Source organism: Natrix helvetica (assembly GCF_964273705.1).
Source record: "Natrix helvetica genome assembly, chromosome: 1".
NCBI classification, from domain to species: Eukaryota; Metazoa; Chordata; class Lepidosauria; order Squamata; family Natricidae; genus Natrix; species Natrix helvetica.
The window spans coordinates 246540203-246662098 of record NC_138548.1 but is presented as its reverse complement, the minus strand read 5'-3'; the positions used below and the strand labels follow the sequence as shown (position 1 = coordinate 246662098).

At 42.7% G+C, this 121896-nt stretch overlaps 4 protein-coding genes across 5 annotated transcripts; 2 read left to right on the top strand and 2 right to left on the bottom strand.

Moving 5' to 3' along the window:
- The first annotated feature begins 964 nt into the window (after window positions 1-964).
- Window positions 965-57034, top strand: HID1 (HID1 domain containing). Its single transcript, XM_081935766.1, has 19 exons — window positions 965-1307; window positions 12454-12603; window positions 14475-14645; window positions 23524-23637; window positions 25807-25913; window positions 28239-28355; window positions 29064-29286; window positions 31699-31755; window positions 31848-31988; window positions 32798-32888; window positions 34161-34312; window positions 34433-34511; window positions 35111-35275; window positions 36300-36527; window positions 37564-37697; window positions 40057-40137; window positions 42303-42394; window positions 52287-52445; window positions 54861-57034. The coding sequence occupies exons 1-19, from the start codon at window positions 1242-1244 to the stop codon at window positions 54922-54924; spliced, it is 2391 nt and encodes a 796-aa protein (XP_081791892.1). The 5' UTR covers window positions 965-1241; the 3' UTR covers window positions 54925-57034.
- A 1907-nt stretch (window positions 57035-58941) lies between these two features.
- On the bottom strand, window positions 58942-65626 carry OTOP3 (otopetrin 3; the record flags this gene model as incomplete). Its single annotated transcript, XM_081962824.1, has 6 exons — window positions 58942-59112; window positions 59763-60694; window positions 61750-61868; window positions 63810-63868; window positions 64797-64930; window positions 65233-65626. 6 exons carry the CDS (start codon window positions 65624-65626, stop codon window positions 58942-58944), a joined length of 1809 nt encoding a protein of 602 aa, XP_081818950.1.
- Window positions 65627-82929: 17303 nt separating this feature from the next.
- Window positions 82930-93605, bottom strand: OTOP2 (otopetrin 2). Of its 2 annotated transcripts, XM_081936397.1 has the most exons (8): window positions 93286-93605; window positions 92283-92468; window positions 90477-90915; window positions 89544-89677; window positions 88505-88563; window positions 87177-87295; window positions 85973-86859; window positions 82930-84052 (listed from the first exon to the last, which is right to left on the bottom strand). In XM_081936397.1, the coding sequence occupies exons 3-8, from the start codon at window positions 90889-90891 to the stop codon at window positions 83882-83884; spliced, it is 1785 nt and encodes a 594-aa protein (XP_081792523.1). In that variant the 5' UTR covers window positions 90892-90915; window positions 92283-92468; window positions 93286-93605; the 3' UTR covers window positions 82930-83881. The 2 variants fall into 2 exon arrangements, with proteins under 2 accessions (XP_081792523.1, XP_081792522.1); XM_081936396.1 differs by lacking the exon at window positions 92283-92468 and having other exon boundaries at window positions 93286-93604.
- Window positions 93606-98454: 4849 nt separating this feature from the next.
- On the top strand, window positions 98455-113310 carry USH1G (USH1 protein network component sans; the record flags this gene model as incomplete). The annotated part of the gene is made up of 2 exons (XM_081936479.1): window positions 98455-98618; window positions 112065-113310. 2 exons carry the CDS (start codon window positions 98455-98457, stop codon window positions 113308-113310), a joined length of 1410 nt encoding a protein of 469 aa, XP_081792605.1.
- Between the last annotated feature and the right edge of the window lie 8586 nt (window positions 113311-121896).

Below are 121896 nucleotides of genomic sequence, written 5' to 3'. Positions count from 1 at the left end.
AATGTCAAGGAGAGGCTAATGAAAGGAAGTGAGGGATCATTTTACAGACATCGCTTCCTTTGAGGTACAGTGGGGAAGCTGTCTCGCTTGGCAAATTTTGCACACAAGGCAGGCAAACTGAATTATTTTATTGCCAGTGTGTTGTTATTGTCAAAATACAAAAAAAATGCTTGTTTGTACGAGAGACTTGTAAATTGCTGAGTTCCTATTATAGACCCACTCTGGATAAACTTTATGGAGTTAGTGTGAAGAAAGGTATCTTTTTTTAAAAAAAAAATCAAGATAAAAGGGTTTGGACTGGCCCGGAGGAGACCTAGCTTCAAAGCCACTCCCAGCATTGCAAGATCACTTTGGGGGTAGTCATCTTCTCTCAGCCCAGTTCTACCCACCTCACGGGCTGGTGTGTGTTGGGAAGAATGGGAGGAGAGAAGGGCAAGAGATGGGGTATGAAACCTCAATGAGTGAGCATGATTGAAGTGTGTAAAGTTAATAATTAAATAATTAACAAAACAAGTGCGCCAAAAAGGAGGAAATGCCTAAGGGTCTATTTTAAGGGCAAGCAGCCAAGAAAAATGCGGGGAAGAAGGGACCTTGTAGAACGGCATTTCCCCTCCCGCCGACCTGAGTTGACTCGCTTTTAAACACGGATTTCCGACTAACTGGAGCCACCGAGAGGCAGGCAGCGAGGGGAAAAGCCACAGGGCCGAATCAGAGACTCAGGGTGGGGGGTCGGATTCGGACGAGGCGGCAGCGGCGTTGAAGGGGACGAAGACGACGAAGAGACGCCTTCGCCGGTGGGGAAGGAGAAACAGCACTCGACCCAGCGGGACTGGCCAGCCAGCAGGGAGGAACCAGCCGGCGGCTCTCCGGAGCCCTAGCGAGGGAAGGAGGCGGCTGTCGTGTAACTGAGCGAAAGCGAGGCGGAGCCGCGCCTCTGACGACCAGGGAAGGCGGGATCAAGTGCCGGGAATAGCCTCAGCTGCCTTTGACAAGCGGGAGGAGACCAGCCAGCCTGCAGGGAGCAGGTGGACGGAGCAGCGCTGATGGAGCCCACCGCGTCCGGCAGAGGGGGCGAGGACGAGGGAGATTAGCGGGACGGGCGGCGGCAGCAGAGGAGGAAAAGGAGGGCACGGCTACCGCCGCAGTGAGAGAAGACCGCCGGCCAGCGAGCGAGCGAAGGAGAGAGCGAGAGCAAGGCGGGAGCAGGGAAGGGAAGCGGACCCGGATCCTGGTGCGGGAGGATGGGTAACGCCGACTCCAAGCTCAACTTCAGGAAGGCTGTGATCCAGCTCACCACTAAGACCCAGGTGAGCGGCTTGCAAAAACAGCCCGGCCCAGGTCGCTGCTTTACAGCCGAGGCTCTCGGAGCAGGGTGGGAGGAGGCCTTTTGCGGGGGGCTTTGGCGGAGGGATGGTCGGCCAGGATATTTTATCAGAAACGAGCCCGCGGGGTGACTTTCGGCTGGGGTCGCAACAGGATCTCTTTTCCCCGCCGCTCTGGGGTATTGGCTTCGGGGACGCCTTGGAGAAGAGCTGGCGATGGTTCAGAAGAAATCCTGTTTCTTTGGTTCGTGAGACATGGCTAAGCCTTGACGGGCACGGGCATCCACAACCCAGGGCTGGGTTGCCAACCTTGTGCCTGTAGCATCTCGACTCCATAGGCTTCCAGTTTGCTACCTACTACCTCACGTGGCACCCCCACAAATCCGTGGAGCCCTTCATCCGTTATGGCTCTCCTGAAGTTCAGACCTTAAGCTACCTGGGCTTTCATTCAGAGCGTTCAGGGTTTAGGCCTAAGAACTGTATCCACCTCCACCTGACTATAGCGGGAGAACCGGTTAGAATGAGATGCAAGGAAAACAGTGTGAAAATCGGTAAGATAGCCTTTTAGTAATGCTGTGCAATTGATAGAAAGCCACAGTATTCGCCAAAATAACAATCGCAACAGGGTAGAATTGGAACTCAAGTCTTTGCCTCTCTCTAAATCATGGAACTGTGTTGATGGCATCTATTTTATCTATATTTTGCTGAGCTATGTTGGATCTTTCAGAGAGTGAAAAAGTGGTTAAAATGTTCTAGAACTGGGAAAATTCAGGCTCAAGTCCTCAGCCAGAGAAACTTACTGGTTGATTTTAGGCCAGTTGCTACTGTATGTCTCAGCCTAATCTACTCCTTAGTGTTGTTCTCATGGGAACACATTAATGATATTCCCATGTAAGCTGCCTTGAGCTCCATTATTTATTTTTAACAATCTAATAATTTCTATTTTTTTTCTGGAAGCTTGGAGAATAAAAATTGCTTAGGGCCTCAGGTTGATGTCAGGTACACAGAGATATTATCAAAGAGAAAAAATGATCAAGTAATAACTAGTACCCTACAGGCAAAACCTAACAGAGTTACTGAGAACAGTCCTGGCAAGTACAACAGCTGTTACAACTTCAGAAACATCCCACGCACTATAGAAGCAGGTTGGAAAGTCTAAAGTGCTGGTTGCTAAAGAAAGGCCTTTACTTTGTATTTGAGGAATGAGAACTGGTCACTTTAAAAAAATCTAGTTCTGTGTCTAAAAAGTTTGAAATGTGAATCTGGAAAATATAGAACTACTTACCTTGTGGAACTCTTGGTTCAAATACAAGTAATTACAAATGCTTAAATTTAGTTACCATTCTGAGGGGCAGTTATAGTGAAATAATGCAGAGAGACATTAATTTCAAAATGTCAATTTTAATTTCTCTGCCCTGGAGTAATTCTGTCTTAAATTTATGGGCAGTTAGGGTTGGCAACAAAAGAATAACCTTTCCTTAAGGAAGCTGAGTGATCATTTAAAAAACCCTCTCTTTTTTTGCTTTCTCCTGTGGATCTGATGCCAGGTCACTTCTTCCCTAGTTTTTTTGAAGATCAGGTTTCACTGTTTAAGAACAATTGCAAAAGCGGTAAGTAATGCTTGCAATCTCATAGAACAGGTTGTGTTTTCCAGAAGCATTTAATATCTACTTTGACTTTTACATAGGTCCATGTATTTTCAAACTTGGGCTTACCTTGGGCAATAGATGAGGGAAAGTTTCCATCCAGTGCTGATAAATATTTTTTTTTCAATAAGACTATACCTGGGAAATATTTACTTGCAGCTGAATACATTGAATTCTTTTCTGTTGAAAGGACTTTGTGGTAGCTTTATAAGTAGTCTTCGATTTATAACCACAATTGGGATCAGAATTTCTGTTGCTAATCCAGGGCTTAAGTGAGTCATGACTAATTTTACAACCTTTTTTTTCTACTGTTGTTAAGTGAATCAATCACATCACAGTTGAGTGAATCAACCTGTCATCAAGCAAATTGGCTTTCCTCATTGACTTTGCTTGTTGGAAGCCATTGAAAAGATCACAGATGGTGATCCCATGACCCAAGGAGGCTGCAACCATCATAAACATATGCAGGTTGCCAAGCACCCAAATTTTGATCTTAGGAACATAGGGATGCTGCGATGGTCATAAATGGAAGAAGTGGCTGTAAATCATATTTTTAGTGCTGTTGTAAGTCCAAACAATTGCTGAACAAATGGTTGTAAGTCAATGGTGGGATTCAATTTTTTTTACTACCGGTTCTGTGGGTGTGGCATGGCTTGGTTGGCGTGGCAGGGGAAGGATACTGTAAAATCCCCATTCCCTCCCCACTCCGGGGGAAGGTTACTGCAAAATCTCCATTCCCTCCCAATCAGCTGGGACTTGGGAGAAAGAGAATAGATGGGAGGGGGGCCAGTCAGAGGTGGTATTTACCAGTTCTCCGAATTACTCAAAATTTCTGGCCAAAAGAGCAACCTATTGAGTTCAGTTAAATTTTACTAAGGTAGTGATGGTGAAACTTCGGCACAGAGTGCCAAAACCGGAATGCACATGTATGTGCATGAAGGTGTGCGCACCAGAACACTGGAAACCTGGTGTGCACATGCCTGTTTCTTGGCTGGTTTTTTGGCCATTTTTCAGCCATTTTGGGGCTGTTTCCAGGCCATTTTTGGGCTGAAAAACGGTCTGAAAATGGCCTGAAAAACAGTCTGTTTTCTGGATGTTTTGGGGGCTGTTTTCAGGCCATTTTCTTCTGCTCCAGTACCTGTGAAAACCAGTTGGCTGGTGCTCACATATGCCCAAAACCAGAAGAGCAGCTGTCAACGATGCGTGTGCCTACAGAGAGTGCTCTGCATGCCACCTATGGCATGAGTGCCATAGGTTCGCCATCATGGTACTATGGGTTAATAAATTAAGAATTGCAACCATGATATAAACTTTACTTTTAAACTTTTAACTTGACCCATGATTGTGTTTGCTGACTTTCAAAAATAATTTGAAATAGTTTGCTGACTTTGAAGCGAACAAGTGTGGGAAATGGTGGGAAGAATGCCATGAGGAAAAGTGGGTAGAAACACCCATATGTACATACTTGAAGGGCACTCCTAGAATATTTTTGTTTGAGCCAGTCACCAAAAGATCTCTGTTAAGATACAGCAGTAAACTTATGAACCACACTCTTTAATTATCATTTCAATTGATTTCATTTAATGGTTTGTTTTGATTATAGGCCAGTATAAAACTGTTTACATAACAGTCCTCCTAAAGTAAAAATTAAGAAAAATAAAGTAAAATTATTACACTAATTTAAAATTAACAAAGTACAGGGATTAAAATCTGGCTCAGACCTATAAAACTACAAGCAATTTGACAATCACTAGTCTAAATGCCACATATAACTAAAATAGATAACTGCAGTAAAAGTACTAGGGTTTATGGAACTAATACTTGCTGGAACTCTATTAGGATTTGTTGAAATTATGACAGTTACGATCCAACCAACTACAACCAAAAACAAACAAACATAGAATGGTGTTTTTATTTAAAAGCGAAAAAAGAAGGGGGGAGGATGGAAACTTAAAATATATTGAATTAGATAAGGCTCAGCATCACTTCACTCAATTGTTTACATTTCTCTGACACAGAACCAAGCTACGTTGTCTGAATTTAATTATAAATAAAGGGGCATTTCCTTCATAGAGTATTAGTGCAAGTGAGCTGATATATTAAAATTTAGCTTTATGATTTACCCTAAAACTTTCCCAGGCCAACAGAAACCAAATACAAACCAAATTAAAGGTTCAGGTCCAGCTAGGAATAGGTAGCTTATTAAGCTAATCAACTCTATTGAAGAAGGTCAGTAGATCTCCTTTTTTGCTTGTGAACAGGAGTTTACTTAGAAATAGACTTGCTGATAAGTTTTGTTTCGTTTCTGTCCATTAGATCGGTTATTATTACTCTCTGTAATATTCCATGGAATTTAATTCCATGTAATTCAGCAGTGACTTCGATGGCACTTCAATCTGGGAGGAATATTTCTTGGGAGTCTTCTCTTAAGGGATTTTTGCCTTAGTTTCCAGATGTAATCTGCTCTATAATGGGAAGCTTTAGATCTTTCGGCTATTTAGTAATGATATTTAATTATTTCTAGTTTAATCATAATTCTGTATTTAGTCTGTATATTATTAGTTTTCTAATTAGGGATATTTTGTGAAAGCTGGTTGTACAACTGATTACAAATAATAAATTTGACATTGTTCTTCTTGACTATTTGGCCAAAATAAAAATCAAATTATGCTTTCCTTCTCTCACACTGGCTGACAGATGCGAGCCACTGGATGTAACAGTCTGTGTACATTTGTACACACCCTATTTGCCTTTTGTGTAACCTCACCTATTAAGATAAACAATTACAATATTTTCAAATATCCGACTGCAAACCTAAACTTGCTTTCTAGTCCTGCAAACATTATTGAATTTGTGAGTACATAACACTTACTGTTTTGTTTGATACAATGTATAATTTGTATGAATACTTAACCATTATTTTTCTGCTGAGCTATTGTTTTTGTCATAATAATACTAGTTAATTTGAAAAGCATTATTTTAAAAGACACCTAAACTATTCTGGTGCCTGTAATTGCAAAGGCCACAAATACAAAGCTATTATTTATGGTTAGGTTTAGTTTGACAGTGATTTGACTGGTTTTGCAGATTGTGCTAAATCAAACCAAACAACATTATAGCTTCTGACAATTTGTGAAAAATAGTATGTATTGAGCTGAATTGTCATGGCAAAGATTTGAACTCAGAACTTCAATATCCAAACTAAAGCATCTTCATTGTCCTATTTTTATTTTCCCATTATCTGAACATCCAGCAGTGAGGCAGCTTCTTTCCTGTTTAAAAAGGAAGGTCCTTTTTCTCTTCTTTTCACAGATGTATCCTGTTCCCATATGGATTTCACTTAGTAGTTTGTTTTTCTGGAAATTATTAAAGCAACTGAAATCCACATTGGCATTTTAAAAATGTGTTTTATGTTTATAAGCAAAGCAGTTAGCACACCTGCAAGTGCTCATTCAGATAATATATTCACAATGGATGGCATTCCTGAATCACTTGCTAATGTGCCTTGTTTGTAAGAATTGCATTTAGAAACAGCAGTATTCTTTTTACTTCTTAATATCAATAATTTCTGAGTTAAGTCTATTTCTTACAACCAATTTCTTAATTATTTAAAAATATGTATCTTGCCATTCTTTAGATAACAGTGAAAGAAGAATATTACTGTAAATGTACAGCAAAATAGCCTCCTGATCGTTGGGTTGGTTTTTTTAAAGCAACCATGAGAAACTAATATTAGATAATAAAATATTTCTGAGAAAACAAGGTCATAAAGATAAACCGCTACACAGAGATGAATGTCAGGCAATGTCCTACTGAGTACCCTTGCTTATCAGTTTTTAAATAACAAAATTGAAGACACATCTTAAAACATTCCATGAATCAAATGCCACACAGCAAAGGTTCTAGTTTGAGGTGTTACTAGCTGGGATAAGGTTTGAATATTGGCTTCCAGTGAAATGAAAGGAATGTAGGGAAGAGGATAGTTCATAAGAGCCCAGGTCATTGCCATATATATATATAGATTACTGCAACACACTGCCTTTAAAAACTACCTAGAAGTTCTTCAATTGACACACAATGTAGTAGCTTCGATGCTCCCATATGCCTGCTGGTGGGCCCATATCACTCCTATTTTGCAGCCTTGCATTGGCTTCCTATCACCTTTCAGGTGAATTTTTAAAAAATCATTCAATAAAGCCTTGGTGGCTTGGATCCAGGCTACCTTCAGGATGGATAGGTCCAACCCCGTTGATTATGCTGGGAGAAGCAGCTAGTTATCCTCATTTTCAGATGTTCAAAGACACCGATGCCTGAAGGTACTTTTCCCCAGTTCTCTTGAACAGCCTTCTATGAGTACTTCATTTGTTTTCCAATCTAGCTTTGGGATGCTATCTGTGATGTATATTTTTGTCTTTTAATTTTTGTTCCCCCTCCCCCCCATATTGTGAGCCATCAAGAGGCGGAATATGATTGCAGCAAGATATAAAAGCAATAGTAGACAAATAAATTACTCCTAGCCCAAACCTTTAAGATCATAAGAGGTTAAACCAGAATGTTAAATTGAGTTCACAAGCCAACTGGCAGGCTGTGCAGGTCAAGCAAGATTGCTACCACATATTCTGGAGGTCTGACGTTAATTAGTACTGGTACTTTGGTTGCAGCGTTATGCATTGATTGTAGTAGTTGCAAGGTGAGTGCTTGCACAGACTATTATAGCAGTACAATCCAGAAGTGATTAGATCATTAATAACTAGAGCAAGAATCCAACTTCATCAGGAAAAGCTAGCTGAATCTCAGGAATAAATGTTTTTGCTACTGATATTACCTGCGTTTGACAGAATATTTCTCACTCTAGACCTGCTCTTTTAGGGAATTATTATAATCTATTAAAACCAGACAATGCAGCAAATCCAAACTCCTATTAGATGTTCCTCTTAGTGGAAGCACTTTTGTTTTGCCTGAATTGTTAGGAGTCCAGCATGAATTTTGTCAGATGGAAATGAAAAAAATATTTATCATCTCCATGTTGATAGCTCTTGATGCTGAAGCTGATACTATATTTGTTGAAGGGGCCAGAGAATGAAAGGGTTGTGGTTCTCAGTCGATGTCCCATTTGTCATCCAGAAGATGTCTGATGCCGTGAGACCTCTTAAAGCCTAGAGCTGCACTATCATACCTGCTCATATATCACATTTAACAAGACTGCCATTATTCAACTCAGAGGATCCAAATGATTTTCATGATCTCAATTGTCTGCTTCAGTTTCATGGAGCAGTTATCTTACCTCCTGTGGAGACTCAACTACAGTGCTTTTTATCCTTGAGGTCAGAGAAGGATCATGTACACAGAGGGTTGATTATTGGTTTTCCAGGGTTTCTGTTCACATCCTCCGAGTAAACAAGGTGAAGGTTACCTAAAAATATCTGAGAAACAGAATCCTTGGTATCTTCCAAAACCATCTTTGATTACTGTAATTAATTTCATGCAACACTGTTTACTTAAACCTTTTCTTCACAAAAAGTCACTGCTATCTACTCAGCTAGAAATAACTTCATTAGGCTCTGAGTAGACATGTATAGGATTATGCTGTACGTCATTAGTGTTTGAAAATGTTTCTGAAGAACAAATGTACCTCACTTAGAATACACCGCTCTGCTATTCATGAAAGCAGATGGACTCCCCTCCCCCACAATCACATGTAGGTCTAAAAAACATGTCTGCTTTAATGAGACACTAGAGTTAATATGAATCTAAACTGAAATCTAAAGCATTTCTTCATTTTCAGTGTTCACAGATATATAAAGTATTTTTCCTATATCTTCCATAGTTTCATTGAATGGTGGCTTTAGATCCAACAGCTGTAGATGTTATATTTTGGTACATGTAATTTAGGGAAATGTCCTGGCTCAGCTGGCTTTGGTGAGAGATTATCTGCCATTAGAATGGCATTGAATCCTAGCAACCACATACATACACTTCTGGATGATTTGTCCTCTCTAACCTAACCCTTCAGGCCTTCCAATAGTGCATTCACTGGCACTGGTATTTAGTATATTCGGCTTGTTGCTGGTCATCTTTTTTCCATCTATCTTTCCCAACATTATGGATGTGGTCTTCACATAATTATCCCAGTCATGATAATTCGAACCTGGTTTTTGTGCCTCGGAGAACTCTGGATTGGTTTGTTCTAAGATTCATTTTTTGTTTGTTTCCTTGACTATCAATGGTATTCTTAAAGTTCTTTTCCAAGCCAGAGTTCAAAAGCCTATTTTCCATCCGCCTCATCAAAGTCCAGCTTTCATTTCCATAGAACATCCAATAAATTTTCTGGAGGTTTTTGATATTTGCAGTTATGGGAATATCTGACTATCTTTCCACTAGGTTTAATGGATGTTGATTTCTGTAGTGTCTTTGAATGAATTAATGTCTGATCCTTGGGATGTTTTAGCTTACTGTGTCAATTTCTGGTTGGAATCTCTTGAATTTGGAGAACTGTTGGAAGATATGCTTATTTTTCCTGTCTGTTTCAATTTTTGTTGTCTTCACAGATGTTATTGTACTGCTTCGTATCTCTAATAATAGCTTTTAAAAAGTTCTTATCTGAAGTTGTTTTTTCTACTCCTCCTTCTCTTCAATTTCCTCTATCTGTTCTAACATCCAGTTTGTTTTCTTCTGTTTCTTAATCTTTGATAGTCTCATATCACATCCATCCTTTAACAACTACTTTGATTCTATGCCATAGACCCCCTAGTTCGTTATCAATGAAGTCCAGGACTTCAAAACTATTTCTGATGTTCTTGGTGGAAATTTGTTGTCTTTGTTCTTCCACTTTAGCTTAACTTGGAACTTGCATAAAATCAGTTTATGATCCATTGTATAGTCAGGCCCCAGACATATTTTTGCTTTTATAACTGAGCTGTTCCATCACCTGTGCCAATAATATAGTTGATGTAAGTAGATGTCAGTTTGGTTGTCTGAAGATTGTGTTAGCAATGAAGAAATCATTGTATTGGCAGAAACTAATGAGTTGTTCTGCTTCATTTCTGTTTTCTAGGCTATAAAATCCAACTACATTTTCCTTCTTACTCTTTCAGATTTTGGTCTTCTAATAGCACATCTTGTTGATTTCAAATTAAATTTGATCAAGAAAACTAATTGGCCATTTTTTCTGCATTGGGATTTGGAAAATAAAGTTGGATAAACCTAACATTTTATTGTTTACAGTTCATTGCAATAGAAAGCAAACACTTATGCCCAAGGAAACATTGTGCAGTGAAGAAATTACTATTTTCACCAAACCAAACTTTTCTGCTCAGTAAAATAATGTCTAAATTGTTTGAGATAACCTCACTAAGTTAACATTTTGCAATTTGCTTCAAGGTTTTACTTAAAACAGTCGTTTGAAAACATGTTAGCTAATATATATATCAAGAAATGGATATATTTAAGGAATATAGTTCTCCCCAATTATTGTAATAATACTTATTGTACAGTGGTTATTTTGACAAAATTGAGAGCCACTTCCACTAACTTGAATTCCATTCCATTCCATTTTGTTCTCCCGTAATTTTCACAGATGACTTATAAAAATACCTGATCCATTTATAGGTATGTTTTTGTGCTCAGCTTATCTCAAATGTCTCACCCTTCCTCTCCTTTCTCATGAGAAGTACTGAATGCAGATTTGTTGTGTTATCCATTGGCTAAATGTGCAAATACTTCTTGTATTAAACCAATCACTTGTGACTAAGTGTCTACTGGTAAGGAATTTAAAGGGACCTATTTTATAGTTTGAGGATGGTGGCAGAAGCAGTCAGTCATTGGCAGAAGGACTGGAAACATGCAGGAAAACAAAGTCACCTGAGGACCTGCTTTTCTATTTTTAAACTTTTGAAGAGGAGGCATTCAATTTGAAATACAAGCAACTAAAACACCAACCAAAAAAATATAGTAGGGCTTATATAATTTAAAAAACCCTCATATATAACAGTAATTAAAATAGGTTAAAAGTAATTGAAAAGTGAAACAACTGGTTAGAATGCAGTATTGCAGGCTAATTCTGCCCATTGCCAAGAGTTCGATCCTAACCCGCTCAAGGTTGACTCAGTCTCCCATCCTTAAGAGGTTTGTAAAAGGACCCAGATTGCTGGGGACAATATGCTGACTCTGTAAACTGCTTAGAATATGCTATAAAGCACTATGAAGAGGTATATAAATCTAATTGCTATTGCTATTTAGTATCAATATGGGATTGAGTCCTTTGATTTGTCATTAAATCTTGATTGTATATTGCTTCAACTTCCCATTTTTAGTATTAAATACTTATCCAAAATTGATATCAGGCTTGTATCTTGAATCCACTCCTTAAAATCAGGAGGATAGATTTCTTTTCAATATGTAAAATTATCCTCTTGGCCAGGTCCAGACTTGGTAGAGCCACAAAACTTGCTCAACTAGTTTATGCTTTGCTTACCTCCTTTTACTTTTGCCATTTCTATTTTAATGACATATTGCCTATTTGATAAGGTAGTTTCCTTCATCATAGCCAATTCTTAAAACAGGTTTTGCCTTACTTTTAAACAGCCCTCCATCTTTATTAGCAGTGTAACTTCAGAAAAATGTAAGTCAGGAAATTAAACAAACATACATTTCCTTCTCACCCATCATCCCTAAATACAATTCAAAGCCACGATTATTTCACATAACTGCAGTTAGTCAAGACCTGTTGCATGTTTATTATATCATGCTGGGAAAAGAGATCAAGCAAAGAATATATGTTTCATATTTTGGCTTATTGGATGCATTCCATTAAACCATAATGACTAGAGTGCTAGAGCTGTTCAATGTAATAATTGTCTTCTACATAGTTTTATTGTAAAGAATGACAACCTTTTGTCTAATTGAAAAGTAATTGTAAGTATTTTGTGGTCCCTGAGTCATAGTTGAGTGTGAATTTGCAAAAAATTGTGCATTGCTCTATCTATGCATGTAAAGTTGTATCTCATTAATTTTCCCAAGGGGCCGTTTTGATAGGAAATCTATTCTTTTAAATAAAAAGCTATATCTGTCTTGTTTTTAGTTTTTATTAACACCCTTGCATTATTCCCCCCCTTCCCCCCCCCCCCCGGTCAATTGTAACTTATTGTATTAATGATGCATTCATGTTTATTCTGTCTGGAATACTTCATGTTACAGTATAACATATACATATACATATACATATACATATACATATACATATACATATACATATACATATACATATACATATACATATACATATACACATACACATATACATATACACACACACACACACACTATTTTTCAACCTTATATTGTAGTAGATATTTGCAGAAGTTATCTTGAGGTAACTTGACATACTTATCAGATATTAAGCAGTATGAATATTGATCATAAATGAATATCAAAATGAATATTTTATAGCTTTTGTTTTCCCAAATTGATTTTTATTTGTTTTTCAGCCCGTAGAGGCCACAGACGATGCCTTCTGGGACCAGTTCTGGGCAGATACAGCTACTTCAGTCCAAGATGTCTTTGCTCTAGTTCCAGCTGCAGAAATCAGAGCTGTGAGGGAAGAATCTCCTTCAAATTTGGCTACTTTGTGTTACAAGGTAAGTTTCAGCATATATTGTTTTCCTGTTGAAATTCAGCCATTGCAGGTGTGGGCCGCCTATGGCCCGTGGGCCACATTCCGCCCTTTGGCTGTCCCTGTCCAGCCTTCGGTGGTGGTGACAGCAAGGACCATGCAGGTGGCCTTATTGGTTTGGCCCTCCACAACAGTCCCAGTTTCCCATTTGGTCCCTTGGAAAAATTAATTTCCCATCCCTGAACTATAGAATTGCCTGCTTAATTCAGTATGCTTTATTTAGCAAAAAGGAATTTAACCAAGAGTAAATTCCTGTTATGCTTTTAACCAAATGAAATTAAATTTCAATTTTATGTCAAATTCTACGCTTAGGGTTTTTCTTTTCCTATATAGAAATGCACAGGAGCCATGTAGCACTCCTGATTTCAATTGGGACCACAATGTAGGACAGTAGTTGTATCCCGTCGCCATTTTCCAGTAGAAACTCATTCCCAAACTTTTTGATCCTGAAGCTTGTTATTTTTAGTTGGGAGAAGGAGGAGGATATATTTTCAGTGGAAAAATAGTACAATGAAAAATGCTAATCTCTATTTTCTTGCACCCTGTTTCAAATCCAGATTGGGTGGCATAAGCATTTAGTTAATTTCATCGGGATTGCCTAATATGTATGTTCTAAGCAAAAATGGGAATTGAAAATCAATCATCGTTAATGTAAATTAGATTTAGCCATATTTTTTTCTTCACATTTGCCTTCAGTTTCTTCCTATTTTTATTTCATATTTTTCACATTCCTCAAAGGTAACTAGCTTCAATAATATTTCTATATTCAGCTACGAAACATGGTAGTAAGGTTTCCAAACAATGTGTACAAAACCCATGTTACAGGAAGAAAAATGGCAGAAAAATGCTGCCACATCCTTGCCTGGGTGATGGACTGAGACGCACGAATGGAAGGTTGATGAATGAACAGTCTGTTTTTATTGCATGGTTTTGATGGTACTATTAAAATTTGCCTTTCAGGTTTACCAGAGGTGGGTTGTCAATTTTTCGGGTGCACTCCTGCGCGTGCTCGCGCTCGCATGTGACACTTCTGCACATGCGCAGAAGCATCCGGTTGAGTGAGTGGAGCCTCCCGCTGTCACTACTACTGGTTCGTCCAATCCGGGCCAAACTGGGAGCAACCCACCTCTGATGTTTACCATAAATTGAACTGGGGAATCAATTGATTGGACTAACTTGATATGCCTGTGTGAAAATTTAGAGTTTTTCTACCTACCTCCAGAAGTATATTCCTACAAACATTACTGCATTCTACAGAAGCAATATTTATTAGAAAATTACTTTAGAACAATTGTGTGGGAAAGATATTGCACTCAGCATCCTGTTTTCTGAAAAGCACTGATATTAAAAGCATCTCAGTCATATATCCCTAAACAGATATCTATGCTGACAAGATTGTCTCCGATTTCTAAAAGCTCCACTTTGCTTCTTTCTCCCAGATTTAAATTAGATGTGTTTCATCTACAAAGTCACAAGAGCCCCTCTGTTACAGAGATTCAACTCTTTAAAGAATCTTCAGAGTAATTTTCCTAGAAATTGCTAGAAAATAAGGTTTTGATGTCATAGCTTAAATCTTAGAATTCTATCTCTCTCACACATTCAAGCATTATATGAAGCATATATGCAATCTCACATGAATCAAGCTGTCACATTCTGAGGGATTGTCTTTTTATGATAGATTTCCAGAGTATGTCCAAAAGGCATTAGCAACAATATAAAACGATTGCCTATTCATCATGGTATTAAGTTTTTAGTGAGTCATTCAGAAACTGGGCAAAAAATTGTTACCCGCATACCAATAGCTCATGTCCTTTGCTTTATTCTAATTCACTCCAGGCTGTGGAAAAACTAGTGCAGGGTGCAGAGAGTGGCTGTCACTCTGAGAAAGAAAAGCAGATTGTCCTGAATTGCAGCCGTCTCTTGACCCGCATCCTGCCGTATATATTTGAGGATCCTGATTGGAGAGGTTTCTTCTGGTCAACAGTTCCAGGGGCGGGGCGTGGAGGGGTATGTATTTATTAAATTGCATTGTTCCTTTTCTGGAGAGTGGAGAAAGATGCATAAGCCAGAGCAGTTCGTTAATCAAAGGGCATTAATGGGAATCTAAATTCCTTACCTGCTGGATTGTTTATTCACACTGAGTAACTCTTATCAGGCTTGGGCATATTTGCCCTGTGTAATTTGTCTTGCTCTGATCCTTTTAGATTTCTGTCTTTTAGAAAAATGCTGCCACATCCTTGCCTGGGTGATGGACTGAGACTCATGAATGGAAGGTTGATGAACGAACAGTCTGCTTTTATTGCAGGGTTTTGATGGTACTATTAAAATTAAATTTCCACCTATGGCAGCGATGGCGAACCTTTTTTGGCTCGTGTGCCACAAGTGGGGGGAGCGCAGGGGAGTCGTGTGCAGGCGTGCTGCACCCATAATCCAATGCACGACCCCCCAGTGCGCATGCGCGCACAATGCGCGACCCCCCCATTTTACATGGTTTTTTCGCCCGACCCAGGCTCCAGAGGCTTTATAGGAGCCTGGGGAGGGCGAAAAGAGCCTCCCCCGCCCCCCCGGAGGCCCTCCAGAGGCTTCAAGGACCGTCCGGAGGCTTCCCTGAAGCCTTCGGAATGCTTAAAACCACCCTCCGAGCAAACCCGAAGTGACTTCTGGGTTGCTCGGAGGGTGGTTTTAAGCGCTCCGAAGGCATCAGGGAAGCCTCCGGACGGTTCCTGAAGCCTTCGGAGCGCTTAAAACCACCCTCCAAACAAACTGGAAGTTGCTCGGAGGGTTGTTTTAAGCGCTCCAAAGGCGACCGAAGGCGTCAGGGAAGCCTCCAGACGGTCTCTGAAGCCTTCGGAATGCTTAAAACGACCCTCCGAGCAACCCGGAAGTCACTTCCGGTTTGCTCGGAGGGTGGTTTTAAGCGCTCCAAAGGCGTCAGGGAAGCCTCCGGACGGTCCCTGAAGCCTTCGGAACGCTTAAAACGACCCTCCGAGCAACCCGGAAGTCACTTCCGGTTTGCTCGGAGGGTGGTTTTAAGCGCTCCGAAGGCGCCAGGGAAGCCTCTGGATGGTCCCTGAAGCCTCCGAGGGGGGGGGAGGCTCTTTTCACCCTCCCCAGGCTCCTATAAAGCCTCTGGAGCCTGGGGAAGGCGAAAAATAGCTTTTAAAAAGGTGAACTCAGCTGGCCAGCGCACGCATGCGTGCTGGCCAGCTAACAGGGCAGCGCCTCGCATACCCTGACAAATGGCTCCGTGTGCCACTTGTGGCACGCGTGCCATAGGTTCTCCATCACTGACCTTTGGGAATTTCAAGAGAAAGTTTTGAACAGCAGCAAAAAGCAACCAAAGTCTGAATGAAACCTGGACTATTTTAAGGGAAGAAAATGAAATGAACAAACAAACAAACAAACAAACAAACAAACACAGGTTTTATACTAGAAAAACTCTGTAAACCTATAAGTGATTAAACATTTAATTATTCAGGAGTTATTTTGATTTTCAGTAACAGTAGCAAATGATAAATACTTTTAATATTTTCTAAGTCATACATAGAGAGGACCAAAGAATCAAGGGGTCGGTAGTTGTAATGGTTCAGTCCATTTACACACACTGTGAGGTAAATTTATATTTTCACAGTATGTAAAATATTTTTCTATCATATGTTTATTTACTGAACTGTAAGATCTTCGTTCTATCATGATTCTGCCTATCTCTGGAACTGGGATATTTTGTGGAAGCAAGGTCCAACACTGTATGCATGTACTAATCTTTTATCTATGTCTCACTACATGCTTTTATATTTGTTCTCGAATATCCAGAATATATTCATTCTTAACCATTGCATTTCATTGTTGTTCCTGGTACAGCAATTGAAAGAGCTGTTTTACCGTACATGAATTTTAATAACTCTTGTTATAGTTGCGGCATAGGCTTTGCATGTATCCCATTATTGGCTTGTCTAATGTGGAGGCATTATTTTAGTATGATGGCTATGTATCCCTACTGTATCTTCTCTGCTTGCCTTTTTATCCTGAGTCCTATCCACGTATCTTGTGTGAATTGTATGAGAACTGATATTGATGCCGGTGTAGAATTTTGTGGACAAAGTACATGCATAAGGTATGTACATTCACATAGAAAGTATGGTTATTGAAGCATCAGGAACCATTATAACCATTATAACCATTATAACTCCAAAAGAATATACTTGAGGACTCTTTCAAAAACTGCTTTAGTTGAGAGCCGAGGTGGCACAGTGGTTAGAGTGCAGTACTGGAGGCTACTTCAGCTGACTGCTAGCTGCAGTTCAGCAGTTCAAATCCCACTGGCTCAAGGTTGATCAGCCTTCCATTCTTCCGAGGTGGGTAAAATGAGGACCCAGATTGCTGGGGGCAATATGCTGACTCTGTAAACTGCTTAGAGAGGGCTATAAAAGCGCTACGAAGTGGTATATAAGTCTAAGTGCTATTGCTAGTCAGATACAGAAAGACTGAATCCAGATTCATGTTTCAATCCCTTCCCACTAGTAATGATTTAATTATTTTTCAAAGATGTTTTAATCTATTTTTTACCCATCTTTGGATCATTTGGTTACTAAATAAATAAAAATATTCATAGTTACGCTTTTGCATGCTCCTGGCAGTAATTAAGAAGTGTGCAATTAGGATTGAACATCTTTAGTAATGCTAAAAATGTTTTGCTACCACCTGGAAACACCTGTATGAATATTTTTTCTCTCCTAGTTTCATGTTTCTCCCTTTTCCTTCAAAGAATGTGACCAGAATTCAAATCATGGTTCAACAGTAATCATTCAGACACTTTCAATATGTGTCGATATGCATATACCACACAGTCATTTATACTTGTAATATGATTTCTCTGTTAGATTTTTTCTTAATTTTGAAATAGTTTGATCAAATCAGCCATTCTTGTCAAATTCCCCTTACAAGGATGTAACACAAGTTTCTATCTTAATCCTCATAATTCTGTACTGAAACAGGAAATGTGAGGGAACAGGTTTTTTTTCAAAGCAAACAATAATTAATTAATATGAAAATAGAACAGAACATTGTTTCTTGCTCATTTGCAATTTGTCCTGACGGCAGCTATGATTTATGAACCTGCATTGGCTTCCAGCTCACTGGATTTGAACCTATGCAGCCAATTTAACTGTGTTGCTTTGTAAAACACTTTAAATAATTAATCTAGCAGGTGGCAACCTCCAGTTGTCCTTGCTGATCTCAGAAGCTAAGCAGGATCAACCTTGGTTAGTACATAGAGAGGGAGTAGCTTGGGAACCCCAAAAGTGTAGAACAGTTTGGGAAATATGACCTCCCTCCCCCCTGCTCGAAAATGACAGTGGTAAAATGTTTCCATAATGCTATTTGTTAGATTGGGTAATGGATAGGCACACACAGGTTTAACGGTAACAACAGCTCTTTATTAAGTACAACAAGTGAGAACAATCCAGCGAAGGTTGAGTCTGGCAGCAGCCCTTTTATAGGGAGCTGTCAGATCCTTCGACCAATAGGATTAAACCTTGGTGAAAACCACTGTAGTTAGTACAAGTATCTAACAACCCTCCCCTCTTAGATGGAACAATCCTACTGGTAATGTCATCACGCAGGTAGGCGGGTTTTGGGGTAGCTCTGCCTGACCTGCGCAGTTCAGTAGGAGGGGTTTCCTTGGACAGGTCGGACGGACATGTTTGCTCCGCAGCTCTGCTTGGTGGAAGCTCTTGGAACTTTTCACAGGCTGCGGCTGGAGCTTCTGGAGCTGGTTTGCTCGGAGCTCGCTGTGGACCTGCAACAAAACCAGATACGTTTCCCGGTACCCTCGGGCTTGAGCTGGCTGTGGAAGGAGTAGGCGTTTGCTCTGTTTGGGTAGGGCTTTGGATAACTCATGCAGGAGTGACCTCTGGTTGTCTAAGAGTGGAGTTGGAGAGGCGGCCATGGAGTTGGTCAATATGCCTTCTCCAATTCCTACCGTCCTCGAGTTCTAAGAGGTAAGAGCGAGGACCGGTGATGCCTATCACTGTGGCAGGAATCCACAGAGTTCCCCCAGCGTAGTTGTGGGCGTATACTGAATCCCCTACGCTAAAAGTCCGAATCTTGCTTGTGGAGTCTGGGGGCGATGAGGCAGAATAATTGGGGTGTAGTCGGTCTAAGTGGGACCTTAGCCAGCGACCCATGAGAAGCTCGGAGGGGCTTCTTCCAGTGGTGGCACTGGGTGTGATGTGCTGAATTAGCAAGTAATACAATACAATAGTAGAGTTGGAAGGGACCTTGGAGGTCTTCTAGTCCAACCCCCTGCCTAGGCTATCCAACATCAGACAGATGGCTATCCAACATCTTCAGACAGATGGCTTCAGACAGATGGCTATCCAACATCTTCTTAAAGACTTCCAGTGTTGGGGCATTCGCAACTTCTGGAGGCAAGCTGTTCCACTGATTAATTGTTCTGTCAGGAAATTTCTCCTCAGTTCTAAGTTGCTTCTCTCCTTGATTAGTTTCCACCCATTGCTTCTTGTTCTATCCTCAGGTGCTTTGGAGAACAGTTTGACTCCCTCTTCTTTATGGCAACCCCTGAGATATTGGAACACTGCTATCATGTCTCCCCTAGTCCTTCTTTCTCTTAAACTAAACATACCCAGTTCCTGCAACCGTTCTTCATATGTTTTAGTCTCCAGTCCCCTAATCATCAACCCGTGTTTGCCAATCTCCCGGGCCCATCCTAGAGAGGACCTCTTTTGCAGATCTCACCATTCTCTCCACCTGATCATTGGAGACCGGATGGAATGGCGCGACCAGGGCATGCCTGATTCCCTGAGCTGCTAGGAAGGTCTCAAATTGCATGGCCGTGAATTGGGGCCCGTTGTCAGAGACCAAGGCGTCGGGCAGGCCGTGCGTGGAGAAAAGTCTCCGTAGCACCTTGATGACCGCTTCTGCCGTTGTGGAGGTCATCAGGACTACCTCTAACCATTTCGAGTAAGCATCCACAACTACTAAGAATGTCTGGCCATGAACTGGGCCAGCAAAGTCAATGTGCACCCTAGACCATGGTGCTTGAGGTCGCTCCCACTCCTTAGCGGGCACCTCTGGGGGAGCTAGTCTGGACTCCTGGCATGGTGTGCGGGAGCCACCCATTCTTCGATCTCCCTGTCCATATTAGGCCACCACACGTAACTCCTAGCCAAAGACTTCATCCTAACAATTCCAGGATGCCCTACATGTAAAGCCTCTAATACTGCAATGCGCAGTTTGGGTGGAACAACAACCCGGTCCCCCCACAATAGACAGCCATTTACCACCGATAACTCATCGCGTTTAGTAAAATACATTTTAAAACCAGCCCCAACAGGCCCCTTGGGCCACCCCCTCCACACCCAGTTCAAAATTTGGTTGATTGATTTCACTGTCAGAAAATTTCTCCTTATTTCTAGGTTGAATCTCTCCTTGTTCAGTTTCCATCCATAAGCACCTCGTCAGGTGCTTATTTTACTCTGGAAAATAGGTTGACCCCCCCCCTCTCTGTGACAACCCCTTATTTGTAAAATAACAGATTAATCTTCACTCAGTAAATTCTATAAATACAGTACTTCTGAGCTAATTCTATTAAACTGAGCAAAAGTTAAAAGTGCATAATAATTGTAGTGTTTTTTGTTCATTTTACTGAACTGGAGAATCTCATGTAGAATTGTAACCAGTAATTCATCAGTGCTGTATAGCGTTTATTCATGGGGTTGATGGATCATCATAAAATGATCTCCTTAGTTAACTGATTCATGCTTTTAACCTTTAAGATTCTAAGGCTCCTTTTTCCTTCTCTAATTTCAAAGCTAAATTAAAGTATCTGCAGTTGATTTTTTTTTAATGTCTTGCGACTGTTTTCTGCATTTGAAACACTTTTATTAGATGTTCTGATGTGGCACTAGATAATGTCAGATCAATACAGGTTATTATTATAATCCAGTCTGCTTGCTGTGAGTGAAAGCCTTTGTGTCCATGTCATGCACAAGTTGATACAGGCTGGCTGTCACAGATAAGAGCCTGTCATTTTTTTCCCCCAGCACGGGGTGGGGGCAGGAATATGAGATCCGGGATGAGTAAGGAGGGGGGGGGAAGAGCTAGAGACCTGCTGACGAGGATCTATGGTTCCCTTGGAAACTGTTGTAAATGTGGAGTGAAGCGTCAGCATTGAGACAAAAAGACGGAGCTTGATTTGAAAGCCTTGAAGCACTCAGGGTGCTTTGCAGGCAGATATTTTGGTCTCTCAGCAAGCCGAGAGCATCTATTCTATAAGTGATCTCTGCTCCTATTGTATATTGGTCACAGGCTGCACAACAGCAAATGAAGTTATGTGCTTTGCTAAAATTCTGTTCATACAAAAGATAATGAATTGAAGCCCATCTAAATTGTAGTTGCAAGTATCAGACTACAGTAGTTCATAGTCGGGGTAGTTCAGTCTGCTTGAATTTTGCCTGGGGTAGTGCATAGGGGGATAAACCTTACCGTATCTATAGTGTAATGAAACTTCTGGCTTGTGTAGATGCGATTTTTCCATGTGTGATAATGCAGGTAGTCCTTTGCTTGTAACAGTTCGTTTAGCGACTGTTGAAAGTTACAATGGCACTGAAAAATGTGGCTTATGACCGTTTTTCACGGTTATGACCTTTGCAGCATCCCCATGATCAGGTGATCAAAAGTTTAGTTACTTGGCAACTGGTTCATATTTATGACTGTTGCTATGTCCCAAGATCATGTGATCACCTGAGACCTGACGAACATAGTGAATGGGAAAGCCAGATTCACTTAACAACTGGGTTACTAGCTTATCAACTGCAGTGATTCACTTAACAACTGCGGCAAGAAAGATCGTAAAATGAGGCAAAACTCATTTAATAAATGTCTCACTTAACAACAAATTTTGGGCTCAGTTGTGCTCATAAGTTGAAGACTACCTATATGTCATAAAGTATCAGTAACAATATTGACCTAATAATCATCTGGATTTCCCTACCCCCCCCCCCCATTGTGGACTGCAATGATATAAGGTCAGATCAGTGACGTGCGGTGACGTTTATGACTGGTGAGGCTGGTGACGTCATCAAACCACGTGGTTGCTCCGATCGCAGGGGCGCAGCCCAAACGGAGAAATTTCTTCAGCTCCAGCCTCAATCAGCGCAGCCGCGGTCCCCTTCATCTTGCCTCAGGAAGGAGGGGAATGGGACCACGTGTGCAGGGGAAGGGGATTGCGGCTCTGCTAATCTGAGGCTGTGCGCTGAGGAGCCGCCTGCACACGTGGTCCCATTCCCCTTGCAAGGATCCCGGGCTCGCCCAATGCAAAAAATGCCTGGGTACCGTGTTTCCCCGAAAATACAACCTGTCCTGCGCTCACTGACCTAGCGTTATCCCGAAAGCGCCAAGTTACAGGAGCCGGGGGTGGGGGGAGCGCTCACGTTGCTTGCCGCCTTCGGTATACCGCTAGGTTGGGGAGTGGCGTTCTGTCCGGCCAGAGGGGAGAGTTGCCGGGAAACTCTCCAGCCGGGAAAAGCGCCATTCACTGACCTCAGCAGCCGCCCCGCAAATCCCCTCTCCAGCCGGGAAAAGCGCCATTCACTGACCTCAGCAGCCGCCCCGCAAATCCCCTCTCCAGCCAGGAAAAGCACCATTCACTGACCTCAGCAGCCGCCCCGCAAATCCCCTCTCCAGCCGGGAAAAGCGCCATTCACCAAGCCCTTGCGCAGCTGTCCCAGGCGACCGCTGCTGGCTGCTGCTGCCCGCTGCCGCCCCGCTCCGCTCCGTGCATAACTTCCAAACTCCAAAACTTCCAGCATCGGCCGCTCTAGGAGTGCTCTCTATGGTGGGCCGGCTGCTGGACAGAGAGTTTTCCGGACAGTCTTCCAGCAGCCGGCCCACCATAGAGAGCACTCCTAGAGCGGGCGATGCTGGAAGTTTTGGAGTTTGGAAGTTATGCACGGAGCGGAGCGGCGGGGCAGCGGGCGGCGGCGGGCAGCAGCAGCCAGCGGCGGTCGCCTGGGAGAGCTGCGCAAGGGCTTGGTGAATGGCGCTTTTCCCGGCTGGAGAGGGGATTTGCCGGGCGGCTGCTCAGGTCAGTGAATGGCGCTTTTCCCGGCTAGAGAGGGGATTTTCCGGGCGGCTGCTCGTGAGCATAGTTACCTCATGGCTACTTCGCCCCTGAGGCTGTGCCCGGCTCTTCGGGAGCCAGTTCACAAGAGAGCAGCCGCCCGGCAACTCTCCCCTCTGGCCGGACAGAACGCCACTCCCCAACCTAGCAGTATATTGAAGGCGGCAAGCAACGTGAGCGCTCCCCCCACCCCCGGCTCCTGTAACTTGGTGCTTTCGGGATAACGCTAGGTCAGTGAGCGCAGGACAGGTTGTATTTTCGGGGAAACACGGTACCTAGGCATTTTTTGCATTGGGCGAGCCTGTGATCCTTGCAAGGGAAATGGGACCACGTGTGCAGGAGGCTCCTCAGCACACAGCCTCAGATTAGCAGAGCCACGATCCCCTTCCCCTGCACACGTGGTCCCATTCCCCTCCTTCCTGAGGCAAGATGAAGGGGACCGCGGCTGCGCTGATTGAGGCTGGAGCTGAGGAGCCTCCTGCACACGTGGTCCCATTCCCCTTGCAAGGATCCTGGGCTCGCCCGATGTAAAAAATGGCGAGATCGGCACACTTGGGGCTGCTGCTGAGATGTCCAGGGAGGCTAAACCAAGCCGCGCGCCTCTCCCAGCCACTTTCATGGCTTCCTGGAGTAATTCTTTTTTATTTTCATGACGAGAGTGGTGCGGCTCCGCCTCCCCTGCCTCCCCTGACTGCACGTCACTGGGTCAGATATGAAATATTGTAACTTATTGCTGATTTATAGGGAGATGAAGATGATGAAAATGCTAGGCCACTGGCTGAGTCACTGCTTCTAGCCATTGCAGATCTGCTCTTCTGTCCAGAATTCACTGTCCAGAGCCATCGAAAAAACAATGTGGTAAGTCAAACATTGGTTGTTTAGGATCTAGTATGACAGCCTCAGTTTTTAAGATGTCAATAGGAAACATTTATTGCTATAATAATTTTTTGTATACAGTCCAGTGCATTTGCTGAGCTGTCTGGATTAAGGTGGAATTTCCCGTAAGTGAAATAGTGATTGCACTGAGCTAGAGGTGCGTTGCTCCCGGTTCGGCCTAGATCGGGTGAACCAGTAGTGGCGGTGGCGGGAGGCTCCGCCCACCTGCCCGGACGCTTCTACACATGAACCGTTAGTAAAAGAAATGGAAATCTTCCACTGCCCTGAGCTATCAATCTTTGTCAAAGTTGGAGACCAGCTACTATAGAAAATGGAGGAATGGAAAATTCTGACACATGTGATTCATTTAATGCCATTTGATTGATTTATTCATCAAATTTATGGTGGTGCAGTGGTTAAAGTGCAGTATGTGGTTAGAATGCAGTATTGCAGGCTACTTCTACTGACTGCCAGCAGCTTGGAAGTTCGAGTCTCACCGGCTCAAGGTTGACTCAGCCTTCCAACTTTCCGAAGTTGGTAAAATGAGGACCCAGACTGATGTGGCCAATAGGCTGACTCTATAAACCCCTTAGAGAGGACTGTAAAACATTGTGGAGTGGTATAAAAGTCTAAGTGCTATTATCAAAGTGTTTTCTGCGTGGTTGCCTGACCAAGTGGAAAAAGCTGATATAATTGGCCTGAGGCTGTTCCTCAGGTAACTTGGTCTCATGCCATGAAGGGTTTTAAAGATGACCACCAACATGTTGAATTGGACCTCGAAGCAAACCAACACCCAATGCAGCTTACGCAGCAGAAATCTTACATATGTGCCACTAGAAGTGCCCCAAACTATCTATATAACCCCATGTAGAGCACTTTGCAGTAGTCCACACCAGGGGTGGGTTGCTGCCAGCATTATTGCCAGTTTAGCGCGTGCAAAAGTTTTAGAAAGAAGAGATATTACTGCAATGCAATAGTTTTCTGAAATCTTCCCTGCATTGCATTGCATTGCCTACACACAAATGCAATCCTAAGGAAGCTTTTCTAAAGCATAGCTAGTATTGTCTATGGATACTATGGATAAGAGGATTGTGATTTCAGTGCTTGTAATCTTAGTCTTTGTGAGGAATTTTACTAGTAAGATTTCTGATCACAAGCATAGAAAACTCTTGTATAGCAGACCTCTAGCAAACCTGTAAAACTGGACTGCAAAATAATGACTCATACCTCTAGGCCACAGTATGACTAATTCTGAAACAGCAACATCCAAATGCATTTGGGCTGCATTTGATGATAGGACCTTCCTAATATGTCAGCTTTCATTGAGATTAGCCGGAAATATTGAAAAGACCTGTGGAAACTTATTGTAGCTTAGTTTTTGCAGGCCAAAGTTCTCGTCATCAGAAGCATGAACAATAATCTGGGTGAATGTTTGTTGAACTATTTTCATTTAACATGTTTTTAATATGTTTATTGTTCTATTGTTTATTGTTCTATTTATTTTTTGTAGGCTGCCCTGAGTCACTTTTTGTGAGATTGACAGCCATATAAATTTGATAAATCAATAAATAACAAGCAATTTCTGAAAGTGATTGGAAAGAAAGTACATGAACTCAGGCTTTGATTGCAGTTTGAGCAAAAAAGCTGGGTATTCTCTCATCTCTAAGTGCCCTAAACCTGCTGAAGACCCTTGCCTTGTGATCTCCGTACAAGGAGCAACTGTTAGGAGCACTTTGGGGCGATCTCAAATTTTCTCCTTCTTTGGAGAGGAGTTACAAAGAGCTGGTCTATTTGCTGGCTATGCATTTCGTCACTCTGGTATTAGTGCAGCCATCCTCACTCTGTCATTTTGAGACTTTTAATGTGAAACCAGTACGCCTCATTCACACAACCCTGTAAACTTCGCATGTCTTTCTGTATTTTTTCCACCTTTCTTCTTATTGTAGAAAACCCATTAAGGTGGGGAAGGCCATCTCAAATGATTTGAATTAGTAATGCTAGAAGGTACCCTCTAATTCTGGGCCTCTAGTCATTGTTTCTTCCATCTGCAAGAGAATTGAAAGATTTTGTCTAAATCTTCATAGTCCTATTCATACTTTTATCTGGAAGGTTTGGCACTATTCGATGTGCTAACTTCTTTTCCTTTTCCAGGACACGGCTGAGGACATCCATGCAATTGATAGTTGTGAATACATCTGGGAGGCTGGTGTTGGATTTGCTCATTCACCGACACCCAACTTCAGCCATGATTTAAATAGGTGAGGACATCAGCAAATGACAGATCAGGCTATGAGAGAGTGATTGGCCTAAGGCGAGACTAGAACTCATGGTCTCCTGCTATTTAGCCTGGTGCCTTAATCACTAACTTCAAGTCCATCTTCCGGATGAACATCATAGATTAGAATATGAAAACCGAGACATTCTTAATTTATTAAAGTGCAGAAATTGCCACTACTATTACAAATGCCTTATAAATGACTGCATAATTTGTTATCTTTTACTTCATTGTTAGTTTTCTGTAGCCACTGTACATAAACTCTGATTGGGATGGAGCTAAGCAGAATATCCAGTTGAATAAACTGTGAGGTCCGAACAACTAGATCCATAGGTGAAGACTTTAATTAGTTGTTTTATTGCTCAAGCCTATACACAGGAATCTTCTCAGATTGATGGTTTGCACCTAGATAAGGTTCAATGACATTCAAGGTTAATAATAATAATAATAAATATTTATTTCTTAGCCGCACCCTCTCCCGAAGGACTCGGGGCGGCGTACAGCAAAACATAGGAAATAAATATATAGACAAACATACATATAACAAAACATATACCAGGACATATACATATACAAGGAGGAGGTGAATTGATAGATAAAAACAAGTAAAAACACAATGTTTAAAAACCCCTAAATAAATTAAATGCAATTAAAATACCCCAAATAAAAAACCCGTCAGGAGCGATATAGTTGGATCAAAGTTGAGCCAGGCCAGCAACTTGAAATAGGTGGGTCTTGAGCTTTACACGAAAGGAGCGGAGGTCAGAGGTATTCCTAATATCCGGGGGGAGGTCATTCCACAGGGCTGGGCCCGCCACAGAGAAGGCTCTACTCCTAGGCGCCGCCCCCCGGCACTGCCTGGTGGACGGCACCTGGAGGAGACCCTCTCTGTGCGAGCGGATTGGTCGCAGGGATGTATGGGGCAGAATACGATCCCGCAGGTAACTAGGTCCTGAGCCATGGAGCGCTTTGAAGATCGTTATCAAAACCTTGAAACGCACCCGATAGACCACAGGAAGCCAGTGCAGCTCGCGCAGGAACGGTGTCACATGGGAGTACCTAGTACTCCCCATAATTACCCGCGCGGCTGCGTTCTGGACCAACTGTAGCCTCCGGGTGCATTTCAAGGGAAGCCCCATGTAGAGAGCGTTACAGTAGTCCAAGCGAGATGTCACCAGAACATGAGTGACCGTGCATAAGGTGTCCCGGTCCAGTAGGGGGCGCAATTGGTGCACCAGGCGAACCTGGTGGAACGCCCCCCTTGCCACGGCTGTCACATGGTCATCCATGGACAGCCGGGCATCCAGGAGGACGCCCAAATTGCGCGCCCGCTCCACAGGGGCGAGTTGAATGCCCCCGATGGCCAATGATGGGATTAATTGGCTGAACCGGGGAGCTGGTACTCACAGCCACTCCGTCTTGGAGGGGTTGAGTTTGAGTCGGTTGTCATCCATCCAGACCCGTACGGCTTCCACACACCGGGACATCACTTCGACGGCCTTGTTGGGGTGGTTCGGGGTGGAAAAGTACAGCTGAGTATCATCAGCGTACAGATGATATCCCACCCCGAAGCCACGGATGATCTCACCCAGCGGCTTCATATATGTGTTGAACAGGAGTGGCGAGAGGACCGACCCCTATGGTACCCCACAAGTAAGGGGGCGTAGGGTCGACCTCTCCTCCCCTGCCAACACACGCTGCGTCCGGCCAGAAAGGTAGGAGCCGAACCACTGCAAAACGGTGCCCCGGACCCCCAACCCCTCCAGCCGGCGCAGCAGGATACCATGGTCGATGGTATCAAAAGCCGCCGAGAGGTCTAATAGGACCAGGATAGAGGAGCAACCTCTATCTCTGGCCCTCCAGAGATCATCCACCAACGCGACCAAGGCCGTCTCCGTGCTGTGGCTGGGGCGGAAGCCGGACTGGCGCGGGTCTAGATAATCATTTTCCTCCAGATGTCGTGGAAACTGGTTGTCAGACTTCACCCTCTTATGCTCACATAGGAATTCCAGACTAATTCCTTGTTTGACCCCCTCCTTCTGCCTCCCACTCCCCTGCCTGGCCAGTCTCTAATACTAAATGTTTTAATACATGTCTTTGTGGCTCCTGGTGGCTTAAAGGTCTTGAATTGTACAGTATTTCTTTAAGAAATCATACTGTAGGAAAGCCTCAGTCTAGTTTTAGCACAATTCTTTTAAAACAGTTTAACAAACTTGCTCCTACAAAAAGAATAAAACCGTGGCAAAGTCCCTGTGAAGAATAATGAATACTCCCTCTCACCGAAACTTGCTATTCATACATTTTTCAGGACAGAGCTACTGAAACTTCTGCTGACCTGTTTCTCCGAGGTCATGTACTTGCCTCCTTCCTCTGATAGCAGCAACACTAATCCGTGGGTCCAGTTCTTCTGTTCTACAGAGAACAGGTGAGAAATAGCAAATTGCATGCGATGGATGCTTTGAAACACTTTTGTTTAATCTAAACCTTCTTTTATTAAAAGGATTGTGTACATACAATAGATGTTATTCCATTACTCCTTATGCCTTCAGTTATTTCTTTTTCCTTATTACTTCAGTAGATACAGTATGTCTTTAGGGCTATGTTTGCCTAATTGGAACCAATCGATGTTTGATCCAAATAGTGGATAGTTTTGGAATACTAGACTATGTCCAGACAACTGCTAACCCTCCCGTCATAGAGTCAGCAGGAGAGCTGCCTCCCCAGCTCACCCTAGTAGCGTGCTGAACATTTGTCCTTAAGACAGGAGACGCTGTAAAATAAGCAGTTTGCAATAATTAGCAAATTATACAAAATGAATGGGTTCTTTTTATTATAGATGGAATTTTTTTTAGGAACAGTTGGGTTATTTTTTAAATATGTGACATTCTTTTGCAGTCACTTAACCATACCTGAGAGCAAAATAGGATGTTTTAATCTATGTTGTCATTCATATAGCATATTATTTCATTCATTAAAATAAGTAAGAATAATGACCTCAGATGCATTTTTTCTTTTCACTAACGAATGTGTCTGAGGAATAAAAACACTATTTAATCACTGCTAATAAAATGAAAGTTTATTCTTCGTTAGAAAGCTTTTAACACTGTTTTGAGCATGTTGGATCCTCTTCTAGGCATGCCCTTCCGCTCTTTACTTCCCTCTTGAATATCGTCTCTGCTTATGATCCAGTGGGTTATGGGATTCCCTATAACCACTTGCTCTTCTCGGACTATCGTGAACCACTGGTGGAGCAGGCCGCACAAGTCCTTATTGTCACCTTGGACTATGACACTTCTACCAGCTCCAGTCCCACAGTAGATGGCACGACCACTGGAACAGTCATGGATGATACCGATGTGAGTTGCTCCCAGATTTAGCTGTGTTTATAATGTGGAGGAGCGACAGATATGCTCAACTGGCTTTCTTAAAGCAAAGCAGCTTTGAATGGAAGCTTTAAGAGTACATAGTGCTGATAACCCAGCATTGCCTGGGTATTTTTTTATAGGGGGGAAATGTCCAGACCAAATGTAATTTCTAATGTTGGATTTCCCCCTTACAGGAGGGAGCCTCCTTGTGGAGTACTGTGAAACCATTATCATGGCAACTCCACTGCGCTGTACAGTAGAAGCCAATTTACGGCAGTACAGTAGAAGCCATTTTAAGGCACAACAGGCTATATCTTAACATACACACGCACCGAGGGGTGTCTTACCCCCACAGTATTTTTTTCCAGAGAGTAAATCATCTGTGTACCAAGTTTGGTTGAAATTGCTTGAGGCATTCCAGAGGTATGCTGGAACACACACACACACACACACTTTTATATAGATAGAAGATAAGTGACCCTAGAAAGATTGTACTAAATTCTTCTCTCAAATGGTAGCTTTCCATGGCCCCCAAGAATTCAGATAATTGGCTTGAAACGTGAAGATATTTGGGCTCAAGCATGAAAATTGATTTTAACTATCTTTCTGATTTCATTTTAAACAAGCATTTATAAAATACAGGTAATCCTCGATTTATGACCACAACTGAGCCCAAAATTTGTGGCCAAGTGAGACATTTAAGTGAATTTTGCTGCATTTTACAACCTTTCTAGCTGCAGTTGTTATGTGAATTATTGCTGTTGTTAAGATAGTGGCAGAGTTGTTAAATGAATCTGGCTTCTCCATTGACTTTGCTTGTCAGAAGGTTACAAAAGCTGGTCACATAATCCTTCTTGCATAACCCCAGGACACTGCAACCATGATCAATATAAACTAGTTGCCAAGTGTCCAAAGTTTGATCTCTTGACCTCAGGAACACTACAACAGTCGTAAGTGTGAAAAATGGTCGTAAGTCACTTTTTTCAACGCTGTCGTAACTTTGAACAGTCGCTAAATGAACTGTTGTACGTCGAAGAATACCTGCATCTTAAAGCAATGTGATGGATCTGAAATATTGCCTCTTAAGTGCTTAAAAATGTACATTTGCCTTCTCTATACCAAACTAACTAATTTGAATTCTTTTTCCATGAGCAGATTTATTAATTCAGACCTTTTCATTCACTGCATTACTAGCATAAATATTTACATTTTCCTGTCTTTCCTCACTGTACTTCATACTGGAGAGGTATTCATAATACCCATGAATGAACAGAGACATGAGCATTTTAGGCATTTGTTTTCTGATGAAAAGGAACTAATTAATCTAGTCTATGTTGTATATTTTTTAAACTAGGAACTATTAGACCTATGTTTTATTTATTTCATAAAATGATAAGCAACCATTATATCCTAGTTCTTAGAATAGTGAAGGCTCTCCAGATGTTGCTGAATTATAGCTCCCAGTACCCTATCCTGATTGAGGCTCCTGGGAATTATAATTCATTGATATCTGGGATCAAAGGTATCAATTGTAGTTTAATACTTAACATAGCATCAGGATTGTTTGACTGATTTAGTGAAAATGTCATTTGCCAATGAATTCAGAGACAAACATACTTATCCCTGCACACTGCTGGCTCATATTTAAATGGTTGTCCACTAGGACTCCAAGATCCCACTGTGAAAGGGATCTTGGAGTCCTAGTGGACAACCATTTAAATATGAGCCAGCAGTGTGCAGCAGCTGCCAAAAAAGCCAACACAGTCCTAGGCTGCATCAACAGAGGGATAGAATCAAGATCACGTGAAGTGTTAATACCACTTTATAATGCCTTGGTAAGGCCACACTTGGAATACTGCATTCAGTTCTGGTCGCCACGATGTAAAAAAGATGTGGAGACTCTAGAAAGAGTGCAGAGAAGAGCAACAAAGATGATTAGGGGACTGGAGACTAAAACATATGAAGAACGGTTGCAGGAACTAGGTATGTCTAGCTTAAGAGAAAGAAGGACTAGGGGAGACATGATAGCATTGTTCCAATATCTCAAGGGTTGTCACAAAGAAGAGGGAGTCAAACTATTCTCCAAGGCACCTGAGGGTAGAACAAGAAGCAATGGGTGGAAACTAATCAAGGAGAGAAGCAATTTAGAACTGAGGAGAAATTTCCTGACAGTTAGAACAATTAATCAGTGGAACAGCTTGCCTCCAGAAGTTGTGAATGCCCCAACACTGGAAGTCTTTGGATAGCTATTTGTCTGAAACGGTATAGGGTTTCCTGCCTAGGCAGGGGGTTGGACTAGAAGACCTCCAAGGTCCCTTCCAACTCTACTATTGTATTGTATTGTATTGTATCCCAAGGGTGTTTTAAATGTAAGAAACATTTGCTTGGTTTCTTTCAATGCAGCCTCCAGGACCAGACAACCTGTTTGTCAATTACCTGTCTAGAATACACAGAGAAGAGGTAATGAATTGGATTTTTTAAAAAATTGTATTGGCTTGATCTTAGGTTTCCATAATGTAACATATTTATGTTTTTTTTTAAAATGTTATCAGGATTTCCAGTTTGTTTTGAAAGGAGTGGCTCGTCTGCTTTCCAACCCTCTGCTCCAAACCTACCTACCAAATTCGACTAAAAAGATTCAGTTCCATCAAGAGCTGCTGGTTCTCTTCTGGAAACTCTGTGATTTCAACAAGGTTCTGTCTTCTATCGCTGGCATTATTAAAGAATTGGGGTAGGAGAGCAGGATCAGAGCCTGATAAATGAACACACGGGAGAATCTTAGTGATGATGAGCTGGTCAACGGTAACAGTTTTGGATTAGAAGAGAAACAAATGGTTGCAAAAGATTGGGTTGTGATGCAGTTGTTTGGAGTCACTGACCCAGAGGTGGGTTGCTCCCGATTCGGCCCAGATCAGGTAAACTGGTAGTGGCAGCGGTGGGAGGCTCCACCCACCGGCCCGGACACTTCTGTGTAAAAAAAATGGAAACCCACCACTGCGCTGACCCATTGCTGATGCTGCGTACCTAATAAGTCTCAATCTCTGCCGGTGTGTTCAGATATCAGGCCTGTTGAACCTGTGTTCCTGAGAAACCTCCATCTGAAAGCAATCTGCATAGGAAAATTATGATGCTTGCCTGTTCTTTGATGCCTTCAGATCAAAAATAAGGAAAAGAGGAGGATTTTTATTCAAGACATTTTTAATGCCAACAGTGCAATTTTCTCCAAGTCTGCTGACAAATAATCACTTTGAGTAAGGAATTCACAGACTGAGGATTCACGAAATCCTCAGTCTTGCCCTCCGTAAACCGGTTTAAAAATGTGAAGCCATTGGAAAATGAACAAATAAGGAAAATGTTTCAAAATGCAATATTTTTACAGGCCTGCTAGAAAACATTAATAAAGATGCTGAAACATTCCTCTCCCCTATTGATGCAGTTTTATTTTGTCCAGCTTTCGTGACACTTATAAACTTGGTGCCTAATTGGTCTTTTTCTTTTTTAGAAATTTCTCTTCTTTGTTCTGAAAAGCAGTGATGTTTTAGATATCCTGGTGCCAATCCTCTATTTTCTTAACGATGCTAGAGCAGATCAATGTAAGTTTGGCTTTACCTATTCTCAGAATTTATGCTGGACAAAGTTGATTCAGTGTCTTTTCAACTGATTCCCCAGTCCTAAGACTGATTCCAGAATTATAAATTGTATTTGGATCCAAGTCCCTGGGTGACTGCTGCTTATTTACAGAATGACAAATCTGGCATTTATATAGCAAAAGGTGACATTGCAAACAGCCTCTCTAGTTCCTGCCTTGATATAGGTAAAATTGCATGTGACTGCAAAGGCCCAATTCCAATGTTCCCAACTGGTGTCTGTGGCCTTTGTCATCCCAAAGGCGCGGTGGGATAGCATTGGGCATCCTGTGGCTCCATTTTTTGTGACCTTGAGAACTTGACTTCATCAACAGATTTAATCTTTTCCACAATTTAGAGATAGGAAAAAACAATCTGAAATGTAGGCCTGAGATTAACTGTGAAACACTAGGAAATTGAAGAAACTGTCTGGTTTATGATACACATAATGTGACTCACTAATTTTGCACCGTGCTGTCTCCTCGTAGCTTTCTTCACAGCATAGTATCCAAAAGTGAAGCTCTTTGTCATTAAAATGTTTGTCTGTCTTTCTTTGTTCCTTCCTTCCTTCCTTCCTTCCTTCCTTCCTTCCTTCCTTCCTTCCTTCCTTCCTTCCTTCCTTCCTTCCTTCCTTCCTTTCTACACCTCCCCCTCTCTCTCACACACACATACTTCTACACCTCTGTGTATCTCTTAATAATAATAATGGACTTGATATGTGGATAAAAATGCCAAACCTAGTCTAACATTTGGCTGGCTGTGTAACCAGCCATATTGGATAATAATATTAGAACATGCCAGAGAAATGTGTTTGTTTATAGGCTTTAAAGGTTAAGGGAATGAATTCAGATAAGACCACAAGCTATTTCCATGTCACTTTGTGGGACAGATTAAGATCAGTGATTTCTGAGATCCTAGTTGGAGAAGGGCCAGAGCTGAGTTGGGACCAAAAGCAACCACATGTATTCATCCACATATTGAGTCATATGGGTTACATGTGGAGTTCTGCATAAAATTGCATAGCAACAGATGCAGGCTGCTTCTTGATGTTAAAGTGTCTGCTGGACATCAGCATGGGTGTCATTGAAACATACTTTTTTTTTTTTAGAATACCACACCAAATGAGAGTGAGGTATTTATGTTAGTAAGCATTATATTTTGCTTTTGATTTGCTATTGTCAATGGCTGGCTTGCCTTCCAGCCACTGACAGATTTAATTTTGGCGCCATATTTTTACAGCTCGAGTTGGTCTTATGCATATTGGTGTCTTCATCTTATTGCTGCTGAGCGGGGAAAGAAATTTCGGTGTTCGTCTGAACAAACCATATTCTGTACGAGTACCAATGGATATTCCTGTCTTTACAGGGACACATGCAGATCTTCTCATCATTGTGAGTCTGGAATTTGCTAGCAGCATCTTTGCTCGTAGCAGAGAATCTAGCTGCTATAAAAATAGTACAGTAGCTCTGCAATCTTTTCTTTATATTCTGACTTTTTATTCTACCCTGCAGGTTTTTCATAAAATCATCACTAGTGGACATCAGCGGTTGCAGCCCCTGTTTGACTGCCTCCTTACCATCATAGTGAATGGTAAGTTGCCTACTCTACAATGACAGCCAAAACTGAAAGCCTTAATATATATTTTAAAAATATTTTAATTTTCAAAATCTTGGGGGCAAATAGTGCGGTGTGGTTTTCCTTCAGAATTGAAACCAGTATAATCATGCATGCAGGCCTTATTATATCTGAAAATTTAATTTTAGTACCCAAGACTCTTTTTGGAGGCAACTGTTGAAAAATTAGGAGATATAGGTGTAGCTTTGAACCTCTCTTGGTTTTATTTGAGGGATGCCATCGTTCAGAGCGGACATACTTTTAAAAATGGTTGAAGAGTTCCTGTAATACTGGCTTCTTCTCAGTAGATGGCGTTCGTTTTCTTTACCATTATGATGTAGCTGTTCAAGAGTTCAGTGACATTTACACTCTTGCTATTTCCCTTTATAAAATTAATTTGTAGAGCCTTCCCATAGCAAGTGTTAAGATATCGATGTTACTCTTGGATCTTAACTGATATGGATCTTAACACTTGGATCTTAACTGATTGTACACTAATATGGTACATAATTATAGCGGATGTTTGATCTCCCCAAATGACTTTTCCTTTCTTTTTAATGTTTTCTGTCTCCTAGTATCTCCATACTTGAAATCTCTTTCCATGGTAGCAGCTAACAAATTGCTTCATCTATTGGAAGCATTTTCAACTACTTGGTTCCTTTTCTCCATGGTGCAAAACCATCACCTTGTCTTCTTTTTGCTGGAAGTCTTCAACAATATTATCCAGTACCAGTTTGATGGTGAGTGGCTCAACAGTTTTAAAAAAATTCTATTCCTCTCTGATAGTTTAATCTATCCAAGATTAAATATTCATCTAGGTATAAAGTACAAAGCTTCTTCATCAAACGTGGTGCAAATAACCCTTCTTTCTTTCTTAGATTTGCGATTTCTGCTTAGTAAAATAAAATATAAAATGTAAGTTTGTCCCTTTATTAGTTTAATTGAAAAAGTTCCTGTTAATGAAAACCACTATTGCCCTCAACACGTCTCGCTCATTACTTTATGGCATTTTTAAACTACAAAGTGCAACTTAGCTCACTTTTGATTTTTCACTTGTTGGTGAAATCTTTTCAAATATATGCTTCTGTAATATAAACGTCACTTATAAATTGGGAATTAAGTCTGAGTGAATAAAACAGACTCTCAGTTATTTGATAGCCAGTTAGAAAGCCAAATATCCCTGAAATCCTAAATCTTACGTGCTGGTCAATGTAACATAATCAATCACTTTATTTCATTGTGTTTTTAAATAATTTCTGGGAAACATCAGCTGGGATAATGTTGTAGAAACATTTCCTGATATAATGCTGAAACAAACAGAGTTATCTGTAACAGATAAGTTATCAGTTTTGTAATAGATAACATATCAGTTTATTCTTTTGTGGGACAGTAGTCTAGTGATGAGCTAAATGGTAGAAGTCACCATCTGAAGGAACAACTGTTCAAAAACTCCAGGCTATAATGTGACTAACATGAAGAAAGGAGGTAAGGGTAGGGGGAACAGAACAATGCTAACCCTCTACGTCTTGAGTATGAAACTGAACATATAGATCTAGCTATAGTTAATTTCTCATCATCTCACAATTAAGGCTGTCAGATCCAAGCAGCAAAAATTCAGACAGCCATTAAATCGCAGGAAGCCATTGATTACTTGGTTTTTTTGTTCCCCTAGTAGTCCTACCCACGATCTTTTTCAATTTGTGTTTCCCAATTACAGAAGGTTAAAGATGTTATTTTTCTCCTGCTGCTGTTGTGATTTCCTAGGTAATTCCAATTTGGTGTATGCCATTATTCGCAAGCGAAATGTATTTCATCAGCTGGCCAACCTACCTACTGATTTGCAGTCTATCCAGAAAGCTTTGCAACGCAAAAAGAAAGCTCCTGAGCCCATCTCTCGTACCAATTCTCAGGAGGGGATGTCCATGGAAGGGTCGCGACCTGCTGCACCTGCAGAACCTGGGACACTAAAGGCCAGCCTAGTAGCAACCCCAGGTGAGTCCAGAGTATCTGTGACACTGAAGCTCACAGAAGATTTCAGTTTAGTCCAGAAGGAAGACTGGGGTAAGCCTTTGATGGTTTAAGACCTGGATCTACTGTAGGTTTCTGATAGTAAAGAATTTTCATTCTGTGATCTGTATGACTTCATTGTTTATTTCTGTCTTTCCCTTTTATATAATTTAACTGTTGTTAATTTAGGATTCTCCTTTCTTAAAAGCTAGTGGATGTCTAGAACAGGGCTGTCAAACTCCTGGCCCACGGGCTGGATGTGTCACGTGCTGGCTACATCCACGCCTGGTTTAGCAAAGGGAAAAAAGTCCTGAAACGTCACGTGATGCTGCCATGATGACATGAGTTTGACACCCCTGGTCTAGAACAAGCAAAAATAAACAGTAGTCATTTCGTAAAAAATGTATTATTTTAAACTATTGTACAATATTTTTAACAATTGTACAATGTTAAAAATCATCTGACATTGTAAATTTTGCCAGCTACTTGGCTTAATTTTTTTTGCTTCCCTAGCAAAGTGCTAAGGAAACTTGCTGTAGGCAGAATTGTGTTCTGGTCTTGACTAGAAAGATGGAAAGAAAGATGTTGCTAAACCCTCTAGGTCTGTGATGGTGAACCTATGGCACATGTGTCACAGGTGGCACGCAGAGCCCTCTCTGCAGGCACGCCAGCTTTCGCTCCAGCCCAGCTCCACCGCACATGTGCTTCCTGCCGGCCAGCTGTTCTTTGGGGCGGGGTGCATGCGCGGAGGGTGCTTGCATTGCATAACTGCCCCCCGTTTTGGCTTCCAGGTTGGTGCAGGAAGCCTTCTAGGCCCAAAATGGGGCAGCGCGGGGTGCATGCGTGGGGGGGGCACATGGGGTGTGTGTCACGTGCGCAGTGCATTATGGATGCGGGTGGGCGCGCAAGCTGTCGCACACACACACACACACTTTTGGCACGTAACTACAAAAAGGTTAGCCATTACTACTTTAGGTCTTGCCCAATTTTTTTTCTTCTTAATGTTGCCTCTCAAAATCAGGCATTGACAAACTCACAGAGAAATCTCAGGTGTCAGAGGATGGGACCATGCGCTCCCTAGAGCCAGAGTCCTCTCAGTCTGCAGCAGAAGAAAGCCCACCAGGCATGGCCAGTGATACTGAAACTTGGAACATGGTAAGTTTGCAAACTGCTCTTGGGTAGCTAGTGGTTGAAGAACACAGCAATGATTCAGCAATTCAGAGTAGCATCTTAATATAATGTTTGCTGTTTCTTAGGTGGGTAGTCAAGAGTTTCATTATCCTTGACAGTAGATCCCCCAAAACTGGAGAAAACATTTTCTGTACAGGAAATAACTTAATAGGATGTTGGGGCGCATGTTATTTATTTCAATTTAAAGTCTGCATTTTCTTACAGGAAATTTCAGATATAGTGGTCAAATTCAGTCCATTCCCTCCTATCAATAGGAACAATCTAGGGAGTATTTGATTCATTGCTCATTCGAATTATCCTGCAATAAACTCCTAATCTATTGGATAGGTTCTCATGATTAGGATAGTACAAGTTGTGCCCAAAGCAAGTATTTTTATGAATGTATTTTAAAGAAAATTTATTGGAAGTGATACCAATCTCTGAGCCTATGACAACTAAGTTACAGTAATTGTAAATAATGCAGGTTTGATTGATTGTTTTATGCAACAGTAAATCCCAGAGACAGCAAAGCTAACAGCTCATAGCATCCTGCGTCTTGCTTGTTTTAGAGATCAGCTCTGAAGATAAATTATATCGCTAAAGGATTCTAATTCTGCTTAGCTTGAAGCACTTGGCTACGGATAATATGCTATAGCTTTCTCCTGCTCAAGTGCTGTTGTTGGGGATATATATGTATATATATAGGCACAGGACCTAGTTACTTGCGGGATCGCATCCTGCCCCATACATCCCTACGACCAATCCGCTCGCACAGAGAGGGACTTCTCCGGGTGCCATCCACTAAACAGTGTCGGGGGGCGACACCCAGGAGCAGGGCCTTCTCTGTGATGGGCCCAGCCCTTTGGAATGACCTCCCCCCTGACATCAGGATTACCTCCGATCTCCGCTCCTTCCATGTAAAGCTCAAGACCCCCCTTTTTCAATTATCTGGCCTGGCTCAACCGTAGTTTTATCCTATTCCTCCTGACAGCCTTTTTAAATTCGTAATTCTTAATTTGGGGTATTTTAATTGCTAATTTTATTATTATTATTGTATGTATTTAATGACTGTTACCTCCTCCGTGTATGTGTATGTGTGTATGTGTATGTTTATATGTATATATGTATGTGCTTTTATTGTACGCCACCCCGAGTCCCTTGTGGAGAGGGAGCGGCTAACAAATTAAATGTATTATTATTATTATTATTATTATTATTATTATATTTCCTCCTGATAATTAATGAGCATAGGGATGAGTAAGAATAATAAGAATATGTGGATGGATGTGTGTTTGTATGTATTTAGGTGATCCTTGGCTTATGACTGCTTGTTCAGTGATTGTCCAAACTTGTGATGGTGCTGAACAAGGAGGATTTACGACCAGTCCTGTAGCACTGGATTTTGCAGTGTCTCTGCAGTCATGTGATTGCAATCCAGGTGCTTTTGCACCTGGCTAGTGAGGGACGTGGCGGCTCAGTGGCAAAGACACTGAGCTTGTCAATCAGAAAGTTGGCAGTTCGGCGGTTCGAATCCCTAGCGTTGTGTAACGGAGTGAACTCCTGTTACTTGTCCCGGCTTCTGCCAACCTAGCAATTCAAAAGCACATAAAAATGCAAGTAGAAAAATAGGAACCACCTTTGGTGGGAAGGTGACAGCGTTCCGTGAGCCTTTGGTGTTTAGCCATGCCAACCACATGACCATGGAGACGTATTCGTAAGCGTTGGCTCTTCGGCTTTGAAACGGAGATGAGCACCGCCTTCTAGAGTCGGGAACCACTAGCGCATATATGAGAAGGGAACCTTTACCTTTTTTAGTGATTACAATATCATAGTCAGGCACAGTCTCTTGATCGTGATTTCCAACATCCCTGCCAGCTTCCCACAAAGTCAAATAGGGAAGATGGCAATTTGGAAGTCATGATACATGAGACCCTCACTTAAGGACTTGCATGATCCTTGCTTAATGATGGAACTGCTAAAACTGCCATCACTAAGCAATGCTGTCATGAAAAGTTTCGCTTTACGATTGCATTGCTTATCAGTGGCAATTCTGGTCCTAGTTGCCATCCTGAGGTGTATATGTGTGAAACACACTCTCTCTCACACACGCACAACATCCATACATGGTGTAGTGATTGAAGTGCTGGACTAGAAGTGGGCAGTCCTTCTTTTGACACAGAAAGGCAGCTGGCCGACTTTGAGCAAGTCCCCCTCTCTCAGTCTTACACTGGGACGCTGAAAAGCAGATCCTTGCTAAACAATATTTGATTTCATGTGTAGCAGTATACAACAGAGGGACGTTGCAGCCCTTGGATAAGTGAAACAATTTGCATTCTGTCTTTAGGAGTCTTCACAATCCAGACGGGATCGACGACGTCTGTCCAGCACATCCTCTGTTGGGCAGTGGAATCCAACTCCTGAATGGGTAAGAGACGCTGGCAGCTCTTGTTAACAAGCCGTACAGAGATATAACTTGCTTTTTAATCCAGGGGTGAAATCAACTCACCTTCGCTACCAGTTCGCAAATGTGAGCACGCGCACATGTGCAGGACCTTCCGTGCATGCGCAGAGCATCAAAAACAGGATGTGATGACGTCCGGGCAGATGGGCAGAGCCTCCCACCGCCACTGCTACCGGTTTGACCGAACTGGATAGAACTGGCTGAATTGCACCACTGTTTTAATCACATGAGCTACATTCCTTATTATCTTCATTTGATAAGGAAGCAAGTAATGATTAATTAATTAATTTATTAAATTTCTAGACCGCCCCCTCTCCCCGGAGGGACTCGGGGCGGTGTACAGGAATAAATTTAAAACATACAAACAATCATACACATAAATAAAAATCAGATTAAACAACCTCTGTACAATTTATAAAAATTAAAAAACAAACCTTAAAACCAATCTTAAAAAATTTAGAATTTAGAAATAGGACTGAGGTGGGATAGGTGGAATTAGGCCAAGCCGGCTAGCTGGAATAGGTGGGTTTTAAGTTTCTGACGGAAGGAGCGGAGATCCGTAGTCATTCTAATGTCGGGGGGGAGGTCATTCCAGAGGGTCGGGCCCATCACAGAGAAGGCCCTTCCCCTAGGCGTCGTCCGCTGGCACAGCCTAGTGGACGGCACCCGGAGGAGTCCCCCTCTGTGTGAGCGAATCGGCCGGAGGGATGTATGGGGCAGGATACGATGTGAGAAGAGATAGTCGAATCATCCACGGAAGGTGATGAAGTATCTGTTTACTAGTCTCTAGAGTACTTCTCTCTTTAGCCAACATGATAATGGTCTGCTGCTTTCATTTAGGACAGGGGTGGGGAATTATGGCCCTTTTATGACTTTGTGGACTTCAACTTCATGGCTGGCTCAGGAATTCTGGGAGTTGATGTTCACAAGTCATAAAAGAGCCATGGTTTCCCACCTCTGATTTAGGAGGAAGGACATGCCTTACCTCATTTGGCCATTTATGCTTAAAAGGTGCTAGAGAATATATCTTCCCGGAAGCATTTTCACTTTATTTATGGGTTGAATTTTACCTGACCAGAAACCAGGTCATCTCAGCTGCTATTGACCTGATGAGAGTTAGAGGAGGAGGAATGTCGAAACTCTGATTCATAAAAGCCCAGATGATTGTCTTCCTGAATAGTAGGATCACTATTAATAATTTAAATTATGGAATAGTTATCCCTGTTATCATCTACAGCAGTGTTTCTCACCTTGGTCACCTGAAGACGCGTGGACTTCAACTCCCAGAATTCCCCAGCCAGTTGGCTGGGGAATTCTGGGAGTTGAAGTCCATGCGTCTTCAGGTGACCAAGGTTGAGAAACACTCAACTACAACTTTTCTTCCCTGCATGATAAATAGGTTGCTCTGCTTCTCAAACATTCTCGTTTTCTATAGCTGTTTTCTTTCAGAAAGCTTTAGGGTTGAAATGTGTCAAGCATGCTCTGAGGTAGAGGTTTCCCGTAAAAAATGAAGCGCTCATAAAAAGCCTAGGTATATTAATGAGCTAGCCTCTCCCTCTCCCCCCATGGCAGAGAACCCATTACTGGAACATATCCTGGAATAAGAGATTACTTTCGCTAAAGCCTTTGCTCCCCCAATGTTAGGAATAATCAGAAGGTTATGCTACTACAACTATAAAGGTGTTTTTTTTTTCATCTTAAAGAAAACCACTGAATTTTTGCTCTCTAGATCAGGGCTGCCAACTCCCAGCTTGCGGGTTGGCCACGCCCATGCCCAGTTTAGCGAAGGGAAAACAAGTCCCGATCATCATGTGCCACTGCCGTGACGATGTGAGCTTGACACTCCTGTTTTAACATATTATGGTCGCTAGATGGTCATTCTCTATCGCTTTTCTTCATCTTCCAAAGCTCAGGTAACGTGAACCGGTAGTGAAGATAATAGGATACCATTACTGGCTGTAAGGCACTATGAAGTCTAAGTGGTGTATAATTCTAAGTGCTGCTTTATGTGAACAGAGACTGATTTGGATGCATTTTTTTTCATCTGAATGAAAGCCTTCCTGTCAGGTATTGATTTGCTGAGTTGGCTCAAACTCTTAGCTCTTCACTGCTATCCTTTTCCTTTGCAGGTGGTGTCTTGGAAATCAAAATTGCCCCTGCAGACAATCATGAGGCTGTTGCAGGTCCTGGTTCCCCAGGTAGAGAAGATTTGTATTGACAAGTAAGTGCCACAAGTCTTGTAGATAGAGTTATTTCGGGGGGAGGGGGGGAATTGTAAGGTGGTATGAATTTTCTTATTGAGTACTAAACATGATTCCTGTAATAAAATTAGTCTCATCTTCTTTTCACATTTCTACTGATAAAATAAACAAAGACTATTATTGTGGAATTGGCTTGATTGGATCATGCATAAGGACAAAGCAATCACAGCATTCTATTTTGGGAGAAGAAGGTGTAGAGTAGAGTAGAGTAACGTAGCGTAGCGTAGCATAGTGTAGAATAGAATAGAATAGAATAGAATAGAATAGAATAGAATAGAATAGAATAGAATAGAACAGAACTTTATTGGCCAAATGCGATTGGACAAGGAATTTGTCTCCTTTAATAATAATAAGGTACTTTATGCAGAGCATATAAAAGGAGTAAGAACTCACCAGTAAAGGACATTAAATGCCTAAGAAAAATAAAAGGAAATAGTTTATACTAATACCGTTCACTATACATCTCCATACCTATCTCCATACCTATCCAGCCTTGTAAATTGCTTCCATTTTATGTACATACTGTTACATACATTGCCTTTTGTTCTCTAAATTTTTCATATTGCTCTTTTTGCAGATCTCAGATATGTCTGTACATGACTATCTTGTATCGATCTCCCTTTCTTTCTCACCATCCATTTATTTTTTCTTCATGTTAGTTTGCACCTTGATCCTCATTCACTCTGCATATGACCAGCCTTAATGAATATTGTTTCTACAGTCACTAATTTTTGTAATGCATTTATCATCCTGATAAAGTCAAACTTGATCCTATCATATCCTGTTTTATTCCACAGATTTTAAGTACTCCATTCCCTGTATTCTATTTATATTTATGTATATCCATTTCCCTAAAGTGGACAGAACCATGCTGTTATAAGGAGCCATTTTTACCTTTTTTGATAAATACTCATTTCTCACAATAGTCAGTGTGCTTCCCTTCCCTTTCTGTGACCCTAATCCCAAAACTAGATGGTTCTACATTCAAAACTTCTCCTTACCTTTACATTCTTCACTAATTCCCTCAGTCTTTCATAGGAGACATCACACTTTTTGGTTTCTATTTTCCTTTGCCGTGTACAAATATTAGAAGACTTATGCTTAAACCATGTACATAAAACATGAATATCTTTTTTTGTTTTTTAATGCTTTTTTTGGAATGGCCCTTTCATCTTTTTATCTCACCATTTTCTCTCACCTAGCAGAATATTTTTTCCTTTAGGTCTAATTTACTGAGAAGGTTGCAAAATTGTTCCCCAAACTAAATCTCAAGTTGTTCCATTGTCACCATTCACTGGAGTGTAACATGCAATTGTCACCAACTATTGACTTATACTTTGATATTTTCCTATAGTTATTCATACTTTCAGGTAAGTATGTAATACTTAGTTCTTTCATTCATTATTAAAGCTGTACCTTCACTTGCTTGCATATATTCATCAATTCCACACCACAGTATCAGGTCACCTTTTTTCAAATCTATTATATCGTTCCATTTTTTCCTCCACCTTGTGTTCTTTACGATTCACTCCTCTGTTCTTCCAAGTTGTGGCTTTCATAGGCCATAGACACCACTGGATATGCCATACATGCTGCCCATCATGGCTTTGGTCAATTGAGGCTTTCACATAATGCTTTTTGGTAAGATAGAAAAAATACAGATTGTGTTACTAGCCTTTGTTGCACTCGTCCTCCATGCTTTATTACATTCTATTTCTTAACTATAGTGCTGGTTAGTTTGGGTACATTTTGACGTGAAACTACAAGCAAAGCCAAAACCCAATTTGACCTTCAAAGACACTTATGCTATTCAAAGGAAGCTGTGATATCTAGTCTGTATCTACCTTGCAAGTTAACATACTGTTGCCTACATCCTACCAATTAAGACATTCAGGGCTTTGGATCATAGGTCATGCATATGATCCTAACATTAGTTGATGTTCTTTATTATCTTTATCCTTATGGCTGTCTGCATATGCACAAACACAATTTGGGTATTCAAGCAGTAGTCCCCAAAACATCACTGTTTTATTTTTAAATAGCATGTTTAACAATATTGTTTCCGTTTTAGTATGAGGGGGCATTCAGATAACAGACCAATCACTCTGCTGATTCAGGAAAGTGGAGCTCAGATAACCAAGACCTTTTAACTCAGCCCACTTCCATTACCTTTCTTCATCTCAAACAGACCATCTCTCTCTTCTTATCAGCCCAAAGCCTAGAAATGACACAATGAAGTCCAACTGAGTCCATTCCAGGGGTGGGTTGCAGGCGGTACGCCCTGGTACGGGCATACCGGAGCCAGCCCGGAGCACCGGATACCGTTCTAGTACAGTGCTCTGGAGGGCCCACCCACCCACCCGAGCTCCTTACCTGTGTTTTAAAGCTTCTGCACTGCCATGCATGTGCACGCACATGGTGTATACAGTGCCTGTGCGATGCTCCGCGGAGCAGCTGGAGCGTCACGGAGGCGCTAAGATGCATGCACGTACTGCGCACATCCATGAGGACGCTGCCAGCCCCGTTCCAAATCCCGGTTGGAGCGGGATTCGCAACCCACCACTGGTCCATTCCTTTGTTTGCTTACACCTAATACCCAACAGACTACACCTAATACACAACATAATCCCTTATGCCATCAGGCTTGAAATTTTGGGCTTGGAGAACCTAGAACTACACTGTCTATGCTCTGACCTAAGCGTAGTACACAAAATTATCTGCTACACCGTCCTACCTGTGAATGACTACTTTAGCTTCAACCACTATAATACACGAGCAAACGATAGATACAAACTCCAACTCCAAACTCGATTACAGAAAATATGACTTCAGCAACAGAGTGGTCAATGCCTGGAATGCACTGCCTGACTCTGTTGTTATATCCCCAAACCTCCATAACTTTAACCTAAGACTGTCTACTGTTGACCTCACCCCATTCCTAAAGGTCTGTAAGGGGCGTGCATAAGCGCACCAGCGTGCCTACCGTCCCTGTCCTACTGTCTCCGTTTATTCGTACCCATTTCCTGTGTTCATATTTACGTTTACACTTATACCTGCTATCTTTTACATGTTTGACAAGCTAAATAAAATAAAATAATAGACAGAATCTTGCCAAACTAAAGCTATAACTTTCTACGCTACTAGATATATCCTGAAAGATTCTAGGGTGTGGCTATCCTGAATTGTTTCCCCCTTCAGCTTGGAACCTCTCCGTCTTTTGATCTTGGTCTCTTCCTGGGAACACTCCCAGTGGACAAAATTCTCCCCTGCTGTTGCTGTGGCCAAGTGCACATTACATCACACTTTTTAACCATATGCAGCCTAATATTTTTCTACTTCATTATTTCTTTATTCCACCAAACTTTGTTTCCCTCAGTTTTTTTTTGTGGGAAAAGGAACAACTTTCATACATATGAAGACTAGGTCCAGTACGCTATCTGGATTAATGAGAGCAAGAATGAGGAAATGAATTCTTGGTTTGAAGCTGAAGCTTGCCCTAAAGCAGTGTTTCTCAAACTTGGCGACTTTAAGTCCTGTGGACTTCAACTCCCAGAATTCCCCAGCCAGCTATGCTGGCTGGGGGATTCTGGGAGTTGAAGTCCACAGGATTTAAAGTCGCCAAGTTTGAGAAACACTGCCCTAAAGGTTTCATTAGCTAATCATGATCTTCCATAGAAACTGAGATTGCACTAGGAATCTCATCTTCTACTTGCCTCGTATGACCTGTATATCCCAACCATAGTTGTCCTGCAAGTCTCTCCTTTTTTTTTAATCTTCCATTTTTTAAAGTTATAAAGTATTATAAAATGCAAAAGCAAATAGAAGGGGGGGGGGAAGGGGGGGAAGTGAGGAAAGATAGGGGAAAAAGAAAGAAAAAGAAGCATTGACTTCTGACTCTCTCTGTTATAGTAGAACTAGGGATTAACAACAGATCGCAGCTTTTTGCTTTTCCATAATAGTATGAACAAGTCATTTCTATAATGATCTATCAATCTAATCTGTAAAACCTAAAGTCAACGTTTCATTCTTTTCCACACCAAGCATGAAGTTTAGAAGCGGTTTCCATGTGGAAACAAAAGCACTTACGTTCTTTTCTTTAATCAAGTTAGTCAGTTTTGTCATTTCAGCCAACTCCATCAACTTACAATACAATAGTAGAGTTGGAAGGGACCTTGGAGGTCTTCTAGTCCAACCCCCTGCCTAGGCAGGAAACCCTATACCGTTTCAGACAAACTTCTGCAACTTCCTACCATTCTTCCATGGTAGGAATCAAAGTGTCCTTCCATTTTTGTGCATACAATAAACAGTCTTAATGCTATCAACATATGTAGTAACAAAGCTCCAATGTTTTTCTCCAGTTCTTTTTCCATTAGACCCAAGAGGAAAAGCTCTGGTTTCTTTTTTATCTCCAGTTTCAAAATGTTCTGTATTGAAATATGAATCCTAGTCCTTTTTTTTTTTTTTTGCTTTATCACATGTCCACCCTTCTTTATTTTTACACTTCCAGCATACATTTGACACATCTTTATACATCTTAGATAACACCAGACAAACTATACAAACTGTCCTGTAAGTCTTTCCTGTCTTGGAGGACTGTCAAAGAATGCCCAAATTTCTGGGCTCTATAAAAATGGCAGTAGCAGAACTACAAAGGCTTAGAGATTAATTCAACCCCTATAATCCCTCTTTGAAAATACATCAGGGGGAACATACACCACAGATGCCATCTAGAATCTTGATTTTGGCTCCTTCACTTTCCTAGTGAAATTATGGCCCACTGTAGGACAGGATAAAGCTGGGATGGCTCAGCGGTTAAGATGCTGAGCTTGTCAGCTTGAAAGCCAACGGCCTAGGTTCGAGACCTGAACACTGTGTGACAGAGTGAGCTCCCGTTACTTGCCCCAGCTTGCCAACCTAGCAGTTCGAAAGCATACAACTGTGAGTAGATAAATAGGTACACTCTATTGGGAAGGTAACAGTGTTCCACATTTTCATGCTGGCTACATGATGATGGAAACATCTCTCAAACAATGCAGGCTCCCTAGGCTAAGAATCAGAGATGAGCACTGTTATCTTGAGTTGGTCACAACTGGACAGAGGAAACGTTTAAACCTTTTAGACAGAATATCTGGTTCATTGCTGCTTCTGACCACTGGATGGCAGCACCTACTTGAGATCTTGGCCCTTGCCCCATTCAACTATTGCTATTTGATGAATAACTGTTTCTGACCATTAGATAGCATGCTTTCCAGAGAACAAATGTATTAACCTTTCTCATGTTAGAGTATCTTCCAGACTCTCAAGCCGATAGCAACATAATGTTTGGCCGCTGCCGCTAAGTTAAAAATTGGATATTTTGCTACCAAATTCTGGCCCTGCAACTTTATGGTACTTTAGTGCAGCATTAAGGGATGCGGTGGCTCAGTGGCTAAGATGCTGAGCTTGTCGATCAAAAAGATCGGCAGGTCAGCGGTTCAAATCCCTAGCACTGCATAACAGAGTGAGATCCTGTTCCTTGTCCCAGCTTCTGCCAACCTAGCAGTTTGAAAGCACATAAAAAATGCAAGTAGAAAAATAGGGACCACTTTGGTGGTAGGCAAAAGTGCTTCCTGCGCCTTTGGCATTGAGTCACGCAAGCCACATGACCAAGGAGTCATCTTCAGACAGCTCTGGCTCTTCGGCTTAGAAACGGAGATGAGCACCGCCAGAGGTGGATTGCTGCTGGTCGGCCCGGATTGGGCGAACTGGTAGTAGCGGCGGCAGGAGGCTCTGCCCAGATGCTTCTGTGCATGTGCAGAAGCGTTGCACGGGAGGGCGCCCGAACCAGTAGTAAAAAAATTGGCAACCCACCACTGAGCACCGCCCCCTATAGCCAGAAACAACTAGCATGCATGTCTTGGAGAACCTTTACCTTAATGCAGCATTAATGAAGTCAAGTCAAAGATTTTACATGGGACGTTTTTGTACTTCTTTTTTTATTCATTAACATTATTCAAAATAAAACATCCAGTGACAAACGCCAACAATAAGAGTACTAGGCAAAACAAATGAAATGAAAAAATGACACGAACAACTTAGAATCATTCCTCCTGGTGCTCTTCCTCAACCTCAAGCAATCCACTGTAAGATCAAGTCCTCTTTGTTGAAGATTGAGGGCCATAATCAACATGGGTGGCTGATTCTTTCCAGGCTAGACCTTAGAAAGAGTGACTGGTCTGAAATCATTCAGCCAGTTCTGTGTCCTACGAAGTCCTAGAACAGGGCTGGCTGGGGAATTCTGGGAGTTGAAGTCCACAAGTCTTAAAGTTCCCAAGTTTGGACACCCCGTCCTAGAACATGGATCTCCCTGCTCTTAGTCCAGCATCTTAACTACTACATTACTCTGGTTCTCAATATTTTCAATTAGTTACTCTTAGTATTTTTAAATCATATTTCAGTGCATACAAATCCTATTGGGGATGGAATAGGGCCAGGCGTATACCTGTAGGAAGGGTCTTTAAAATTATAGATTAACATAGCTTCTAATCCACAGCTTCCTTTATTTCTGCATAGTGTGGATCTTGGAGCAGGACCCCTTTGGATGATCTCACAGAGTGGGCAGAAACAATTCAGAGTTATACGGCAAAGAATTTTATAGCACTTTACATTAGACCTGGAAGGTTGCCAGTAACCAGTGTAGTGGTCCAAAAGTAGGCATACTGCAATGTTGAGTCACCTATCAGCATTCTGCAGTACAGGCTACTCCATCCTGTACCGACTGAAACTTATTTTCGAAGGATCTTGTAGAGAGCACATTGCATCAGCTAAGGAATGCAGTGATGAGTGGATGAGTATATGTTGTCGGGGTCTGATTATCCTTTGGAACTGGTGCTCCTTCCTAAGCTTGGCAACGGGGCCCCCATTTCCTCTTTTAGCAGGACTCAAACGTTGAGGAGAAGTTGTGAATGCCCCAACACTGGAAGTTTTTAAGAAGATGTTGGATAGCCATTTGTCTGAAACGGTATAGGGTTTCCTGCCTAGGCATGGGGTTGGACTAGAAGACCTCCAAGGTTCCTTCCAACTCTGCTATTGTATTATTGTATAAACTTCCAAGTCATACTATCACTGGAAACATTGTTTCTGGGCAGGCCAAATGTATATAATGGTGCATCTACCATGCTAGTAGTTAATTTGAACACATTTTGCTCTAAACAACATCCAGATCTCCGTAACATTGCTGCCAAAGCTTGGAAGGCAACATACAGTTGAATATTATCAACATGGTACCTCATCCCAAACCAATTGCTGACTGTTATACCCAGTTATTATATGCTATTCATTATACGCTATATGCTATATACTATACATTGTATGCATGTGTGTCAGTGGTGGGTTTCAAATTTTTTTAGAATCTCTTCTGTAGGTGTGGCCTGGTTTGTGGGAGTGGCTTGCTGGCCACGTGACTGAATGGGTGTGGCCAACTTGTAAAATGTGGTGAAACTCACTTAACAATGCTATTGCTTAGCAACCAAAATTTTGGCTCAGAAACTCTGGCATTTGAAGCACGCAAGTCTTAAAGCTGTCAAGTTACAAGACCCTTGCACCCCTAACCTTTTAGAAAAGAAAAAACCCAGGGGTGTTCAAACTTGACAGCTTTAAGACTTGCGGACTTCAACTCCCAGAATTCCTCCTCTCGCTCTTCATCTTGATGATGTGCGGACGGGCGGGGGGAGGGAGCTGGAACCGGTTCTAAACGGCACTGTAGATTTATGGAACCTCTTCTATAGAAGAGGTTACAACTGGCAGGAACCCACCCCTGATGTGTGTGTATGTGTGTTAGTGAAATGGAATGGAGAAAAGGCCCTGAGCCCTATTGGAACATCTATATACTCAATATTTCTCCCTTAACGACTGTTGGCTAGAAGTGCCCACTCAAGGAGTGAAATCACCCTTAAAGGGTGCTTCATGTCATTGCAGGTGGTCCAAAAGAATATTGTGGTTGATGATATTTCATGCCAGTGAGAGGCATAAAAAGACTCCTCCTATTCAGGTTCTAATGAAAGTCATTTACCATTTGAGCATGGTGATGATTAAAATAACATTTTAAATGCGATAAGTGTAAAACACACTTAATGATAAAATAGACTGATGGCGACCCCTGTTACACATAATGCAACAGTTCAATATTCCTTAACCAAGGAGATCATATCATATCACCAAAACAAATGAGTTAATAAAGAAGAGCTATATGGACCCCTTGGTTTTTAAAACTATATATTTAATTGATTTTCTAATAGGCACATCTCTGTTACCTTAGTAATAAATAGGAAAAGTTTATTTTGCCCTGGCTACTAGTAAGCATTCTGAAAAACAAAATTGTTCGTGGAAGGAAACAACAGGTGTAACATTTCCAGAAGGCTTGGAATCTGTATATATGGATAGCAATAGCAATAGCAGTTAGATTTATATACCACTTCACAGTGCTTTACAGCCCTGTCTAAGCGATTTACAGAGTCAACTTATTGTCCCCAACAATTTGGGTCCTCATTTTACCCACCTTGGAAGGCTGAGTCAACCTTGAACCTGGTGAGATCCAATCTGCCAAATTTCAGGCAGCTGGCAGTCAGCAGAAGTAGCCTGCAGTACTGCACTAACCACTGCGCCACCGTGGCTCTTGTTTCGTGGGTGTGTGAGTTGGAAAGGGGAAGCTCTTTTATTTCTTTGGAAATAGTCAGAAGTTGGAACGATTGCAATATTTTTTTAAAAAAAACATATCCTAATTGAATTGGAGCCTTGCTTCATTTAATAGGTTGGAATATCCTTTCCTGTGCCTGTGATCTAGACAGCAGGGATCCTCTGATGCATTTTTCATGAATAAATGTAGTTTGACATCCCCACTGTGATATAGATTGATAAAGAGTTTGTTGCTAAATCAAACTAATGTTCTTGCACGAACAGAAGACAATATATACAGTATGTAGCTCAGGGTTGAACTGTGGAGTTCTTAGTTCTCCCTGTGGTTGGTGTTCCCTAAAAGCGCCAAGGACCCCCAAATGTTTTTGAGTGCTCAGGAGAGAGAATGAGTGAATATTTATGGATAACATTTGATAAGATTTCCTGACAATGCTAGAGAACATATGTGGTTTCTCATAATCACCCTTTTGTTCTCGTTATGGAAGGATCTAATCTATGGCTGGTTGGAGAATCTGAAGTCTGCAACTTGGACAGCCTTAATCTAATCTAAGTTTTTAAACGATTGTCAGGGTTCCAAGTAACACCCCCGACGAAAGAAGTCTCCAAAGACTGAGTTTTCTCAAAGTTCCATTTTATTAGAGATGTCATATTGGCACATCTGGGAAAACCAGAATCTGAAAGTTTCCAGGTTTTCCCCACCCAAGTGAAAGTTCAAGTCCCTGCTCAGCACCCACACGTCCATCACATGGCCCAAACAGGCACCATCCAGAACTGGAGATACCTCCCAGTCACCTCATCGCAGCTGCAGGGCAAGATGACCTTGACTTTCTGAGAAAAGAATGTTATTTTGACTACATATCACCCATACTCCATATAATCCCCCTCCCATTTTCCCACAGTAGAAAATGTGGCCCAAATGTAAAAGATGGCTTCCAGGTCTCACAATTATAATATATTTTACTATATAATATCATATAGTATAAATATTAAGCAAAAATAAGAACACGTCCATCAAAAATTAAGTAAAATAACCTCAAAGGGCAGACTCGATGGTTCACTAGGTCTTGTTCTGCTATCAGTTTTCGATGTTTCCGTAAACCTGTATGTCCAATTATCTGTAGTTTGCACTAGAGAGGATGCAGTGCATTGTAGAGATAAATGTGTCCTCACTGTCTGCAGGGGCCTTACAGATGAATCCGAGATTCTGAAATTCTTGCAACATGGCACATTGGTGGGGCTCCTTCCTATCCCTCATCCCATCCTGATCCGGAAATACCAGGCTAATTCTGGTACCGCTATGTGGTTCCGCACTTACATGTGGGGAGTTATATATCTGAGGTAAGCTAGCAGGCTACTACCCAATTTCCTCTTACTTATCATTAGCATGCTGAATGAGAACATTTTTTTTTTGAGTCAGAAGTATTAGCCTGAGGTTTAGCTTGGTCTTTAAAGTCAGTGGTTAGAATCACAGAAGGCCCTTACTGTATCAGCTAGAAGGATACAGTTAATTCACTTAATGTAATTTGCATTACTTTTGTGCTGCTGATTTATATAATACACAGCATATATTACTGTTTCTTCAAGCTCTGTGATTCTCGAGGGTCCTGGTTTTACATACGGAGCAGTGGTGGGTTGCAGACGGTACGCCCCGGTATGGGTGTACCGGAGCCTGCCTGGAGCACCGGGTACCGTTCTTTAAAGCCTTCGGCACTTCCACACATGCGCATGGCATGTACAGTGCCTGCGCGACGCTCCACTGAGCAACTGGAGCGTCGCAGAGGCTTGCGGAGGAATCGCTGCCAAGTACAATGCATGTACATGCGCTGTGCATGCGTGCGTGCATGCTGCGTGCATCCATGTGGACGCCGCCGGACCCGTTCCAACTGTACCGCTTGGAACGGGATCCGGAACCCATCACTGATACTGAGTGACATTTTGTTTTTTAATAAACTATTTGATGTTCAGTAAAAAATGACCAAACTCTTTTTACTCACTGAAAGTAAGAGGCATTGGGTGCTGAAATGAATTAGGATCTGAACACTTGACAAAAAGACAGTTGTTAAGTCAGTGTTGCCTCCGTTTACGACCTTTCTTGCCACAGTTGTTGAGAGAATTACTGCAGTTGTGAAGTCAGCAACACAGCTGTTAAGTGTATCTGACTTCCCCCATTGACTTTTTCCTGTAAGAAGGTCACTAAAGGTCACATGACCCCAAGACACCAGCATAAATACATGCTAGTGGCCAAGCAGCTGGATTTTGATCACGTGACCACGGGGATGCTCATGCTGCAACAGTTATAAGTGTGAAAAATGGCCATAAGTCACTTTCTTCAGTGCTATTGTAGCTTCAAACTGTCACCAAAAGATGGATTGTAAGATGTGAACTACCTATGAAAAGGAGGTTTTAAAGTTATTATTAAAATTAAAAAGGGTAACCATTTTTGACCAGGCCCTGAAATATTGGATTTAAATCAGAGGTGGAATTCAGCCAGTTTGGACCGGTTCGCCCAAACCAGTAGTGGAAATCCCGCTCACCCGCCATGGCTCTATGCCATCCTATTTAGGCACGTTTTCAAGCTGCATGCATGCAATCCATGTGCGTTATCAAAGCACATGCGCGGAAGGCCAAGCGCATGCATGAACGGGGAGCGTGCAAGCAAAGCGCATGCTTACATTTATGAACTGGTAGGGAAAGTAAGTGAATTCCACCCCTGATTTAAATGCTGCATTTAAACTGAAAGATAAATTATATGGTTGTTAATTCCACTCTCATCTGGGCTAAAGTCTCAGTCCATACTGGAATTTAATTAGAGGATGTACACTGAAGTGCAGAAGTGTGCTATTCAATTAATATGTAACTTGTTCCTAATTCATTTCAGTTGCCTTTGAACCTGAATCTTAGGTTGTTTTCATTTTAATTTACCTTTGTAGTATTTGCTGAAATCAGTGCACAAAATTTAAATTGAAAAACAAAATTGAACTTTAGAATACCATCAGATGTGATTTCTTAGTTAGAAAATCATGTATGGTATCTTTGCTCACTTCTAATTTAAATGAGTGTAAATGAGATTCAGGTAATGGGAGGATAATGTTTACAGTATTAGTTACATGTTGTAGAGTAGTGGTGTCAAACTCGTGGCCCATGGACCATACGCATAACACGCTGGCCATCCCACCCCTGTTTTAGTGAAGGGGGGGGAAAGGTCACGATAGGTCACGTGATGTCAACACGACGTCATAAGAGGGTGAGAACAGAATGCTGGATTAAGATAGGCTTTGTTTGTTCCAGGGCATTTGTTTTATATTTATTATTTTCCGAAATAATTCAAAGAAGTGAATATATCCCAACACATTTTCCTCCATTTTCCCCACAACAATCACCCTGTGAGGTGGCTGGGCTGAGAGAGAGAATGACTGGCCCAAAGTCACCCAGCTGGCTTTTATGCCTAAGGTGGAACTAGAACTCATGGCCTCCTGCTTTCTAGCCTGGTTACTCTCATGGACATTATACATTTTAAAGTCCACATTAGCGCCAAGACATATTATAGATTACAAATGAATTTCACGAATTCACCTAGCCTAAAAATGTCATTAGAAATGGCTCTCTGTTAAATAGCTTCCTTTTCTATATCGCTGGGTCTATTGATTTTGCTTGCTTCCACGTGTAAAAAAGTGCTGGAAACATACTGGCTTCCTAGTTCCACCCTGAGGTTTATGTTATGTACAAGGGAATGAATATCTTTTTTCTCTTTAGGAATGTGGATCCCCCTATCTGGTATGACACGGATGTAAAGCTGTTTGAAATTCAGCGCGTTTGAGGAGCGGAACTTGCCTCCGGTTGAGTAGCAACACTGGAAAAAAGGATCTTGCTGTGTGCTTGTTCATGACAGCTCTTTCTTCATTTCACTGCCTCCTGCATGTTCTAGAGGACAATCACAGCCATTTTCCCTTCCACTTTTAAAACTCAGCAGCCCTTCCTAACTTTCCCCCTCCCCCCCCCATCCCCTCAAGAAAAGGTGTGATGGAAAGTTGTTGAAGGAACGGCCATTGCATACTGAAAACCAAACAAGAGTTTAATCAAACCTTCCCCATGCTTTTTGGTGCAATTTTGAATCTGACTAGCTAGAGAAACCATCTTTTCACTCCCTGGTCAGATTCAGCCTTTATGTAGAAAGACAGTGAATGTAAAGAATTAGAAAGTGGACCAGTGAAGGAAGATCAATTGCAAGAAGTAGCTTTGTGGTTCTTTTCCAAAGAATGTAGGCTCTCAGCCCTTCCTTTCCAATCCTCTGTTCCCAGGGCCCCAACTGCTTTATTGCATCCTTACGAGGGACGAGAAGGAGTTTCCTTTAGTGACTGTTGACCCAGCAGTCTACTTATTTATGTTACTTCAGGGAAACATTTTGGTTTTGTTCACTCCACCCTGTGAAAATTTACTTAATTCCTTTGTCCTGATGTTGTTACGGAACAGTCAAATCACATTTTTGTTTGTTTTCCTAACCTTGTAGGTAACACCTTTTAAATATAGACACGCGTCTTAAATATATTTCATATTTTAAAATTGATGTTTATCGCAAGAATTGTTTCTGGGGAAAGTACTGTGGGACATTTTGAGAGATGAGGAAACGGCTTGGGCACATGCTATTTTCAGGGATTTAGAAATTATTGTGTGGGATTTTTTTTTTTTAAATGTATTGAAATCAGCAGTCAGACTGCTGGAATGGAGTTTTATTCTCTAGAAAGTCACATAGTGTGGCTTGTATTCTAAGTTGGTTAAACTGTAATTGATGTAAAGTAAAACAAATTTTCCTGCTTATAAATTTCAGGATGGCCTTACAGGATCCAGTAGCATCATATTAGTGTAAGTGTGTTTTGCTCAACACTAAGGATAGCAAGTATGTTATCTCCTTCTTGCCAATTTTTATTTGAGCCCTAACCAGAGAATCTGAAATATGAGAGGCTGTTTCAACCTAGCCCCTTTTTATAAAAACTTGTCTTTTTTCATACCTGGCGTTAAACAAATATTGTCACCTTGTGGCATAGGAATGTGCAACTTAAGCTTGTGAAATTAATTCTAAATGCAGTTTGTTTGTTTTTCTGCTCAATTTTTTTCCAGGTTTTTTTAAATTACAATAAAGTGAGAAAATTGTAGGTGCAGTTGGAGATTAGCCTGGATAAATAAGATCATTGTTATTCCTTTTTGACATTTCTTCCTTGGACATTAATCATTTCATGTCCTCCTCATTAACAATAACCTGCTAATTAATTCTTATTACATACTTATTGTTAGAAAGAGTGAAGATTATATTTTCCTTTGAATGTCTGGTGATGCCCACTTAAGGTTCTGATGAATTGCACCATATTTCTATCTCACTACAGAGTAAAGATTCTTGTTAGTATACACTCATCCATGTCTTTCACCTGTATACACAACACTCCTATATTTGTGTATATGCACACTTCTGTGATGCTCCAATATTTCATTGTATATTAATGTACGGGATTTTTCTTGTGAATTTACCTTGACTTTTTCTTTCTTTAGAATGGCATCTCTGCTCTTTGTTCCCTGAAAAATCAGAATTGCACTATAAACTATTTACTTTACATATGGAGATAAAATTATCTTAAACGCTGTAGCTGGCTTTATCTATATCACAAGAGGTTTATTAGCTTATTTGTGTTACTGTTTGATTTATGATGCCGTGGCATTCTTTGCAACATGTACCTTTCCATTAAAGGCATGGCTGCAGAGGAACTCTTGGATCGATATTTTACTGTTCAGTATCTGAAAGAACAACGGTGTGGCACATTTTACACCAGCACATTTGCTGGTGAGAAGAAGGGGATAAGTGGACTGTACCTCAGATTCTAGACGATTTTGTGGAATTAAAATGTACCAAATAAACGTACCTTCAAAGCAACATGAAATTTAAGGAAATGAATTTGCCAGCTGTTGTGACTGAGGAATGTGAGACTTCTCCCCCCCCCCCCCCCAAATTTGAAAGATATATTTAGGTTCTGGTTAACTAGTTGGTCTTGAGGATCATGGCTCAAGGATTTGCTCCAGACTGCACCAGTCTTTATTGCTAGAGCTCTTTCCTTGCTTTTTCTTTAAAAAACCCCCAACTTTCAGTAAGTTCCTTTTGATAGGACCTTGGGTTTCAACTTGTGAAGAATGGGACAACTTTTTAAGAAGGCTAATTTACTAAAATCTTATTTCCTCTGGTAACTTTTATTGATGCAGAACAGAATAAAAAACTAGCCAAAATGCAAAATTCCAACCACTAAGAACATTTGTTCTTTGGGGTTTGAACCAGCTTCCTCTTTGGAGCAGACATTTTTTTGAACGGAGCCTGAATAAACTGCTTGCAGCCAATTTTGGCTTGGTTTTTAAGAGTTGTGAGAAAGCCAAGCCCCGGACTCTGGTCTCAGTAATTCTTATTTTACAGGAGAGCAATAAAACAAGAAATGTTTACACTTCTACTTGTTACCCATTATCAAAGAGAAAGGTTTGGTTATTACTAAAAGGTAGATTGATCACAAAGCTTGGATCAGTTTTAATCCCTTATATAATCAAATATCTATAATAACTTACAGGAAGTTTTTCAATGCAGTCTGTTTTTTTGGATCCTGAACTCTGGGCAAAGCAAGTAGAGCACATGTAATAAACCTAGGAAGTTTAGCTACTTATTATTTCTAAGAGGTTGAAGCTTTTCAGAATTCCCCACTGTTCTGCTTCTGAGTTTTTAAATAATTAGTAGTTGTGATGAGATCCTAAACTTGATATTTTACTCAGCTTTGATATATTTATTCCTATATTATTTGATATTTTTATTATTTAGATATGTGCAAGATAATGAAAACAGGGCTATGTCTGACCTATCTTAACTTAAAATCTGTATGATTCTGGTTAACAAGGCAGCCTTGGAAGAAGCAATCATTTTATCATGATGAGGGTATCATCTGAGTAAGGCTGTCCAGTGCAGGGCACAGATGGGTCTATTGACATGGTGTAGCATCCTAAACAAAGTTGCTTGTTGATTTACAAGGAGAGATCCTTGCCCTTTCCCACACTTGTTATCACTTAAATAAAATAAAAAATGCAGATCCAAGTTATAAAGTTTGAATTGTTCCAAAGGATATCAGCAAACTCAAACATTTTCTTATTATCTGCTTGATATCAAAGTTATGTTTCAAGCTTCGTAAATATTACATTTTCTGCTTGATTGCCTCCACTGATGTGAAATATAAGACTGATTGTCACAAACATATCTAGAATGGCCTTGGATTGTCACATACGCATGACAGACACAATCTTTATGTTTTGATTATAGATGTAAACAGATGCTGCAACTGGGATGTTTTCATGCTTTTTCAAAATACATTGATAGAAATGTCCTTAACTTAAAAGTGGTCCATTTCTCAGTCTCTTTTCAATGACTCAGCCATATCCAAGGATTGATGCAGTCATAAAAAGTGACCATTTCACCCTAGGGATTGTAATGCTCAATATAGTTTACCGCTCTTTCAAATGTGACATTAGCAACGTATTCTTAAGGTTAATAATTGTTCAATGTCACTGCAATTAGGTTTTGTAAGTAATGTGTGCAGAAGAAATCAATCCTATTAAGTGCTATTATGGAGAAATGAACCTTCATGGATTAATGGACTACTTACTGATCAGATTATTCTTTCTGATTAAACAAATTATTCAAAATGATATCACATATTTCTCTAACGTGAAATTCTCATAATTTTACCCATTTTATTACTGGTCTTCATAATTGCATTTGTAGCAGAATAAAAACAGCAATGAGAGAAAATTTAGATTTGTTTCAGGCAGAGTGATACACCTCCAGAAGATCACCAACAGAATGCATTCTGTAGAACACACCCAATGGAAGCCCAAAGTTGACAATGGCAAACCAGGTGGAGTAGCCATAAAATGACTTCTCTATTCCATTCTCAAACACAGGATGTGCTCCAAATGATGGCATAATCCACAGCTGGGAAGGAGATATAAAAAGAGAGCAGGATCAGTGAAAAGTGGTGCTCTGATTGGTGGGATGTGGATATGTTCATTTATGTTCATGGTAATTTTATCCTTCATTTTGATACTACCGTCTAGTTTCCCCACTTCCAGTGAGTGAAAATCTTCGCAACCAAAGAGAAAATCTGAACAAGTTTTTGGTCATTTGTTTTCATGGATTAGGCAATTTCCATGCCTAATCCATGATTCAGGCATTTCCTGTTCCTCGTGTTTTTGTTCTGTGTCTTTAGCCATTTTTCTTGCCTCAGAAAATCCATTATGAAAAAGTTAGAAATCCTGCATCTTTTGCTGCCTTTCTGTGCTAGGTTATTTTGATCTCAAATGAAATTTTGTTTTGATCTTTTGGTGGATGATGACCCACACTTTATATTAAGGTCTAGTCATATTTGTCCATTGTTGACAATGTTGCTTGAAAACATATGACAGGATTAGAAAGTTAGAATTCTCCAAATATTTTGGACTACATTTTTAACCAAAGTTTGTCACAATGCCTTTGGGCAGAGATTTCAATAGAATAATCATTCAAAACATCTGGAGAGGACTTAGTAGGTCATCTCTAGTACAGTAGGCTACACTTTCAATTATGTCATTTATATTAGTACTTACAATGATATTGCACATGATCAGGAAGCTGGAGATCTCCTTCAGAGCTCTTCTTTTCCAGTTCAGATACCTGTAGGCCTTGATGTAAGTCCATGAAACAGACTGATTTTCCTCTCTTGTCCCTAGGTTATTCATGTTTGGGGAGCTGTCTTCACATTTCTCTCTTTCACTTTTGTCTGTCTCCTCATTGGCAGGGGATGGGGCAGGTTCTTCATAGAGATGAGATAGAACCTTATCTTCGTTAGGTAGAACTTGGGTGGAGGGAGGCCCTTGGGTGGAATGTGCAGCAAGTTCAGAATTCTTACTCATCAGTAGTGGTTTCCTGTGGAGCCCCTCAATGATGAAGATATTCTGGGAAATGTGTTGAATGATGAGGCTTATTGAATAGGCTAGAATGATGCTGTTCAACATGCTTATTGGATGAGTGGCCACAATGGCTACAATGGAAAAATACGAGATGGCAATTTGGCCTAAGGCTGTTCCCATGAGCAGGATGACATCAAGGTTTCTGGTTGGATTTTTCAGAGTATCCAGCTCTCTCTCTTCTAAGGCATGGATAACAGTTCCAGCCAAAGCTGCCACAGTCATTACAGGCAATAAACAAATGTAGTAGGAATAGTACAGTATGAATGACATATGACTAGGGAAAGAACCGGTGACTTGGATTTGATAGATCATGAAAATGCAAATACCAATAATTATTGCAGCGATACCAAGCAAAGGCCCCCAAATGATGCCATGGAGTTTGAATCTAGGCTGGGTTCCAGAGGTATGGCTCTGAGTTATGCGCCGGCCCACATTCTTCCACATGACATATAGCATGGAGCAACAGATCAAACAATATTCTGTATTGAAGGGATATAACAAAATATATCCTTTTTGGAAGATCTTGCAGATGGTCGCGCTTGAGTCCTTGCATGAGTACGTCAAATTACCTGAGCAAGAAAGGGAAAATGAAGGATTATGCAGAAGGTGGCTATGAGAACTCCAGATCACAAGATTTGCTTGGAACAAAATTCATAAAGTTATAATATGTTAATATCTAGGCTGAATAAGGTATTTTCTCAGACTTTGGTGCTACTATCATAGAAGACAGAAGAACATATCCTTGGCAATGATTATGAATTTTGTTTCAGTCACTACATGAATATTGTCTTTTCTCTGTTGAGTAGTGAAATGCCAAACATGAAGGTCCACCATACACCAGGTAATGCATTGATTTATCATGCTACCAATCAGTATCAGGAAGCTTTAGAATATTTCTTTTCTACGTACTAATGGCTGGATTTGTTATGCACACATATTCAAAAGGGGTGGAGAGAGAGAGAGAGAGAGAGAGAGAGAGAGAGAGAGAGAAAGAGAAAGAGAAAGAGAAAGAGACAGAGACAGAGACAGAGAGCGAGAGAGAATTAGCCACATCAAAGTTAGCCTGCTTAATCTTGGTGTGGCTAGATACACGCATCACTCTGGATGATGGTTTATCAACCATTGAAAATGTCAGAGTTCCAAATAGCATCTTCAATCAAATAAGAATCTGAGTCCAGAGGTTCCTCAAAGTTCCAATTTATTGGAGCTTCCAGGTTTTCCCCACCCAGTTGAAAACTCAAGACCCTACCCCAGCACACACATGTCCATCACATGATCCAATCAGTCATTGTCCAGAGGAAGATTCTTCCCAGTCATGCCACTCCAGGTGCAGGGGCAAGTTGACTTTGACACATTTAGAAAGAATGTTATTTTGACTACATACTTCCCATGCTCCATACAATCTCCCCTTCCAGTTTCCCACAGTGGAATATGTGCCAGGCTTCAGGCCCACTGTAAAAGATGGCTTCCAAGCTTGGCAGGAACAACCCCTTATACCAAAACCAACACAAAACATAAATACAGTCACTGAAATTTGTGGGACGGAATTCTTTGCTCTAGGATATTTATGGGAAGAAAATGTCAAATTCATTGGAATTAATTTAAAACAGAAAATGACCCTTGCCTTCATATCTTTGTGGAGACTGGTTCAATTCTGATTCAATTTGTCTGTGAACTATATCATTGGCCACTGCTACAAACCATAGCAGGAGGTTAGTGCCCAAGGTCAGCATTAGCCCACATCTGTCAAAGAAGGAAAACACACTTTTAAAATCATCTTTGCCATTGATCTTTATGAAACAAGTTGTGTTACACTGGTTTACAGAACATTCTCTTTTTCCAGAACACCTTGTGCAGTGTGAAAATCAGCAGGTCAGTAACTGAATTGGAGGCTTCCAAATGACAGCAATATAAGAATTAAGGAACTAAGAATAAAGTTTTACCTAAAAAAGACCATCCCACTCCAAAAGTTGGCTTTTCAATATGGAGACAAATCTGAGAACTGCAGTTAATTGTCGTAAGAAGAAACCGTGCGGGTTTATGTATTTGTGTGTGTTTGTGGAACTCTGGAGGTTCCACTCTGGATCACAAGGCAGAGAGAAATGGTCTTAGAATGGAGCAGATCAGCGGTGTGTGCAAAAAGGAAACAATTAAATTTGTGCAATTACAATTGTTCTGCGCATGCTCAGAACCAAAAATCAAGATGGCGGCTCCATTGGAGAACTGGTTCGGGGGTGTGGCAGGCCTGGGTCGCTACCGGGTCCAGCGACCCAGGCTGCCAAATCACTACCAGTTGAGCTTAATCGGTCCGAACCAGTAGGAACCCACCTCTGGAGCAGATCCCCCACCCCGGATTTTATTCTCTATAGACTCTGGTCTGATCTGATTCATATTCAGTTTTTCTTTTGCCACTTCTCCCTTGTGGAAAAATTGGTTCTAAACTATTCAGTTTTCAGATTCAGATGGCAGAGTCCCTGGATTTCTCTACATAATTTTTTTTCAACATTTTGCTGCATCGGAAGGAATATAAAGACTTAAGGCTTCATGTTATGGAAGAAACTTTGAAGGGCAGTGCTCAAGCTTGTCTCTTTTCTGTTTTAATTAGTTTGTATGTTCTATTGAGGTAGGAGTATGAATGGAAAAATAAGAATAAATAAAATAAAAATAAGAAAAAAAATAAAGCAGTGTTTCTCAAACTTGACTAGTTTAAGATGTGTGGACTTCAGCTCCCAGAATTCCCATGCTGGTTGTTGAATTCTGGGAATTGAAGTCCACACGTCTTAAAAGTTTGAAAAACACATAATCTAAACATATTTGGTTTATGTCAGATTTCATAAAAACAGAACGACACTTTTACTTCCAATAGATATGAGAATTATGCGTTACCTTGCAACTTTCTGCCCCAGTAATCTTGATATAAGACAGAGAATTAGCAACAACCCCACATCAAAAATGATACAAAGTATGTACTGTTAATAAACTTTGCAATTGGAAGAGCAAAAACAACAACAACAACAACAAAGCAATGGAAATCTATAGTAATTCAAACATAATCCTTTTTGCTGTATCTAGATTTCTGTTATATCTGTAATTTTATCTTATGTAATTTTAAGATTTTTGCCAATTTTATATCTGTGTTACATTCATTCAGCCCTGTCATTGGTTTAAGACAGGGCTGTCAAACTCCAGGCATGCAGGCTGGATGCGTCACATGCTGGCCACGCTCACGCCTCGTTTAGCGAAGGAGAAAAAAGTCCTGATACGTCATGTGACGCTGCCATGATGATGTGAGTTTGACATCCCTGGTTTAAGATAAACTGTCAGGGACACAGAATAGAAGCATTCTGAAGATGGTAATAGAATTGAACATTGGCTTTGATATATATATATATATCAAAGCCAATGTTCAATTCTATTACCATCTTCAGAATGCTTCTATATATATTGGTTTTCGTAGATTTTCACTGGTGTAGGTATGCTGGTCTTGTTGTATTCGGGTCTTTTCTTGTGTAAGATTGAGATCTCAATCTTACATGGGAAAAGACCCGAATACAACAATATATTCTTCAGAAAATGTGTATAAATACATATGAAATATACTTTTATTACTCACTGCAAAGAATAACATACAGGGTATTTTTTCCATCTGCTCAAAAGCAGTGTTTGCTGCTTCTATTTTCCTACCTGGTGAGATTGTGCTGAACCTGGATACAGTCTTTTGCGTGACACCATATAAAGTAGGTCTGAAAGCAACGCAAAGAGTAAACTTAGGTGTGAAGCATAGAAACACTTCTATGCAACAACTTATACAGTGGCTTATAAGGGAAAGGGTTCAGCGTCTTGCATGCTTGGTCAAGAAAAAAAAGTATTGCAGACGAAAAGCTATTTCTCAGTGTGCTACAGCACACTGCAATGAGATACTTCTCATGTTCTCCATTTGTTCTCCAAAGATACTTGCTTAGAGCTTATGAGGCCAGAGCTACAACCACATAGGGTTACTCACAGTGGTGGGCTGCTGCCGGTTCAGACTGGTTCAGGTAGATCAGCGGCCCCGCCCACTCAACCCCGCCCTATCCTGTCCTTTATTTCCTTCTTTCTGGCTCAGCTGATCTGCACGCTACAGCTGATTTCCGTGCCTCCGCTGTTCTACTTACCGGGGCTGCCTTAGAAGGTATTTTGCTGTATTTTGAACGCTGCACGCAAGTTCGTTAGGGATGCGTGTGTGCGCAAAGCTCACAATCACCGAACCGGTTGTTAAACATGTTGCAGCCCACCACTTGTTACTCATGAGTTGTACTGGTTATCCCTGACTATTAAGAAATATGCTTTATACCCTTTATCTCCAAATGAAATAATCCCAACTTCTCCTTATCTCCACATCTATTGAGCTTCTTTCTTAGAGTAGCAGGAGGCAAAAGGACTAAGGAAGCAGTGCCTGAGGGGCTGCTCTTTTCCTTCTTTGAAAAGATGTCCTGGAAGCATAAACGAAAGCATTGCAATCTCCTGTGAAGCCGGTTACTGGCAATGGTAGCCTATGTTGTATCCACACAGTAGCCATCAGGCTCAGTTAATCTCTGAGTTAGCCTGCTGTTCGGAGTAGATGCCTTTTCCCCAATGGCTGTCCTTTCTATACACACTGTTTAAGAACCTGTAGTAAAGCAGGTCTATTACCTGAATGCAGATGAAGAGTATTTCTATGGACGGGAACAACATTTCCATTTGCGATCCGCTCTGAATATAGATGTCATACCCAATCTGGAAACTGTGCAAGACAATGCTGCATGCTCCAAACAATATTAAAGACCCTATATGGACATACAAGATCCCCCCCAAAGTTTTGTTAACAAAGGACCAGTTATATTTATCACATACACAGAGAGTGCAGCATATGATCAAATAAAGCAAATAATTTTTCAGTTTTTCCAGAGTCTGTAGTAGCTATACAGAAAGGGCTGCACACCATGCTTCTCTGTCACCAGATACCTTTCTGGTAGTGTTTGGAGGTCATAAGAGGTAGCCTTCATGGAAAAGATTGCTCACTTATGCCTGAATGTTATGAATAATCAGTTACGGTATTGTGAGAAAGATATAGGGCAGCAATACTTACCTCTAATCCAAATAGCTCCTGCATGGGCATCCTGATACAAGATGGCAGATGGTTTCCTTCTAGTGAACAGCAAGAAATATGCTATCCAGCTCAAGGATAAGATCTTGAGGATGCACAGGAAAATCCAGACATCTCTCATTGTAATGGCTACTTTGTTGAAAAGCATACTACATATGAATGCACTGCCAAGAAACACTACGTTCATGGCTAGAAGTCCGGAGAAGAGTTGCCCAGTCTTCTTGGCCTGCTTGTCACGGTGTAACAACGAAGAGCAACGTTGGTGGAGCCATGATTTCTCATAATGGATCTGCCAAGGCTCTGGTTGTGTAGTCAATGATTCATCTCCAGCTTCTTGGAGTTGGTGTTCCTCCCCCATTATTTTTTTGCTGTCCATGACAATTGCTTGATAAATTTAATGCGTCTGTATTTTTTTTATCTGTGGTATTAAACAAAGTTAAGATTATTGAAGATTTAGATGTAGATCCTGAATACCCAACATGGCATCTGTGGACCTCCCTTGGTACTGATGAAGTTCCTTGTGTTATCCATTTTTTGGGAGGTAGGGCATATGTAAATTTGTTTAATTAAAACAAATAGGTTCCTAAGCCTCTCATTGAAAAGATGGCATTGTGTCTACATGGTTGGCTAGCTAGATCAAATAAATAAATACATGCTGAACATTGCAGTAATTCCTGGTATAATATCCTGATCTATCCTCCAGTGAGGATCATTTCTGTCTAAAGCTGTATCTTTTGCTGCAGAAGCAGCACTGAGTCAATGTGAATCAATGTGAATCATTTCAGGTAATCTCTGATATTGTCTGAGACAATTGAGACAATTCTGCCTTCCAGGTCCTATTATTCTACTACCACAACAATTTTACATAAAAGGGGCCGGATACAAAACAGGTGTCATGTCAATAGTATTTTGGAGTGGAAAGGAGGAATGCAAACATAGAGATCCCAAACATTCTAATATTTGTTTTTTAAATGGGGAAGAGATGTGTGTTATAGGGTGGAAACTAAGAGGGAATAATACGGTTGAAGTGGTTGAAACAATACTGATTGATCACTGAATGTTTTGAACTGGAATTGGAAGGGTGGGGGTGAGAAGGAATTATAAAGACTGGTTAATTGGAAATGGTGTTTAACCCCAATAATTCTTGGGAGACCCACTAATTCTCTGGAAGCATTCTTAGAGAAAATTGACGTGATAGGGAAGTGAAGCGCAGAGCTCTGTGCCTACCTGTCTAGAAAACAGATACAGGTAATGTGAAGTGGTAGACAGCACTCCAACATGTCACGTTGTAGAGTGACATCACTAATTTGTTTCCTGGTAAACTGACTTTTTATAGAAACAAGCTTTGAATCTCAAGGGAGTTCAAAACCTGTTTGCAAATTTCCTAAAGTGCCCACACTGAGATAGGATTAGGAAGTCACTGTCACGGCCATTGAGATCAAAAAGCTTCCCCCAGGAACAACAATTTGAATTACTCATATGTGTGTGAAGAAACAGTAAGAATGTTTGAAATGTGTACAAGTTCAACATTTTCATAATCACCTCAAGCTATTATGTATCTTTACGGGAAGGAAAAAAAGTTACGTCCAGCCCTGTCTGCTTGCCCAATTATGGAACTTTTGACTTTGTAAGAAATTGAATATGTGAGAACTTTCTCAGTCCAGGTTTGAGAGGCTGAATTAAGGAAAAACTTCTTAACAGTGAGGACAATTAACCAGTGGAACACCTTGCCTTCAGAAATTGTAGGTACTCCATCATTAGAGGCTTTGTTTTGCAAATGTTATTGATTTTACAAGCCATCATTAGAGGCTTTCAAGAAGAGATTGGACAACCACCTATCTGAAATGGCATAGTACTATAGGGCCTCCTGCTTGAGCAGGGAGTTGGGCTAGAAAACAACCAAGGTCCCTTCCAGCTCTATTCTGATTGAAATGCCACTGGATTCTATGGGAAGCTTGCTTCTGGGGAAAAGGGAAATATGTGATTGCAGCCTAAGTCACCGAAGCCTGAAAGCAAATACAGAAGAGGATTAGGGCTGGGGCAATAAAAGGAAAAGCACCCTGGTAAATGATTTGCAGTTTCCCAGGATTAAGAGTTGATGCATTGCTGTACTAATATAACATAAATCTTGGCAAGTTAAAAATAAGGGACAGAAAAGAGTCCTAAATTGCAGGAAAAATAATTATTAAACAGGCCAGACACATTTCAGGGGGGTACATTTTCAGGGGTACTTGAATCAGACTTTATTAATACAACAAAGATACTTTTTAACTCTTGGATTTTCCTTCCTTCCTTCCTTCCTTCCTTCCTTCCTTCCTTCCTTCCTTCCTTCCTTCCTTCCTTCCTTCCTTCCTTCCTTCCTTTCCTCCCTCCCTCCCTCCCTCCTTCCTAGATCTTCCATTCACTTTTACTTGAGATGAGAGTTGGTGCCAAGACATCTCAGTCCATTCCATAATCCTTTATTTTGCATTAAATCAAAAGCCAGAGATACACATCTATTTTTAAAAGCTTAATATGCTGCTTTGTATTTTTTAAAAATTAGATATTTTGGAATGGCAACATAAATATCAACAATAGCTGCACTGATTTTTTTTGTAGTTCTTTTCAAAAAGAAAGACATTTTGCAATTTGTTGCTGTACATTTAAATTTTTTTAAAGAACCATGCTGTCAAACTCTTCGTGTATATATAATAACCACAGTCATGTGCCCAGATTCATCTTTCTTTTATTAAATATTTTTGAAGGAAGATAAAACTAATACAAACTGCTATCAAATAAGAAAATAAGAAAAAGAAAAGGAAAAACAGTCAAAGAAATAGCTAAGGGTTCAAGAAAAAAGGTAAAAGAAAAATAGAAAAATAGAATAAACTGCTTCAAGATTATTGTACGCACAAAGATGGAAAGATTTGGCACAATGAACGAATGGCTAGTGAAGTCTGAATCACAACTCTTCCATGTTTTTCTTCTCCTACTTTTCAAGTCATTTAAACATGCAAAGTGACATTTACTCTTTTAAAATATCCTTCAACCTCCATTTTGCTCAGTGTAGGATGATGAGGGCATATAGGAGAAGGAACAGCGCCTGAAGCCACAATATTATAATTATGCAGAGGGTAGACTCCAGCAGTTCTGTGTTTAGTTTTTGCCCTTGAGTAACAACTGACCAAAGCAAGTAACAAATAACAAATTGCACCATCAAAATATCAATGTTAGAAGGCAGCTCTTCCAGTTTTTCTTCGTTTTCAGCACCATTAACACTGCATACAAATGGAGGTGATATTACCAGCTAATCCAAAAACCAAAAAAGAAAAAAAAAATGGCACAGGCAGCTTTGGCTTTATATAGCCCATTGATGCCGTACTTGCTTAAGCATGGAACTGTGAATGACCCCTCTATTTCCAAATCTATGCATCTTTAAGCACACATAAACTACAGAGTTACTTTAGAAGCTGTAGTTTTTATCACAATCTGCCTATGATATTTTGCCTTTGGCTAGACTTAGCCCGAGGATACACATGGCTTTGAGCCCATGAGGATTGAGGCAATAGATAAATAGTATTTAAAAAAATAAGGCACTCTAACCAGATCACCGCTTTAAGCCTTGTGTTTAAGATGTTAAACCACACCTTCTGGCCCAAGGCCCAGATCCATTTAAGGTGTATTTCCATTATTAACAACACTCATGTGTGTTGGGTTGCTTTAAGCTATTGTTTCTTGCAGGCGTCCCTAGAGATCCCAAATTGCCCGAATCTCTAGAGTGTGTGTTTGAGTGTTGTGTGGGGAGGGATTTTTAGGATTCCTATGTACTGATCATAAATCCTCCAATTGTATTTCCAAACTATCATAAAAAGGCATTTTTCTTTTTGTCATATGTCATATTTTTTGGGATCTCCAGCCTTCAGCAAAGGGTGGAGAGCAGAAAATGCAAGGATTCTATATTTGCTCTTCTTACCTCAGGAGTGGTGGCTTAGCTGCAGCCTCTGCAGGGAAAAGACCAGAGATGAATCTTCCAGAGAAACTGAATTAACAAAAGGGATTTTTCTCCCCCTTTTGAAACACGATTTCTTCTCTAGGGTGGAAATGATTTTTCTTCTCAGAAGAACTGAGAAGCCGTCACTGGCATGCAGAGTTGCCAATGGAAAGTGTAGTTTGCATTGATTTTTTTCCCCGTCTGTTGACTTATGGGATAGTCTTGTCATTATATTAATTATTAGGCGGAGAGGTTCATTAGCCTGGGAGAGCCCAACCAATGGGAATCAAGTGTTTTCCTTTGCACCTGCCTGGTCAATTCCTGTCAAGGAGCTGTGGAGACAGATCAGAACATACTGAGCACAAATCCATAGACTTTCTTGAGGAAAGGCACCAAAGCTGCAGTTTTATAGCCATCCAGGGCTCCAGAAATCCCCCCACTTTGGCAACCTGGATAAAATACTATAAACCTGTTATGGCCTGTCACACCTGTTTCCTTGCTTTTGCCAGTTACTTCATTTGTCATCAAAACAGTGGAAGTTTCCTCAGTCCAGCCAAGAATGGAGATTGCGAGATGAGGGTGATTCTGGTCACATTATGCCATAAGAACAGAGTTTACCAAAGTTCTAGATTGAATTTGATAGACACTGCTTAAGTTACATTTCATATCATTTGAGGCATTTCAGGCCCAAAAATGTAGTTGGAAATGTACATAACAACACTAATAACACCAACATCAAATTAACACAGTGAAATAATTTCAAACTCGGAACATGAAAAATGTAAAAAGTCTGAGGCTGCCACCCTTGAGTAACATGCAGAGATGTTGAAGTACAATTCCCAGCATTCCCAGCTCAATTTTTTTGGTCACCCTTGCAGTATGAACTTCCCTTTAGAACAGGGGTGTCAAACTCAAGGCCTGGGGGCGGGATCTGATCCGTGGAGTGCTTAGATCTGGCCCACAGGGCCACCCTGGAAATAGCAAAGGACCAGCCTGCGGTGCCAGCTACCTGTTTCCTGGATAAGAAGCGAAGTGTTTTGTTCTTCTTCCTCAAGAAAGAAAACAGTCCAGTTGCCTTTTTGGGGGGTGGGGGTGGGTGGGAATGCACCATTGAGACTACTAGATTCCTGGTTCTTGTCACCAAAGACTAACATGACTGTCCTCTTATAATGTCAGGCTGGGATTGGCAACATATTAGGTGCAAAGCCTGACTATAACTCAAAAGAAATCCAGCCATTTTGCCCTTTACTAGTAAGCAAATCATGTCGCCCAGATTTCCCTGAGGAAGGAAAAGTGGAAATGACTCAGTTAGTTTTTTTCAATTTCACCATGATGCAACCCTCTTACATAAATTGGGCATAGTGGCTGAAAGAGCATTAATCTTGTAAATCATCATCATTTCCTCCTGCTGATTAGCTGCCTTAGGAGGAATATCTTTGCTTGCATGCTCCCACATAAGAATATAACTGGATTTCTCAACATGCTAATCAGTAGGTTAAATGTCAGTAAAAAGGTAAGTGAACAGGAAGTTGCACAAAGCATAGCAATTAACCAGGGAGTCTTCCTTACATACTTGCATGCTTTGGTCCTCCAACGCACACCTGTCTTGTGCAAAGATCACAGGTGTAAAAACGTTTTGTGAAGGAAACTATTTTATGTTTAAGTGAAGCCATTTTGTTCTAAGTATCAAAATGGCTATGCTAGATTGCCTGATTTTTTCATATCTACATGATGTTCCTGGGAAAGAATGTGAGAACATGATAAATCATCCAGTTGTACCAGCTGCAAGGACAAATAAGGTGGTGATCACAAGGTGTGTGGTGATAAGAGGAAGCAAGGTAGTGGAATAAGGTAGTTTTACTGAACAGATCGTAATTGGTACAAGGAGAATTACTACCCTGATTGTGCAAAATCATAAAAGGCATGTCCAGGAGGAAAGGGGCTGAGTGAATCCCTGCCTTCTTGCTTGCAAGCTGAATATACATTAATCTGATGGATGCCAATAGAATCCAAAGATTTCTCTGTGGCAGAGCTCACACTTTTTAAATGTTTTATTTTTACTTTTCTTCAACTGCAAGGACACAGAGTACTGATGTGAAGACACATGGGTGGAATCACTTGTTCTCAGAGGGAATTTAGGGGTCACTAATAAAGGGGGGGTGATGTCTCACATGAGGTCAGCTGGACAGCGGACAGCCCAGATTTGAGACCCAAGCTCCATGCGATGCGTTGAGCTCCCGTTACTTGCCTCAGCTTCTCCCCACCTAGCAGTTTAAACAGATAAATTTATGCCATTTTGGTGGGAAGACAACACTGTATATACACTTTGGTGTATTGCCATGCTAGCCACATGACCACGGAAATTGTCTTTGCACAATGCTGGCTCTCTTGGCCAAGAAATGGAGAGGATCCCTGTCTCCTAGAGCCCTAGACACGACTAATAGGAAAACCTTTAGCTTTAATAAGAGAGTCAGAGCTGCCTGCAACTCCTGGACCAAGGATGGCATCAATGGTGGGATTCAAATTTTTTTTACTACTGGTTCTTTGGGCGTGGCAGGGAATGATACTGTAAAATCTTCATTCTCTCCTCACTCCAGGGGAAGTTTACTGCAAAATCCCAATTTCCTCCTGATCAGCTGGGACTCGGGAGGCAGAGAATAGATTGGGGGGGGGGACCAGAGGTTATTTTTGCTGGCTCTCCGAACTACTCAAAATTTCCGCTGCTGGTTCTCCAGAACTGGTGGGAACCTGTTGAATGCCACCTCTGGATGGCATGCTTTATTCCCTGATGACGTGTTGCTAAAATTATGATCAGGCATTTCAGGTAATGGCAATTTTGAATGTTCTGCTCAGAAAAAACAAATCTGAGCTAAGTTGTTTTTTGTATACTATTCCACCCATTCTCTTCAGCAATTTTTGCTATTGAACTTACCCTCAGTCCATAAGTGAACAGATTCAAGTCACTTTTCCTTTAAAGTTTACGGCTAATATTTCCAAATGCTGTATGTAGGTAATTGGGTCCTTCTCCCTAGGCTGGGAATATCAAATGTAAGAAATGAACAGCTCCCCTCACCTTTCTCTCTTTTTTTGTCTGTGTTCTCCCACCCAGGAACTTTTGGTAGTGCTAGCTTTGGCTAACTCTCTTCATCCTGCAAAAAACACATCTTAAGGAGTTCCCAGTCAGAAAGTGTTTCTTTGGATTAGATTCTTTAATACTGTAAAGCAGGGATCCTCAACTCCTCGGCCCATGGATTGGCACTGGGCCATGGCATGCCAGAAACAGGGTTGTGTAAATAAGCGAAGCCCCGTCTGCGGGATGCAGGCAGCATGCAAAACCATGCCGGGTCCATGGAAAAATCTTTCTCCTCTCGAAAAAGCACCTTTGGGACAGCCATCACCTGGATGACTGAGAATCTCCATAGAACTGCTCCCTGATGCCCAAAAGTTTGGGGGTCCCTACTGTAAAATTGTTGAAACCCCCCCTTTCTCTTTTGTCTGCCACTCAGTTCGGCCAATTAAAATTAATTGGTTGTGTTGTCTTAGATTTGAAGGTCACATGGAAGCAGCTGATTATTTGAAACTCCTTTTTGATTCCTTCCCTGTATTTTTCAGATGGCTGTCTTCTTCTTTCTTCTTCTCTTGTGCTATTCTATCCGTTCAGTCTCCCTACCCTATGATTTCCCTTGAGCCTGCTTAGTCCTGCCTGCTTTTGCCTGAATGCCCTGTCATTACCCCACCCAGACTCATTACCTGCTGTCTGAGCCAGTTGAACCGCCTTGGCATCACACCTTACGCTGAGACTGGTGGTCCTGTGTGAATTTGAAGGAATGGTCAGGCTCCTCCTGGGTTGAGTGACGATGCAAAGTCGGTGTACATGACCCAGGCAGGATTTTTCATTTTCCACCGTTAGCGAGAGATTTGGGCTCTTTCTCACATCCCCACAATTTTAGCATAAAGATACCTGGTAACAGTTTCCATGCCACACCCTCCTGATGTTGCCTTTGTCTCATCCCCCACATACAAGTGAGGCAGTGTAAAGACATCTTTTCCATTCAATTTTAAAGAGGCCTTTCCCCTGTCCTCCCGATACAGTATTTGCCACAACACGCTTCATTGGTGATGTAGTAGTTGGTAATGTGGTCGTTACCACTAGGAGTAAGATCTGCCAGCATCTATTAGGGTTGTGTGGTGGGCACAATCTGTTCCTTGCGGTTGTTGGGAATCTGTTGTGGCCCGCCAACGGAGCTGGTGGCAGACTCAGACAGTGAGGAGGTTGGGGAAGAATATGGGCCAGTCCTGGAGACTAGGGAAGGCTCTGATGAGGGCTCTGCATCAGAGGCAGAGAGGGGGCCATGGCTGTCTGACAGTTATCAGCTGCCTTTGGTGCTAAGTCCTTGACTTACGTCCTGGCTGCTGGTAACAACCAAGCCGCGCCTGATTGGCTAAGACATGGCTTGGCTAAGCGCAGGCTGCCAGGGACACTCCTATTGGCTGCCCTGCTTGACAACTCCGTATAAATAGCTGTCAAGCAGGGAGGGTGCTGAATCTCTCTCTGCATATAGTTATGCTGTCGTGGTTTGCAATAAACATTCTCAATTTACCTCAGCTGCCTCTCACCTCATCAGTTTGTCGAGAATACTAAACTGGCGACGAGGATGGGATCCTGACGGTCTACGCTGAACAGCCACTTAAGGACAAGGATCGAGAGATTCCTCCTTAGCCTGAAGAGAATGATTTCCCCCCCTCTCTCCCACTCTTCTCTTCACCTCACGAACCGCACCATGTCTTTGATGCCTCCCTTAGCTCTGTTCAGAACCGATGGTAAGCTGGGGGAATACAAGGGGACCCCCATATCCCTCAACCTAGACCCCCAGGTTGCTCCAGTTAGGCTGAAGGCACGCAGGGTGCCTTTTGCCTTGAGGCCGAAGGTTGATGCCGAGCTGGACAAATTGTTGGCGCAGGGAGTCCTGGACCCCGTCGAGCACACTAAATGGGAGACCCCCATTGTGGTTCCTGTCAAGGCCGACGGATCCATCAGGATCTGCACCGACTACAAGTCGATCATCAATCTCGGCCTCCAGGCAAACCCCTATCCAGTCCCTGTCGTGCAGCACCTGCTCCATTCCTTAGGGCAGGGCTGCATTTTTGCTAAACTGGACATGGCGCAGGCCTACCAGCAGCTCCCGGTGGATGATGATGCCGTGGCAGCTCAGACCATTGTCACCCACCGTGGGGCTTTTCGTTGTCACCGCCTCCAATTCGGCGTTTCCGTGGCCCCGGGGATCTTCCAGAGCCTCATGGAGCGATTGCTGCATGGGCTCCCTGGCGTGGTTCCCTACTTTGATGACGTCCTGATCACTGCAAACAGCTGATCAGGTCTCATCAAAGTATTGAGGAAAGTCCTCGAGCGTTTCAGGGGCGCAGGATTAAAATTAAAGCTCAGCAAATGCTCTTTTGCTGTGCCAAGGGTGGAGTTCCTGGGTTTCTTGATCGATGCCTGGGGCATCCATCCTACTCCCTCAAAAGTAGCTGCCATCAGGGACGCCCCTATGCCCGCCTCTAAGGCTGAGCTTCAGGCGTTCCTGGGCCTTTTGAACTTTTATGCGCCATTTCTGCTGCACAAGGTGTCACTAGTCGAGCCACTGCATTGGTTGCTCGACCGATCCATGGCCTGGCGCTGGGGCAGTCGTGAAGCACATGCGTTCGCGGTTGTCAAAGCTGTGCTTACGTCAGCGGCTGTCCTAGTCCAATATAATGACAGGCTGCCGCTGACTCTAGCGCTGTGATGGCGAACCTATGGCACGCGTGCCACAAGTGGCACACGGAGCCATTTGTCAGGGCACGCGAGGCTCTGCCCTGTCAGCTGGCCAGTGCGCATGCGCGCGCTGGCCAGCTGAGTTCACCTTTCCAAAAGCTATTTTTCGCCTTCCCCAGGCTCCAGAGGCTTTCTAGGAGCCTGGGGAGGGCGAAAAGAGCCTCCCCCGCCCCCCGGAGGCTTCAGGGACGGTCCCTGAAGCCTTCGGAACGCTTAAAACCACCCTCCGAGCAAACCGGAAGTGACTTCCGGGTTGCTCGGAGCGTCATTTTAAGCGTTCCGAAGGAAGCGGGCGGCGGCGGCGGCTGCAGAGGCGGCGGCCACGGAGAGGCAGAAGGAGATTCCCCGGCCGGCATGGAGCAAGCGCGGAAAGGCGATGCGCCGCCTCCTTCCAACCGCAGCAGGCACAGCTGCTCCAGAGGCGGCGGCGGAGGTGGAGGAGGTAAGCGCGAGGGGGGGCGGGGCGGGGGAGGCAGGCAGGGCGGGAGGCACCACGCGATGCCCGGCAAACTTTTCCTGGCTGGGAGCCGCCTGGGCGAGAGGCGACTGGGGGGGGAGGACAGGCACTCGGGGGCGCCTCCACACCTTACGCTGCTCTTCCACGCGTGGGCTCCGGCCGCCTCCCCGGCATGCAAGGTCGGGCCGGGTCTCGGGGGGCGGGGGAGGCAACTTTGCCAGGGACGGGACAAACTTTCCGCCTGCCCCGCCAGCGCATCTCCCGGGCCTTGGAGGCGGGGGTCACGGGGGTCCAGGGCCCCGTGGGGAAAGGCAGGAGCTGCGGGAGGGGCGCGTGGGGCTGTCCTGCCTCCCGGATGGGGGCCGCCCGCTGGCTCCGCTAAATGGGGAGGGGGTGGCTGCGTCCCCGGGCTTCCCTTCTTCTTTGCCTGCTTGGGTTGCGCTGGCCAAGAAGCCCCCTTTGCCCCCCTTCCTCCGGGAGGCCGGGAGCCTGAAGCTCGGGGGCTCCGTCGCCCAGGGGTGGGGAGGCTGCGACGCCGTAGGACAGGGGGGCTGCTTCCTGGGCATTGCCTCCATGAGCTCCCCGCCTTTCAGCAACCGGCAGTGGGGAGGGGGTGGTGGCGGGGCAGGTGCCGCTGGGGAGATGGGGAGACCCGTCATGCGGAGGGGGGCTCGGGCGGGGAGGTCCGGAGCGGAGAAAGGCAGGAGCTGCGGGAGGGGCGCATGGGGCTGTCCTCCTGCCTCCCGCACTGGGGCCGCCCGCTGGCTCCGCTAAATGGGGAGGGGGTGGCTGCGTCCCCGGGCTTCCCTTCTTTGCCCGCTTGGGCTGCGCTGGCCAAGAAGCCCCCTTTGCCCCCCTTCCTCCGGGAGGCCGGGAGCCTGAAGCTCTGGGGCTCCGTCGCCCGGGGGTGGGGAGGCTGCGACGCCGTAGGACAGGGGGGCTGCTTCCGGGCGTTGCCTCCATGAGCTCCCTGCCTTTCAGCAACCGGCAGTGGGGAGGGGGTGGCGGCGGGGCAGGTGCCGCTGGGGAGATGGGGAGACCCGTCATGCGGAGGGGGGCTCGGGCGGGGAGGTCCGGAGCGGAGAAGCGCCGCAGCCGGTTATGTAACCGCTGGATGCTGGGCCTCCCCCCGCCGCCTTTCTCCCTCCGTCCCCAACTTCTGCCGACTCCCCGCGTCCTTCCCTTGCTGGGCTCAGAGTGGCCGAAAACTACTGCCTGTGTTGACTGCATAGCCGAGCCCCCCCTTCGCCCCCCCAACTGCCTGGCGGGCACCGGTGTCCAAGGGGGCTGGGCTGGCAGGCGAGGGCGCCCAGTTGCAGGAGCGCCTCTCGCAGCAGCGCTGGGCTCCCTCGCTCAGACCCAGCCAAGGTTACATAAACTCTGCCGGGCGGGCGATTGGCGGCGGCGGCAGCGGCAGCGATGTGAAGGCCGGGCAAGCGCGCAGAGGCTGGGCGGAGCGGCGCAAGGGATGGAGGCGGCTGCGCGCCACGCTGGCGAGGCGCCGTGCGGCGGAGGCGATCCGAGCACGGGCGATAGAGACGCACGTTTCGTGCCTGTTCAGGGACCGTCCCGAGGCTTCCCTGAAGCCTTCAGAGCTCTTAAAACGACCATCAGAGCAACCCGGAAGTCACTCCCGGTTTGCTCGGAGGGTGGTTTTAAGCACTCCAAAGGCTTCAGGGAAGCCTCTGGACAGTCCCTGAAGCCTCCGGAGGGCCTCCGGGGGGTCGGGGGAGGCTCTTTTCGCCCTCCCCAGGCTCCTATAAAGACTCTGGAGCCTGGGGAGGGCGAAAAAGCATGCAAAAATGGGCGCGTTGTGCGCGCATGGGCACTGGGGGGCGCGTTGCATTATGGGTGCGGCACGCCCGCACACGACCCCCCCTGCGCTCCCCCCACTTATGGCACGCGAGCCAAAAAATGTTCGCCATTGCTGCTCTAGCGTGTGATGCCTCCCTGTTGGTTTGGGGGCAGTTCTGAGCCATGTCTTCCCAAATGGCTCAGAAGGCCCCATGGCTTTTTATTAGCAGACACTCTCCTCGGCTGAGAGGAACTACAGCCAGATCAACAAGGAGGCTCTGGCTGCTGTGTCCGGGATTAAAAAATTCCATGACTACCTCTACGGTCGGCATTTCACGCTTTACACTGACCACAAGCCTCTCCTTGGACTTCTGGCCAGTGACCGACTGACCCCTCCCATCCTTTCTCCTAGGATGACCCGCTGGATGGAGTTCCTGGCAGCGTATTCATATACGCTGCTGTACCGTCCTGACAAGCAGCTGGGGCATGCTGATGCCCTCAGCCGCTGCCCCCTTCCTGGCGCTGACCCGTCTCCGGTGCCGACCCTGTCAATTCTGTCAATCGCCTACCTCGACCTCCCTCTAACGGCCTTGGACGTGGTAGCTCACACCAAGGCTGACCCTGTCCTCACCCAGGTCTTCTCATGGATCCTAAGGGGCTGGCCATTGGGCAAGGTCTCCGAGGAGTTCTGCCCCTTTAAATCCCACCAGCTGGAACTGGCCATCCATAGTGGGTGCTTGCTTTGGGGGGATAGAGTCATCATCCCCCCACCTCTCCGCTGCCAGGTGCTCAACTGTCTCCATAGGGACCCCCCGGGCATAGCGCGTATGAAGTCTTTAGCACGCAGCTATGTCTGGTGGCCCCACTTAGATGACGAGATTGCAGCCTGGGTGGCACAGTGCCCCCTGTGCCAGCTGTCCCTCCCGGCTCCATCTGCATTGCCATCCAGGGAGTGGAAGGTTCCTAGGAGGCCCTGGTCAAGGATCCACGTGGACTATGCGGGGCCCTTTCATGGCCAGGTGTTTCTGGTGGTAGTGGACGCTTACTCTTGCTGGGTGGAACTCGTTCTCATATCTTCCACCACAGCAGAAAGCACTATTCGAGCCTTACGGCATCTCTGCAACACATGGGTTGCCGGACATTGTCCTGTCTGACAACAGACCTCAGTTTTCGTCCACTGCCTTCCAGGAGTTCCTGGCCATGCAGGGCATCCGTCACGTGCCTACCACGCCCTACTATTCTGCCTGCAATGGCCGGGTGGAACGAGCCATCTGCTTGGCCAAAGAGGCACTAGGCAGGATGAAGCGTGGCGACTGGCTGGCAAGGGTGGCCATTTACCTTCTAGGTCAGCACTCCACCCCTTGTCCTATCAACAACAAAAGCCCTACTGAGCTGCTGATGGGCCGGCGCCTGCGGACCTCCCTGGATAGAATGCACCCACTCTATTCAAGGGATCAGCCATGCAACCTGGGAGGCCCTCCCTGCAGTTTCAGGGCGGGGAACTTGGTTTGGGCTAGGAGCCTCACAGGGGATCCAAAGTGGGTGCCTGCCACCGTCATCTCAGTAACTGGTCCCTGTTCTTACAGGGTCACCCTCTCCAATGGCACCAAGTGGAGGCACCATGTGGATCAGTTAAGGCGTCACATTCCATCTGAGACCTGCACCCCACTCGTCCACCGGGCCAAGCTGCTGTCGCCTAACTGTCAGCCGCTAATCCATTGAGGCCTGTGTGGCCAACAACAAATACGCCGCCGTTTGAGGCCTTCACACAGCCAGGCCTCTCCTACTCTGCTGACGCCTTCCGGCAACCGCTCCAAGTTACTCCTCAATCAGTGGTCACTCCCCCTGGGTTTCCCCACCTTGTTAACTTAGGCCAATCAGGCCTCGCTGGCTCTGCCACCGCCTGCAGGCAGCCAGACTCTGTTCCGCCTTTGCTGGGTCACCCCCTTGCCCTGGCCTACCTTGTTTGATGGGCCTGCTTTCGGGGGTGGGCCAAGATGGCATCACACGGACCTCCCCTCTCTTCAGGGAGTAGCTTCCATGGGAACCTCTTACTCCACCGACGACTCCTCAGCAACTGAGGCATTCTGGGCGGGTCTGGCGCTGACCCGCCTACTTGAGTGAGTATGCATGTGCAACCTATGCGCATGCATCCTCGCTAGAGGGAAGGAGTGCTAAGTCCTCGACTTACGTCCTGGCTGCAGGCAACAGCCAAGCTGCGCTTGATTGGCTAAGACGCGGCTTGGCTAAGCGCGGGCTGCCAGGGATACTCCTATTGGCCGCCCTGTTTGACAGCTCCGTATAAATAGCTGTCAAGCAGGGTGGGTGCTGAATCTCTCTCTGTATATAGTTATGCTGTCGCGGTTCACAATAAACATTCTCAATATACCTCAGCTGCCTCTTGCCTCATCCGTTCGTCGAGAATACTAAACTTGGAGTCGGACATCAGTGGAGAAAGAAGAACAGCTGGAGCCTGTTCCAGATGTGCGCATGCACAGAGCTGCCAGGAGAAGGGACAGCTAAGGAACAAGGGCCGACTTGAGAGTAAAGGCACAGGTGGACAGTGAATGGCCCCTCCCAGAGGGAATAAAGAGGAGCAAAAGGGGACAAGCTGGCAGGAGACAATTTGTTTCATTAGTGTGAAGATTTGTTCGTGACTCTCAGAGACTCCTTGCCAATTATTTTTTGTACAGCATTGTGAAGGTATCGGCCTGGCAGCTCTCTAAACCTCATAAAGTCTGTGGTTGTAAATTTACCCTTGAAAGACTTTTTGCTGGGATTTTGCTGGATGTGAATGAAAGGAATTCACATTAGCTTAATAAAAAGGGGGTTGTCTCTTGATTTTGTGAAGCCTAGGTCAGAACAGAATCGTGGTTTTGGTTTGGGACAGACACCTGGCTTCTTTAGAGATCTCTGTCCTTGCACTCTCTGAAACTTTCCGAAGCATTTTAAGGTTTCCATGTGGGTTTCTTCTACAGAGAGGTTTTCAAATACAATTCTGTGTTCCACTGAAACTGAGAGAGAAAGACTTGGGCTCTGGGTGCATGGTAAGATCTGTAGGAAGTTAAAACCCATCCCTCTCCCAGAAAAATGAAATATCCTAGGAAATATTGAAAAGGCAGAATATTTCCCTGGATGTGAAAAGGAAGAAACATGTTTTAAAGAGAGAATAGCTCCCTGCAGCTTACTGCCCCCACCCCCTTTGTCAATGGGCCATTAAGATGTCCAAGTCAGTCCCTTTACATAATAAAGAGTTCTCCCCTTCAGCTCCGGGGGGGAGGGGGGGATAGGATTAAGGCACGATAATATTGGCCCTTTACCCGACTTACCACAGGGCATCTGAAAACTCAGCCAAACCTGGATTCAAAACGCAGCCTAGAGAGTTGCCCCTGCATGGCCCCATGGGAGTCTGACAACCAATCAGAATACATTTCTTACACAGGAACAAAACAGAGGTGGGACTGAACAGGTTATAAAAAGCCTAGCAACCCCCTCCCTCGACTCTTCTCTTCTCCACCAACATTGAAGCATGTGATCACCTTTTCTGTTCAGGACGCAAGCCGTGTGGTCCTGTCCACCATTAAACCATCTTTCCAAGCAGCCTCTATGTCTCCGGTGTCTTTTTCCCCACTTGGAGCTGAACCCAGAAGGATATTTCTTTCAACAGATCTTTACTGCATCTGCTAAGAAGGAGTTTCAGGTGGCCATTGTCCCCCCACCTCTGATTTTATTACTTGGGGAGGGCTCACCATTTCCTCTCCTCCATTCGACTCCCACCCGGTCACATTGCTGGCAAGCCACTCCCACAAAGCAGGCACACCTACAGAAGAGGTTCTAAAAAATTTTGAAACCCACCACTGGTCCAAAGCCTCTGGAAAACAAGGTTGAGGGACTGGATAGGAGGAAGAATGTTCTCACCACCCCTAAACCTGTGTACCTATTGGGGGTCACCTGACTGTGCCACTGGATTGAATGATCCACGAAGTGCAACAGCTTAATTCCATGGCCACAACCTCTGTTGGACAAGGGAAAAAATATGCCAGTACAGCTAGGGACACCTTAAGGCTGCTTCACATATGATTATTAGATTTAGGCAATATGTTGTTGCTATAGTTGTTGTAAATGATAAGTTTACAGATTCAGCAATAATTGCTAACTGAGAGATATAAAATGTAAGCACTTAAATATATTCATGGCTGTATTGGAATTCCATGACACTCTGGTTGTGCTGGTTAATAACCACAAGAAAGTCTTTCATTGTTTAGTTTTATTTTTGAAATCAGTCCTTTCCCAATTTCCATGGTGGAAATAGCACCGTTGATCAGAAACACTGTTACTGAACAGGATGTTTGAAGGAAAATCAAGCAAGACATGAATTCACAAGTAAATAACCAGATTCTAGTTCTGTTTAACAGACTACTTTTGCTTTTCTTTTGGATTTCCTACTCTGATATCCACATTATGCCATACTGACCGCAGCAAGATTTTTTTCTTAAGGTTCCAAAGCTGCTCAGTGAAAAAAAAATTCTTGAAAGCAGGTTAATGAAACGGGCAAATAATAAATTTCAGAAGCAAATAAGATATGCAGGACAAAGTGGGACAATTTCCTCTTATTGTATCATCTGAGATATTTAAATTTCTGCAGAGCCTGTCATCTTTACTCTCCCTCAAGCCATTTTCCAAAATCACATTTCTTTCCATTGTAAATACAATTTCATAAGAAAAAAAATGGGACTCTTAAACAGTGCAATTAAATAACTATTGTGATGATCAACCAAAGCTCTAGTCAAATTCTTCCACAGATTGAAATATGTCAAAAATTCATATCGTTAGCACACCTATTACCTTGTACACTGGAAGAATTAGATAAGCCAATCTTTAAAACATGTCAGCATACTTCTAGATAGAATCCAGTATCAAAGGGGGATTTTGCACCAGATTGGCTTTACACATGCATAAAGACAAAGATAGTGCTGCTATCCAGCTGTGCATATCAAAGACTGATTTCAAAAAGTCTAACATTGCAGAGAATCTCCTAGTCCTGTTCAATTAATCCCACATTAATCAAATAAGATCTTCATAATCTGTTATTGCAGCTGGAATAGGGAATTCTAATCTTGAAAATTAGGACCAGCAAAATTTATTTCCTTTTTTGGAATGGAAACATATATTCTCCTCTTATCAGCTGTGGTTTATGGTCATATAGAATTAAACAGTATGATTTAAATTTAATACAAAGAGGCGCAGAAATTGCTCTACCGGTACATCTAAATAGGAGAGATGCCTCAACAGTGGCCAAAAAGAGAGGAATCTCTCTAAAGCAATCCTTTCCAACCTGATTACCAAAGTTTCCATCGCTCCAGCAACATGCCCAAAACTCTTAATATGAAGATAGAAGGTGTCAGAAAACACATTTTGATGCATGTGAAGGGACAACTAAATTAAGAAAGGGTATTTATAAAGGAATAAATTCCATAGGTTCTCATTGATGGCCAATTCCTCTTTTTAGTGCTAGGAGGGCTTAGTAACATGATGATGATCTTAAGCCAATGCAGAAGATCTGGAATTATTTATATGACCATTATCCAAAGGTGTGAACTATACTAAAAGGTGTGTGTGTGTGTATAAGATTTTGTGAAGGAAGCACTATCTAATTAATCTAGCTCTACACAGAGTTGTAGACACTTCATATCATCGTCCTAAAAGAGATCCTCCAATGGGATATGAAGGAGAACAATATCCCCCTTGCTGCAAACTCTTGAGCTGAAGCAGCAGAGGAAGTACCACCTTTGGCAGGCTGACGGTTAAACGCTGCTAGAGAACTAAGCTTGGGCATGCGGGGAGGTGTTTTCCTTATGGTGGTTCTCTGGGGCTTCATTTCCCTTTTAATGATCACAATGAGAATCAATAAATATGTACATTTTATAAAAATAGGCTCATTAAAAAAAAATCGAACTATCGTTAAAAACTAACATTTCTTATTACGCTCCTGACAGAATAACCCTTTAGATGGACTCATACAGTCTTCAGGCCCTGATTCAGGACAGCAAGGAAGTCCCATTGAAACCCAGAACAGCTCCAGGGTTCTTCTCATCATGTATGAACTTTAACAGGGTCGTATTTTCCTGAGGCCTTCATAAATCACTGGAGAAGGGATCGAAGGGTCAGGAAGGAATCTTCTGAAGCCATCCAAATGGCACCAAGGCACAGTTACTTTTAACAGTCTTCAACATTCACTAAATTCTTCTTTTCAAGTTGTGACTCCTCAGACTGCTTTACTGAAGTCAAAAATGTCCTTTAAAGTGATCAGGAGTGAATCTAGGCCTCTATAAGGTCTTTGATGTCTGCATATCTGGTAGAAAACGAAAAAATAACTGAAGATGATTATCAAGAAAAGGAGCCCTTAAAATAGGGGGGAAAAAAGGGTTTTTTTGTTTTTGTTTCGGCTATTGTCAGTTCTCTTGATAATGCCCATCAAATCACTGGGCCTGGAGCCCAAAGGAACTCAATCCCCTCAGTGCAGCTCTTTAGGCTTTAAACTCCTGGGTGCGGTGTGAGAAATGTGGGCTCTTCTAAAAAGTTCTTCATTTCTCCATTAGGACATGACATAGACCTCCGTTAAGCTAGCAACTGCATGCATCCGGTAGAAGATGCCGAAGGGTAAGCAGATGTCCACAATAGCAGCCCACATGGGGTAACCATAGAATTCAAGCTCTGTGGTATTATCAAACTGTGGCCGGGCTCCAAAGGCAGGCATAATCCAGAGCTGTTTGGGAAAGAGACAAAGATAACAGCACTGTCAGCAAGTAAAAACAAGGAAGAACGAGACTAGTGAGGCCCAGTTCTTGATGCAAGAGCTACCGCGATGCGAGATTAAACACAGGGCAGCCTGATTCCAAGAGCATCAGAAGCGATGACATCTAAGTATAAACATTTAACTGACATGCCTCTGCGTCACTGAATTCCTTAAGGCAACGAATGACCCTGATCCAAAGGAGTGTGGAGTATACCCTATAACAGTGTTTCTCAACCTTGGCAGCTTTAAGATGTGTTGGACTGCTGGTTGCAGAATTCTGAGAGCTGAATTCTTGAGCAACTCTGGGCGGCTCAGAATAACAGCAAGATTGAGAAACACTGCCCTAGAATTTTGTTAATTTTTATTTACCCCAAATATCTATGCCTAATGGACAAGAGCCATACATCTTCTCGTGCAGTGCCACAATCTACTCCCCCTCCTTCATGCCAGTTTCCCAGTATTTTTCACGAATGCTAGATGCATATTTGCATTTCCTTTTCTGTCACAGAAAGGGTATTGCAGCCCAGTCAAGATAAAAATGTGGGATGATCCACTATAACATGTCTTGGGCTTTCAAGAGAAAAGGTGGAATATAACTGCACGAAATGTAAAAGTCATTAATTTATTCAAACTACTTTGGTGCAGTCAAATATGCACAAAAAACAGCAAGTGCTGCAAGGCAATCTTCCACAAGTCAAATTCAGTTTTTCCCTTCATTTGCAATGTGTGCAGAACAACACACCTAATTGTTGTTTATTACTCAGTCCTGCCTCTCCTCTTGCTGCTTCTGCAGCTTCTTTTATTTTTAAAAAAGATGCCACATTTGTATATATTTGTACAGCTTTTAAATGGTTGAAAAGCAGCTGGAGGAAGGGAGGGAGATGGCTTTGCATTTACTCCACTTTCCACCAACAGAACTAGTTTCTCTTAATATAAAATCTGGGAAACTGAACACCATTAAACAGAATCTAGAGAACATCAATTTACTGTAACACATTAGTCAATTTATGCACAACTGCTACTCTCTTTAGAATGCTACTTTTAAAAAGGCCTGGAAGAGATGGATGGCTCAGCTGATCCTTGGCCTTTTTTTTGGATATAGACATCGCCTATCACATGAAATGTTTCATACTTCTCTTCCTCTCTTTGTTATCTGAAAGTGATGTGAAGCACAGTAAAGAAAACAATACAGTAACACGTTTGGATCAGAGGTGGTATTCAGCAGGTTCTGACCAGTTCTGGAGAACTGGTAGTGGAAATTTTGAGTAGTTCAGAGAACCAGCAAATACCACCTCTGACTGCCCCTGCCCCCATCTATTCTCGGCCTCCCGAGTCCCAGCTGATCTGGAGGGAATGGGGATTTTACAGTAACCTTCCACTGGAGTGGGGTGGGAATGGAGATTTTACAGTATTCTTCCCCTGCCACGCCCTCCAAGCCACGCCCTCCAAGCCACACCATGCCCACCACGCCACACCCACAGAACTGGTAGTAAAGATTTTTGAATCCCACCACTGGTTTGGATTCCAAGAAGAAACAAAAGAAAACTCAAGTAGGGGTAGCAGCTCCATGTCTTTTGTATTTTCTAATTTGTTTTTCCTCAGTCTAATCCTCCCTTCATTTTTTTACACTACTATCCCCAACATCCCTAGCTAGCTTGGCTGCAACTCTTGGGCATGTTTGCTAGAGATTGGGTGTGTGTATGTTTGTTGAAGTTATAGTTGAGACAATTCAATAAGATCAGCAAAACTTCATATTTCAGCGTGAAGGTGTTTTGGTTGAATAGGATTGAAGCTAGTTCTATCTTTCGCTATTCGACAAGAACAAAGGAATCTTACTCTAACTATCAATGACTAATCCAATTTTGGCTCAAATAAAATGGTCCTACTTACAATTGCATTACACAGGAGCAGGAATAATGAGCTTTCTTTTAAGAATCTCCTCCGCCAGCTGATTTTCTTGGATGTAGTGATGGATCCTGTTATTTCGTGAGGAGCCTGAATGGCTAGTCCTGGAGATGTTGGTGATAAAGCGTTTCCATTTTCAGGGATGCGAAGCGATACAGCATTTAAGTTGACGAAAGTGAGACCATAAATGTCCTTCTCCTGATGGTCCACTTTGCTTTCGCTTTTTAAGGGCTGCCGATGGAGGCCTTCAATTATGAAAATGTTCTGGAAAGTGTGCTGGGCAATCATCAGCAAGGAATAGGTCAGGTTGAGGGCATTGATTGTGTCCCTTGGAGAACTGGCCACAGTGGCCACAATAGAGTAATAGGAAATGGCATATTGCCCTAAGGCTGCACCCATTAATAAGGCCACATCAAGTGTTCTAGTTGGATTCTTCTCACGGTCCATATCTCTCTTGTCAAATCTGTAAACAATGGAGCCCCCCACAGAGATGATGGACATCAGGCTGAGGCAGACGATATTGAAAGTGTAGTATATGGTGAGCACCTGATTCTTCACTTTAGCTTTGTTTTTCGAATTGATCTGGATTTCATACACAATCAGGATTGCTATGCCCGACGCCATGATCAAGAGTCCCATTATGAAACCCAAAAAGTAAGTCCTCTTGAAAAGCTTAAACTTGAGGTGATGGATGTGGTTGGAATGGTGGTCCATGATGCGGCCAACATTCTTCCACATGACATAGATCATGGCAGAAGCAAAAAGGCTGTACTCAATATTGAAAGGATACAGCCAAAAGTAACCATTCTTGAAGATTTGGCAGAGGTGACTTTTGCAGCCACAGTTGTCAGCAATGCCTTCTTTTAGGTCAACTGCAGAGAGAGAAGGAAAGCAGGTCAAGACTAGCTCAGGAAGGATTTTTTTAAAAAATAATTTTTTAAAAAATTGAAAATGACACTGATGAGGCTCCACTTGCATGAGTGGCGGGTGAGTAGTGAGCAAGCAAACATGCGCGTGGGAAGTTCCATTGTGCTAACACGCTGTGTGGATTGAAGCTGTGGATGGAGCGTGCTCCTGTACTCACATGCCGGGCCTGGTTGCCAAGGTGGAAAGGTTGTGGACCTCTGCCTTAAAGTAATGCCCTCAGGGTTCATTTTGTCATAATTCTTACGTTTCCCAGTCAACTTACCCATTCTGTGTGAAATATTCCCATCTGGTTTCTTTGATTCAGCCTTGTGTACTGATTCATCTGTTACAGCAGACATCCACACTGCTAGATTGGTGGTTAAGATGAGCATCAGTCCACATCTACCATAGAAAAATGGAGAATTCTGGTTTAATGAATAAGCTCTATTCATTCCAAACACCCAATCCTCCAGCAGTGGGATTCCAAATCTTTTCCTACCGGTTCTATGAGAGTGTGCTTCGTGCGTACATGTGCTTTGTGCGCGCTCACAGCACTCAAAGACCGCCCTTGGTGTCAGTGCTGATGAGCTGAGCTTTTGTTTAGCTTAGCTGAGGCGCAGCAATCCACTCTGCCGTGCGAATCAGCTGAGCTAAAAGACAAGGGAATAAAGGGCAGGGAATTGATGGGGGTGGGGCCAATCAGAGGTGGTATTTGGCAGTTCTCCGAACTACTCAAAGTTTCCGCTATCGGTTCGCCAGAACCAGTCAAAACCGGCTGAATATCACCTCTGAACCTGCCTCGGTAGGCAGAGCAAATAAACAGTAGTGATCAACCTTAACTGAAATAAAAGGAGGAGTAAATTACTATTACTAAGGATAATAGTAATTTAATTAAATTCCAAAATGAGCCTAACTCTTCTGCTTGCAAATATTTCTCGAAAAGCTTCTTCCTTTTGACAGAAATTCTTTCCAGTTGGCTAATATAGCATCCTTAGGACCTGTCGTATTACTTTGTGCACCATGACATATTGGCAGAGTAGCAATTGGCAAGTGGTTGTTCATTGTAATAAATGAACTTAGTAATATATAAAGTAAGTTTAGTATAATTTTAAAAACCCATCTTAAAACTATTACACTGCCAGAAATGTAAAGGAAAATCCTGGCTGTATTATTATTTATTTCTATTTATTTATTAAATTTATTTTCTGCCTGCCCTGTTTTGAAATGACTATCCCGTGGATTAAGTATTTGGGGGCTCTCAAATTTGGTAAATTTGGCTCTCAGACTTTGCCCACTTTTACTCTAAAGCAAGAAAATACTCTATTCAGAATTATCACCAGCTTTGGTAGTTAATCTTTTTACAGCATATTTACCCAATGGAAAAAGTTTCAGAAAAGTGAAAAAGACAAGTCCTCCAGAAATCCTTCTCAGATCCAACATGATCCTTGGAAAAGGTTTTTTACCTTAATTGTTGGACACTATTGCTAATATTACTACAGATAATGCGCTGTGATTCTGTCTGCCCAAACCCGTCCTATTTTTCATTCAGTCAGTGACATTTTCAGCTTAATAAGATGGAAAGACATATTTTTGAATGATCTTGATAGTCACCTGGTAAGATCCAAATGTACATGAACACAGTCTTTGGCAGAAACCCACAGAAAATAAGTCTAGAAAGAAAGAAAAAAATGTAAGTTTTAAATTTGCTTTCTATAGCATCTTGTTATCCTGGGTACGAACAGGACAGGAGTGGGTTGCCGGCATTACTGCTGGTTCGGCGTGCAAAAAATGTGTGTGTGCGCGCATTTGCACTTAAAAAGGTCTGTGCATGCGCACGTTAGAAAAGGGGAAAAAATTAAATTTTTCAATGAAAATTTTTCTGCGCATGCATAGAACTGCAGATCAAGATGGTGCTGCCGCCGATAGAACCGGTTTGGGGGCGTGGCAGGCCAAGTTACTACCTTCTTGGCCGAACTGGTCTGAACTGGTAGGAACCCACCTCTGGACCAGGATAGAGTTTACTAGACTTATTGGAACACATTTTGCAGGATTTTGCTATCCAAGTCCTAAAACACTTATTGCTACTAATGACAACACGGATCTTAGCCATTTTGATATATTTCAAGTTTTTTTTTAACATTCTAGTTAGCTGCCACATCTCACAACCAATATCTAATAATTATAGATTATTTAATGTTGGAAAGCACCCATCCTGGAAGGGAAAAAGGAATAAGCATGGAGCTAGCATGGAGTCACTGTGCAACTGCAAAAGGGCTGCAACTGAACACCCCCCCCCCCCGGTTCCTTGAAGCCTTATCTAATTGTTCCGAGGAGTAGGCTGCCAGACTGGGTGGATTCCTGTATTATAGACATAATCTAATAAAGTAGCTAGCTTAAATCCTGTACATGTAGGTCTCGTTGTTTGTGCCTGACATTTAATTATACTTGAAATACTGGTTTTGCTATGCTTATTCTAAGAAACAAAGTATCACTGCAAAGCTTCTCTCCTGAACTGAACAACTGAACAGCACCCTCCTACCATTTAGACTTTTACCTAGCTTCTATTTTCTCCCTACTATATGTTTCCCCCAACCAATTAGCACTGGATTGCATATAAATATGTTTAAATGCATAACAGTTAAAACCTCACCTGGACAATTACAAAGACAGCTTGCACAACTGGATACATGATTTTGATGACTGATAAGCATTCGTAGTTACTGAAGTATCCTGTCTTGAATATATCCAGCACCAATGAGAGGATTGCAAATAAGACCAAGCCACCTGTTTTGGAAAACAAATGTCATTATCTTCCCATAATAAATACACAATCCAAACTCTCTAATTGAGTTCTATGGACCTCACAGCTGTGACAAATCTTCCTCAGCCCAGGAAAGAAGACAAGGGATGCCCCAATTCTGCCAAAACCCGAGCTCTACTTTATTGCACTACTAAAATTGTAAAACTGATTGATTAGTCTATAAATCTTCCCTTGAGCATGTGTTGCGTCCAACTTCAATGTTAGGGTTAAACTTTCTTTTCTATAAATAATGTTTAGGAGCAGCAGAAGTCTTTCAAATCCTTAGGGCTATTTTATTCCAGAAATAGTAGTGGCACCATTTCCAAATTTTCACTGAGCACTGAGAGACTTATGGTACACTTTATATCATTTTGCTCAGACGAGATATCTGCTCACTTTTATAATTTTCAATCCATACTCCTTATATGCCTGTCCAGAATACCATATTTAATCGTAGCTTACATATACACAATCAAGCTTGAACTGGATCCAAGACTTAGCTTAGGAGCTGCGTGAACATTAGTGAGCTCTAATTAGAGCCTAACTCTGCAGAGCTGCGATCAATTTGATTCACAGCTTCCTTCCCGGTACTCATTTACTCAAAAGCATTTAACATTTCGAATCTTATAAATGCAATGGGAGCCACTGAGATTTTATTTTTTTTAAACAAACACAGTCGGATGCACTGATAAACCCAGCACTCCTCCAGCATGACAATATTGGCTGTGCTTTGCTTTGCCTCTTTATCAAATCAAAGGTGTGCTTTAACCAGCATCTCCTTACCTCTTAGCCAGATAGGTCCTGCGTGATTGTCTTTATAAGGGATGGCCGCCTGCCGCCTGGAGGTGCTGAAAATGTAGAAGAGCATCCAGATGATGGCAATCAGCATCACAACGATGAGCATGAAAAAGGCATCGTAGTCGTGCAGTTTGACGTTTTTGAATGCCCCACCACTGACAAGAGTACATGCTAGTAGTATCAGGTTGATGGCTAGCAGGATAGAGAAAACACGCCCGCCTTTTTTCCAAACTTCCTTGGGGCTGTGCGGCAAAGAGATAGAGGAGAACCTGTGTATATGTTGGCCCACAGGTGGTAAATGTTCAGAGCTAAAGCTGCTCTTGTCATCCTTCTGGCCGGAGCCCATGGTGGAATCTTCACGTTTGATCTCACTGTTTTTCCTCACGGACGCATCGGTCATGGTTTAACCGACACTAATGTAGAGCTGCCAGCATAAAGGAAAACGGAGAAAGAGAGAATGTGAGAACACTTCAGGACAAAATATATTCTTTTATATCAGAGTCCAGGTTTCTTTCAGGTTTAGACTAATGGTGATAAAATGGTTTAGATATTAGGCAGATGGAATGGAAAGCTGAATTTCAAAATGTAAGTCTACAGTATTTTAAATATGACTTGAGCCAGAATCTCTCAATAGCATTTGGATAGAATTTCTTATACAACCCTTTCAATTTGAATGAAAGCTCATTTTGTTATTCATATCTGGTTATGATAGATGTAATGACTTACAATGTTTTGGTGAGACTTTACACACACACACACACACACAGTACATACATACATACATACATACATACATACATACATACATACATACATACATATATATATATATATATATATATATATATATATATATATATACATATATACACACACACACACACACACACACAAATCAATTTCCCTTTTGATACCCTATTTGTTCACCAACAATTTACATTACTTTTTTGAAATTGAGGTCTCCATTTTCTAAACTCGATTCAAACCACATCATGGTCCATCAATGAAAAGATGGAACAAATCTGAGCTTCCACCATCTCTTCTGGGGCTTGTGGGTCAAGCCTGGCTTATTTCTCAGCTGTTCAGTCAGGCTCATTATTAACACATAACAAATCCACCAATTGCTTAGGCAGAAAGCTCCCTTAATTACTCTTCTGGTCTGTAATAATTAGGGCAAGATGTTTTGTACCAGAGACTATGGCTCCCGGAAGAACTGAAATCACTACAGACAAAATGGCATATTACAAACACTTCTTTACTCCCAATCAAAAGCAGAAACTTATCTCAGGATATCATTGCATTGAGGAAAAACAAATCTTCATTTCAAGCCAATAAGGTAGATATGGGGTCCTTGGTGTTCTCTGTAACAACATCACTGATTATGTTACCTAGTTTGAAACATCTGCAAGAAAACAGGCAAGCTCAGAGAACACCAAGGACCCCTCATTTCAACCCTGAGCTACAAATATTCTCCTTTAAAGATAGATAATACCTTCCTCTACACTGGAACCTCTCAAACCTCTAAACCAGTCATGTGCTCTTCTTACATCACCAGCCTATGCATGTCCATTCAGAAATAAATCCTATTGCAGTCACTATGGCTTAGTAGTCCCAAATCACTATGTTTAAAATTAGGGTTGTATAAAACATGAGTCCCGTGGAATGAGAGGGACACAAAATGAAAATAAAAACTGTAAAAGTTAGTCCCTTTACTAATATTAAGCTCAGCATCTATATAGCTAGGCAAGCAGAACGAAAACCATGGTTTTAGCCAAGCCTCATCCCACCAACCTTTCTACCTTCAGGTCGGCTTCTTGTTCTCACCGCTTTTGCACAAGCTTCCTTTGTGCCCCAGTTCACAACAGCCCTGAAATTTATATTTATCTGGATGTCTTTTGATTTACACCATTAGTGAGGTTGACAGGACTGCTTCATAAATGTCTCAGAAGCGCTTGCAGGACCCACTTTGCATCTGAACTAAGTTTAGGGCAAAAAAAAAACACCAACACGTGAGAGATATAAGGATCAAGGTTACTTGATATGAAAATGGGAAGAAATCATCATAAATATCCTGCCAACGAAAGCAGAAGTGCAAAAATATTTTATAAAAAGCCACATGGGAAATTGTTCTTAATTTAGAAACCACCTGTCAGTCCTGAAAAAAGTGTCTCTCATGTGACACTTTTGCATGCCATGTTCTTTAAAAGGCAGAAGTCTAAGGTAACAAAAACTTCAGATGCTGATGTTTGTATGTTGAAGGACGACCTTGGACCTTTTTCTATGAGGTGTCAAAGGTATGAGTCTCCTCCCCCCTTCTGAGACCACGTTAAGCCAGCCTTTTAAACTGCTAACTAAGCCAAACATAGAACCTAATTCACACATTCTGTTGAGCCAATATAAACCCCATATTGGTTCAATGTTATATGTAAACCAGCCACTTCTTTTCTCTGGAGCAGTTCACTTCCCAACTGATGTGACATTCAGTAAGAGGATGAACATTGAAGAGCTCCCCAATTTTGAACACAGCTAGGTTAAGGGAACATCATATGCAAATTTGTTTTACAAATATTTATAAATCATTTTGTTTGCATTTGAATACTCTAGACTAAAATGTAATTGCATAATTAATGGGTTTAAGTACTAAGCAAACTTAGGTAATTCAATAAATTACATCGCAAAGGTTAGTGTGCTATATAAACCACCATTGTGACCTAATAATTAAATTCTAGATTAAAGAGTTCTGGGTTCAAATCCCTGCTTGGACACGAAGCTCCCGCGTGGACTTTTGGCCTACCTTACATATTTGTTCCAAGAGAAAAGTGCAATGGGAAGAATGCCTAGGGAAAAGGCCCTGAATTCTTACAGAAAAGGCAGAGAGTAAATCTAAGGATATAAATTCCAGGATAGCATAGATAAGCCTAGCAGTAAATCTAGAGAAATGGCAGACAGGTCCAGCAGGCATTGGGGAAGATCTTTGTGTCTGTCAGAAGAAAAGGCTTGGCTTGCTGCTCCCTCTCATGGGGAATTTATAGCCTTCAGAATGCTTCGAGACTCCCAGCATTCTCACACCACACAGCCAATGGTGACAAAGGCTGCAAGCTGTAGTTCCTGAAGCCTGTAAATTTCCCATCCAATTAAAATTTGATTTGTGCAAATCACCAACTGTAGCTTTTTGAGTTGATGATGGTGATCATCTACTAAGGCCCACTACTGTTAAAGAGACACTGTTGAAAAAGGGATTGTCTTCCTTCCATATATATATTTGAAAGCCTAGTGTGTTTCTTTTTTGTCAGAATTTCACATCTTGGATTACTTGGAAGTTTGTTACTTTTACAGCAAAAGTCAGGAACAGTGACTGTTCATTAATCAATGTCATGTCACCTCTGTATCCTAAAGGGAAAAAAATTAAAGTTTGTTAAGTTTCCTAAGCTTGTCTTTAACACAGGGCTGTCAAACTCCTGGCCCATGGGGCGGATGCATCACGTCCAGTTTAGCGAAGGGGAAAAAAAGTCCTGATAACATCACATGACATCACCGTGAGGACGTGAGTTTGATACCCTTGCTTTAACATATCATTAACTCAAAAAGGCTGGAAGAAATAGAGCTTCTGGTAATTAATAATATTAAAAACAACCACGAGGAAAATGTCCTATAAATAAATAGTTTGCCAATTGCCAAAATGCTACAAGAGTTTCAGGTTCGCATATTTTTTGTGTGCTGTTGCTCAGTTGCGGAGTTTGGATTTTATTTCTCATAAAAGGTTTCCCATGAATTTTATTTCCCCACTAGAGCAGGCATTTTAACTGCCCATAGCATTCCTTCGCTGTTCGGATGATTGTGGGCGGGTGATGAACAAATACATCAATAGCTTTCAGGCTCTCAGGGAGTCTGAACAAATGATTTTTAATGCAATTGTTAATTGATAATATATTTGCATTCTAATTGTATGAATCTTCATTCATACAACTACCTAATCATTTCCTTCCTTCCCCTATTGACCCATCCCTATTAATTTAAATTTTCCACACATCTGATGAAATCAGCTGTAATTCCGGAAAACCGATACTAATGCTGTACGCTGAAAAGGTACTAGCAGACACTTTCTACTTCTCTAACAACAGATGGCGACAGAGGAGTAACTATTTCCAAAAGAGGGCCTTGCCATTCTTGTGGAATTCAGTTTATTATTTTGTATTTAACAGCTAAAGATTCTGTAAATGCACAAATTGAACCACGTTAGAGTCACGTTGGTGTAATGATTAAGAAAAGGGGACGCAGTGAGTTATTGTCCTGCCTTAGGCAGGAAGCCAGCCTTAAGGCCCTCTTTCTCCTTCAGCCCTACAAACAAGGCAATCTTTCCTAGAGAACTACAGGGACCAGTCCAGGCAGGTGCCAGGAGTCAACACTAACTTTAAGGCATATACTGTACCTGCAAAGAAAAAAAAGTAAACGAATGCAGCAAAGATGTCTTGGATGTCCCCAAAATTGAGGATGAACTAAAGGCTACTAAATAGTAAATAGCAAGCAGCATCTACCCAATCTTTTCTGAGCTCAGGAGCTAAGCAGGATTGCCTGGTTAACGCATGGATGGGAGACCATATGACTATTGGCTAGACTGAGAAATCGTCAAAGAAAGCTAATCAGATCCATATTGTTCCAAGAAAGCTATTCGGAGACATATTTTATTTAGTTTATGTACAACAGGGGTGGGTCTCTGCCAGTGTTACTGCCGGTTTGGTGTGCATGCACTTTGTGCGTGTGTGCAGTTGCCTTAAATAGGTCTGTGCATGCGCAGAACATCAAAAAATGCCAAAAAACCCATGCTGCGGCGACCAGGGAACTGGTTCAGTGGCGTGGCCAGCCTGGGTCACTGCCAGTTCTGCGATGCAGGCCAACAATCCACTACCGGTTCGCCTGAACCAGTAGCAACCCACCTCTGATGTACTTCCGGTATATCAACAGGAGTCAAACTCGGCATAGTAGTATATTTTTTCTTTAGAGTCAAGCCCAGATACGTTATTGCTTAATAAATGACACCTCTGATAGAAATTTCATGCAGGCTGATTGAATTATATTGGTGTAAGGCAGCGGTTCTCAAATAGTGGGGCGCGCCCCCCTGGGGGGGCGCGAGGCTCCGTAAAGGGGGGCGCGAAGGCTCCCTTTCCATCTGGGTGCAACGGCGGCGGCGTGGGCGAGGCATAATATATCCCGGCTTGAAGTGGCAGCGCTGGGGACTGCTCAGAGACTCATCAGAGCCGCGGGCTGGATCTGTGCAAGAAGCCTGCTCGGGCGGGGGTGGGAGGGAGGGAAGCATGGCTGTCCCAGGCTTCCCTCCCTCCCCCCCCCAGCCCAAGCAGACTTTTTGCACAGCTCCAGCCCGCGGCTCTGATGAGTCTCTGAGCAGTCCCCAGCGCTGCCACTTCAAGCCGGGATATATTCTGCCATGCCCTCAGCGGCGTCTTTATGCAGGTAGCTCGCCTCCCCGCCAGCAGCTCCACCGCCAACATTCCATCTGGAAGCGGAAGCGCAACAGCCGCTGTTGGGGAAGGGACAAAGGGGCGGCGGTCGCCCGATCTTGCCACCCCCACCCCTTCGCCCCTGGTAACGGCGACTGTTGTGCTGCTGCTTCCAGCTGGGATGCTGGAGGAGCTGCTGGCAGGGAGGGAGGGAAGAAAGGGAGGAGGGAGTAAGGATAGACAAGCAAGAGGGAAAGAGGAAAGAAGGCAAGCAGGCAGGAAGGAGGCAGAAGGAAGGAGGGAAGAATGGAACTGGAAGGGAGGCAGGGAAGGAGGGAGGGAGAAAGGAAGGATAGGAGGATAGGGAAAGAGGAAAGAAGGCAGGCAGGCAGGGGGAAAGAGGAAGGAGGGAACTGGAAGGGAGGCAGGAAGGAAGGGAAGGAGGAAGGGAGGGTGGAAGGAAGGATAGACAAGCAAGAGGGAAAGAGGAAAGAAGGCAAGCAGGCAGGAAGGAGGCAGAAGGAAGGAGGGAAGAATGGAACTGGAAGGGAGACAGGGAAGGAGGGAGGGAGAAAGGAAGGATAGGAGGATAGGGAAAGAGGAAAGAAGGCAGGCAGGCAGGGGGAAAGAGGAAGAAGGGAACTGGAAGGGAGGCAGGAAGGAAGGGAAGGAGGAAGGGAGGGTGGAAGGAAGGATAGACAAGCAAGAGAGAAAGAGGAAAGAAGGCAAGCAGGCAGGAAGGAGGCAGAAGGAAGGAGGGAAGAATGGAACTGGAAGGGAGGCAGGGAAGGAGGGAGGGAGAAAGGAAGGATAGGAGGATAGGGAAAGAGGAAAGAAGGCAGGCAGGCAGGGGGAAAGAGGAAGGAGGGAACTGGAAGGGAGGCAGGAAGGAAGGGAAGGAGGAAGGGAGGGTGGAAGGAAGGATAGACAAGTAAGAGGGAAAGAGGAGAGAAAGCATGTGACTACGGTGGGAGTCGAGGAAAGACCGGTGTGCTATGTTATGCAGAGGTGTACTTATAACAATTTTATAGACAAATTAGACTATTTACAGTCGCGCGGGGAGGGGGGCGCGAAATGTTTTCTTCTTCCTAGGGGGGGCATGACAGAAAATAATTGAGAAGCACTGGTGTAAGGGAAGGGAAACTAGTTAATTTAGAGCTGACACACTTTTGTGTCTTATTTTATCTGGGCCCAACGCATGCTACTAAAGATTAGGCTGCCTTTAGTAGCCTGTTTGCAAAGACAGTGGCCTCCCATGCGTCTGTTGGAGATAAGATCATGCCTGCTGTTGTGTAGCGAGGTGCCAAGTGTCAGACTGTCACCTGGATGCATTCTCTAAATGACTTCATAACACTGGCCTGGCATATAATTAATCTTTTGCTGGGCAGAGAGTCAGTATGGTATAGTAGTTAAAGTCAGGGGTGAGTTCTTATACAGGTTGGTATTGTTACTGCTTGCTTTGCTCATGCGCACGCCAGCCACATGTTGCTGGCGCATGTGCAGTTGACTAAATATTGTTCTGCACATGAACAGAAACATGCCGGCAACGGCATAAGAGACATGGGAACCAGTTCAGGGACGTGGCGCGCCTGGGTTGCTGCCGGTTCTGCAACCCAGCCATAATTCCACTACCGGTTTGGCCAAACTGGGAGCAACCCACCTCTGGTTAAGGTGCATCACCAGCAACTATGAGTTCTAGACTTGCCTTGGACACCAACCAACTGGGTGACTTTGGGCCAGTTCCTCTTTCTGAGACCTAGGAAGGAGGCAGTGGAAAAACATTTCTGGAAATTCTTGCCAAGAAAACTTTGGGGACTTGTCCATGCAATCACCAGGAGTCAACACTGACTTGAAGGCCTGTGCATGCCCCGCTGCCCCCCGTCCCCCATAATCACTGGCCAGCAGTGGGTACTACATAAGGGATAAGATAGTTTAAAGCCTAAAGTGAGTGTGTAATAATTATGTATCTCTCTCGTCACTCATTCCCCCTAGAGGAAAAAAAAAGGGGATGGAAGAATTGTTGAATAAACATGGGAGGAGTATGGATGTAGAAGGAGATACATTTCTGAATATTTTTACTCTTTACTCTTCCTGCCAGAATTCTTTCGATGGACAGAGTAAGTCTGGAATAAAACTTCAGCCTGGATGAGTCTAAGTATTCTGAAGTGCTACACTCTTGATTTAGTAACTGTTGCTTTAGTAATTCAAGCCAAAGTTTCCAAAAGGACATTACCAAGCAGATATTCCCACCAGGTAAGTGGCCCAAAGGAGAAGTGTCTTCTGCAAGGGGCTAGCTAAGGCAAAGGCAGGAATTTTTAGGACCCAGGGGAATCCACAGCAGATAATATGCCTTCAATATGAGGAGTTCCTGCCCTCTCCGGGCAGGGAATCTCAAGTATCCTGGCAACGGAGCTCCCTTCTCTCTGACAGCTGCTTTCCTAGAACTCTGTTGCCATCTCCGTGCCGTTCACCCTCCCAGGGACATGGGCAAGCTTTAAGGCTACACCATGAATGACCAGTACCACCGTGCAGCCAGAGACGGCTATCTGGACCTGCTGAAAGAATCCACCAAGAAGGACTTAAATTCCCCTGATGAAGATGGCATGACCCCAACCCTGTGGGCTGCCTACCATGGCAACTTGGATGCCTTAAGGCTGATAGTTAGCAGAGGGTAAGTCTGATGTTTTGCACTGTTGCGTTTTTGTTTTCATCCAGGCCTGGATGAAACCTTTCATCCCAGGAAGGAAAGGTTTGTCCTTTCTTTCTGGGCATCAAATCCACTGAACCTTGCAGGCCACTGAAGTGACAGCAGCTTTCATTTGTACCTGGTGGCAGGTGAGATGCCCTGAGTTCATTGTTGTTCAGGAAGGGCAAGGTTTCACGATGTGCCCATCAGTAATGGTTTCCTCTTATCTTCGCTACCGGTTTGGAACCGTAAGTACACGTGTGTGTGCACTTACTTTGCTCGCGTGCAGCTCGCGTGCAGCTCGTGGGTGGAGCCTTCCTTTGCCGTTTCTACCGGTTCGCCTGAATCGGGGCAAACCAGCAGAATACCATCTCTGGTTCCCATCTTATGAAGTTCTAGATGTATTGACGGTATGTGTCTTGAGACACTTGGAAAGCAGAAAAGCTCTGGCTTAGATCAGTTCCTTCAATATTTCTCCTCCTCACCCCATCCAAACTTTCAACAGCTGAATTTTTTGCTTACATTGGTCTAGAATGGTCTCCATCACACCCAGATTGTTTGCAATGAACTCCAGTACTCCCTTGGGTTTTACTGAAAATTCAGATGGGGTGAGCTTGTCGCTGCTCATGGATTGGCTGAAGAGATGCATATCTTAACCGAGGGGAAGAAACTGTTTTGTCCTGAGCCTTCATTTTCATTACAATCTGAAGAAATATTTCAAAGGCTGAAAGTCAAGGTTGGAAGGGATTTTAAACAGCATCTATTCCAGTGATGGCGAATCTATGGCACGCGAGCCACAGGTGGCACGCTGAGCCATTTGTCAGGGCACGCGAGGTGCTGCCCTGTTAGCTGGCCAGTGCGCATCGCGCGCTGGCCAGCTGAGTTCACCCTTTTTAAAAGCCATTTTTCACCCTCCCCAGGCTCCAGAGGCTTTATAGGAGCCTGGGGAGGGCGAAAAGAGCCTCCCCCGCCCCCCGGAGGCCCTCCGGAGGCTTCAGGGACCGTCCGGAGGCTTCCCTGACGCCTTCGGAACACTTAAAACGACCCTCCGAGCAAATGGGAAGTGACTTCCGGTTTGCTCGGAGGGTCGTTTTAAGCGCTCCGAAGGCATCAGGGAAGCCTGCGGACGGTCGCTGAAGCCTTCGGAGTACTCAAAACGATCCTCCGAGCAAACCGGAAGTCACTTCCGGTTTGCTCAGAGGGTCGTTTTAAGCGTTCCGAAGGCTTCAGGGAAGCCTCCGGACGGTCCCTGAAGCCTCCGGAGGGCCTCTGGGGGGGTGGGGGAGGCTCTTTTCGCCCTCCCCAGGCTCCTATAAATCCTCTGGAGCCTGGGGAGGGCGAAAAAAGCATGTAAAAATAGGGGGTCGCGTCTGTAGTGCGCGCCTGTGCACTGGGGGGGGGGTGTCGCGCATTGCATTATGGGTGCGGCACGTCCCCACACGACCCCCCCTGCGCTCCCCCCACGTGTGGCACACGAGCCAAAAAAGGTTCGCCATCGCTGATCTATTCCAATCCCCTGCTAAATGCAGGTCTCCGTTTAGCATCTTAATCATCTCCTTTCCAACATCCATTGAAGGAAGTCGGCTGATAAGGATTGTTAGAGACTTGTGATCCAAGCCAGTTTGGCTATACAGTGCATGCCTGAAAGTATTTAGACACTCTTCACTTTTGTCAATGTTGTTACGCTGCAGCCTGACTTTACAGTTGTTGAAATTCAGTACCCCATAATGATAAAGTGAAAGCAGAATTTTAGAAATGTCTGTAAAACACCCGCCCAGCGTGGTGCTGCCACCGCCATGCTACACTGTTGGGATGGTATTGGGCAGGTGATGAGCGATGCCTGGTTTCCTCCAGACATAACATTTAGAATTGAGGTCAAACAGTTAAATCTTGGTTTCATCAGACCAGAGAATCTTGTTCCGCACCATCTGAGAGTCCTTCAGTTTTTTTTTTTTTTTGGCAAACTCCAAGTGGGTTTTCATGTGTTTTGCACTGAAGAATCATGCCCAATCAATTTAATTTACTACAGGTGGACTCCAATCAAGCTGTAGAAATATGTCAACAACAATCAAGAGAAATGGGAGGCACCAGATCTAAATTTCAAGTGTTGTTGCAAAGGGTCTGAATACTTATGCCAATGTGGTATTTCAGGATTTTTTTTCTTTTTAATAACGTTAGACATTTCTAAAATTCTGTTTTCACATTGTCATTATACTGAGGGTAGATTAATGAGAAAACAAATGAATTTCAACAACTATAGGATCAGGCTGCAGCACAACAAAGTTGACAAAAGTGAAGGTCTGAATACCTTCTGAATGCATTGTATACATTTATTTTCTTTGATATAATCAGTATTTTGTATTAACTATTGAAAGAGTAAAGAAGGGAGGAGAAAAATTATCTGGAAGGTAACAGAATTATTGGAGGCATCTTTTAGGTTGTTCTTGAGGTAAGACCCAAACGTTGAGCTTTACAAGAGGTAAAAGAGCTGGGTTACTTATTATGGTATGGGTAGTCCTCGAGTTATGGCCACTTTTTTCAGCAACTGAATAAGGGGGATTTATGACCAGTCCGTGAAGTTATAGCCTTTGCAGCATCCCCATGATCATATGATTGTGATCTGGTTGCTTGGGACTTGGCTTGCAATTACAAATCAGAGCAAGCCAGAGTCACCGGATGACCCTTTGGAAGCTTCCTTGTTGGCTTCCCACCAGCAAAATGAGTGAGGAAGCTGGCACGGAAAGTCGCATGTAGCTTCTGTAAATTGCTCCCACTGCATTTTCCCCAAGGAGTCCCAGTACAGAATAGAAGATTCCCAGGAATCCTGTACTCTGCAGCAGCCCTCTGCTCACCTGCCCTCCATAGTGCGTCCCCACCCACGGCACCCCATCCAGACTCCTTATCTGGGACTCCCACTTCTTCTCACTTAATGACCCACGTGTCTTGGGGCTACAACAGCAACCAGGACTGCCAGAATTGCTGTTGTTAAGTGATGCAGTCACGTGATGTTGCATTTTATGACTGCTCTGCTTAGCAATGGCAATCCCGGTCCTAAATGCCATTGTAACCCGAGGATCACCTGTAATACTTCTGTGTGATACAACTTCCCATTTTGTAGTTGAACTAGTGGTAACAATTCAGGGCTTACCTAAGGCAAATCAGCGAGTAGTGGCATCTTTTTGAGCTACTTTCATATTGCAGTGGCATCACTGGCCCCCAGATTTGGGGGACAAAATAAGATCTTCACAAGGCCTTTTAAATTCATGATTTTACAAATAAAATAAGAAATGGAAACAATAAGGATCCTCACACTGAGGTTTTTAAAAAAATATTATTTTCATGACTGCTATTATAACACATGTGCTTATAAGAAATTGATGTTTCTCCATACTTTCTGCCAAGTATGAAAACTATCTCCTATGTCCCTTGCTACTTTTTTTTGTGTTCTTGTATTTTTGAACTTTGCTGGATTCAGAACCCCCGTTTTTTAAATATGCATGTACTGGACCGATTCAAATAACAGAATTCTCTTTTAAGTGTCAGTTATGGACACTTAAAAGTATTTTTCCTTTCTTGCTGGAATTCATGCCTCTTGCTTTAAAACACATCCAAAAACCGTAAGAGGAGGTGAAAACTCAGAAATCCATATAATTCTGCTCTGATGTAAAAGGCATAGACGTTGGTTTCTGCAGAAAGATGCTCTTAGTACATACAAGCTGGAATAAATATTCCCAGCAAAGAATCTTCCTCATGGCCTGGCTAGTGTTTAATGAACTGAAAAAAACACCCGCTTGCTGTCTGTTGAAGAATACAGTACTAAAAATGCTCCTGCCCTTTTGACGAAGAATCTTATTAGGAAATGATAGATAGTCCTGATGTTTTAAAATAAGCTTCCATCATTGGCTGTGTTTTATTGGGGGAGAAGAAATATTTACAGGAACTTAATTGAAATAAACAAAGAATTTGCAAGAGAGAGGGAGAAAGATTAACTATCTTAAGAAAAGCCAAAGCATTGCAGTTCAACATCAATCAATGTTCCCCTTTCTAATTAACAATAGTTTCATTTTCTTCTGTGTGGTCAAAGATGAAATTTGAAGAAAATATGACCTGTGATTCAGAGAGCTGTGGGCTCAATTATTCAGAGTGCTTTTTTCCTTTGCAAAATTTCTGGGGATTTTTCTGAGTCAAAATAAGCAGTGGATGTACTGTGGGTACGGAGCTAATGAGACACCACATGGATCTATCCATCTGGTTTCTTCTCCAAGGCCAGGTCAGCACTTGTACCTAACTACAGCACAAACGTATTTTGGTAACATCATTTTTCTGCCATAGCTCCCGTGATCTTGCCTCTGTTTCATCCCCAGCCTATAAGCAAGATGGACTTAAGTCATCTTTAACTTTAGCATTATTGAAATAATGTATCATCCAAAGGCAGCCACCAGCTGTGCAAAATATGCTGGGTTCTGCCACCCCTCACCAGTGAGTTGAAGCAAAGTGGTAGAGAGGATAGGGATTGGCAACAAGGGCAACACATTTCATGCTGGGAGACACCCTTTCAAGTATGGGTGAATTGTGCATTAGGGCCTCAGCTGGTATCTCTCTTGTTCTGTACCTTAATCATGGTGGCTGATGTTCACAGGTAAGAAACATAACTGTTGGCCATAATGGCCATAACTCGAGGACTACTCATACCATAATAAGTAACCCAGCTCTTTTACCTCTTGTAAACTGTGAACATAATTGTATGTTCACAGGTATATCCTACAGGTAAGAAATAAAAATCGGATGATTTCTGCCCTACATTACATAACAGATGGATGGTTTGTGTATAGAAAATCCACCATTATTTTTCATCCAGCACAGGCACTAGAGGGAGGCAGGATTCTGCCTAGTTCATTAGTGTTACAAAAAGCATCTCTCCTCCTCCTGTCGGTACTCTAATGAGGGTCAAAAGTAGAATTAATGGGATGGCTGGAAAAAGGGAGGTGAGTCAGCATTTTGCTGGCCAAGATCTCTGTTCTTCACTGCAGGCCTTTGACAGCCTCTTCAGTGGGGCTGTGTTGCCCTTGTTGCAACCAAAGCTGATGATTGGCAGAGGTCAGCCAGGAAGGGCTTCAGGAGATGAGATAGAGGTTGTTGGCAACCTCATTTTCTCTCAGATAGAGAGCTCTTCAGCTCCTCTTGAGTTACTCCTGAATGAAAGTAGGAACATTCAATACTTCAGATATAAATCTGTCAGATCTGGCATAGGACACAATTTGGAAAGAATATGTAGTGGATTTGAATCTCATTTGCTCTCTTTGTAGGCGGATGCAAAAACCTATGATAAAATCTGTGGTATGTTTATATTGCAGGCAAAGGAAAATTTAACACTGATGGAAGAAACAGTTCAAAGGACAAAAGTGATACTGATGTATAGATAATACGGTATAGACAATCTAGATGTAAGACACACCCTGATACTGGTAGAAGTGGGTGTTAATAGATTTGGAGTACAACTTCCTCTGTGTAAGAAGGAAAAGGGGCAACAATGAGACCTGAGAATCACAAAAGAATGTAGTTTTTTTTGTTTTTAGACTGTGTAGCAATTAAGAAATAAGTTGGATGGAATGCTTTGGGGTTGGTGAGGATATGAACATAACACTGCTTTGCAACTCCTTGAAGCAGCTGCATCTTTTCTCAGGATGACATGACTTATCTTTTGCTGCTGCATGGGAAACAAGATGGCTGTCATATTATCTTATACATCAGTATCACTTTTGTCCTTTCAATCATTTCTTCCTGTTGGTGTTTAATTTCCCTTTTCATGCAATATAAACGTACCACGGATTTCATCATAGGTTTGTGCATCCTCCTACAAAGAGAGCGAATGATATTCAAATCCAGTACATATTCTTTCCCAACTGTAACAAATGCCATCTTTGCACCAATATACGCTCCAAAGTACCTTTTGTGATTGAATGTGAAGAACTGTGTAACCCTTTTTTTTTGAAAATTGGAGAATTGTGCGATCTGCTTACATGTTGCTATGTAGATAACATGTATAGCAGTAACCATGGCCTAATTTATTGGATTGTATCATGTTATCTGTGGTAAGAAATGACCTTAACATAGTAGCATACACTGTATTGCTATAATACTCTTATTATTCTATTAAACAGATGTTCTCATTGACTGGAATATACAGTAAGCCAGTGAAGTACAAAACTTCCTTACAACAGTATTTTCCCATTGTTTCCCAATACTTGCTGATTCCTGCTTCAGTTTGTTTTGCAATGTAATAATTGCACATAATTATATTTTCTTTAACCTGATATACTAGTTGAGTGTATTAGAGCTTCTCCAGAAATGAGGATCTGAAATAAGTGGGAAGGTGATCTGAAGATTCTTCCTCTACCACTCCCTTAACCATATGGGACTAATTTGCTCTCTGTTTTCCGTATTCCCCTTGCCCACACATATGGGGTGATGCTTAAATGCTGTATATCATCATACCAGACAGCGATGGAGGTTGTGTAAGGGGACGATACCAACCTTGTACTAGGTCAGAATGGAAGATATTGTGATCTGCCCTGTAACACTGAAACCTGTCCCATTTATTGTGTGTTGCCTTACATTTGAAAATTCTTTGGATGGGAAGAAACCAATAAGTTCTCTCCTTCATCACTCCAAGCCTCAGCTTCTAATTCAGAAGCAAATATTAATCACCTTTCCCCTGAGCTCACTCACTGAAGAGTGATTTCTCCCAAAGATTGAGGCGTGGGTGGGAACTACCACTCTGTCTCAAGGAATAGCTTGGCAACATTTTAAAGAAGCAGAGAAAATCTTTTTTTCAGATAAGTGAAGTAGTCTTCCTGCTTAGGCATTAAATGTTGAGGTTTTATCAGAGGGGCAAATACTTTCATTTTCACTATTTACATATGTTGCAATTTGGGTTTTCTGACATAAATGCTACCGTTGTTTGGATAACCTTCACTCGACCCAATGGAGCTAGCTAACTACCGTCCAGTCTCCAACCTCCCCTTTTTGGCGAAGGTTGTTGAGAATGTGGTGGCGCAGCAGTTTCCACGACACCTGGACGAATCCGATTATCTAGACCCACGCCAGTCCGGCTTCCGACCCGGGCACAGCACAGAGACAGCCTTGGTCGCGTTGGTCGATGATCTCTGGAGGGCCAGAGATAGCGGTTGTTCCTCTATCCTGGTCCTATTAGACCTCTTGGCGGCTTTTGATACCATCGACCATGGTATCCTATTGCGCCGGTTGGAGGGGATGGGAGTCGGAGGCACCGTTTTGCGGTGGTTCGGCTCCTACCTCTCCGACCGGAAGCAATGTGTGTTGACAGGGGCAGAGGTCGACCCTGAGGCCACTCACTTGTGGGGTGCCACAGGGGTCGGTCCTCTCGCCTCTCCTGTTCAACGCATATGTGAAGCTGCTGGGTGAGATCATCCGTGGTTTTGGGGTTGAGTACCACCTGTACGCTGATGATACTCAGCTGTACATTTCAACCCTAAACCACCCCAACGAGGTTGTCGAAGTGATGTCCCGGTGTTTGGAAGCCGTCGGGGTCTGGATGGGGGACAACAGACTCAAACTCAACCCCTCCAAGACTGAGTGGCTGTGGCTACCGGCACCTCGGTTCAGCCAGCTGACACCATCGCTGGCCATAGGGGGCGAACAACTGTCCCCTGTGGAACGGGCGCGCAATTTGGGCATCCTCCTTGATGCCCGGCTGTCAATGGAGGACCATGTGGCAGCCGTGGCAAGGGGGGCGTTCCACCAGGTCCGCCTGGTGCGCCAATTGCGCCCCCTACTGGACCGGAGTGCCCTGCGCACGGTCACTCATGCGCTGGTGACGTCTCGCCTGGACTACTGCAATGCCCTCTACATGGGGCTTCCCTTGGGACGCATTCGGAGACTGCAGCTAGTTCAGAACGCAGCCGCGCGGGTCATCATGGGGAGTACACGATACTCCCACGTAACACCCCTCCTGCACGAGCTGCACTGGCTACCTGTGGCCTTTCGGGTGCGTTTCAAGGTATTGATTACCATCTTTAAAGCGCTCCATGGCATAGGACCTAGTTATCTGCAGGATCGCATCCTACCACACACGTCCCTACGACCAATCCGCTCACACAGGGAGGGACTCCTCCTGGTGCCGTCCGCTAGGCAATGCCAGCGGGCGACACCTAGGAGTAGGTCCTTCTCTGTGATGGGCCCAACCCTCTGGAATGACCTCCCCCCCCGACATCAGAACCACCACCGACCTCCGCTCCTTCCGTCAAAAATTAAAAACTCACCTGTTTCAATCAGCTGGCCTGGCACTCTCTTAGTTTTGTCTCCCGGGGATATATTTTAACTGGGTTTGGGTATTTTAATTGGGGATGTTTTTTAGGGTTTCCATAGCATATTTATTTCTTGTACAGTCTCTTCTCCTCCATCTAAATGTTTAGTATTATCTGCATTTTATCTGACTGTACACCACCCCGAGTCCCTTTTTGGGAGAGGGGGCGGTTTAGAAATCCAAAGAAATAAATAATAAATAATAATAAATAACCCTGAGTGGATTATGAAGCACAAGGTGGGGACATCAATGCACTATAACTCCTGGTATGTAACTCTGATCTGAAATAGTATAAGGCTGTGATGGCGAACCTATAGCATGCGTGCTGGAAGTGGCATGCAGAGCAATCTCTCCCTGCATGTGAGCAGTTGCCTGTTGCCCTTCTGGGTTCTGGCGTGCTGGCCAGCTGGCCTTCCTGCGTGCGGGAGCACCGGAAACTGGAAGAGCAGCTGCCCAGTATGAATGCCCACATCGGGAAGATGATTTTCTGGTTTCCGGCATGCGCATGGAAGATGCTCTGACCACCTGGTCTTCTGGTTTCTGGTGTGCATGCATGCGTGAAGACCAGCTGGCCAGAGCATCTTCCAGCATGTGCATATGCGCCGGGCAGCTGCTCACCCGGTTTCCAGCATGCACGTGCATGCTTCCATTTCGGTACTTGGTGCCGAAAAGATTCACCAACCCTGGTATGGGTCCTTCTACTTGAGCAGGAGGTTAGACTAGAAGACTTTCAAGGTCCCTTCCAACTCTTATTCTGATTCCGATCAATAGGGCCAAAAGCAAGAAATACAAGGGGGGGGGGAAGAGTTATATCCCTAAAATAAAAGTAGGAGTTCCATAGGTATATCACATCTGTAATATGGAATGGCATTGCACCTGTAATCTTTTTTTAAGTACATGATTTTTGACTGCATGATTTAATAGAGTTAAATAATAAGTAATGCAGAGCAGAATATGATCTCAAGAAAGGAGCTCTCCAGATGCAATGTTTTTTTTTGCAAAAGAGGCACTGGCAGCCCACCGCTGTATCTCTGTGCCATTCTCTTTCAGCAGCTGAAGTCCAAAGGGATTGGGTGGGGGTTGGGCTGTTTTCCCATTTTCTCATCCTTCCCCCTAGACTTCAGAGCAGCGTCAGAGATAAGGTTACTGTGAAGTCTAGACTAGTCCTACCTGGTTACTTTCTGGTCAATTTGTCAATCTACTGTATAAAAATGCTCAGCTTGAATTTCTCTGTTGATTTAGGCCAGGAGCACCCAGCTATTTATATGGCACAGTATAATTATATACCCTAAATCCTTAGCTCCCTGGGTTTAAATAAGCCTCTCTTCACCTATTCCATAAATACTAGTGTATAGCAACCTATGGCCAGGTTTGTAGCTATTGGGAAAAGCATCTAACTGCGGAAGAACAGGGCCATGCCATCATGCCAGATTTAATGGGAATTTCTACTTAGGAAAAATGATGTCTTTAGGCCGGCAGCTGTTCCTTAGTAATAGCATCAGATTATTATTTTTTAACAGTGAGTTGGCAAAATGCATGCAGCAGATACAGAAGTCAGTAGATGTGACCATTGGTTAGCAATTTGTATTCTCCTCCACTAAAGTCCTCCCACAGCAGGGATGACAGGACTTTTCTAACTCCAGGAACTGTATATAATTTAAGGTATGGGCCACTGACTGAATGGTAGTTTCCCCATTTCCTCCTGGTTGGCCTGTGGGAACATGAATTGGCTCTGGGTATTCCCAGCCTATTCTTAGCATTTCAAGACTGGCAAGTTTAAGAATTAATTAGAATTAAGAGGTACCTAAACAAAATCAGCATCCAAACGCCATCATTTGAGGCACATGACACAAATATGTGCAGTATGAGTTTCTTTTTCTTTTATTTGCATTTATTGCCTGCCCCTTTACTCTAAGGTACCTCATAGGATATTTGAGCACCCAGGTCCAGAGGTCACTGCTTATGGTCAAATAAACAACTGCCCTGTACTTCACTGACTATGGTAAACTCATTTGGTTCCTCTGCACAGATGACCTGACTTAGTGAGCTAATAGTGATGCATGAATTAAACGGTCATGTGGCTGATAATTTTCCTGCTTAATAATAGTGAATCCCAAGTTCAAAAGACTATCATGGCATCATATGCTTAATATGGTTTGCTGAAGGCTGCAGAGGAATAATACTTTTTGTTGCTTTGCCCCCCTTCTACAGTGAAGAACAGAACTATAAAGACCAATGCTACCAAAGGCAACAAAAGTTGTTTTTTCTTCAAAAGGAGCTTCTATTTTTCAATCTCTTTCTTACTGTGTGTTCATGTTTTGTGGTGCATATTGTGATATTGTGGGTGCTGGTGTAGGTTACTTTTCCTCCGGAAGTCTGCAATGTTCTTTAACCACCTATGCTTCTGGGGGGGGGGGGGGGGGAGGATTAACATAGGAAGAATTCCATCATGACTTTCCCTTTGAGAGTTAATTGATGGCTGGAAAATCATGGAGGCTGCAGATGAATGGAAGATAATAATCTACAGCAAGTCAGACCACTATCTTCGGGAGTCCTTCGGGAGAGGGTGCGGCTAAGAAATAAATATATTATTATTATTATTATTATTATCTCGCATGCATACCTTAGTAACCTAGTACCTCACACAGGAAGATTTTATCAAAACGTTCTCCATAAGCAGTGGGAAAAACATTTTTCTACCAAACTGAATATGAAGAATTAAAGAAAACGGAGACAAGATTTTTAAACTCACAGCACTATTTGGGATAAATGTGGTACGGTGTATTTATATTTCCAGGAAATATGCAACGAGTTACAATGCAACAGGAAAAAGGAAGAGAGGAGAAAATGAGTATGATTTGATTCTGTTTTTCTTCTTCCACAGAGACATATAGAGATCCACTCTAATACACAGGCATTTATTTAGAACATAAAACCTCGTGTACCCTGTATCCAAAGCTTAGTAGCGCTGGCATTTTCGGTTTCACGGTCTCTTTAACCACATACCATCAATAATTTATTCCTTGCCTGCAATTCATCAAATATTGATATTTTCCCTCAATCTCCCACTACTGATAGGTCAGTATCAAGGCAAGGGAGAGAGGGTGGGCTAAGCAAGTAGCCCAAATGAACGGGTTGCAGGTGCTGAGTTCTCAGCAGAGAAAGAAACTCTGCTCCCACAACTTCACTTCTTTTGGATCTTTGCTTTGCCCACATTATCAGTGGCTGAGAAACATCACGGATGTGTTTCAGATGTCAAGATTTGTGTCGAAATTCATGGCACGGTCCCTTTTAGCCCTTGTTAACATTGAGAAGCTGCCCAAATGTCCACACTAAGAAAGAATACTATGCCTCCTGTCTTGTCTATACATTTCAAAGGGGCTAAGAAGCATTGCAAAAGCCTGAATCTGACTCTACTATTACCATGTTTTTTTCTCCCAAAGCATCTAAGTTCTTTTTCTCTTTCCGATTTTACCCGCAGAGCAATCTTTTCAGGCAGGCTATGTACAAAAGTTGTTTAGTTTAAGGTTGAAGGAGACCTTGGAGCTAATCTCTCACATCTTACTGAAAAAGCATAAGATAGGGAATTGGAAATGGGTCAAGTATGTTCCTTAAGCTTCTGAATGAGCGGAATATAAAATAAAATAAATGAACTAAATGTGGAAGTTGCCAAGTGTTATTTTTGCAGGGCAGAATATATATCTGTGAGGCTTGATAGGTGTGCTATATGTGCTGAATTGTCTACTTAAATGTGAAATGCATAAGGTATTTCTCGTTTCTCACACTGTATATACTTCTCATCTTATAAAGCTATGTTACAAATGTTACTGTTGGTCACCACTTAAACAAGCAAGGCTTTCTTCCTTCAAAGACTGCTCGAAAAATACTCTTAGCAGTTTAACAGCATAAAGATTAATAACAAAAATGTAAATTATTTGTATTTGTTAGCTGTCCTCAATATGCTCTTCAAGAAGGAAGAATCGGAGTATTATAAGATATGGGGATGTTTTTATCGCTGGATAGAAAATGAATGTAGACAAAAAGAAACAGAAAATTGAAAAATTTGGGTGCGGGAACGTAGAATTATAAGGGAACAGCTGAATTAAAAGGCAATTGAAAAATACACAAAAATACACAAGACACGGGAGGTGCCGGAGCCTTGCCGGTGGGGGGAGAAGAGGCAACACTGAGAAAACTTAGATCACAAAAGTGAATTAGAAAAATAATGCAATTGCTAATACAGGGAATTTTTTCTGTTTGATGTAAAATAGATTGAAATTACTTGAAGATATAAGGTTAAAATATGCTGTCAAAAATATTGCTAAGTAGTAACTATATAATGTATTAATAAGTGAAAGTTATGAGAATTGGGGGGAATGCCATTTCCTGCATAATGTAGCTGTCAAAATTTGTAATTTCACCCATCATCCCCTTTCCTAGAATTTTTTGTAAAAACAATAAAAAACATTGTTTAAAAAAAAAGGCAATTGAAATATAAATGTAAAGGCAAGATAAAAATAGATTTAAAATGTGTAACTGTTAAATATGATGACACAAAGACTGTACCCAGATGACACACTGTAAGATTAATGATGTAAGAGTGGTTATGGGGAAAAAAAACACTTTTAAAAATCCATGCTCTTCAGATGGGACAAAAACTTAGAATTCCGAGCCAGGATGGGATATTCTGAGACCTGATCTCCAAATGCACTTAGAACAGGGGTGTCCAAACTTGGCAACTTTAAGACTTGTGGACTTCAACTCCCAGAATTCCCCAGCCAGCAGAGCTGAAGTCCACAAGTCTTAAAGTTGCCAAGTTTGGACACCCCTGACTTAGAAGGAACAAAGTAGGGAAAGGCTAGTCTTCTCCAAACTGGGTGTTCTCCAGAGCTATGGACTTTAATTCCCAGAATTCTCCAACCATCATAACTTCTCTTGTTGAGAATGGGAATCCAAGTCCATAAAACTGGAAAGTAACCAACCTATGGAAAAATGATTTATGTATTTTTAGAAGTCTGAAAGAATATCTACAAATGAGATTACAGACCTCTTTGAGAACTTACTATCTGTTTTTCACACCATTTCAGGGGCGATCCAGACAAATGTGATATCTGGGGGAACACACCTCTTCACCTGGGAGCAGCCAATGGCCACCTGAATTGCCTCTCCTTCCTAGTGTCTTTTGGGGCCAATATCTGGTGTCTGGACAATGACTACCACACACCACTGGACATGGCAGCCATGAAGGGACACATGGAGTGTGTGCGTTACTTGGACTCCATTGCTGCTAAGCAAAGCAGCCTCAACCCTAAGCTGGTGAGCAAGTTGAAGGACAAAGCCTTTAAAGATGCAGAGAAACGTATTAAGGACTGTGTAAAGATGCAGAAAAAGCACCACGAAAGGATGGAGAAGCGATACAAGAAAGAGATGTCTGACCGCTCAGACACAATGAGTTTCTCCAGTTACTCCAGTAGCACATTGAGCAGGAGGCTTCAACACATGTCCATGATGAATTCCTTGCCATACTCACAGGCCACCCTACAGGGCACAGCCAAGGGCAAGACACAAATCCAGAAGAAACTAGAGAAGAAGAAACAGGTGGATGGGACATTCAAAATTTATGAGGATGGGAGGAAAAGTGTGAGGTCCTTGTGTGGCTTACAGTTGGGCAACGATGTCATGTTTGTGAAACAAGGCACCTATGTTAGCCCAAAGGAATGGACCCGGCGAAATGTTAGGGATATGTTCCTGTCTGACGAAGATACTGTCTCCCGTGCCATAAGTGATCCAGGTTTGCACCTGGACTCCACCCATTCTGAGGTCAGTACTGATTCTGGCCATGACTCTCTATTCAATCGGCCTGGACTTGGTACCATGGTATTCCGGAGGAACTATGTCAGTAGTGGACTATTTGGGATTGGTCAAAGTGATCCCAGTATTTTGGGGGAAGACAATACAGACAGGATGAATGTTAAGCTTCACAGCCACCTTCAACGCTCACCAAGTCTCAACGACAGTATTGGCAGTGCCAACAGTCTTCAGGAGAGGAATCTGGAGGACTTGCCCTGGGATGAAGTGGAACTGGGTCTGGATGATGACATTGAACCTGACACTAGCCCTCTGGAGACCTTCCTGGCTTCTCTGAATATGTTTGAGTTTATTTCTATCCTCAAGAAGGAGAAGATAGATCTGGAAGCTCTGATGTTGTGTTCAGACAATGATCTGAAAAGTATCAACATTCCGCTGGGGCCCAGGAAAAAGATTCTGGATGCAGTTCAAAGAAGGAAACAGACTTTGGACAACCCTGATGTCATAGAAGACACGGATCTGTAAGCAATGGAACTACTCAACTTCATACCTTGGGTGCCCTCAGGTCTTCAACATACGATGAACATAACTTAGAAGGGTACTTGTTACATGCACCTCATCTAAGTATGGAATGTTTTAGTAGATTGTGGTGTTAGAACAGTGGTGGGATTTAGCCAGTTTGCACCATTCTGGGAGAACCGGTTGTTAACTTTCTGAGCAGTTTGGTGAACTGGTTGTTGGAAGAAATCATTAGGGCAGAGAACCGGTTGTTAAATTATTTGAATCCCACCACTGTGTTAGAAGAAACTTTGCCTAAAACCTGATGGGAACATGCCAACCTAATTGATAGAATTTGAATGATAAAAAGGAGTCTGTATAAATGTTTCAGTAGCTATGAGATGAATAAATAGAGGTGCTAACTATATTAATGTAACGTAATATTCTGCAGCTTTCTCATTTCTGAATTCTTATTATCCCTAATCAGTATTATCCTATTTCCCCCATTAAACCTATTGGAAATATATTGGTTACCCTTCTAAATGGACAATCCTTTTCCGTTGAAGGGGTGCACTGGCTTTTATGGAACTTTTTAGGTGATTCACAAATGGCCAATCTTGGCAGGGAGACCCACAACACTCTTGCATTCACATCATGGGGAGTGATCTTGAATAACATAACTGAGAACAGATCAGTGGGAAACAACTGTCAGGAAGACAAGGCACGGCAGGGGATACAGGATGGGATAAGAACCTGCCTGAAGCAAGCGGCACTTTAACAGGCCTGTTCCAGTATGAAGTAGCAATAGTGAGAGCAGCAGGCAGTCCTGTTGATGTCCAGTTTCATTTGGGCCTCAGAGCCAGCACTTATACTGGAGAGAAGTGGCCATCAGTAAGCACATGCCTGTCTTGGACCGGATCGGCCGAATAGGTAGTAACTTGGCTGGACACATGACTGTACCGGTTCTATCCTTGGGGGCGGCATCTTGATTTTCTGTTCTGCACATGTGCAGAACAATCTTCATTGAAAAAATGCCCTGATCAGCTCAAATAGTGGTAAGGAGAGCAGGCGGGCGGGTGAGCCCTCCAGAGCACCATACCGGAACAGTACCTGGTGCTCCCAGCAGGCACCGGTACGCTCGTACCGGGGTGTACCGGTCGTATTCCACCACTGCCCTGTATCATCTATGAGCTCTCTCATTTCTCTCTCACTTACATTTATACAGCTGATTCACTATCACTTATTTACTCTGGCATCCTCTTTACCAAACCCGTCCAAAGCTTTAAACTTATGTAAGGAGATCTAAGCAGTTTGGAAATCTAGAGGAATTGCCAACAGGAATGTTTCCAATCTCCACTGAGTAAATCCAATACTGGATACTGGCAATCCAGGAGCTGTCCAATAAACTTGCTATTGGCACGATCTCTCTCCTCTTTAAAGCAAACGCCTTTCATAAAAGAATTCTTATTTCATTCTCAGGTTATGTTTTCAAATCGCTATTTTGCTATAGCATAGCATCCCTATTCAGGGGTGGGCTTCAAATTTTTTAGCAAGGGGTTCTCTGCCTGGTTGCTGGGTGGGTGTAGCCATGGTGGGTGTGGCCTAGTCAGCCTCCTGCATCACAGCGGGGGTTGTTTTTGCCCCCCCTGGCTCCGGAGGCTTTCCTTGAGCCTCCAGGATGGCGTAAACAGCCTCCCCAAGCTCCGGAGGCCATCTGGAGGCTGGAAATGGGCTGAACTTATGGTAAGCCTGTTTTTCATCCTCCCCGAGTCTCCACGCGCGCCCTGCACTTACCTGCATCCAAAATGGGCCACCTGGAGACTCCTGGGAGGAGTGGGATGGGTGGGCGGGGTCAGCCAGGATGGGATTTGGGGGTTCTCTGAACTGCACAGAACCTTATCTAGAGATTCTCCCGAACCCCTGCGAACTCCCAGCAGCCCACCCCTGTCCCTATTGTTATAAGGCGTTACCAAAAGGCAGGGCTGCCAAGTTACCAGGCCAGCTCTGAAATACAATGGGGTGGAATTAACTGTTGATTTTAGGTTTCCTCTCCCCGTCATTTTATGCTCATTCATTAGTGATTAGTTTCTGTTTGTTAATGCAATAGTAATATCACTGTTCATTAACAAAATCTGTTTTCTCCGTTACAGATAGCCATGAATGCAGGTGAAAGCCACTTCTAAGTTGCCAGGAATTATCTCCTAGAGACCCGATCAGTAGGAAACACGAATGCCACAACGAAACGCCTCAATTCTTTCTCAGCTTCCTATTTCTGCTTTGCTGTCTGCAAAAGCATGTCTGGTGCTAAAGAGCTTTCTTTTCTTTTTTTTTTAAGTGTGGGAAGGGAGGAACGCAATTTGCATTACACTAAAATATATAATCTACTGGGAGAGCTAATGTACAAAATAAAGATGATCTAATAAAGATGATTTCTTATTGCATATGTTCTAAGCGCTTAGTAAAATAGTAGAAACTTAGCAGGGTAGAAATTTGGAATGTTTTTGTGGAGTTAAGAGTCACAGGTCTGTGAAAAATAAGCAATGAGAAGAGGAACAATTTATAGGAATGACAATAATTAATGCACACTGCATTAATTACAGTGCATAATCTTCGACATGATGGATTCTCCCAAAAGGTGGGAGTCAACGTGGTTCCAGCAACTGCCCCCCATCATGTGACCTGTTTACAGCTGTTTGCGGCATCCTATGATCATGTGACTGCAATTTACAACAAAAACATGATTCATGATTCCCCCCCTGAAAATTAGCATTTACTTCTGGTTTTTGGCAAAAATGTCCCATAACAAGCAATGTTTTTTTTTAATGACCACTCCCCCCCCAAAAAAACCCAACATCAGAAAATCAGTCAATCACATGATAATCCCCTTTACAACCATCATGATTTGCTGTTTTATATTCAGCAAGATCCTTAGTCTGCCTGGCCCCTTTCTCAATAAAAGATCAGCCAAGAAAAACAATAATGCCTTACATTTTAAAGTGCCATGCAAAAAGAAGCATTTTGATTTGCTTTAAACAGAAAGCAAGTCAGTCTCAGTCTCATACTTTATTCCCTGGGAGGACGCCCTAAATTGGTGCCATCTTGTCCTCTCTCTTAGACGTGGGCATTGTCTTCCCACAGGGATGGCACTTGGAGAAGGACATCTCTGAAGCTCTTCCAGTGTAACCAGTACAATACAGAAAGAATTACTCCTCGGTTTATAGCCATTTGCCAAGTTCAAAGGTTGCCAAAACTAATTCTTATTAATTACTTCTCACACCCTGGAATCTTTGATATCAATATAGATTATTGGCAAAGATGATACTGATTCATGCCAACTATCTAAAATTGTAAACCGACTAACTAAATTTATAAATCAACTACCGGTATCTAAAATCATAAACCAGTTATTAATACATTTCTCCTAAGGGATAATTTCTCCCAGGACTATCGGCTATGCTGGCCCTATTTTGAATGGGACCTTCAGTAGATCTTGTACAAGTTGTGTGTTCTGTTATATATAAGATATGGTTGTCTAATCTTTTAGCTTGCCCGGAATGCATATAAGTAACTAGCTTCCTTTAAGAAATATATATTTTTTATTATCTTCTGGAGTCGCATTCGGCCAGTGGATCACAAGTTGGACATGCCTGATGTAAAATCTACCTAAACCCTCACCCTTCTTAACTCTTATGCAAGATGTCATTCTGGAAGACATGACGACGTAGGTGTGCTACATTAATAGCAAACAGATGGGAGCCCTGCCCATTTGCCAAAGTCATTTCTTTCAACCACCTACACACCCAAGCAGGCAGGAGTTTCTTCTGTGTTTATGAACAGCAGTTTTGGGAACATGCTACAGTACAGATATGCAACATGAGAATATGGGCCACCCTCCTTCAGGGGAGGAGAGGGTGGCATGTTGCACAGATATAATCCCTCTTAACTAATCCGTTTAACCTCACCCATTAATGCAGAAACAATGGGTGACCATTCATCCATGTGAATTTTTGCAGACAATTACAGTTTAGCTATGAGCATATGTGTAGGAAATACATAATAGGTAGATAATAATACTTGTCACATTCAGAGTTTATAGTTTTACTTTACTATGCACACTTCACCAAATGTATCAAATAGTGTATGTGTGTGTGTGTGTGTGTGTTTGTGAACTGATTCATTTTCTTCATTGCTAGTTTTTACCTTAATATTTATTTATGCATTTAGTTTGTCACTCATGTACAAGATAACAGGAATAAGAATAAACATGAATAAGAACACAGGAAATGGGTAGAGATAAATGGGGACAGTAGGCACGTTGGTGCATTTATGCATGCCCCTACTGACCTCTTAGGAATGGGGTGAGGTCAGTCCTGCTCTACACCTTTTCCAGGCTTGAACTAGTCTGTATCTCCGTAAGATATTTGACAGTGGATTAATTTAAGTGTTCCGGAATGTACATTTCCCTTGGGCATTTCCATAATATTGTTATATTCAGTGCAGTTTAAAACTTTGCTATGGCATATGAAATTTGAATATGATTATTCCACGACTCAGTGAACATTTGCAAAGCATTTTTTTTCTTCCTTTTCTAAAACCAGTCTGTACTGTATGTCAAGCGGGTTCTTTTTCCAAATGTTATATGAGGTTCAACCAAATTTTGTTGACACCTAAATCAGGGTTACAGAGCCATATTTGGATAGTCATTCTTCTTTTTGAATGGGATGAACCCTTTCTCAATCTTTTAGCAATTTATTGGTGCCCCATATTTTTTGACACAGCTTTATAATTGTTGTTCTGATGGTCCAGAGAATTTTCCTTTGGGTAATTGTTACCCCCTTTTCTAATATATCTAGTATAGGTATATCTAATATATCTATAATATATCTTCAGATTACTATTTGTTACATGTTTTTTTTTTTTAAAAAGAGTATACAATTCCTCCTGCCATCTGTGTTTGCTTCTGATCATTCCTTTCCCATCTCTGCTGCTATTGGTCCTTTGCATGGAGTGAATCGTTTATGGGTTTTCCTGCTGAAGACAAAAAGATATCTGGTGTGCTTGTTTCAGTTTCTTTCCTCCATTTCTTTGCTATGCTCGTTCTAGAATATTGTCCTTTTTAAATGTATGTTGAAATTCTGCATTTAGCCGGCTTGTTCATCTCTGTCACAAAGGCTTTACCCTTCCTTTTCTGCTCAAGGGTTTAGATTACAGGCCTAAATTGCCAAGTTTGGGGATCCCTGGTCTAGATGGTTCTTCTGATAGCCATTTGCTTATTTGTATGTATATTTATTTATTTTTGCACATGCCGTAACTCTGGTCTCTTTTGCTGATCATGCTTTTTGTTTCTTTCTATAATTCATCCAAATATTTTCTAGGGAAATTAAATAAGTTGAATGCGTTCTTCACTAGGACTGCACGTGGAGGTGTCATATCTACAAATGGCTTTTAGGACAAATAAACCCTGCATTGGTGATCCTGATTTTCTTGACAGAACTGCAACAAGCTTTCTTCTAAATTAAATCTATCAAGTATTTCTGCTTCTTCTTTGTCTCCAGTTTTGCCTTTGAAACCTTCCATAATAGTTTTTTTTTTAAAAAAAATGGGTGGTTGTTGAATCCCTTCTTAAATGGCGATCACAAAGAGCTTCATTCCTCCTTCAGATGGATCTGTGGTTGGTGCATATATTAGGAGAATTGTGACATTCAGAGGTTGAACTTGGATCTGAATAGCCATTATTCTGTCATAATGGCAGCTTTCACCGGATTTGCTGTTTTTCTTCTCTGTAATCATTATTAGTCCATTCTTTTTGATGTTGTCCTAGCCATATTGTCAACTCATCTGACTGAAAGTAGCCATCTCCAGTCCAGCTCATCTATTTTGTCCTATTTTTGTTCTTCTCATTTCCTTCTAGATGGTTTGTTCTTCTTATCTTTCACATGCCAATCTTGTTCATTTTCTTCCATTCCTTTTCTCGCAGATTTCCTCAATTTTCAGAACCTTCAAGGGTTTTTTCCCCCTTCCGACACCTTAATTTCTTAGACTACTTACAGCAGATCATTGCTCTCCTTTAATAGCATGTTTAATATTTTCTTTCCTGAGTGTCCCATTTTCTGGTACTGTCTTTGACCTCTTCTTTGCAAACTTTTCCATTAGATCATTGTGACTGAGTACTGAGTAAGTCGCCAACTCTTTTCCATTCCTCCCCATTTATCCTGGCTTAGGACTGGCCTATAGATGAGTTACCAGCTATACAGTTGGGTTTTGTTATACCCTCTATGCAGTCATGTGGTGGTAATATTGGTAATAAAGCTATTCCATGTTGGTGACCCAGGACTTGTTCTTGCAAATGTTTTCAGGTTTGGACATTGCTGCTGACCTGTACCATTCTAAAAACTTCCCAAATGGTAGCAAGGCCAATAATTGATTATATAGCAAGTACAGTCATGAAGTGACATTTGCGGGCACATGGATTAACCTTGTGATTATACCTGCAGTAGTATGGTCTAACCACTGCAGGTATAATCACAAGGTTAGTCCATGTGCCCACAAATGACATCTCATGACTGTACCTGCTTTGTAATCAATTATTTCCACTAAATCATTGCTAAGATAATTACTCTTCCCCAGCATAATATTAAAGTGAAAATTATGGATATTTTTTTTAAAAGGACAATGAAGGCAAAAGATGGCAACTGCTGAAATTTTGGATGCAGCTAACCATCCATTCTCCGTTCATTTCAAATGGCATTGTCAGTTTAGAGAAAAAAGAAAGACAATATTCAAAAATGCAAAGCACAAGAATGCTCCTGAACAATCCTATTGATGTATTAAAAGAAACGGGATATACAGTCCTTACATGACAATGGGGATAAATGCCACAGTAGACATGATGGGAGGAAATGCACTAAAAACCTAGTGCAGACTGCACTCTACTAGATACCATCTTGAACAGGGGTGTCAAACTCAAGGCCTGAGGGTCTGATTTGGCCCATAGGGTGCTTGGATCTGGCCCATGGGGCCTCCCTAGAAACAGCGAAGAATCAGCCTGCAGTGCTTCTGCCAGCAACAATTGATCTTGTGGCCCTCCTGAGCTCCCTTTTAGCCAGCCGAGGCTTGTAGGAGGATGTTACAGCTGAAAACGGAGCTCAGGAGCCCATTTTCGCTGGCAGACTGCTCAGGCCATGCCAGGTGCCCCCGACACGAGTGACATTGAGCTGGCCATGTCCATCCTGGCTCCCCCGAGGTCAAACACAACCCTGATGCGGCCTTCAATGAAATTGAGTTTGACTCCCCTGATCTAGAAGGATGGGGACTACAATTCCCACAGTCCCACGTACCACTGTAAAGGCTACACATCTTAAAAATGAGAGGTTGGGGAAGCTATTTTGAGAAGAGAGAGGAAAGCCAACTTCTATATAGGAGCAAGTCTTCAACACTGCAGTAGTTCTGATCTCAGTTAATACCTTAAAGGAAAAAAGTGACCAAGAGTTTTTGATAAGCTTGCAGAGTAACTTTACAGCATAAACTTCCAGGCTCACAGACTCAGCATAAACAACTGCATGAACCCTGATTCTCAGTTGGTAAATGCACCGATTTAGAGAACAACATGGCAGCATAGGCACCAAACAGCCATAAAATGCAATATGCATGTAAAGTAATCAGGCGTATTAAAACCCACAGAAGTGCTTTTCGTTCTTGGTTTTTCTATCCTACGGCTTGTGGGATGATTGCATTCACCTTCTGTTATGTCATACCATGGTTTATTATTTTTGCTTAATAGATCTAAATACTGACACCAATTTCAGTAAATCATAGTTTATGGCTCAACAGCTCTCTGCATCTCCCCTCAATGCTGGGTGGGGAATACCATAAATTTCATGGGTCTTTAAGCCTCACTAAGGGGCTAGGATTAGTGATTCAATTGCTCCCTCTGCTGGTCAAGTAATGGCTAATAAGAGACCACATCCCTATTAGGACTGCATCCATTTAAGTATAGGTAGCCCTCACTTATAACAGTTCGTTTAGTGACTGTGCAAAGTTGCAACAGCATTGAAATATGTAACTTACGAGCATTTTTCACAGTTACAACCTTTGTAGCATCCCCATGGTCACGTCATCCAGATTCATAATTACGACCATTGCAGTGTCCCAAGATTATGGGATTCCCCCTTTTGCGACCCTCTGACAAGCAAAGTCAATAGGGAAGCCAGATTCACTTAATAACGGGGTTACCAACTTCAGTGATTCACTTAACAAATGTGGCAAGAAAGGTGGTAAAATGGGGCAAAGCTCACTTAACAAACGTCTGGCTTAACAACAGAAATTTTGGGCTCGATTGTGGTCGTAAGTCGAGGATTACCTGTACTTCAGCAACGTGCAAAAAATTTCCTGACTAGAATCCCACCCCCATTTCCTCTCTTCCCTCTCTTTCCTCTGCAATTTATCTTCTTTGTGCCACATTGAAAGTGAATCCCCCACAACTGTACTCAAAGGCATTTCCATTCAAATATTTTTGAACCCCTAGCTATTTCAGAAGAATTGCCCACAAGACTGGATCCTGGTCATCCCCATAGATATATCAAGAAAGTATCTATCTCCCTGTGCCACATTGAG

Excerpts from the sequence above, each read along its gene's own strand:
- HID1 (XM_081935766.1), top strand. The coding sequence starts at position 1,242 with ATGGGTAACGCCGACTCCAAGCTCAACTTCAGGAAGGCTGTGATCCAG. Across the intron at positions 1,308-12,453 it reads AGCTCACCACTAAGACCCAG|CCCGTAGAGGCCACAGACGA; the intron begins GTGAGCGGCTTG and ends TTTGTTTTTCAG. Across the intron at positions 12,604-14,474 it reads TGGCTACTTTGTGTTACAAG|GCTGTGGAAAAACTAGTGCA; the intron begins GTAAGTTTCAGC and ends AATTCACTCCAG.
- OTOP2 (XM_081936397.1), bottom strand. The coding sequence starts at position 90,891 with ATGACCGATGCGTCCGTGAGGAAAAACAGTGAGATCAAACGTGAAGAT. Across the intron at positions 89,678-90,476 it reads AGGACCTATCTGGCTAAGAG|GTGGCTTGGTCTTATTTGCA; the intron begins GTAAGGAGATGC and ends TTTCCAAAACAG. Across the intron at positions 88,564-89,543 it reads CTGTCTTTGTAATTGTCCAG|ACTTATTTTCTGTGGGTTTC; the intron begins GTGAGGTTTTAA and ends CTTTCTTTCTAG.